General features: G+C 38.4%; 1 protein-coding gene across 3 annotated transcripts; it reads left to right on the top strand.

The window, feature by feature from the left end:
* The first annotated feature begins 45,652 nt into the window (after window positions 1-45,652).
* On the top strand, window positions 45,653-140,361 carry ldah (lipid droplet associated hydrolase). Of its 3 annotated transcripts, XM_066704038.1 has the most exons (8): window positions 45,653-45,771; window positions 46,174-46,299; window positions 48,456-48,620; window positions 76,475-76,609; window positions 95,090-95,259; window positions 111,665-111,905; window positions 133,253-133,335; window positions 137,505-140,361. In XM_066704038.1, the coding sequence occupies exons 3-8, from the start codon at window positions 48,464-48,466 to the stop codon at window positions 137,694-137,696; spliced, it is 978 nt and encodes a 325-aa protein (XP_066560135.1). In that variant the 5' UTR covers window positions 45,653-45,771; window positions 46,174-46,299; window positions 48,456-48,463; the 3' UTR covers window positions 137,697-140,361. The 3 variants fall into 3 exon arrangements, with proteins under 3 accessions (XP_066560135.1, XP_066560154.1, XP_066560144.1); XM_066704057.1 differs by lacking the exon at window positions 133,253-133,335 and having other exon boundaries at window positions 137,505-137,671; XM_066704047.1 differs by lacking the exons at window positions 45,653-45,771; window positions 46,174-46,299; window positions 48,456-48,620 and adding an exon at window positions 62,674-62,750.
* The last annotated feature ends 3,818 nt before the right edge of the window (window positions 140,362-144,179 follow it).

Below are 144,179 nucleotides of genomic sequence, written 5' to 3'. Positions count from 1 at the left end.
CCCTTGCAGTATTAAACCAGTTTTCATAACATTTCAAATACTCTTAATGTTGATGTAACCTTTTTGTTAAACATCATGTAAGGCTTTCTCAAAATACAAAGGGTCCTACTTCCGTATATTTCACATAAAGTGAGTGAAAGGCTCTTCAAGTAAAAGCAAATATGACAGTTTAGTTCTTAATGAGAAGAATTGACAATGGCAGTCCCCAGCACAAGACCAGATGTGTGTTTAAAAGCACATGCCTTGGATTGAATTGCCCTGCAGTCATTATAACTGAAAATTTATAAATCATAAGTTAAACCAACAGCAGAACAACCATATTTTTATACTTCAAAACTTCAAAACTGCTTCATATGCGCTGGTCAAAAAACCTTTTACAGATTAAAAAAAAAAAGAAAAGGCAAATTACAAGCAGGCTGTGGTGACAATTTATCAAACTACCCACAGTAAGCTATTTAATTAACATTACTAGGGACTGATCCTCGGTTATTTGGATTCCCATGGATAAGCTGGCATGTCAGACAATCACAGTTGCTATTGGTTTCAATTTGAATGTCTGAGAGGTAATAAAGACTTGGTTGATTAAATCGTTCCAGACACTTCACAGGCAGGAAATAGGTCAATTAAATCAACCCAGGACACTGTCAGGCTTAAAGAGCAAAGCAATTTTGTCATATTGAAAAGGCACAAATGAGTCAACGTGGTCCATTACATAAACTAGCCTGACTTTAAGGAAGTCGTGATGCTCCTCTGAAGCTCCTAATTTCCCTATGCTTTCACTAACCAATAGCCTGTATACAGATACTGTTAGGAAATGGATCCAACAACATCAAAATGTCACTAATCAGCATTTTCTAAAAAAAAAAACATAATCATTATTATAATTTCAACAGAACAGATTTCAAAGCTGGTACATCTCAGCTGGCCTGATGTGTCTTCAGCATTTTTTTCCAATACAAGATCAAGAAAAAGCATCTTGTCTGTCTTCAAATCCCATCTTTCATGTCTATCACAAAGTAGTGAAGAGACGCTTCATCAGTTCGATACTCAGAATTGAACTCACAATCCCCATGTTAAACTAACAAACAGCACACCTTGCACAACAGTTTTTCGTTTGCTTTCTGTTTGTTTGAAAGCTAATGATATTTTCCATATAAGCGTAATAAAGCGTTTGCGACTTCTTGCCACTCATCCCATCTGGGCCATGCTTGTAAGAGAACACAGATCACACTCCGGCAAGTAAATAGGTTGAAGGAAAGGTGATTTAGTCTAGGACTAGCAGGATTTCAGTTAGTTGTGCCAGGTGGATCCAGTTGGAGCCAGTTAGGTGTGAATTGGGGGCAGGTAGACGAAAGGGTACTGAAAGCTGCTGTTGAGAAAGAGCTGCACTGTTTCTCGGTGACAAAAAAAAGTGAAGCATTTGACCAGGGGACAGAAACCAACAGCCCCCCACCAAAACAAAAAAAAACTTGCAAAATTTAGAAGCATGTGGCCACTACAGTGTCATGTTTGCGGATTTCATTTTTGAACGTTGTCAGCATGCTGAAATCCTAGAGATCAAGCTCCGTGATCTTGAGGCTCAGCTTGTCAATCTGCACTGTATTAGTGATGTGAATTGGTCAATCAGCCCATGAGAGAGATGGTGTGCATGCCAAAACCTAGGAGAGTTGAAACCTTAGAGCAGGACAGTGTAGATAACTGTTGGGTTACAGTAGGTCATAACCGCAAAAAAGGGCGCGCAAAATCCTTAGACACCCCAAGAGCAAGAAATGCCCAACAGGTTCCAACTGATGGACACTGAGTTGCACAGTGACAGTTCAGAGGGTGATGGGAGGGCAGTTGAGCACCAGAGCACCATGGTGCCCACTCCCCCCCAGAAGAGGGAGGTAGTTATAGTAGGAGACTCAATTCTTAGAGGTGTAGATCACACAGTGTGGTCTAGTGATAAGGAGACCCGCATGGTATCTTGCCTGCCTGGTGCTCAGGTTGCAGATCTCCCTTAACTAGTAGATGGGCTACTGGCCAAAGCCAGGGGGAATCCACTGGTCATGGTCCACATTGGAACCAGTGACATAGGAAAAGGAAGGGGAGAGGTTCTGAAAGACAAATTTAAAGAGTTAGGAAAGAAACTGAAGAGCAGAACCTCCACAGTTGTTTTCTCCGAAATACTTCCGGTACCACGTGCATGGCCAGGGAGACAGGCAGAGATTAGAAAGTTTAACATCTGGTTGGAATCTTGGTGTAGGGAAGAGGGTTTTAGATTTATGGAGTATTGGTCTTTCTTCTGGGATAGATGGGACCTGTACAAACCGGATGGTGTACATCTAAACAGAAGGAAGGCTAATGCATTGGCAGAGCGTATGTGCAGAGTAATTGAGAATCTTTTAAACTAGGGACTAGGGGGGCAGGGAGCTCTGACAATGTTCTGCTAAGGAAAGAAAACCAATGGAAACTGCTAGTAGGAAAGTCCTGAAATGTTTGTACCTCAATGCCAGGAATATAAGGAACAAGATGTTAGACCTAGAAGCCACAGTGCTGGCGAGTGACTATGATGTTGTAGGAGTGACAGAAAATGATGGGGATGAATACAAGTTGAAAGGATACACACAGTTTAGGAGAGACAGGCAAAATCGAAGAGGTGGTGGGGTAGCATCGTGTCAGAAATGACATTGAGGCAGAAGAACTCAAATTAGATCTTAGTAATGAAACAAAATCTTTGTGGGTTAAACTTTTGAATAAAAGATTCAGAGGATTGGTGGTAGGAATGTGTTACAGACAACCCAACTCAGATATTCAGAAAGATGTTGCATTGTATAATGTAATCAGGACTGCATGTAGCAAGGATGTGGCTGTTATAATGGGGGATTTCAATTTCCCAAACAAAGACTGGGAAAGCCCAGTAGGGACTATAGAACAGAAATAGAAATGGTTGAGATGGTAAATGACTGCTTTCTAACTCAATTTGTCAGGGAACCAACCAGGGAGAGTGTATGCATTGACTTGATCTTTTCAAATGACCAAGATAGAGTCAGAGGGACTCTGACAAACTGTGGTCACAATATGGTTAGCTTTGAGGCATTCTTTCAAAAAACAAGGACCAAGTCTAAAGCAATGGTCTACAATTTTAGAAAAGCAAACCTAGAAGGTATGAGGCGGCACTTAGAAGAGGTAGACTGGAGCACACTGCATACAGATTCAGTTGAAAATGGATGGTTGTATTTTAAGAATATATTACTTGAGGCTCAGGAGAAATTTGTACCAAAACATAGCAAACTGTGGACCAAAAAACAATGGCCAAAATGGTTTAATAGAAGTATGCAAAAAAATATCAAGGGAAAGAAAATGTTGTATAGCGCATACAAAAGGGATGGATATGAAACAAAATACAAAGAATATTTTGAACTGCAAAGAGATCTTAAGAAATGGATCAGGAAAGTAAAAAGGGAAATAGAAAGAAACATAGCTCTTGGAGCTAAAACTAATGCAAAGGTTTTTTTTCACTCACCCAATCCTTGAGATTCTACATGCATCGAAGCGCCTAGTAGAAAAAAGTTTTATGCAATTGAGGCAAGTGCCCCTGTAGCTCCCGGAAACAAAGGCATATGCATTGAGTCTTCGTGATATAGCTCCCCATTGCCCCCCACTAGTAGCATAAAAACGCTGCTTTATCCTATGCTTTCCCGGCCCCCCAGAAACTGGCATTCACTTATTTCAGCCTTACATGTTGCAGCTTTAAACCGCCTGCTCCGCGTCTCCTGAAGCTGCTATTCATCTCGCTTTAGCCTTATTCTCTGAGTTCCGTATACAGCGCTGCATTTGTCACCTTTCATTTGATCCCATGGAGAGGCAAATGGATAGGCTGCATTTTAAACATGCGATGTCTTGAAGGAGCCTTTATTTATACATCTGTGTATTTATTTATGTATGTATATGTAGTGTATTTAAGACAACGTAATAGAATGAGGACAGGTTAATGCGCTCTGTATGGAAACTAGGCGCCGCCTCCAGAAGCCGCAATACACCTGCTTCAGCCTTATTTCTCTCAGCTCCCAGGGGCCGCACACTGCATGTACTAACACTCCTGCTCGGCGCATCCAGATTAGCCTTACTGGTTACAGCCTCCATTTCTCGCATGTTATGTGATCCTATCGAGGGGAAAAATGGATAGTCTACATTTTAAACATGTTGTGTTTTGAAGGTGCCTTTATGTAGCCTATATGTGTATATATTTATTTTAATAACCAAGATCACGCAACAACAGGGCCGTGCAGAGACTCAAACGGGGGGGAGGGTTAGACTATATTGCAGGGCTGTGGATGAATTGTCGGGCGAATCAGCAGTGGCTAGTAACTACCCTGCTAACACACAATGTTGCCATAACGTTGTGACAACATAATTTACATATTACAACGTAATTCATATACCTCTGACAGATGCGGCCCAATCAAAGCGCGAGGCTGTTCTTCGGTTCTGACCCAAAAACCAGGCCGCTGTCCTCGCGCACATGGATGAGCAACTTGTCATGGAAACAATGCCTGATGCATCAATCAGTGCAGAATATTTGACTTGCATGATTACAGTATTATTGATATACTCTTGAAAGACACAACAGGGCATCAATGGTAGAATTTGGATGGAGGGGGTGAGGGCAGGTGCCGTTACTAGCCACTAGCCCCCCCCCCCCCCCCCCCCCGTTTGAGTCTCTGCACGACCCTGTTGTTGCGTGGTCTTTGTTATTAAAAGAATTATATACACATATAGGCTACATAAAGGCACCTTCAAAACACAACATGTTTAAAATGTAGCCTATCCATTTTTCCCCTCGATAGGATCAGATAAATTGCGAGAAATTGAGGCTGTAAGACACGAAACTGAGACCAGTAAGGCTAAAGCAATGTGGGTTTCTGGAGGCCGGAGTGTTATTACATGCAGTGTGCGGCCCCTGGGAGCTGAGAGAAATAAGGCTGAAGCGAGTGTATTGTGGCTTCTGGAGGCGGCGCATAGCTCTCTGATAAACCCAGCCAACCACACACTATATATATCCCCGACTATGCGTGACCACCGGCAGGTCCAATCCACCTGCCGGTAGTACACCTATCCCCGCCCATTCACCCTACGTGACCAAGCCCAATTAACCAATCACAGAACATAATGAAAGCATGATAGGAACTCAATTTAACAGGGACCCTCCCATAATCACATGCGCAGTGTCCTGGCACTCCTGTTGCATACAGCGTATTCCTTATGCAAGAGGAACTACGGTTTGCCCTATAACACCACATTAGTACCAGGTGAGGGCGTACCCCCTGACACACTACATTATTTATTTATTAGCAGACGCCCTTATCCTGGGCAACTTACAAAATATAAGCACAATACAAATTGCAAAAATACAGAGCAGTTCAAGGCATAATACATTTTACAAATTCCAATTTACACAAGTGTATAAATAAAACAATATATGGAGTCTTACATCCTGGAATGTAAAATCCGAGTGCAGACAAGATGTTAGGTCACAGTCAAGGGCCAAGGGAAAGGAAGCATAGGGGAAATCAAAATAACAATACGAGTACTAGTAACGCAAGGTAAGTAGTATGATAAAACGTTGTAAAGGGCAATCTTACAGGAGAGTAAATGACTACAAGTACTGTCTGAAAAGATGTGTTTTGACTTCAGTGGGAAGGTCGTTCCACCATTTAGGGGCCAGGGATGAGAAGGAGTGGCTCTGGAGGAAGGAGAGTGGAGAGGAGGCAGAGTTAGTCTTCTGGCACCGGAAGAGCGCAGTGGTCTGGAGGGGATGTATGGAGAGACAAGGGATTGAAGGTAGCTTGGTGCAGTGTGGTCGAGACAGCGGTAGGTGAGGGTCAATGTCTTGAACTGAATGCGTGCTGGTATCGGGAGCCAGTGGAGGGAGCGGAGCAGTGGAGCAGTGTGTGTGAATCAGGGCAGAGAGCATGCCAGACGAGCCGCAGAATTGTGGATGAGCTGGAGTGGGCGGGTAGTAGTTCCCATACAGAGTGCATGAACCTGTCCTCATTCTATTACGTTGTCTTAAATACACTACATATACATACATAAATAAATACACAAATGTATGAATAAAGGCTCCTTCAAGACATCGCGTTTAAAATGTAGCCTATCCATTTGCCTCTCCATAGGATCAAATGGAAGGAGACAAATTTAGTGCTGTTACACACTGAACTGAGAGAATACGGCGTGGTGTGGAGGCGGTGCCGTGTATGGCAACTGGAAGCTGCCAGATGTAAGGCTGAAGCAAGTGAATGCCAGCTTCTGGGGGGCCGGGAAAGCAGTGTTTTTATGCGACTAGCAGGGACCTGGGGAACTATATCATGAAGGCTTAATGCATATGCCTTTGTTTTCCCACTCACCTCGATTGCATACAATTTTCTTCTACTAGGCACTTTGCTGCATGTAGAATCGTGAGGAACGGGTGTTTCAAAACAAGGGCAACAAAGGAGGAAGTGAAACAGATAAAGGGCAAAAATGGAAATATCTTGGAAAATGAGCAAGATGTGGTAAATGTGGCAAACGAGTATTTCACAGAGGTTTACACAAAAGAAAAAACGGATAACATGCCACAGGTTAACAATCAGTCCAGTCAAACTCTAAGAGAGATCAGGATAAATGAGGAGGAGGTACTAAAGGACTAGCAGAATTAAAAACCAACAAATCACCTGGGCCAGATGGGATATTTCCAACAGTACTTAAATAAATTAGGGAAATTATTTATAGGCCGCTAACTCAAATATTCCAAATGACACTTAGAACAGGGGATGTGCCAACTGACTAGAAGACAGCAAATGTCATATCAATCCACAAGAAAGGGGACAAAACTGAGCCAGGAAATTATAGACCAATCAGTCTCACCTGCATCACCTGTAAAATGTTGGAAAAAATTATTAGACAGAAAATAGAGGAGCATCTTAATGAAAACCATATTCTTGGAGATAGTCAACATGGGTTTAGACGAGGCAGATCATGTCTTACTAATTTATTTGAATTTTCTGAACATGCAACTGCAGCTGTAGATCACGTGAAAGCATATGATATGATATACTTAGATTTTTTTAAAGCTTTTGATAAGGTTCCATACAAAAGACTGATCCTCAAATTGGAAGCTGTAGGCATGCAGGGTAATGTAAGTAGATGGATTATGAACTGGTTGATGTATAGGAAACAGAGGGAGTCGATTAGAGGAGTTGCTTCTAACTGGAGTGAGGTTGTTAGTGGAGTTCCACAGGGATCAGTACTAGGGCCTTTGCTTTTTCTAATCTATATTAATGATCTGGACTCTGGGATAGTTAGTAAACTTGTCAAATTTGCAGATGATACTAAAATACGTGGCTCAGCAGATACAATCTCAGCAGCGAAGGCTGTTCAAAGGGATAATATTCAGTTGTGGGCCGACACCTGGCAGATGAAATTCAATGTGGACAAGTGCAAGGTAATTCATGCAGGTTAAAAAAATGTCCACTATAATTACACTATGGGAGGAACAGAACTAGATGAAGTAACACATGAGAAGACCTAGGAGTCTATGTGGACTCCTCACTTGCTCCATCCAAACAATGTGGGGAAGCAATAAAAAAGGCAAAAAGGATGTTAGGGTATATTGTCCAAAGTGTAGAATTGAGAACAGGGGCAGTAATGTTCAGACTGTACAATGCACTAGTTAGAGCTCATCTGGATACTGTGTACAGTTCTGGGCTCCACACTTCAAGAAAGATATCGCTGCTCTAGAGGCAGTTCAGAGGAGAGCAACCAGACTTATTCCAGGTCTGAAGGGAAAGTCCTACTCGGAGAGACTGAGGGAACTGAACCTTTTCACCCTGGAACAGAGGAGACTTCAAGTCTTCAAAATCATGAAAGGCATCGACCACATCAAACCAGAGGAGCTTTTTCAGATCAGCAGGGACACACAGACAAATGGAAATTGGGTTTCAAGGCATTCAAGACAGAAAACATGAGACACTTCTTCACACAGAGAGTTGTCACAATCTGGAACAAACTCTCCAGCGATGTGGTAGAAGCTGAAAATTTGGGAACATTTCAAAATAGACTGGTCTTCACTAGTAGCTTAACATAAAGCTGGCCCCAGCAAGTCTAAAGACCGTGATGTTTTAACTCATCTTCCTTTGCGGCTCACATTTATGTGTCTGTCTCTGCCATTGGTTTTATGGTGTGAAAAGTATCACAGTAGTTGAAATGCTATTGAACCGTAAAGTTCCATAACTTTTTACTGCTCTGTAACTCTTACCAAAGAGTCTCACACACCTGACTCATATAAAATACTCTGCAGTGCTCCAGAACAGCTGCTAAATAAATTGAAAAAGATATATCAAAAGTATGGAGGTTATTTCTCCGAGGCGGACTCCGAAGGCCAAGGTCCCGGCAGCACACAGATGTGATGAACTGCTGGAGACACTAACCCAGGAGGACATTATCATAAAGGAGCTGGGAAGGCCTGAATACAGGGGGCAGTGTTTCTTTGAAATATAGATTGATTGTTTTGTGTGACTCATATATAAGGTGTTTCTTTTAGAGAGTTCAGAGTGCATCTGAAAGTCCTCTTCAGTTACACAATATGGATAACAGTAAACCTAAAGAGAAATCTCAATCGTAATCAACAAGCATGCATGTTTTCTGATGTTTTTACCTCTGGCTTAAAGAGTTTGGAAAGATTATACATCCCTTTCCACCAACTTGTCAGGCCTCACACAAATACATACCATGTAAACCCTCCTACACATATACAAATCTCTTATGTACAGTAAATTCAATCAAATAAATCAATAACTGCAAGCTAACTTAATTACTTTTTGGTTTGTTTGCTCTTAATTCTGTTCAAGAAGACTTCTTTTTAGAAATTACTGGGCAACATTTTACAATAGGACAGAGAGCACTGGGAATAAAACCATATTATTTAAATTCAATTCAATTCAATTCAGCAACAATTTTCCTTGAATCCTTGTTACAACTGATAACATATTACTTTATCGGTATTTTATTACGTTATCAGTTGTAACAATCCATAATCTAATATTTAAAACTGCTTAAAATGAAATTATGTTTTAATTTCCCTTGATACATTTATCTCCTTGATACATTTATCTCCTTGATACATTTATCTCATTCTCACCTCTCTCAGATGCTGAAGTTTCTGCTCTCCTCCTACGTCACAAACCCACAACATGCGACCTGGACCCTCTCCCTTCTCATCTCTTCCAAGCAACTGCTCCTCATCTCCTCCCTCCTCAACTCCTCACTCCTCTCTGGCTGTTTCCCCTCTGCATTTAAACAAGCTGCTGTTATCCCACTGCTCAAGAAACCAACCCTTGATGCCACCTCTCCTCAGAACTACCGCCCTGTCTCCCTACTTCCCTTCCTCTCCAAGACTCTCGAGTGGGCGGTCCACCGTCAGCTCTCAGACTTTCTGTCCCAACACTCACTACTTGATCCTCTGCAATACGGCTTCCACACAGCTCACTCCACTGAGACAGCTCTCCTGGCGGTCACTGACTCCCTCAGCCGCGCTCGGGCAGCCTCCCTCTCCTCAGTCCTCATCCTCCTTGACCTCTCTGCAGCATTTGACACCGTCAATCACTCCATCCTCCTCTCCTGCCTCGCTGACCTTGGGATCTCTGGGACTGCTCTCACCTGGTTCTCCTCCTACCTCAGCGACCATTCCTACCAAGTGACATGGCGAGGCTCCTCATCCACCCCCCAACCTCTCCTCACAGGTGTTCCCCAAGGCTCCGTCCTGGGCCCGCCCCTGTTCTCTCTCTACACTCGCTCCCTGGGCCCCCTCATCGCTTCCCATGGCTTCTCCTACCACTTCTACGCTGATGATGCCCAGATCTTCCTGTCTTTTCCCTCTTCTGACCCTCTCATCCCCTCACGCATCTCTTCCTGCTTGTCTGCCATTTCCGCCTGGATTCACTCGCACCACCTCAAGCTCAACCTCTCCAAATCAGATCTCCTCTTTTTCCCCCACTCTTCCTCACCTTCTGCTGACCTCCCCATCTCGATCCCCTTGAAATCCACCACACTCTCTCCTTCTTCTTCCACTAAAAATCTAGGAGTCACCCTCGATCCTGCACTCTCCTTCTCCCAGCACATCACCACGCTGACACGCACCTGCAGATTCTTACTGAGCAACATACGCCGGATCCGTCCCTTCCTCACCGACTACTCAACTCAGCTGCTCGTCCAGTCACTGGTCCTCTCCCGCCTGGACTACTGCAACTCCCTCCTGGCCGGCCTGCCTGCATCCACTACCCGCCCACTCCAGCTCATCCAGAACTCTGCGGCTCGTCTGGCATGCTCTCTGCCCTGATTCACACACACTGCTCCACTGCTCCGCTCCCTCCACTGGCTCCCGATACCAGCACGCATTCAGTTCAAGACTTTGACCCTCACCTACCGCTGTCTATACCACACTGCACCAAGCTACCTTCAGTCACTCGTCTCTCCATACATCCCCACCAGACCACTGCGCTCCTCCAGTGCCAGAAGGCTAACTCTGCCTCCTCTCCACTCTCCTTCCTCCAGAGCCGCTCCTTCTCATCCCTGGCCCCTAAGTGGTGGAAAGACCTGCCCACCGAAGTCAAAACAGCAGAGTCCTTGACCTCATTCCGGCGCTTACTCAAGACTCATCTCTTCTGACAGCACTTGTAATATTAGTCCTCTATCCCTGCTAGATAGCACTTCAGCTTATTATGCTCCTCGCGTTCTTGATTGTTTCCTCCTTGCTCCCTTTCCCGTAGCCCTAGTCTGTAACCCTACATCTTGACAGCACTTAGCTTTATTTTGAATTGCTATGCTTTCGCTAAATTGAATTTGTAATGATTGATGCCTTGAGCTTCTCTGTATTTTTGCACTTATGTTGTAAATCGCCCTGGATATGGACGTCTGCCAAGAAATAAAAATAATAATAATAATAATAATAATAATAATAATAATAATAATAATAATTTACAGTCTGACATCCATGTTTGTAGTGATTGCTAAGACACATAATTGCTTTTAAGCCTTACTAGCTAGTGAGATAGAAAACATATAATTCCATGGAAGTAAATAAATACAGGTTGTTAAGAACAATGCTAGGCTGAAAAGAGACCCTTCAAATTCAGATTGGTTTCCACCCCAAAAAGGTCTAGCTCTGTATTCAGAACCATTCAGTGTTCATGTGAGGCTGTAACACATCCAGGGGTATAACAAACATCCTCTTCCTCTAGGCACAAAGAAAACGTTGCCTACATCTGTAGTTCTTGGAAGAGACGTGCTTCCACAGTATATTATTTGCCTTTGCTACATGTACAGAACTTCATAAATAAGAATGAATGCTATTTGGTAAATATAATCAACAAAAAACAGAATAGTATAAATAATGCAATTTTGACAAGCATCAAAATACTGTTAGCTTCCGCAATAGCCTGCAGTACACAAAACAATTGAAAACAGCTGTGAACAAGAATGTGCAATGAACACACAGTGGTACACAATGAAGAGTACTGACCAGCGGCGATGGGTTACTTTGATTCAGTGGTGCTCTGAGGTATTGGTTTAAGGTACAGGTAATGTGATGGTAACACATTACACATTTACAATAACGTACCATAATTCCTCACAAATTAATATATGAATACCATAGGATTTAAACATCAATACATCATGAACATCATCTGAGTTCTGATGTTGAGCACATGAACCCGCACTTACCCTAACCCTGTTATACATGTGATTAACATCAGAACTTAGATGGACTGCATGACATTTCATGTGTTTATCCTGTGGTATTCAAATATTAATTCATGAGGAATCAAGGTACCTTAATGTAAAGTGTGACCAATTAGGATATTATAATTAGTACTATTATTATTATTATTATTATTATTATTATTATTATTATTATTATTATTATTATTATTATTATGATGCAATTCATTCATTTGGCAGATGCCTACATCAAAGGCATAATACATCACTATATGTTGCTATCAATGCTTAGGTAATGTGTCTGTCATTTGTGTTTTCATAGTTCAAATCCAGCTTTTACACTAATAAATGATGAAGTGCGGGCAGTGCAGTGCATTCACTTTGAAGATGTCAGGTTTTCTTGCAGTGTAGCAGGGGTGTGTCCTCAAGGCCACAGTCAAACTGACTTCACTCACAGCTGCTACAGAGATGCCTCCCTCCGAAACCTTCACATGACACCCCGCCTGCACTAGGTTTTGCCCCAGCAGCTGCAAGTGACGTCAGATAGACAGCATCCCCAAGACACTCCATGCTACACTGTATGGAAGCTGACATCTTGAAAGTTATTCTAATAGTTTTGACAACTTTAACAAAATAATTTCCACAACACTATATGCACTTAAATGTAAACAAGACTCAAACTTATGTGTGTGTCTTTTGCACATCTACCCCACGCATCAGATTTTCCTCAGAGAAGTTTCTTTTTTGCTCAGAGTGCCCCAAGTGGAAAGACAGGTAAGCATGTTAAGTTCCTGAGGACAACTCTGAGATCCCTTTGCACAGCTTGCCAGCACAGGACAGCACAGAAGCACACACTGTAGCTCTTGCACTCTTTTAATGACAAGAGGGAGCATTTGACCACAAAGGAAACATTTTACGGCCAATCTGCATACACCCACATTGGTGGTATCTTCTGGCTCTCATTTATATATGGCCTTTAAGATGCTGTGCTTAATGGATTAGCTCTTGTACTTCCAAACAGGAGGTCAGTTTGTGCAAAGTAAAACAGCAAGCACCCCCCCCACCCAGCAGCACTGTTGGCCCCGAGCCAATTGCTTTCAAGCTCTGGTTCTGCATGAGGTCCTGGCAGCTGGGGTGAAATGACTTGCAGGTGGCTCAGTGGGCAGCAGATCACACAGCCGGGCTCTGTCTGCCCTGCATCAGCAAACAGGGAGCCACCTTCGCCAGCCCACAGCGACACAAGGCAGCAGGACGGCTGAAGGTGCTGAGCGAGAGCCTGGAGAACTGTGACGTTGGTGATGAAATACAAGAAAGACAAGCACAAGAAAGACTTTTAAACTATGTTGGGTGCTTTATCTAAAATCATCTTCTTCTGAATGCATAACTTTAAAGATGGTGTGCTGCCTGTCCCACCAAATTCACAGTTTCAAATTGTATAAGGTGTTAGGTTTACATTTCAGTGACTGCATACCAGATTTCACTTCCTCAACATGAAATCCCAACATTCGCTCCCAGGACAAGTCTTCAAGAATGCAATCCATATCTTAGGCTGACAGTAAACTGATTTATAATCCAGGAAAGTGGCTGACTGGAGCACTACCACTCATGCTCACTAGGCTAAATCTCATTGGCCAGGGTATAGTAGAATTTCCATGAATTTATTTGGTCTGTGGTGCAATTTGAGTTGCTGAATGGTCAAAGTCAGTCACCTACAAATAGCTCTTCCACACAGTCTTGTGCCTCTCTGCGCCAGCAGTGACCGGATTGTGATGCAGCTCTCAATTCCTGAACCAAATAAGTGGAGGACTGCTGATCCGATCCCCATGATATGGAAGCTTTATCTTAAATAAGATCAAGTGCAGCAGATCAAAGCAATATATCCATTCAAGGTTTCATTTTTTTCTCCACATTCTCACTGCATTCCAAAACACAACCAACATTATTTGTTAACATGCTTGAGTAGTGGTTGAAACTGCAGTATTGAAACAATAAAACCCTTAGAAGCATATCACACTCTTAGGAGTCTGGATTCACCTCCTTCTCAGCAAATACCTGCTGCTCCTCTCTCCTAGTGCAGATATGCTCTGCTAAAGCTCTTGGCGCTCATTCTCTTTTATGTTATGTTTTTGATGAAAGGCATTTTGATCTCCAGCTATTATACAAAACTTCACTGTAAAAGGGTCAAATTCCTCAACAATGTTGCACTGTTTTATTAAATCTGGCAACCCCAGCATGCTACACAGAGCAGAACTTAGAGGGAAAAAAGTCACACAGCAGGTGTTATTCTGGCACCACTGCATAGAAGGATGCTATCATTTTGTAAAGGAAAATAATCAACCCTCTAAATAGGCAGCAAACACAAAGGATCACAGAATGCTGGGAATGGCAGCAGGTGACGGCACCACACTTTTCTCAGAACTAAAACACGCCATCATCCACTTAAGCCTTTGATTTGAGTTCAGGCACATTATCTGTCATTCTTGCAATTGGCCATTCTCACTTCAACACACCTAGTACAGTATTGCATGTTTTAGACAATATGGATGTTTTTTTGTGAGGAATGGATGTTTTTTTATTTTACACTTTGCCTGTCCAAATATGTATTTCCTTAAGTTAAAGCAGATTTCAACAATATCTACTGTGAGCATGTGCAAGACAGTTGACATTTTGTAATGCTTCTAAAGAGATTACTGTATTCTCATCTTCAATTAGTTACATAAGTTATGATGCGGGTGTAAACTTCAGACTTCCTAAGACATACGTATACCCTGTTTTAACACCTTTCAATCAACTGGAAACCTATACTCTTACAGGCTAAAGAAGCATTATATATATAAGTGTTGAACAAGCTATGAAAAAAAAATCTGATAAGCAAATACGACTTAATTAACAATATTTAATAAACAATGGGCCAATAAAAGTGCTGTCAGTGAAAAGTGTGAATCATTGCGAACAGTGTATTTTGTAATAGACCTCTACATCTCTCTGCTACATGTCTAAGATCTATAAAAGTAGAAGCTTGGAAATAATAGGGAAAGAAAAAGTTTGGTACCTTAAATTGAGGCTGAGGTTTTTAAAATCCCTTTGCGGTTTTCAGATGTTTTACCTGAATATGACCTGAATGATATAAACGACCATTGTGTCCCTATATTTATATTTATGTTATACTCCCTTAGTCCCTTAATCTTACAAGCATAATTAATCTTCAATAAAGTATTTTCTTGATTGAAGTTGAGGTATAAGTTATAATTTACCACTACCTGCAACACAGAGCACTTTGGGGGTCAAATTGAGTACAATGTAGAGTTTCTATTGCTCTTTAATGTGCTGAATATTATTTCTTCAAAGTTCAGCAGTGTTTTTATTCACAAGAAAAGGGATTCCTCATGACCTTTAATGTAAACTTACTCAGACCCCATGGATCGGTGCGACTGGAAAGCACTGAGGCCTACAGATGGAGCTGAAAATAAATTGACCTCCTCAGTCACAGGAAACAGGGCATTATGTGCACAGCATGTCATTTTTAAGTGAACCCTTAGTTAATTATATATATATATATATATATATATATATATATATATATATATATATATATATATATATATATATATATGTGTGTGTGTGTGTGATACTATTAGATAAGATTTTAGCTTAATATCAGAAACTGTTTGGAACTCTTAATTGTACGCTTGATATGTACAATAATCAATGGGTTTAGTAAGGCAGAAGTTACTATTGTTATTTTTATTTGTATATTTTTTAATGACCTTTAGAATTCAATCAATCACTCACACTCAGAGAATCCAGTTGCAGAAAGGTAAGATTGACAAGTAAAAGAAAAAGAAAACAATGGAATATAATTTAAATATTTAAATGCATTTATATTATATAAATAACACATTCTGTTTAGGATTATTCACATGCTAAAGACAGATAGTACATATATTTTGGTCTATTGATTAAAGTATAACATTTGTCTAACTTTTTCAAATTTCTAAGTCCAATCATAACAAATAAGGTACACTAATGTGTCCATTAAAAAATCCTTTAATCAAATATAATCACTTTCTGGTGACATGAATAAATGACTCAGCCTTTGGTATTGCTGTTTTTCTTGGCGTTAGAAGCGAATATATACTTTTAATCTGTTATATAAAAAAGTAAAACAAAATAAAAGTTTATATTTTCAATTAATCTTTAACATTGATTTTTAGTTTTTGTTAGTTTTTTAACAATTCAAAACATGTAAATAAACATTCTTGAGCATATATTTTGAAAGTTTGGAATATCCATGTGACCCTGGCAACACAATTTGTGATGGGAGAAAATTTGAATTTTAGACTCAAGGGACTGTTAAAATGTTCAGATCAGGTCTATACTTCAGAGGACATTTAAATAAATCTTTCGCCTTCTTGGGTGTTGATTTAAATGGTACTGTGAATTGTCTTTCTGCACACACAAGGTGGCATACTTAAACCTGTGACAGGGCTATTCCTCATAATCATAGCTCACCGAGCAGGTGCTGCTGGCTAGCAATGTGTTTATTATAGCAGTGGTTCCCCAGCTCTCGCACTTATGAGACCCCGGGGAGGAGAAGAAATGATCTAACTGCCTGCGTAAATCTAACACCCTGCGGTTTGACTGAAGTCTTTCGGTTCAGTGGGCTACAGTTACTTAGTTTCTAAGTTGTAATAATACTGAAGTTGCTGCACATGCAATAAAGCAAAGCAGGCAGAGCAGCTGATGTGTGAAATGTGGTTTGCAAAACCTCGGGTACAAATAGCTTCATTTGAATTGATACAGTAGTGAGCCATGGTTTACACACTTCTCCATAAAATTGGGCTTTGCAAACTTTCATCCTTTAAAAAGTTTGAAACAGTGTTTTAGTTACTTATGCAGCTGATGTTCAGCATTACATTGTTTTGCTAATCGATTATTTAAAAAGATTATTATGATTATTGTTATGATTATTATTAGTAGTAGTAGTAGTATTTGTAGTAGTAGTAGTAGTAGTAGTAGTGGTAGTAGTAGTAGTAAAACATACCTCACCTCACCCTTCTGTCTTCCACAATATCCACATTTGATTAGACTTCTTCACATGTATGATTGATCTAAAATATAGTTACAGACTCTATGCAAAATAAATGTTTGAAATCCATCTTTATGTGAAATATAATATTTGCTGTATATTTGCTAAATATATAGCTAAAACACCTGATATATAAATGGTCTGTGCTAAAAAGCTAGAACTTAAATTGATCTTATTTCCTTAGCCTGAATTATATTTCTGTTTTTGTCTGGATGCAGTACCTTTCAAAACAATCTCATCACTAGTTTAAGTTCCATTTAGACTTCTTGGTATCTAAACATGTGAAAAAGGTATTGAAAGAACACAAGCATATAAAAACTTCAGAAAGTAGGGAAATTATACCTCTGTCCTGTCCTATAATGACAGTGACATCATGGCTTGATGAAGTGTTCTCATCCAAATAAAATAAAATATCAATACTCATAACTCAAGCCTTTCAGCAATACAATGCTTGGCTCTTCTCTCTTCTCATCTCTAAGGCAATCTATGTGCTTTTTGTATGTTGTGGTGCATATCATAGATTAATTGAGAAGGATCATGATGGCAATAAATGTTCTATCAAGTTCAGATACACATATTGTATGCTGATAACTAACATGCCCAGGATGTAATATTCTGTTTTTAAGAATGAAAAAGTTTGGATGAGGACATTTATTGACCAAATGTATTGCAAAAACATTTAAATATGCCAAGTACTGTAAGTATGTGCAAAAACTAATTTCTGACTGGAATGAGACAAAACCTCTATTTAAAACAAATATAATATATTCAAGACATTTAAAATATGATGATTTTGCCCATACATTTAGAGATATAGAGAAACTCTTTTTGAATACATTATTAATACTGTAAAAGTATTGCACAATTATTTATTTGAGAGGACTTTGAGAGGGAGCTTGTCGTGAAAAGGACTCAATACAATAGGTTGGGCAGGTTGATTAGTTGATTACAGTAAATCTGTTAAGGAATTATAAATAAATAAACCAATAGCCAGGCTGTTTTACATGTGCTACACAAAGGCCACAGTGGTACCATATACTTTCAGTCAATTTCAAGGTAATGCTTAATTGGAGAAAAGTGCTATAAAAAGGCAAGGTGTGGTAAATACTACTGAAGCACTGTCAACTGCAACATAACTGTGCCTTATCCCATGGCCTCCTGAAGTTCTTTCACAGCTCCAAAGACTGTGGATCCCATTTGAGAAATGCTTTTTATATGACTTAGATAGCTGTCCCAAGTGCTTCAATCTGGAAAATGCATTGGGTGTTGTAAGAGCTATGGTGAGCTAAAAAGAAAGCTTTAAATCATTTTAACTCCCATAAAACATATCTTGTTGTTTCTGCCATTGTAAATAATACATTTTGCACATTTAATTTCTCTTGTAAAGTATGCTATCTACATCTTGACACTAAATATTCTAACACAAATTACTTACAGTATGTAAAAATGTTAGATGGGCAACCATTTTGATTTAACTTCCTTCTATATTTCATAAAGTTCTGTTTTTCAAATCCTATTGCTAATCCCATCCTGCATAGAAACTATGAATTTATCATTTAAGGCCAAGGTGAAACTTCGGTTAATTTGCTGTCGTACAAAATAGTGGTGATGTTTTATCAATCACAATGAGCACACGTTGTCTCGTAAAACCAGTCATACTGCTGAGTTGCCAAAGCTCATCTGAAAGAAGTATACACATTTGTCTTCCAATTTTTTTTTCTCCAAGCAATCATAAATTATATCCTGTTTAATTTTTTTTTTTTATTAAATGTGACATCAAATAAACTCACTAGTAGTTGCCAAAATAAAGACTAGTAATGGTGAATACAACATAAAGCCATTTCCAGAAATGTAAAGGGTGGGGAAGACAACAAACTAGGGGAAAGATTTAAGATCTGAGAAGAAACAAAACGCAATTATGAAATTAACTAGCACCAACATCAATCACATGAAAGTAATAAATAATAAATACAAAATGTTTCTCCACTGCCTTGTTTTGCTCTAAGTTTCCTCCTTTGTGATGTGCCTCTCTGGTGTCGACTTTATTAAGGCAGAGAAAAGCCCTGACTCTTTTGTCCTAATGATACTTCTAAGCTTTACAATCACCTTTTGCTTCAGAATCATTAATGTATTTTAGTCCCCTGTTAGGAAGAAAATGTCATTTATTAATGGTCAGCTAGCAATTCAACTAGAAAGGGGACTGTTTATTGTGCAATGCAATCCCACAAATTCTTTTGGCAGACACAATTGCTTGCAATTTCCTTCTGTAATTTTACAGTATTCTTACAGTGGCTGAATCAAGATTGATGATGCTTAAAAGTTATATATGTGTATATATTTGTGTGTGTGTGTGTGTGTGTGTGTGTGTGTGTGTGTGCGTATGCGTGTGTCATGTACAGAGAAAGAGAGGTTCCATGCCATATCTTTCAGGATTCTGGATTCAATAGAATAACCTGTCATTGCATTCATGCATTCATTTATTTATTTGGTGCTTTCCAGTATAATGATCTTGACTGCAACCAAATGTGTATATATTTTTATATACACCCGGGTTTAAAGCAATCAAAAGCACATTTCATGGATGGTACATTATAAGAACTAGAAACACCAAGTGATGATGAGTTTGTTTTATGGTAATTGTACTCCAGGTTCCAAGACGGGATAATGATGTATTATTTTCCTAATTTCTCAGCACAAGATTGAAGCTGAGTGAATCTGTCTAATAAAAGAAAACAAACAACAAAAATTGTTTTCCAGATTTTAACTGTGCTCAGGGTGGGCTGAAAGCTCGTAAGACTTTGATGGATCACTCTACCATTTAACTCATGAACACTCCCACCCAAACATAGGCACTGCTTAGGTTTTAAAACCTCTGAGGTATTTAAAGGTTTCAAAATGGCAAAGTTAAAGAAATTCATTGCCATGGTTTTATCAGAGAAAATTCTTCCTAATGTCTGGAAAAGGTCATGTTCAATTTTGATCTTTCAATTAACCATAAGAGAAGCCATTGCCTGCTGAACACATGGGTTCCTTTGTTTATTTTCTAAATCATATTAACAAGCCTCACTTCACCTGTCCTAACCCTACGTATTGTTCAAATAAGATTATAATCAACCAGCTCTCTGGTTTTGTTCATGCTGAACATAATTCTTTGGAAAACAAATCAGCATGCATATTTCAGTGTCAAGCAATACAGTGCAATCCCATTTCTTTAATTACTTGTCAGGATTTTTTAACTTCATGAAGCAAGTACAAAAAGCAGCAACTCTATCTTCCTTGTAAGATTACGCATTCCTCTGCACCCCTGTACAGTTTTAGAACCGGTCTGAACGTCATCCGAACTCTAGGGACTTCAGCCAAAGTTGTACTGAATGTTAAAAAGCTCCAGAACACAGGAAGAATGTGGAAAGAAAGCGGGGGGGAAAAAAAACTTGAAAGTGAAATCATAATTTAAAATAGAAAAAACATTTGAAAACTGAAAAAAGTTGTGATGTGCTTTGAAGTTGCCCTTTTAGTGTTGAGCTGGCTAGATGCTGCCCCTATTTCTAAGAAGCCACACAGAGGGCATTTCTCTAGGCACCTGTGTAAGAAATAATTAGTCTCAGTGCCTTTCACTTGTAATTAGATCATTCCTCAATCATCGCTCCACTAATATTGCTGTAATTATAGCAGAAATGCAATTCAAAACTGTTGAATCTTGGCATGGACATTAAAGAAGAGGAGGCAAGAAGTAATTACCATAATGCCAACACCTCCCTTTCAAGTTATCACTACAGAGAATACAGGGGAATACATAATATAAACCAATCTGCCTTTTGAGAATTACTGACATGTGGAGTACACTAGTTATTTAGACTGTTTCTGGTGTAACAATATATGTGTTCTGGGTCAATTGTGCATGAGATATCTCCCCTTGGACTGATCTGGATTAATTCCTTTGCTAGGATTAAGTGAAAATATCAGCTATGATAGGAATCTCAAATTATGACAAAACTAATCAGATATTTGTTCTCTTTCAAGCCATGAGACTTCACCTAAAAGCTGCGGTACCTGTTCTCTTCTAGGAAATCTCTATCCAAGGGAAACATTAAAGCTAAAAAGTTGTTAAAAGTATGTAGTCATCTGATATCCTTTTCACTTGTCAATTAGTAAATTAGCAACAAGTACAAATACAAAACTCTTACCAATCCCAACTGAAATCATTCCACAGTTACTGACACGTAACTGATTTCTAGATAAGAAGGGAAACAAAACTCCAGTAAAGTCAATGCGTCATCTCAATAGTAATTTTTTTTCTCATTGAGTCACACGAGCAACAAAGTACTACCATGTAGAGCAACAGCAGGTATCAGGCAGTAAAGTAATTCCCCTGTTCCAAGCGTGAAAGATTTCATTGATCACTTTCCAGCAGCATTTATCAGGTATTAAATCATAATGGGAGCATTGTTAAAGAATTAATTAGATCCAGATTGAGGTGGTCTCATGTCAAACCGAACTATTTGTCTAAAAATAATAAATCTTATTATAGAATGCCTGTATAAGTCAACTGTGGGTGGCTGTAAACATTCCAGCTAGGGTACAAAACTTCATGAAGGTACCACTTATTTTTCTGTCTATATAACTCTATCTTATATGACTTTACATGTTTAATTAAATGTATTTTAATAGTGTCAAATCTTTCTATGTATCTACCTGGCTGATTCACTGTCTGTCTGTCTTTCTATGTATCTATCTGTCTTGATGCACCTAATTCATGTTTTGGATAATTCACATGTGAAATGAAACGATACTTTGCAGCAGCATCTTTTGTATACAGTCTTACTGTCTGCTAACTTTCTCTTTGCATAAGGCTGGCTGTAGCATATACATGAGTCATCCAAGAACATGGAGTAACCAGAATTGCATGCACACTGCATAGAATGGATAAAGGTGTAACAGTAAAACTCCACAGACATTTAATAAAGCAAACTGACACATGCAGAAAAGGCTAACTGCATGTGAAACTCATCTTTCAACTTTCAGAAGAGGAAAGTATACAATGAAAAATAGCAAAACCGGTTTTCAGATTGCTACTTGCACTGTTATCAAGATGTTGACAGGGATATGGAAACACAAGTTCTAACCCACATGGACTTAGAAAGAAACAAATATATCTGAGAATGATTAATCAATGAAACCAATGCTACACAACTAAATCGGATCCAGTAGATATGTTTTCAATGTCCAGCAAATAACATTACAATCACGTACCAGCAAGATCTACACAGAACAATCTGGTTTAGACTGAGTCCTGAAATCTTTCTCTGCAATACTTTTCTAAGAAGACTTAAGGAGTTTTCACATTATCTTGCCTATAGTGCATGTTAGATGTTTGATCTTTTGTTTGTCATATTTTCTCAGATAGTTGCAGAAAAGTACAGGGCATGCCAGCTCTAATTCTCCTCTTGACTGAAATGGATTTATGACAAGGCACACATATACACTCACCTAAAGGATTATTAGGAACACCTGTTCAATTTCTCATTAATGCAATTATCTAACCAACCAATCACATGGCAGTTGCTTCAATGCATTTAGGGGTGTGGTCCTGGTCAAGACAATCTCCTGAACTCCAAACTGAATGTCTGAATGGGAAAGAAAGGTGATTTCAGCAATTTTGAGCGTGGCATGGTTGTTGGTGCCAGACGGGCCGGTCTGAGTATTTCACAATCTGCTCAGTTACTAGGATTTTCACGCACAACCATTTCTAGGGTTTACAAAGAATGGTGTGAAAAGGGAAAAACATCCAGTATGCGGCAGTCCTGTGGGCGAAAATGCCTTGTTGATGCTAGAGGTCAGAGGAGAATGGGCCGACTGATTCAAGCTGATAGAAGAGCAACTTTGACTGAAATAACCACTCGTTACAACCGAGGTATGCAGCAAAGCATTTGTGAAGCCACAACACGTACAACCTTGAGGCGGATGGGCTACAACAGCAGAAGACCCCACCGGGTACCACTCATCTCCACTACAAATAGGAAAAAGAGGCTACAATTTGCACAAGCTCACCAACATTGGACAGTTGAAGACTGGAAAAATGTTGCCTGGTCTGATGAGTCTCGATTTCTGTTGAGACATTCAGATGGTAGAGTCAGAATATGGCGTAAACAGAATGAGAACATGGATCCATCATGCCTTGTTACCACTGTGCAGGCTGGTGGTGGTGGTGTAATGGTGTGGGGGATGTTTTCTTGGCACACTTTAGGCTTCTTAGTGCCAATTGGGCATCGTTTAAATGCCACGGCCTACCTGAGCATTGTTTCTGACCATGTCCATCCCTTTATGACCACCATGTACCCATCCTCTGATGGCTACTTCCAGCAGGATATGCACCATGTCATAAAGATCGAATCATTTCAAATTGGTTTCTTGAACATGACAATGAGTTCACTGTACTAAACTGGCCCCCACAGTCACCAGATCTCAACCCAATAGAGCATCTTTGGGATGTGGTGGAATGGGAGCTTTGTGCCCTGGATGTGCATCCCACAAATCTCCATCAACTGCAAGATGCTATCCTATCAATATGGGCCAACATTTCTAAAGAATGCTTTCAGCACCTTGTTGAATCAATGCCACGTAGAATTAAGGCAGTTCTGAAGGCGAAAGGGGGTCAAACACAGTATTAGTATGGTGTTCCTAATAATCCTTTAGGTGAGTGTACGTTGATAATGCAATTTTGACCCAATCCAGTTAAGAACCTCTATTCAATAGTTCTATTCAATAAAATTAAATACTTAAACAACCAGAACCAAAATACTGTGTTGTGTATATCTATCTATCTATCTATCTATCTATCTATCTATCTATCTATCGACTATCGACTTTTGCTGTCTGCCGCTGTGATTGTTGGGAGTGAGTGTGGAGGTGCAGGTGTGCATGTTTGCTGCTGCCAGGTTTGTTTGTGGTTTTTCTCCTTTACTTTTACCTTTCTTTCTTTCTTTATGAATGACAGTTTTGTAAGAGGTTTTTCTGAAGAGTTTCCCCATGCTGAGCTGACTCCTGCAGTCAACGAAGCGATCGGGATGTCTGGGGCTGGGTCGGGGATGGGGGGGGAATCTGAGTTTTTCATTTGAGACTTTAACACATCGGCATGGCGTTAAAGTGACTCTGATGAGTTTTTGCCGCTGGAGGAGTGTGTTCTGGCGATCGGGCAAGTTGTCGGTTGTGAAAATATAAAGTCGGCAGCTCGTATGAGCGGGTCTGTTGTGCTGTTTCTGAGCAGCATTGAGTTAGTCTCGCATATCGTTGAGACCGGTATAGTGATCGGTGGTGTTTTGATCAATGTTACCCCCCTAGCAGCTCCGGCCAGGAGAGTTACTTTGTCTAATGTTCCTCCTTTTCTGTCAAACGACCTATTAGAGAGGGAACTGGCGAGACATGGGCAGATAATGTCGGGCTTGAAACGTATACCGCTTGGGTGTAAGTCACAGCAGTTGAAACATGTTGTTTCGTTCAGAAGGAAGGTATTTATGATTTTGAATGACATAAATGGGGATCTGAACATTGTGCTTAAGTTCAAGGTTGATGGCAATGATTATGTTGTCTTTGTCACATCTGATTCTATGAAGTGCTTCAACTGCGGTAATGAAGGCCACACTGTTAGGCATTGCCCTGAGAAGGATCAGGATGAGGGTGCTGGTCCCAGTCGACGGGGAAACTCGGGGACAGGGAACCGGGGAGGTCAGCCCAAGCAGGCCAGGTCGGGGAGTGGTGAGCAGCCCGACCGCCCTACTAGCGGAACAGCCGAGGAGGCAGAGGTGGCGAGAAGAGGGGCTGCGGGGGAGGCTGTTGAAGAGAGTGAGGGTCTGGAGGTCCAGGTACAGGAGAGTGTGGGCGGTGAGAGTACTTCTGACCACGGCGGTACCGTGCCGACTGTGGAGGTCCCAGGTATTAGCGGTGTGTCAGCTAATGTTTGTGGAGCATCAGACAGTACGGATGACAGCCGTTTAACTGGACTGGATGGCAGTATACAGCAGCAGGACGGGGCATCAGGTAGTGGAGTGGGGGTGAGCAGCGAGAGGGCTGGTGACCAGATTGAAAAAATGGAGACTGTGAAGACAACACTGAGCAGTGTGTGGGACACGGGAATGGAAGTGGGGACGGATCCTGGTCAGGAAAGCAGGTTTTTTAAAGTGCCTGGGAAGAAACGCACTCGCAAATCTGTGGAGGGTGCATCTGCTAAAAAATGGAGTCAAGCTCCTGAGCCGGATGAGGCAGTGTGTTCCCAGCCGGGCTCAGATCCCCGTACGCTGTGGAGTGTGACGGCTCGGAGTCTGACAGTGAGGGGGAGGGCAGTCTCACCGACTCCTCCATCGCCTTGGAAGCCTCTGACGTACAGAGAGTCCGAGGCGGTCACAGCGCGCAGCTTATTAAGAAATTTCTTGATGAAACAAAGGGTAGGAGACGGATTAGTGTTGAAGGCTATTTCCCTGATGTAAGTCTGTTTCTGAGCTCGGTGCGGTCTCTGAAAAGCACTGGTGTTGGGCAAGAGCTGTTCTGTACGCAAGAGTTTGTTTGTTTAAAGAATATCTCCAGAAAACTCCGTAAAGGGTTGAAAACGAAAAAGAGAGCTGCTTTATGGTGATATTTTTGGTGTACTGAAGATAAATGGCATTTTAAGTGCCCCATTTTTGGTACGGCGGGGCATTCGGCAAGGCTGCCCTCTCTCTGGCATGCTGTACTCCTTGGCTATAGAGCCCCTGGTGAATGAGTTACGGAGAGTACTGACAGGGGTGACTTTTCCTCAGTGTCCAGATATGTCCTTCAAAGTCACTGCATATGCTGATGACATAGCAGTGCTTGTGGTTGGAGACGGGGATGTGGAGCAGCTTGAGGCATGCCAGAGAAAGTATGAGAGGCTCTCCAGTGCAAAACTCAACTGGGCGAAAAGCAATGCAGTGCTAGTGGGTGACTGGAATGGCTGTGCTACGCCATACCTGCCAGCAGGACTGCGGTGGGACAGGGGGGGTTTCCAGTACTTGGGAGTGTTTTTGGGTGATGACGCCACCACTCAGAAGAATTGGGAAGGGCTGGTGGAGAAATTTAAAGCCAGGTTGCAGCGATGGCGGTGGTTACTTCCTCAACTGTCTTATAGTGGCAGGGCACTTGTAGTTAATAACCTGGTTGCCTCAAGTGTATGACACAGGTTTATTGTTTTAGAACCTCCTGAGGTTTTGATTTAGCAGCTTCAGTCCATTTTGTTGGATTTTTTTTGGGACGGGCTGCACTGGATCAGACAATGTGTGCTGTATCTGCCTTTGGCAGAGGGGGGGCAGGGTCTGATCGACATTGCCAGTAGGACTGCGGCCTTTCGTCTGAAGGCACTTCAGAGGCTGCTGTACTCTTCAGAGGACCTGCCCTGGGCACAGCTTGCTCTGGGTTTCCTGCGACAGGTGGGGGAGTTTTGGAAAGAGTTTTTTTCTCATAGAAATGCATTGCCTTAAGGTGACCCAGTTGCCCCTGTACTACTGCAGTCTCCTGAAGGCCTGGAGCTTGTTCAGAATTGTCGGCAGAGATACTGAGAGGTTCAGTTTCTATGGTGTACTGGAGGAGCCCCTGATTCTGAATCCCTTTTTCCAAACACAGCTAGTGGAGAGGTCGCATTTCACTAGTGTGTTAGTCAGGGCTGGAGTGGTGAAAGTCGGGCACTTGTTGGACTTGAGTCATTTTAGGTGGAAGGAGCCTGAGCTTTTGGCTGCAGAGCTGGGCGTTAACTCTGTGCGTGTAGTGGAGTGGTTTCTAAATCAGGTCCATAATGCTCTGCCAACAGAGGGGCTGGTTTTGGTGGAGAGAATGCTTAGGCAAAGGAGGGCCCCGCAGCCTGACTCTGAGTTCCCCTTGTTAACAGTGTCCCCAGCATTCAGTCAGCACACTGAGGTGCCGGGTCATTTACTGAAGGTTGAGAATGTTACTGAGCTATCTCTATTTACTGTGGATGGGAAGCAGGTGTACAAGGCCTGCGTGAAGGTTCGTCACCAGCAGCAGCTCCAGCAGGTAACTTATACGCACTGGCGAGAGCAGTTAGGGGTGGGGGAGGAGTTTGAACCGGCTTGGCGTACTTTGTACAAACCTCCACTGCAAAAAAGGTCGGGGGATCTGCAGTGGAGGATCCTGCATTCCATCATTGCCATTAACTCTTTTCTGACCATCATTAAGCCTGGGGTTACGGACAATTGTCCTTTCTGTTCTCAGAGGGAGACTGTTTTTCACTGCTTTTTTTCTGTGCCAGACTGAGGCCACTGTTTATGCTAATGAAGACGCTGATTGAGGGTCTGGGTTTGCCGTTTACTGAAGCAAGTTTTATTTTTGGTTTTAAATACCGAAAGACGAGGCAAAGCATTTTTCAGCTGAGCAATTTTATTTTTGGACAGGCCAAGTTTGCCATTTTAAAAAGCAGGAAGAACAAAGTCAATGGTTTTATCGCTCAGGATCCTGTGCATATTTTCAAACATCTAGTGGTGTCTAAAATCAGGGTAGATTTTCAGTTCTACAGCGCTATGCAGGATTTGGACAGCTTTGAGCTACTGTGGTGTGTAAACAAAGTGTTGTGTGAAGTGGAGGGGGGTGTTTTAGTGTTGTTTATATGATGATTTCATGGTTGGTTTGCTGTTTTATGTGCTTTTAATGTATAAGACTGCTGTTTTTATACATTTGCTTGTAGTAGTTGGTGGAATGTGGGTGGGGTGGGGGATGGGAGGGTTTGGGGTTGTTGCAGTGCTAATGATTTAGTGGATTTAACCAAAACCTATATCTCTATCAACCTGAGGGGGGGGGGGGGGCATTATTATTCTTGAAAATGTTGTGTTGGTTGCTGTGAAATGTGCTTTTATGTTTAAGATTGCAGGTTTTATACTTTTGCTTGTAGTAGTTGGTGGAATGTGGGTGGGGTGGGGGATGGGAGGGTATGGGTTTTTTCCTGTGTTTCTGTTTTATGTGCTATACTGTATAAGATAGCGGGTTTTATACTTTTGCTTGTAGTAGTTGGTGGAATGTGGGTGGGATGGGGGATGGGAGGGTTTGGGGTGGTTGCTGTGTTAATGATTTAGTGGATTGCTGTACAGTGTTTTTGTTTATTTCAACTTGTAAATAAAGTGCTTATTAAAACCTATCTATCTATCTATCTATCTATCTATCTATCTATCTATCTATCTATCTATCTATCTAAATATCTCTCCTTTTCTCTGTACCTCTCTCTCTTTCTATTTTCAAAATAAAAATATTTGCATTTTCTTACACAACGCTTATTAATTCCACAGATGCTTTGCAATGAGCAATGTTCTTAAATGTTCCAGTGATTATATCATCTGTTTTGTGTCATAGTTTTCTATGAATCATGTTACCTTTTAAATTTAAAACAAGAATGTGTTGTTCTGATTAAACCAAAGCCTAATGCTAACATTATATATCCAGTAAATGCAGCTGGTGCTGAACTTGTGATAAACCAGAATTTAGAGGATGCTGACAAAGAAAATTATGAATTTATATTATTATTATTATTATTATTATTATTATAATTATTATAAAACGTAGCAGGAGTAATAGTAATATGCATTATAGTTGTAACATATAAAGTGGAGAATATTAAGAAATGTTCTGAAAAATAATTAAAGAAATGTATCAGCCACTTTTGGAGACTGAATCTTGTATAGTAAACTTCTAGGTGCTAAGGATGTGTACAGTTAGGTCCATAAATATTTGAACATGGACACAATTGTCATCATTTTGGCTCTGTACACCACCACCATATACACTCACCTAAAGGATTATTAGGAACACCTGTTCAATTTCTCATTAATGCAATTATCTAACCAACCAATCACATGGCAGTTGCTTCAATGCATTTAGGGGTGTGGTCCTGGTCAAGACAATCTCCTGAACTCCAAACTGAATGTCTGAATGGGAAAGAAAGGTGATTTAAGCAATTTTGAGCGTGGCATGGTTGTTGGTGTCAGACGGGCCGGTCTGAGTATTTCACAATCTGCTCAGTTACTGGGATTTTCATGCACAACCATTTCTAGGGTTTACAAAGAATGGTGTGAAAAGGGAAAAACATCCAGTATGCGGCAGTCCTGTGGGCGAAAATGCCTTGTTGATGCTAGAGGTCAGAGGAGAATGGGCCGACTGATTCAAGCTGATAGAAGAGCAACTTTGACTGAAATAACCACTCGTTACAACCGAGTTATGCAGCAAAGCATTTGTGAAGCCACAACACGTACAACCTTGAGGCGGATGGGCTACAACAGCAGAAGACCCCACCGGGTACCACTCATCTCCACTACAAATAGGAAAAAGAGGCTACAATTTGCACAAGCTCACCAAAATTGGACAGTTGAAGACTGGAAAAATGAGTCTCGATTTCTGTTGAGACATTCAGATGGTAGAGTCAGAATTTGGCGTAAACAGAATGAGAACATGGATCCATCATGCCTTGTTACCACTGTGCAGGCTGGTGGTGGTGGTGTAATGGTGTGGGGGATGTTTTCATGGCACACTTTAGGCCCCTTAGTGCCAATTGGGCATCGTTTAAATGCCACGGCCTACCTGAGCATTGTTTCTGACCATGTCCATCCCTTTATGACCACCATGTACCCATCCTCTGATGGCTACTTCCAGCAGGATAATGCACCATGTCACAAAGGTCGAATCATTTTAAATTGGTTTCTTGAACATGACAATTAGTTCACTGTACTAAACTGGCCCCCACAGTCACCAGATCTCAACCCAATAGAGCATCTTTGGGATGTGGTGGAACGGGAGCTTCATGCCCTGGATGTGCAAAATCTCCATCAACTGCAAGATGCTATCCTATCAATATGGGCCAACATTTCTAAAGAATGCTTTCAGCACCTTGTTGAATCAATGCCACGTAGAATTAAGGCAGTTCTGAAGGCGAAAGGGGGTCAAACACAGTATTAGTATGGTGTTCCTAATAATCCTTTAGGTGAGAGTATATATGCAGTAGGTTCCCTATATATATATAATTTGGTGAATTATAGCACAAAATCCAAGAGCAAAATATGAATATGGGTTTTCTTTTTGGTCCAAAGCAGAAAATGCACACTCCTACTACTGAGCCTTACTTCAAACATAAGTAGAAGAACATCAACCATGTTGCTAGATGCCTTCATGCATCAGTGAAGTATTGCACTACAGAGGATTGCACTTGCAAAATATTAAGTTGGACTGAACTCTGTCACACTTCTGTGCACGATGTGGTCGTAGAATTAGTCCACCATGGCTGAAAACCTGCTCAATAGGTGCACTTGTTGCTGGTACAGTTAATGCCCTCACTGCCACACTAAAGAGGTTTCCTATTCATAGCCCAGAACAGGAGGCTGTTTTGTCCTTCACACATTGTGAGGTACTGGCTGAGCTGAGAGGTAGGGGATTCATTTTGATACATATTTTACACAACTTCAGCATTTTATGACTCTGTTTAGATATACTGTAACTGGCTAGCTAACTACTAAGATAAACACTACCCGATTGTGCTAGAATGTAGAACGTTGCCGCTTAGCTAGCTAGGTGATCGTGCTTGGGACAGTTAGGACGTGTTAGCTAGTGGAGTAGACATCACAGGCATGCGCCTGTGCTGTACTCCCGTTCTTCTAAAAGTTAGTGATTTCTTAGCTTTTCCTTGCTGTCGGTAAGTTTATGCCTATAAGACCTATAATGGCCAAATGTATTGATAGAGGGTAACTTCCACAACAAAACGTATAAGATGGCCTAAGACTGTGTTGAATCTAGACCTTACTTGAGCGATTCTTCTGAATCTCTATGGGATTTTTGCGTTAGGAACCGGAAGTTATTTTACATACGCTAGTGCCTACAAAGTGACGACACCACTTCGGCTCTCTATTGTCTTTGGTGAGAGTCTGTGCCCAAGGACACATAGTATGACAGGCCCTGACACAATTAGCGCCATATTCATCCGTGGACTCCAGTGCATTCATTTGAATATAACACAAATTGTAGAATAACAAACAACATAAAAATTAGAAAAGTGAGTTTCTTTTTTCAAGTCATGCCAAGTAAAACACCCGCAAGTCAAGTCAAGTCACAAGTCAGTGATTGCCAAATCTAAGTCATTTCAGTTTTTTAAGTCAAGTCCCAAGTCTCAAAAAGGAAAGACCCACTTTGGTATTATTAAGAGAAACACGTAGATAGACTAAACGACCAGCTTCATCACTACCAGATCCTTCTATGGTTAGATGTAGTTTCCTATCTATAAGTACCAGCACACCTTTGGTTTTATTCGACGCACAAGAGTAAGCTGCAATACAAAATAATTTATTCTTAAAGTGATGAACATCTGTAGCATTAAGATGAGTCTCCTGGATTAGGGTGATTTGAACTTTTTTACGACAGAGAAAGTCAACACACTTTATGTGTTTTAGGTTTTAGTTATTATTAATTTGCATTAAAAAAACTAAACGGAGAATACGCCAGTAAAAGGCATAAACATGATGAAGCACATCCCTGTGCAACGCCGAACATGTAAATGAAAGTATAAAAGAAGTGTGGCATTGAAAACCTGGGAAGACAGGCTGACTGTGCAAGCTCTGAGCAAAGAAACAGAACAAACAAACAAATAAAAATAACATTTACAAATACTGAACAACCTTGAACACACTGAACCGCAAGAGATTGCTCTGTGGTTTGAGAAAGAAAAAAAATGTTTTAGGCATCCTTATGCCCACCTATATGAAACGTTACAGAGGCTTTGTAAAATATGAGGTCCATCAAAGATCCATCAATTTGACAGCAGTTCACATAAAGTTCAGCTCGCCGGGGTATTATTCCAGCGTATAGTCCGACAGCACTTCCAGAACCAGGCCTTCTGCTGTGAGATCATCCGCTGGTCGGGTCAGTAGTAACGCCATGAGCAGCAAATCCTCCGATGTCACCAGGTGTGTTAGAAAATCCTCTGCTTCTTTCACGATTTAAAGACATAGGACTTGCCTTGTCTGTTGACTTTAAGAGATGCTGGGTATATCCGAAAATATTGTATCCCCTTGGTATGCACCGGGGCAAAGGGTCTTCTTTTCTGCCTGGTGTCATTGCTGTAATCTGGAAAGATCAAGAGGTTTGACGATATTTAATCATCGCTTGCAGGTTTACTTGTTGTTGCAGAGCAGTTGTAATGGCGACGCTCAGGGCCTCCTCAGTAACGGAGAGAGTATTTTCTGGTTTCTTCTTAACTGGAGATTTGAATTCCTCCTCCCCTTTGCAATACTGGACATGGTCAGAAACAATGCTCAGGTAGGCCGTGGCATTTAAACGATGCCCAATTGGCACTAAGGGGCCTAAAGTGTGCCAAGAAAACATCCCCCACACCATTACACCACCACCACCAGCCTGCACAGTGGTAACAAGGCATGATGGATCCATGTTCTCATTCTGTTTACGCCAAATTCTGACTCTACCATCTGAATGTCTCAACAGAAATCGAGACTCATCAGACCAGGCAACATTTTTCCAGTCTTCAACTGTCCAATTTTGGTGAGCTTGTGCAAATTGTAGCCTCTTTTTCCTATTTTTAGTGGAGATGAGTGGTACCCGGTGGGGTCTTCTGCTGTTGTAGCCCATCCACCTCAAGGTTGTACATGTTGTGGCTTCACAAATGCTTTGCTGCATACCTCGGTTGTAACGAGTGGTTATTTCAGCCAAAGTTGCTCTTCTATCAGCTTGAATCAGTCGGCCCATTCTCCTCTGACCTCTAGCATCAACAAGGCATTTTCGCCCACAGGACTGCCGCATACTGGATGTTTTTCCCTTTTCACACCATTCTTTGTAAACCCTAGAAATGGTTGTGCGTGAAAATCCCAGTAACTGAGCAGATTGTGAAATACTCAGACCAGTCCGTCTGACACCAACAACCATGCCACGCTCAAAATTGCTTAAATCACCTTTCTTTCCCATTCAGACATTCAGTTTGGAGTTCAGGAGATTGTCTTGACCAGGACCACACCCCTAAATGCATTGAAGCAACTGCCATGTGATTGGTTGGTTAGATAATTGCATTAATGAGAAATTGAACAGGTGTTCCTAATAATCCTTTAGGTGAGTGTAGATTCATACATAGTTATATAGATATATAGACATGTATCGTTACATCGAGACATTAAGAGAGAGAGAGAACCTCTACTATGGTGTAAAGGGTTAATCTAATAGTGGGGGAGTACTACTTATTATTCACAACTGTAATTATTGGCTGATTGTAATACTTTAATTTTGCATTTGTGTAATTATTGGTATTTCAGAAATAACTTTCTGAGGTGTCTGTTTGTGAAACGGACCGAAATATACCATTTAAATTACTACGTAGCATATATATATATATATATATATATATATGCCCTCGTTGCGATTGTGCCCTTTCCAGAGTCTGCTGTAAATCTGCCGCTTAATCCCCTCCCCCCCCCAAACCCCCAAAAATCCTCAGCTTGACAATTCGGTTACACAAACAAACACTGTGGGACAATGATATATAAAATATGCAAAGTAGGATAATTAACTACATAATAATAATAATAATAATAATAATAATTATTATTATTATAGAACGCCAGGGAGACCGTTCCCTAGTGGAATATATTAAGGAATTCTGCGTTCTAGCCAACCAGACGCCTTTTGATAAGGTCGCTCTAAGGGACATTTTTTGTTTTGGACTTAACAAGTCCAAACACAACCAGATCCCTTGTGGTAGACATGACTGGTCCCTGGTTACATTTATTACTTCTGTTCTTCTGATGAATGACCCGACCTGGGTTGCGCCCATCGCCGAATCAGAGGTTCCGACTCCAGCCACGCCCGCCGCCACACTGGAAGTCCAGAAGAAAAGAAAGAGGAAAAAGTTACCTGCTCCAGTCCCGGCCGCGCCCGCTGCCGAATCTGAGATCCAGAAGAAGGTGAAAAAATCCCGGTTCATGTTCGGCGACGGCGGTTGCGGTCGGGTCCTGGATCGGGATCTCTGGTTCGGCGGCGGAACCAGAACCAGAGATCCTGATCCAGGTCCCAATCCTGGCCGCTGCCGAACTAGAGGTCCAGATCCCGGCCGCCGCCGCCGAACCAGAGGTCCAGATCCCGGGCGCCACCGCCGAACCAGAGATCCTGATCCAGGTCCCAATCCTGGCCGCCGCCGAACTAGAGGTCCTGAACCCGGTCGCCGCCGCCGAGCCAGAAGTCGCTGCCGAATCTGAGATCCCGAAGAAGGTGAAAAAATCCCGATCCAGGTCCCGACCCCGGCCGCCGCCGCCGAACCAGAGATCCCGATCCAGGTCCCGACCGCGACTGCCGTCGCCGAACCAGAAGTCCCGATCCAGGTCCTGATCCCGGCCGCCGCCGCCGCCGAACCAGAGGTCCAGATCCCGGGCGCCGCCGCCGAACCAGAGATCCTGATCCAGGTCCCGATCCTGGCCGCCGCCGAACTAGAGGTCCTGAACCCGGCCGCCGCCGCCAAGCCAGAAGTCCCAATCCAGTTCCCGATCCCGGCCACCGCTGAACCAGTGGTCCTGATCCCGCTCCAGACCGCCGCCGCCGAACCAGAGGTCCCGATCCAGGTCCTGATCCCGGCCGCCGATGAACCAGTGGTCCCGATCCCGATCCAGGACGCCACCGCCGAATCAGAGGTCACGATCCCGGTCCTGATCCCTGCCGCCGATGAACCAGTGGTCCCGATCCCGATCCAGGCCGCCACCGCCGAACCAGAGGTCACGATCCCGGTCCTGATCCTGGCCTCCGCTCCCGAATCAGAGGTCCCGATCCCGACCGCCGCCACCCAGCCCGAGTGCCCAGCGGCCACCGCCTTCGCCCCCCCCGCCCAGCCCGAGTGCCCAGTGGTCGACTTCCAAGGCGCCGCCGCCTCCCGAGACTTCTGAGGCTTCAACAGCTCAGCCTCCTGCGGCTTCCACGGCGCCACCTCCCGAGACCTCCGCAGCGCCACCTTCCACTGTTTCACCGTCTCCATCTCCTAAGCCTTCCAAGACTCCACCTCTGACGGCTCTGCTTTCCACTGCTCAGTCGGCTTCGCCTCCCAAGGCACCTCTCTTGGAGTCTCCTAAGGCTTCCGTGGCTTCGCCTTCCCAGGCCCCGGCTTCTGAGGCCTCCTCGGCTCCGTCCACCGAGCCTCCAGCACCTCCTCTGCCCGACCCGGACCCTGCCTCTTTCTGGAGATTGCCTTCCAGTTCTCCAGACTCTGCATCTGTCCGGAAACTGCCTTCCGGCCCTTTGGATCAAAAGTGGGACCTACACAATATTAGGCAGGTGGTCATAATGTTATGGCTGATCGGTGTATATGCTATGTAGTAATTTAATTGGTAGCTCATATTTCGGACCGTTTCACAAAGATAGAACACCTCAGAAAGTTATTTTTGAAATACCAATAATTACACAAATGCATTATTAAAACATTAAAATCAGTCAATAATTACATTCGTCAATAACTTTAAGTAATGCTCCCCCACTGTTTAACCCTTTACACCATAGTAGAGACTCTCTCTCTCTCAATGTCTTGATTTAATGATACATGTCTATATCTATATAACTATGTATGAATCTATTTCACCTCACCCAATTATATGATGTATGTATTAATGTAATGTTATTGATATAGCTAGTAATATTGGAATATCTGCCTGTATCTGCATCTCTCGCTCTCAGACTATAAACAGGGTCTGACATCATATATCCCTGACAGATGTCGCCCAATCAAAGCGCGAGGCTGTTCTGCGGTTCTGACCCAAAAACCAGGCCGCTGTCCTCGCGCACATGGATGAGCAATTTGTCATGGAAACAATGCCTGATGCGTCAATCAGTGCAGAATATTCGACTTGCACGATTACAGTATTATTGATATACTCTTGAAAGACACAATATGGCATCAATGGTAGAATTTGGATGGAAAACAGGGACGTGCAGAGGGGAGGGGTGGAGTTTAGGGGCCGTTAATAGCCACTGCTGATTTGCAGACAATTCATCCACAGTCCCGCACTATAGTCTAACCCCCTCCATTTGAGTCTCTGCACGGCCCTGTTATTGCATGATCTTGGTTATTAAAATGAATATATATATACATATAGGCTACATAAAGACACCTTCAAAACACAACATGTTCAATATGTAGCCTATCCATTTTTCCCCTCGATAGGAAATGGAAATGGAGGCTGTAAGAGACAAAACTGAAACCAGTAAGGCTAAAGCAATATGGGCTTCTGGAGGCGCCGGGTTAAAACATGCAGTGTGTGACCCCTGGGAGCTGAGAGAAATAAGGCTGAAGCAGGTGTATTGTGGCTTCTGGAGGCGGCGCATAGCTTCCATACATGGCGTGTGAACCTGTCCTTATTCTATTACGTTGTCTTAAATACACTAGATATACATACATAAATAAATACACAAATGTATGAATAAAGGCTCCATCAAGACAGTGCATATTTAAAATGCAGTCTATCCATTTGCCTCTCCATGGAACCAAATGAAAGGCGACAAATGCAGTGCTGTATACGGAACTGAGAGAATAAGGCTAAAGCAAGTGAATAGAGGCTTCTGGAAGAGCCCGTGGGCTAAAGCATGCTGTGTGCAGCACCTGGATGCTGCGAGTTGTAAGGTTTAAACAAGGGCATATCGGCTTCTGGAGACGCGGAGCAAGTTAGTTAAAGCATCTGGTGCGGCACCTGGAGGCTACAAGATTAAAGGCTGAAGCAAGTGAATGCCAGCTTCTGGGGGGCCGGGAAAGCATAGGATACAGCAGCGTTTTTATGCCACTAGCGGTGACCTGCGGTAGTTGTTCCATAGACTACAATGGGGGGCTATATCGTGAAGGCTCAATGCATATGCCTTTGTTTCTGGGAGCTACAGGGGCGGCCCCCACTCGCCTCGATTGTATAACAGTTTCTTCTACTAGGCACTTCGATGCATTAAGAATCAAGAGGATCGGGTGGGTAGCTTTGGATCATGAGCAGTTCCTTCCCTTCTCCATACTCTTCTCTTCCCATCATTCTGGGACAAGTTGATCTTTGTCTCATCTGTGCATAGGATGTTGTTCCAGAACTGTACAGGGTTCTTAAGATGTTTTTTTGAAAACTCTAATCTGGTCTTCCTGTTTCCTGTTTACATCTTGTGGTAAACCCTCTGTATTTACTCTGGTGAAGTCTTCTCTTGACTGTTGACTTTGACACAGATACACCTACCTCCTGGAGGGTGTTGTTGATCTTGATCCATGACTTCAGGGAGTCTGACTGCAAAGGATTTGCAACCAAGTATTGAAACTCTCAATTTAATTCATGATTATGTTAGTTTGTCCACATTCTTTTTGGCCCTTAAAAAGGGGTGGGACCACCTATACAAATTGGTGTAATTCCTACACTGTTCTCCAATTTGGATGTAACTACCCTCAAATTAAAGATCCAAGTCTACACTTAAAGCACATCTTGAGTGTTTCCTTTCAAATCCATTGTGGTGGCATACAGAACCAAAATGATGACAGTTGTGCCACTGTCCAGATATTTATGGACCTAACTTTAACTTCTTCCTATCTTCAATAGGTACTTATTATAATATAATAGGTAATTATTACTCATTATTCTTTTAACTGTGTGGCATATAAAATGAGGAGGGCAAATTGTCCTGTTTACAAAGGAATAAACAAATCAGCAGCCTGATTACAAGAAATAATTTGAACCACACACTTGATATTTGATACTACAGCATGGTGTTTTACATATGAATCCAATAAATTGTTGGCCTCTTGTCATGCCTCTTTTTTCTTCTTACAAAAAATAAAAGGATAGGTTGTAAGGAATTTGATTAATGCAATTCCTTTCCCAAAAACAGCGCAGAACATCTGTGTATTAAATTCATTTATTAAATTATATCAATATGCTCTTTAATGAGTGAAAGATACTTATTCTGTCATCCATCAAAATAAATTCAGGAAATACTTAACGTTATAAACATTTTTCTTGTTTGAAAACTGGTTATGGATCCCACTAAGAACATTGTGCTTGCCATTATGATCAAATATGTTTTTACAGGTGCACCAAATATTCAATTTTCATTTTTTCCTCAAACTACAGTAAATGTTTGTATTCCATTCTTAATAGTGTGGTGGTGCATGTTCTGCCAATGGTTATAGTTCCCAACATACTTATTTGTACCACAGAGGCACTCCAGTGTCAGGTTAAAAGGATAGGATATTTTTCAAGTTGTTGTGACAACAAAATTACAAGCTAATGCACCATATGGTACCAACTAAAGCCTCTGGTATTATTTTTTAACCCAGATGATAAAATGAGATCAGCTTGTATGAGCTAACATCAAGGCACTGCTTCCAAAAAATAATAATTATTACACACACACACACACACACACACACACACACACATATATATATATATATATATATATATATATATATATATATATATAGACATATTACATAGATATATAGATAGATATAAATATATAGATAGAGAGATAGAGATAGATAGAAATAGAAATATATTCCCAATATACATTTTATTTTATAAGAATTTAATATGCATACAATGTGATTCACAATCACCTGACAAAAGAAGAAAAAGGGAGAAAACCTAAACTAAATTAAATGCTGAATAAATATAAAACATATTAAGCTTCTGTACTGAATCAGATACATATTTTTCTCCATTGTCTTTACAGTTTTGTGCTGTCTTTCACAGCAAGCAACAAAACCACATTGTAAAATTGTACCTTAACAGTAACATCCACCAAAAATCCACTTTCAATCATCTCACAGCTGTACAATAGCAAACACAGTGGGTCATGTCACTGACATCTGCCATCAGGCTTTTTCCTGCAAGCTATTCTGTTGACTGTCTCTGTGCTAGTGCTGCTCTAAATCTCACACAATGCATTATCAGAGACTCTTGTCAGGTCAGAATGGGACATGCCACAGCAAAATCCCTCCCAAACATAACAACACCATGAAAACAGAGGACATAGGAGAACAGGATGAAAAGTTTAACTAAACATTTTTAGCTAAAATAGAAAATAGCACTAATAACTAGTAAAATAATTACCAAAAAGTAACAGAGAGGGATTTTTTTTTACTTACAATGTTTATAATATTGCATATGCCAGTCACTTATGCCATAGTGTGTTGACTTAAAGTTGGGTGTAAAATAATTAGAAAAAATAAATTGATATTGAATTGCATGCATGGAAATCTACCAACATTTTTGTAATGTTTACAGGATTTGTAAAGTTTGTATTTCCAATGTTCTTAATTATTCACATGAAAATATTTAAGGACTGTAAATCTGTTTCCCCACAAGATTATTGATTGTAAATAAATAAATAAAGTAACAGAATCAAATTAAGTTCAGATTTACAAACTTCTACATTCAACTAAACATAATTGTGTTTCTGTGTGTGTGCATGTGTAGTCCAAATAAGGAAGTGTTATTGGGTATGTTCCAGTTTACACAGCACACAACTTTAAATTTCATATAAAATCTCTTGCCAACATTATGTAGATTACAATTTAATAACATCATTTTAAAAACTTAAAACAAACAAACAGAAGAAACAAAATTACTAATTAGCAGTGAACTCTAATATGTACTGAAGTCATATGATGTAACACTGTATTGTACTTGGTTTTAAAAATGACGGCATAATTGCAATTATTCATGCACAGTATATTTGAAAGGTACAAGTTAAGATGGCCTCTGAAGAGAATTCTTAGAATTTCATTTCTGAAGAAACATAGTGAATGATAATTCTCAAGAGAAACTGTTATATAGGGAAATCTGACAATGCTTTAAAACAAATAAATGATTGATATTGTATTATATTGATAGGTTGCCCTTTCTCAGTTTTCAGATTTTCTAACCAATTATACATCTGAATTATTGTGAGCCAAGCTTGAAACTTCCTTACAGTCAAGGGTGTGGTTGACTGTTAACCTAAAGAGATTTCTGGACGGCATAGGAGGACTACATAGTCTCATACTTTGTATATGAGACAAATGTTGCTCAACTATAGAAACCAGGAGTTTTACGTACAGAAACAAAAAGGTTGACAGCTCTTGATCTGATATTTGGCTCAACTAAATTAAGTCAGAGCCAGCTATTAGCAAAGTTATGTTAACAATAAAAGTGTGGTCAGTGGGGAGGAAATACAATAATTCTTGGCAGAGTTATATTTACTAGAACATTACAGTGGATATTTAGAAGAAATCTACCTTCTGAAATTTACTGGATTCTTCATATTTTCTGATATAAATATCTACTAATACAATAATAATACTATTCCACACATACATTGAAATGAAGGCATCTTTAATTCAGTTGGAACAGTAAGGCTTGTGTGCTATTCCTGTGTGTCAATCAGGGAACAATATTTTATTGAGAACACATTGTTGCAGCCTGATCTAACACATGCCAGGGCCTTATTTATGGCTGGTCTCCTCAACCAATGGGGACTTTATTTTCCCAATACCAATGCTGCCATGCTGCGGTGAGATAGATAATAGAAAACATGTTGGACAGTGATATAGCAAGAGAACCAGTATAAGACCCATCAATTCTATGTTACCAGTGCTTTTACAGAATAAGTCTAAAATCTGTCTAATCTCGAAATTAAGCATGGTAAGGCAGGCTAGTGGCAGCTGATGCTGTACCAGGATACCAGGTTGCTGGTGGAACAGCACAAGGGGACACCCTCTAGAAAAGAGCACATCAACCAATCGTCTTTCATGCTGACACTGTAAGAATGATTTTAAAATAGAACAAGATAAGTGATCTTTAAAGTCTGGTTTATGCAACCAAATCAATTAATCTATATTTGTTAAAAGTGCTGAATGGTGTAAACCTTCTATCACCATAAAAATAATACATACATATCCAATAATATATCATGCACAAAATACTGCTAAATGCAGACAAAGTGTCTTCAGATACTTTGAATAAAATGTTTTACATTGTTTCTTTGCTATTGATTTGATGTGCTGAACTGCATACCATATTTAGATTGTTTTGGAAAAACAATCATATGACAATTATCAATTGCTCTAATATTTTTAATCTGTGGCTTTTTCAAATAGATAAATATTTTTCCCATACCATATACTGTATCTATAGGTCATCGTGTGACAAGAAAGATAGTCATCTTTGAATAATCCGTGCTTGACTGGGAACAAGGTCTGGTATCGGCAGATTTCCAAGAGATACTATATGTGAGAAACAAGTTTTGTGTCTGGAGTTTTTCCCTTCTGAGGCAAACATAGGGGAGTGTCTCCATATTTGGGTCATCACTCAAAGAGGAAAGATCACAGAAGGGTTATGAATGTACTGCAGGCCAAAAATATAGGCTAAACGATTAGAAGGAAGGATAAAGTGATAAAAATGACATATACCTTTTAGAGGGGTCTCCTAAAGGGGAATACATATTTTCAAACATCTGAAATGTTTCCAACATATTCAATTTCTAATACATTGATAATAATGTTCTACACAAGATTCAAGACTTACAATTTGATTTTAAAAGTGTTGCACTTCACAGAATGAAAAGATTGATTCTGAACACATCTTTACTGCTCAGCTTAATCTAAACAAACCAACCTAATAGGGGTAAAATCATATTTTTTTAGTTTAATACTGCTTTTAGACAAGTGTGAGGCTAGGACTAAAATGATCTTTCCTTGTAAACCAAGACTTTTTGCTTTTGTATTAACAAATTAGGAGAGAATTGCAGACTGAATTTAGCTTCAGTTTTTGGTGTTGGCCAGGAGTGTGGTTCTGGATATTCTGAAGCCATTCAAATCTAAGGATTTTATAGTATTTTTGACAAGAGCATTATTTAAAAATATCTTTTGGGGGTTCAGTTTAGCAATGTGATATTTTCTTTTTATTTCTGCCACTGAAAGGTGCTCTGCATTATATCTTCTGATTTGGTCTGACAGCCACAATAGAGATATGTGCAATAGTAATTTGTGCATCAGCAGCTTGAGGAAGGAGCCAAGTGGATTAAATTAAAAACAGCAATATTTCAAGCACTGGCCTCTTAGCCATATGCAATAGTTCATTTACATCATTGCTGCCAATAGATCAGTGAAAATCCCACTATTGATCAACATGATAAACACAATATCCTAGTGGGTTACTGAATAAAGCAAAGCCGGCAGAAAAGAAAGACAAGGCCCATACCAGAAATGAAATCTGATCAAAGACGTCCAATTTAGACATTTTTGATTATTTATAGTATTTAATATTATGAAGAAGATATTACATTGATATTAGATAGACCTTGATTTTAGACATCATGTAACACTGTTTCAAAGCTCTGTATCATTTAACCCTGGACATTTAAATGAACACCTGGTGAGACCCTTACTGCATTCCATCATACATTTTCTATTGTCTCATAAGGTTAAATCCTCACAGGTTTAGCAGCTTAATTTAAATCCAGGCAGCTTGGTTTGTGAAAAAGTCATATCTTGAGTTGCATTGATCGGAATTCCTACCAGTAGTGTGCGAGTCATGTGACTTAGTTAAATGTTTAACAAAATTATACTTTTAAAGCCCTGTAATCCATCTTGTCAGCCCTTAAAGCCGACATTGAGTTTAATAACTACTGCCTTAAGTACTGATTGTCCAATTTTTTTCCCATCTTTCATTTTTTAAAGTATAGGTTTTGCAGCTTTTCTATGATATTTGTAGAAGCATGAAAGAGGAACACTTTAACAAGATGGCACCTGCCCAAACCCCTTCTACTAAGATTAAAATCCTTCCTTTCCATATGAACAAGCAGTGCCTTAAGTGGTTAAAAACCTGACCTATGGTCCTTTTCTCATTCTTTTCATTTTCAGACCTTGCTGTGTTTTCGCTGGCCTTTCTCCAAACATTACACCTGTGTGTTAGCTTAACAATATATTGTAGTAATAAAACATGTTCTTCTGTTGTTTGACTTGGACTTTGTGCTGAGCACATTTGAAAATACATCTGTAGTCTGATCTTCACAGCGAGGAGCACAGCACTAAATCAAATAAAAATGAAATATCAGAACCAAATATTAGGCATTAAAATATATTTTCAACGACATACATGTTGAACAGCGCATGCCTTTGTTTAGTGAAAAATAAACAAGAAGGAGACTTGGCTGAAACCATTCCCTACACACAAGGATTCATGTGACTCACCTTGACCCATTCATTCCCCCCGCAAAATAATAGCCAAAATAATTTTACTGGAAACAATAGAAATTCCTTTAAACTGTTTCTTTTGGATGCTAAAGGCATTCCTGAAATGTTAAGTGAAAGGTTCGATCTTTAAGACTTGCGTGCCTGCTTTCCTCCATGTATCTCTAAGGGCAACATCCGCAGTTTCTTCAGTCTGAAAGAGTAGTTCCACTACATTGCAGGGGGATTTGCTGTGGCATGCACAGTTATGTATCCATTTATGTGTTATGGGGGCAGGGGTGGTGTCCTCAAAGTCCCATTGATATTCATTTATTTTATTAATAGTAGAACCTGTTTTTAAGAAGATCCCGAGACTCACAGAACTAAGCCAGATGTGAACAGGTTGATGTAATTTGCATCAGCATTGTCTCTACTATTAGAATACCCTGATTTAATTCAATACCATCAGTTTATATAATGGGAGAAACCAATTTTTACCCCATTCTTCCACAACAATGTAATAATAATTACAATAATTATTATTATAGTTCTCCCCACCCTGTTCTTCTTAAATCAAAACTGTTTGTTTAATTTTAACTACATTGGATACACCTATTTGTAACTATATAGGCCTAACCCCACAGAGGATAGCACAATTAAAGAGACCCTGTCCTTGATTGAATGCATTCAGCGAGCAATTTTATTTCTGCTTCTTTGGACGTAATCTGATGTTGAAAGTGTGAGAAGTTTGTTAAAATTATGTTTATCAATGCAAGCTCCAAGAAATATTGCTAGACTATACACTGAATTGGGTGAACCTGGAGATTGCATTACATCTTTTCAATGTGTTGTGAGAAGCGCTCACGAGTTTGAATTGTGAATTTAATTAATTCAACTGATGGTGTATGCTGATGGTTGGTTGGCATGGGGCCAGGGGTGGGATACCCAAGCTAAGGGCTTAAATACAGGCAGTTCAGCATGCAAAGGTGGTTCGCTGTGGGGTGCACAAGGATGAGACCCAGTTTGCTAGCAATGGTGGATGACGCTGCAAAGCACTGTTTGATTCCAGGCCAGCCGAAGGGGATTCGCTGTGAGGTGCCTTATGGTAGAGTCTACTGCTGTTGATGAGTGTAACTGTTGAAATAAGTCTCTGTTCAATAGAGTGGACATTCGAGAACCACAAACGAAGGCTGCTTCTCATCATTACCACTTGAACCCACAAATGTTACAATATCTTTATATTTAAATTATTACATTTTTGGTTTAGTAAAATTATCATTGATTGAATATAGGGTTAGACACCCAAGATCCTGGGATACTTTCACACCTATGATTTGATGCAGATTGAAGTGCAGTTTGGGTCAGTCAGCAATACGTGAAACCTCTGATGGTGATGTAATCACACCAGAATGTGTATTGAACCTAACATTTGAAATCTCTCTTCATACACCCTATTCAAGAAGCAATCACTTCAAAGGGGAGTAGGGAGCAGGGGGTGCAAAAATGTTTCAATTGGAACACAGTTTAGCATTGACATGCACGGACAGTGAAAGGGTGTTATCATTTGTCAGTGCTAGAAATGTGCAGTCTGCCAGATGTGCGTCTAAACCGAGTGCTTTTGGAAAAGTGCAATATGAAACCAATACTAGAATTCTGGATTGCATGCAGCTGCAAACAAGTGGACTACCCAAACCTATTCACCTTCAAAGAAATTCAAGTGTGATACAAAATGTCCTGTAAACTGAAAAAATAGTTAGTTTGCAAGTGAACCACGATTCAAATGATTTGCTTGTGAAAGTGCCCCAAGGCTGTGCCTCTGCAAATTTAACTAACCAGGCTAACGCGTATTCGCTTCAATGCATATGAGGTAAATACTAAAAAGGAGAAAGGATTGCCTCCCTTACATAAGAACTTAAGAAAGTGTACAAACGAGAGGAGGCCATTTGACCCATCGTGTTCATTTGGTGTCCATTAGTAACTAAATGATCCAAGGATCCTATCCAGTCTATCTTTAAATGTTCCCAATTTTTTAGGTTCAACCACATCACTGGGGAGTTTGTTGCAGATTGTGACCAATTAATGACAGTTTCCTTTGTTTACTATTCCAGCTGACAGTTGCACAACCTACAATACTAATGCTGTTTTATTCCGCTTTGGTGACACATACCTACTAACGTGGACACAAACATATCTGCTTATACGGGTGCTACGAACTCACTACTATAATATCCCAGTCACATACTATATCAATGCATGCTCCAGTCCTAACCCGCACTCACCTACACTGATAATAACATGCATTTAAAATAATTACACACACACACACCCTACACTCTAGTAAATATAATTTTGCAGAATACACGTCTATATAAAATATAGAATAATACTTTATTAAATTCTAATTCACACACTGATGTATACATAAAAAGGAGGATTCTTATACTACACAATTATTAAAATGTCTACTATTTATTTTTCTTACTACTACAGATAATAATAATAATAATAATAATAATAATAATAATAATAATAATAATAATAATAATAATAATAATAATGCAGAAGAACCCGTTGATAGTGGCAATTGTTTCAAGAGGAACAGCATATCTGTAGCACTTGTTATTCAGTCGGAGTCATTTGCCGGAGCTTCTTCCTGCTGATTGGTTTGTAAATCTCATTCATATTTTGTTTGAACCGAAGAGCCAAGACATCCGAGGGACTATATCATATTTCACACACAATTCCAGTAAGCATCTTTGTCGAGTCTAAATGTTTTAATCAGTGTTATCATTTTTTTTTTCGCTGCAAGGGATATTTGTGTAGACAAATATAACTGCAGTCACTGAAGTACAGTCAGTGGATGTAGTCTTTCCCCCCATCATCAGTTTCCTAGTCTTATTCCTAACCGACATGTATTGTAATAATATGAATAATAATAATGTTAAAACGCAGCAGCACTTCCTGTTTTCCACATCTACTTTACTGTTTTGTACAGAAACAGTTCATAGCACCATTACAGCTCGTCTCTCTTTAATCCTGGGTGCTTTAGAGAAATTATTAAAAACGAACTTGTTATACTACAGAACCATATTGATTCATGTCGAGAAAGTCCATAATAATGTGTGATGGTGCTTTTGTGCGTATACAGGCACACGTCTACACAGACTTTGCACTGCACGCCACGCTTGACTGCGCAGACTCACGTCCGGAGGGGAAGAGGTCCGGCGTCCCGTCATCACAACGCAGCGAGCCGACGTCGTGGCGGCGTGGACAGGTGAGGGGTTCTTAAAGCAACAGTACACTGTGACATATTACAATAAACAACAACAACAACTACAGCAAACCCTGTATATCTTGATTTGTTTAAGTTTTTTCTTCAAATGCTTGTTTGGATCCGTTAGTCGTTTTTTTTTCTTTTTCTTTAAAGAAAGCATTTGTATGTACGTACTGAGGATGACGTCATCAGTGTCAAAGGTCACCCCAAAGGTACCTGTCCTGCGTGGATTGTGTGGATTGTGCCTGTGTTAGAAGTATCCCCATATTTCATACACAGCATGAAACACCATTGTGTAACTGACTGTCACTAAATATAATATTGAAAATCCGTATATTAAACCACTGACATCAGTCTAATAAAAGCTGTCAGCCAGTATCAGTCATTCTAACACCTTATACTGAATGTCTCAAATATGCACTGTAATCTATTTCTATGTTCTTAACTCAAAAACAAACTTATACACACATCCATCCAACTAATTGAATACTAATGGATGTACAGATTTTCATTACCTGATTAACGCATTATGCTGCAAAGAAACAGGCATATGAGTTACTTTAACCTGAAATGTTCGAGTGGACTCCACATTACATTATGTAGGAGATTACTTTGATAACGGCATGATGATCTGAATGATGTGGAGCCATCTGGTAAAATGCTTTTTTGTGCTGTTTTTTTACTTTAAATCTAATCCTAGGATGTAGTCTACTCATTAATAACCTTTGTTGTTGGAAGGGGAATTAGACAGGTCTAACGATTGCCTTGCAGCACATGTATTCTGTAATTTTTGTAGGTATGGGCACAATCTACGTGAGTTAAATCTTAATTATTTTAGTTATTAACCAACGAATAGCACAGAATACTGAGACTGAGACTTAATTATGCCAAGCATTATGGTGTCTAGGGCTTCATCCTGTAGAAAGACATGTAAAATGTTTTAGGAAATAGCTTCCTGGATTCCTGTATGTCTTTTTATAGATAATTAAGGTGATGAACAACATAAGAGGATGTGATGCCATGAGCATCTCCATTAAGGAAACCCTGCAGGGTGTTATCCCTCACATTTACCTGAAGGGATCTAATAAAAGGAAAATATGCCTAATTATCCAGTGTAGTAATTAAGGAAACATTGTTGTCAGATATCATCACCAACAAAAAAACACAGCTGTCTAAGTGCCTGTGTGCTGAATCACTTCAATAAAGACCTGCTTTATCATTTTTCTACTCATCGAATGGGAAGATTTTATGAGTGTGCGGTCTGGGAACGGATGCGAGACGGACATTGTATTGCCCCTCTAGAAATTAAAATGCGTGTTCTCCACTTGAAAACCTGATTCACAAATTCCTCATAAGAGGCCTATTAAATGATATTGATACCCCTTTAGGATAATTTCCTGTGGAAGAGTGGGTTGGTTCTGTCAGGGGTTTGTAGACATTTCTGCTATGTCACTTTTCATCTTTGCATACCCAATAGGCATACTTAAAGCTTGCTTCTCCGTTAATGGGATAAAACAATTCCCTGCAGTGGAAGTTTTTACTCAGGATTGCATTCTTGCGGTTACTACCGAGACTCTCAGCAGGTATTCTTTATGTGAAGTCATAGAGCACATGCTTTAATTAAACATTGTTTTTGTTTTAAAGTTTCAAGAAAAATAAGTATAAATGTATATCCAAGCAATATTGACAATAAATGTAAAAAACAAACAAAAAAAACATTTTTTTGCAATATATTTGAATCTGCTTTTGTAATGCCATAGCCTATCATAGATTTCACATCCAGAGCCTCACATTTAATTGTGGAATTGATTATGCGTGTGTTTAGTGCACTTTACCTCACTTTGTGTTGCTGTAAACACAATTATATACAATTAGGTATCTCTGGATATGAAAGGTGTGGGAGTTGAAGAGGTTTGTCTCAGACAGCGTAGGCAGGGTATACAAACGCATAACAAACACAAACACAAGTCATGGCTGCCAGCGCAGTAGTGTGTATTGACAGTGAACTTTGCCTTTCTCAACTGAAAAAATATTTTTCAAATATAACCACCTAATGTAGCTGCCTAAGTCAGTAGAAGTATTATAGAGACTTTTTTGTGTTTTGAAATTTAAAACACTTTCTGAGACATTAACAACTGTCTCATTTTCCTGTTTAGCCTCTGATATGGGGACACCTGGTGAGGAAGAGAGGACTGAAGGCCATGAAGACCACATCTATTGCTGCAGTGCAGCCACTGAGGTTCTCAAGTTTGGGCCACAAGAGCTGCAACCCACCAGGACATGTGAAAACGACCCCAGAGTGCTTTTTCTAGTGATTCCAGGTACTTTGCCGTAGTTATGATATTGAAGGTACTATTGTTAAAGCTTGTTACAGTATGTACAATTAGACAAGAACGATTCACTTATTATATATTTTTTAAACAACAGTGCCTTTAATTTTTGGCAGTGCTTTGCTCGCAATTAATAGTGGTTTACCTAATAAGCTAATAAGATAATATGCTGTTTAAAGAGTGCTAGTATTGGAAGATGCAGCCTATGTATGCTACGTAAACTTTTTTTTCTATGAATTATTAATCTTGTGAAATAAAGCATTGAACAGATCGTGGAGGTTGCTATCTTTGTCCAAGGCTTCAATAGTTATATTCTGTTATATATGCAAAATGCATATAGAGTGAAAATGTGTACATAATCAGATATAACTATGAATCAGTTCTCTTAAAAAAGCAATGTTTGTAAAAAACCTAGAAGACAGTCTTAAAAATAAAGATATATTTGCCTGGATGTAGTAATAATATCCAATATAATTTGTTTTTAGTGTCTGAGACATGTATGCACATATTGATTCACTTGATGCTTACAGATAATCCTGCGGCAGCAGTCAGTATTTATTTTACTAATAATGTTAACCGAATTGATGTCAGTGAATTGAAGTGGTATTTGGACTTGGATTTAACAGGAAAGCAAATATCAATTGCTCAGTAAACAGCTCTTCATGAAGCATCAGCTGACAGTAAACGTCTGATTCATGCTCATTTTCCAGTCCTGTGTCACAGCACTATATATTTTACTACTACTACTTTCCAGGCATATTTGTTGACATTTTCTGAAATCCTAAAAGGATTACATTAATCCCATCTTGGAGAAACACAAACTGTGCCAGAAATCAAATTAATCATACCTAACAGGGTCTTTTACTTCCTCCATGCTTTTCACAGACTTACTGTGTTCTCAGTGGGTTTTTACTGTTTTTGGTCCCATTAGACATATTGAGTGCTGACATCTTATTACCTTATTTATACACATTGCTTTCTGAATATTAAAAATGTATTGTTTACTCCAGACACTTTAAGGTGGATTTGAAAGTCTGTTTTGTGTTATATCCTTTTACAGAAGTACATTCTATTCTAAAATTTAAAATGTAAATGTAATTATATTATTCAATAACAGATATTTAATGAAACGTTTTGTCTGGTGGAATCCTGGCCTTCTGCCTTTCATTGAATTATAGCCTGATACCACACGTTCTACCTCAAGGCACTGAGGTGAATCGGTAGCACTCAATTGTAGCATTCAATACTTAAAATGTAATTATAGTTGAAGTAACAGAGGGTCTCATAATTTAATTTGCATTGCATGTGCATGAAGCAATCATACATTGGTGCAGATCTATCAGAACTGTTCAGGTAGATAGTGTGTGTTGACAGTTGTGTCTGACAATTCCAGGTAATAATATAGGACATCCCATATTAATACTAACATCCTATTGGCTAATAAACAGGAAATGCTGCTACTAGGTTCCACACAATAACAAGCACTGAGTGCAACAAACCTACATAACATTACATTAAAAAAATAATAATAATAAGATAAGTTAATTCAAATTATTCATATTGAGTGTTTGGACAAAATTAGCAGACCACAGGTACTGAGCAAACATTACATTAAATATGCTTGTAAAGGTTTTGAAAGTGACTGCAGCCTCCAAGATTGTAGCTTAAGACCGTTGCTAAAATGGTACTTTAAATCAAAATATAATAATGATTTGCTTATGCCTGTGAATTATACCTTTAAAAAAATATTACAGTGGCTCTCAAAAGTATTCACCCACTTTGGACTTTTCCATATTCCATTGTGTTACAACATGAAATCAGAATGGATTTAATCAGGAGTTATTGCCACTGATCAACACGGAAAATGTCCATAATGTCAAACAAAGTGAAAAATATAATCTGTAAATTAATTACAAATACAAAACAGAAAATACTTGAATGCATAAGTAAGCACTATGACGCACCTGATTGAGCTGTGGTGAAAGTCACGTAATTAGTTGAATGGAGTCCACCTCTGTGCAATTAAGGTGTGTCACATGATTTCAGGTTAAATACATCTGTCTCTAGGAGGTCCCACAGTTGGTTAGTACGATTACAAACAAAAACTACATAATGAAGATGAAGGAACATTCAATGCAAATCCGGAATAAGGTTCTTCAAAAGCACCAATCAGGGGTAGGATATAAGAACATTTCCAAGGCATTGAATATCCCCCAAAGCACAGTAAAGTCCATTATTAAGAAATGGACAGAATATGGCAAAACTGTGAATCTGTCTAGATCAGGCCGTCGTCAAAAACTGAGTATCTGGGCGAGAAACGCATTAGTCAGGGAGGTCACCAAGAGGCCTATGACAACTCTAAAGGAGTTACAGTCTTCCATGGGTGAGCTGGGAGACACTGTGGATACTGCAACAATAGCCTAGGTGCTTCACAGAGGTGGCCTTTATGGGAGAGTGGCAAAACAAAAGCCATTGTTTAAAAAAAACTCACATCAAATCTTGGCTAGAGTTTGCCAGAAGGCATGCGGGAGACTCTTAGACGAAGTGGTGGAAGATTCTATGGTCTGATGAAACCAAAATAGAGCTTCTTGGCCACAAAGCTAAGTGCTCCCTTTAATGCAAGCCTAACACTGCATATCATCTTGAGAACACCATCCCTACTGTGAAACATGGTTTTGGCAGCATCATGCTATGGGGATGCTTCCCTGTATCAGGGCCTGGAAACCTTGTAAAGATAGAGGGTACAATGGAAGCAGCAAAGTACAGAGAAATCCTGGAAGAAAACTTGCTGAAGTCTGCAAGAGACCTGGGACTTGGGAGAAGATTCATCTTCCAGCAGGACAATGACCTCAAACATACAAGCAAAGCCACACTGGAGTGGCTTAAAAACAAGAAGGTCAATGTCCTGGAGTGGCCCAGTCAAAGCCCGGACCTCAATCCAATTGAGAATATGTGGGAAGAGATGAAAATTGCTGTTCAACATAGGTCCCCATCCAACGTGATGGAGCTTGAGCAAATTTGCAAAGAATAATGTGCAAAAATTGATGTGTCCAGAAGTGCAAAGCTGGTAGAGACTTCTCATCATAGACTCATGGCTGTAATTGCTGCCAAAGGTGGCTCTACTAAATATTGACTGAAGGGGTGAATACTTATGCATTCAAGTATTTTCTGTTTTGTATTTGTAATTCATTTAGAACAATTTTCCTCTTTGACATTATGGACATTTTCTGTATTGATCAATGGAAAAAAACTCCTGATTAAATCCATTCTGATTTCATGTTGTAACACATTGAAATGTGGAAAAGTCCAATGGGGGTGAATACTTTTGAGAGCCACTGTAGCTATACCATCTGCACTCAGGACTTTGGGGATTCAGTAAAAGCCTGTTGTCATGTGAGAAATTGTGTTTGCTGATCTTGTGTAGTTTGTAATGCTACAATGATCAATTAAATAAGTGTTGAGTGTAATGGGATTGTTTAATTATTTTTGATAATTATTTCATTTTACAGCAAGACAAACAAAGTATTTTGCAAGGCCCACATTGTAACATTTCAGTGCGTACTTTCTCTGTAGTGGCTGTACCATCCACAGAGTGAAACCTCAAAGAGCTGTTTCAGTGACATTGTTGGCACAGAACATGAAGAGAAAAGCACTTACGACTTCAAAGTCTGATGACATCACCAGTATTTTTACTGTACCTTCCCATAAATTTGTCCGGATTTTTTGCTTCAACCACGCAGGTGTTGCATCACCTCAGTTTGTTGCTATGTGCTGTAAACAAACAAAATCCCAGTGTGGGATAAGGCCAAAGCATGGCAAAGTTCCTCTGGGCTTTACTCAGTTGACGACTTAATCAGGCAGTGTAATGTCTTGACCATATGCTTAAACATTGTTGTGTTTGTCCTCTTTGAGTAGCAATTATGAATAAATACTGTAGTGTAGTAGTACAACTAGAACTAGAATTGGTGATACTATCCAATGTAGTTTGCATAAAAATCAATTAATAAACCATCCGACTGCTGAATGCATTCTTTCAACTGCATTAATACTCTGGTTAGTGATTCCCAGTGTTAAGCAGCATTGTGGCATTAGCTCTTGAAACATTGAAATGCACTGACTTATACTATAGGTGAAATCAACATACTGTTAGACTGAAGATTCATATGTGTATATATCCATGCACCAGCAGCTCCTTTCAGATTTAACTGTGAAGTAGTAGTGTTGATTCATGTAAACTAAACAAAGGTGACCTTATGGAAAAGTTATTTTGACCTTAAACAGATGTTAAGGTTTGAAATCCATTTGCTCATACAAGTCTTTCAAGCTTGAGGCCAAGAACATACAAGACATGCATTTTGACTTTGAGTGCTTAATCTCCCAAATGTGTAGTGGCACATCTTCCAGAAGGCTTTAAAGAAAAAGATTAAGCTACGTATTCATAGTTCTTTAGGTAATCTGTTGTATTTTCTTTTTCAAGTGTTTACTTGTCATATTTCTCAAAGTCTTCCATTATAAGAGACAACTGAAACTGAATAAAACCATATTACTAGTGGCACTCAAACGTTAACATGAAAAATACATTGTTTGACAGGTCAAAATTAGAAGATTTCCAGTGCACTTATCAAAATATTTTAATTATTGGCAAGTTGATGACCTTTGTTTACAGTTGAGCTCCCACCCGATCCTCTTGATTCTACATCCATTGAAGCGCCTAGTAGAAGAAACTTTTATGCAATCGAGGCAAGTGGGGGCCGCCCCTGTAGCTCCCGGAGACAAAGGCATATGCAATGAGCCTTCACGATATAGCCCCCCAGTGTAGTCTATGGAACAACTACCGCAGGTCACCGCTAGTGGCATGAAAACGCAGCTTTATCCTGTGCTTTCCCGCCCCCCAGAAGCTGGCATTCACTTGCTTCAGCCTTACATCTTGCAGCTTCCAGGTGCGCAAATGGCATGCTTTAGCCCACGGGCTCCACGCTTCCAGAAGCCGATATTCACTTGCAATGCTGCATTTGTCACCTTCATAGCACCTGGAAGCTGCAATATGTAAGGCTTAAACAAGGACATATTGGCTTAGCCGGAGGGTTAAAACATGCAGTGTGCGGCCCCTGGGAGTTGAGAGAAATAAGGCTGAAACAGTTGTATTGCGGCTTCTGGAAGTGGTGCCTAGTTTCTATACAGAGTGCAATACAGGCTGCATTAACCTGTCCTCATTGTCTTAAATACACTACATACAGAAATAAGTACACAAATGTATAAATAAAGGCTCCTTCAAGACATTGCATGTTTAATATGTAGCCTATCAATTTGTGTCTCCATGGGACCGAATAAAGCGACAAATTCAACGCTGTATACGGAACTGAGAGAATAAGGCTAAAGCAAGTGAATAGCGGCTTCTGAAAGCGTGGAGCCCGTGGGCTGAAGCTTGCCATTTGCGCACCTGGAAGCTGCAAGATGTAAAGCTTAAACAAGGGCATATCGGCTTCTGGAGACGCGGAGCAGGCGGGTTAAAGCATGCCTCGTGTGGCACCTGGAGGCTGTGAGATGTAAGACTGAAGCAAGTGAATACCAGCTTCTGGGGGGCCGGGAAAGCTTAAGATAAAGCAGCGTTTGTATGCCTCTAGCGGGGATTTGCGGTAGTTGTTCCTTAGACTACAATGGGGGCTATATCGTGAAGGCTCAATGCATATGCCTTTGTCTCCGGAAGCTACAGGGGCGGCCCCCACTCACCTCGATTGAGCCATTTTTCTACTAGGTGCTTCCATGCATGTAGAATTGCGAGGATCGGGTGGAGCTCCACACCACCCTGAGAGAGTTGAAGACAAGACATAAACTCACACACAAACACTGTGTGGACAAGTGCAAGGTATTACATGCAGGTAATAAAAATGTCCACTGTCATTACACTATGGGAGGAATAGAACTGGAAGAAGTAACACATGAGAAAGACCTAGGAGTCTATGTGGACTCCTCACTTTCTCCATCCAAACAATGTGGGGAAGCAATAAAAAAGGCAAACAGGATGTTAGGGTATATTGTCCAAAGTGTAGAAATTAAAACAAGGGTAGTAATGTTCAGACTGTACAATGCACTAGTTAGAGCTCATCTGGATACTGTGGACAGTTCTGGGCTCCACACTTCAAGAAAGATATCGCTGCTCTAGAGGCAGTTCAGAGGAGAGCAACCAGACTTATTCCAGGTCTGAAGGGAATGTCCTACTGAGAGACTGAGGAAATGAACCTTTTCACCCTGGACAGGGTTGAAGAACAAGTACCATGGATAAGATGAAATAAAATAAAAGTAGAACGATTTTTCTGTTCACAGTTTCCACTGAAATATTTCTGTAATTATAATAATGTGTGTTTTTCACTCAGATAAGTTTACTTTAACAAGAATTTAAGTGCAAGGTCAATAGCAACAATTAGAGCTGCGTGTGTTCATTATAAAATAGAGGCAAAATAAATTATAACACCATCTCCCTGCTGAGATCTGCTGAACCTCTGCGCCCAGCTTCTAAACCTTTTTATTTCCACTGTAAGTGTTTTACCCATGCCAAGTACAAGCTAATAAAGATGATTAAGTACATTAAAGCAATCTGCAGCACCCAATGTCTCATAGATTGGTCTTGAAATGGAAAATGAAACACATGCTCACAGATGGCAGCTGGGGCTGTTGCTGTAAGGATGGCGAGTGCAGCAATCAGGGCAGGCTGGGAAGTGGGAAATGTTAGGTAGTGTGTGATGTAAACTGCCATAGACACAGCTGTATGTTGAGTCAAACAGACTTTGAGTCATGCTTTTCTGAAGGAATATTAACATGAAATATATTCTTTCTGCATACATTTACACCTCACTTTTTTGGGGGGAGGACAGGGGGGTTGAAACAGTCCTCCGACTGTGATGCACAATAGGGAAATTCACAGATCTGTTTAGCACTGCATGCCAATAGAACCCTTTTTCTTACGAAGCGACGAATGTTAATGATTTGATTGAGTTTTCCAGTTTTTGTTATTTTTTGAGAGGTAAATGTTTTTGCTTCTCCACCAACAAATAGGTCAAATATTCCACTTTCATGTTGTATAAAACAGAAATTGATCTGCCACTAGAGAGAAAAATAAAGTTTGTTTTTCAGTTTTATGGTAATCAGTTATCTGAATTCTTACATAACCAAATTATTGCTAGAATGAATAGCAGTATGAAATGTATGGTGCTCTGTATTGAGGTTATGCAGTATTAATCTTCTGTGTAATGACTTTTACATCATGTACCTCAACTTGCTGTACATTTTCTGGGAAACAAAGCTGACAAATACAAATGCATTAAAAACATACAATTAGAGAGGCAAATTTGATGCACATACTCATTAAAGATTTTATACACTTTTAATAGTTAATGACAACAAAAGTTAGGCAACTTTCTGTTGGTCACAGTTTTGTTATTTTTCCATTAGTCCTTTCTTCATAACCGCCGTGTGAATGCGTGCTGTGATGGAAAGCATTCTGTGTCACATTAGACCTAGTTTGTAATGGAACTGGTCCAAATTACAACAACACAAAATACTACCACTGCTATGGCCCACATATAGAGAAAATGATTTAAATCATGGTCAGTACGTGATGAAAAGAAACTGGTTGGTTTAAAAATAAACATGATGTAAAACTAAAGTGGTTTATACGTTGTGACATTAAAGACAATTTTTGCCCTCTAAGTCTCTAGTTTTAGAAAGTCGAGGGTATTACTTTTTAAGGCAGTTTTTGATTCCATTAGGCATGTGGTCTTTAAAATTAGATTCTTGAAATGCATTTGGGACCAAGAAAATGTTTCCGTTATAGATTGTGTGGGTTTTATAAATAGATTGACTATATTGAATATTTCAGGGTTCTCTGTATTTTTATGTCTGTATCTATGTCATTTTTCATCACACGAGCAAAACCTCTGGATTTTTCGAATTAGTAAGCAGATGAGTGTTCCGCAAAAACAATTTCAAAATGTAGATTGATGTCAACCTATTCTCCAAGATATGACATCCCTTTGTTCGTTGGTATCAGTAATTTCTTAGAAAATAAAAAGTGCCTATTTATTTTTTTCCCAGAAACTTTAAGACGAACCATAAACAAGATGACAAAACAGAATATGGTCACAGCTGCCCTTTTTAAGGTCAAAATGACGCAAGCACAATTCATCGTTGTCTTTAATGTCAGTGCACATTGTCTGAATGGAACCTTTCTTTTTAATGTAACGCAGGCTTTAAATAGTACTTCTGCTGTAATTGTAAGCCATCTGCCCTTTTAGTTCGATTAGCTGTCTCATACTTACACACAACTTTTGAGTCACAGCCACTATAGTTAGAATAATGTACATTTTCTTTCACACTTTAAAAATATGCATATATCGGACACTAAGGAGCATATTTTTACCATCTGAGAAACTGCTTTCCCCCCCTTTAATTTCAAAATGGGGATACCAGATCAAAGTTGTATGTATCAATATCAGTTAGCTAATATACACTCACCTAAAGGATTATTAGGAACACCATACTAATACTGTGTTTGACCCCCTTTCGCCTTCAGAACTGCCTTAATTCTACGTGGCATTGATTCAACAAGGTGCTGAAAGCATTCTTTAGAAATGTTGGCCCATATTGATAGGATAGCATCTTGCAGTTGATGGAGATTTGTGGGATGCACATCCAGGGCACGAAGCTCCCGTTCCACCACATCCCAAAGATGCTCTATTGGGTTGAGATCTGGTGACTGTGCGGGCCAGTTTAGTACAGTGAACTCATTGTCATGTTCAAGAAACCAATTTGAAATGATTCGACCTTTGTGACATGGTGCATTACTCTGCTGGAAGTAGCCATCAGAGGATGGGTACATGGTGGTCATAAAGGGATGGACATGGTCAGAAACAATGCTCAGGTAGGCCGTGGCATTTAAAAGATGCCCAATTGGCACTAAGGGGCCTAAAGTGTGCCAAGAAAACATCCCCCACACCATTACACCACCACCACCAGCCTGCACAGTGGTAACAAGGCATGATGGATCCATGTTCTCATTCTGTTTACGCCAAATTCTGACTCTACCATCTGAATGTCTCAACAGAAATCGAGACTCATCAGACCAGGCAACATTTTTCCAGTCTTCAACTGTCCAATTTCGGTGAGCTTGTGCAAATTGTAGCCTCTTTTTCCTATTTGTAGTGGAGATGAGTGGTACCCGGTGGGGTCTTCTGCTGTTGTAGCCCATCCGCCTCAAGGTTGTACGTGTTGTGGCTTCACAAATGCTTTGCTGCATACCTCGGTTGTAACGAGTGGTTATTTCAGTCAAAGTTGCTCTTCTATCAGCTTGAATCAGTCGACCCATTCTCCTCTGACCTCTAGCATCAACAAGGCATTTTCGCCCACAGGACTGCCGCATACTGGATGTTTTTCCCTTTTCACACCATTCTTTGTAAACCCTAGAAATGGTTGTGCGTGAAAATCCCAGTAACTGAGCAGATTGTGAAATACTCAGACCGGCCCGTCTGGCACCAACAACCAGCCACGCTCAAAATTGCTTAAATCACCTTTCTTTCCCATTCAGACATTCAGTTTGGAGTTCAGGAGATTGTCTTGACCAGGACCACACCCCTAAATGCATTGAAGCAACTGCCATGTGATTGTTTGGTTAGATAATTGCATTAATGAGAAATTGAACAGGTGTTCCTAATAATCCTTTAGGTGAGTGTATATATATATATATATATATATATATATATATATATATAATTTCTCTTTGTTAAGAAAAAATAAGCCTTTTTAATTATCTGAAACTAATGATGAAATGGAAGAAGACAGCTAGCTACAGGTGGGATTAGCCTCTGTGCAGTATGGTTTCTCTTCGAAACGTCAGCTCAGTCCTCACTTGTTCATCTCATTCCATTAACTGAGGCCTCAATCAAATCAGAGTTGCACACTATTTTTATTTTGTAGTTTTTCTCTTTTTTTGTAGTTGTTTGTTACCTTTTCATGTAATTTGTTGAGAAACGATTATCCTGAAAGGTTGAGTCTGAGACTGTTATACTCCTTATAGCTGATTTTCCAGTAGTTGATTGACAGCACTAAATTGATAGAATGCTGTTCCAAGTGTATGTTTTTAGCTAAGCAGCTGGTCTAATTGGTAAATAGATAAAGCTGACATTCCAAAGATCTCTTTCATCACAGACTGTTTCTTTTATCCTGTTTTTCTTAACCAAGAGGGGAAAAAAGTAATAATGAAAATCATAGTGAAGGATGCACTGCATTCAATGTGAAAAATATAAACTTTTGGTTTACTTCAGGCTGCATGTGTCACTTAAATATTTGGGTAAATGAGAAAAATAAGTAAAAGGCTATTTATTTTGCATCATCAGTTGAAAGAACAGTTGCTTATTAAACCTAATATTAAAACCATAAAAATGCTAAATCAGTACGAGAGATTTGAACCAGCTGCTTTTTATTTAAAACAACCTGCTGTTTAAGGCATGTACTTGCTTTCCAACTGTTTCGTTGTACCCAGCTGCATTTAATAGCCCTAAGTACCACATTGTTTTATAACTCTTGACTATCTACAAAGCTCTTTTTTCTTGCAAAATATATCCATATTTTTCTGCATGACCGGAGGGAGATGTCATTTTTTTAATCAGTTATGCTGTCTCAAGATTTATGTCTTTAATAACAACTGAAAATAATGCCGTCCTTTTACTATAAGTGCTGTATACCACAAGTAAGTTTGGTGTCGCTTGCAAAAACACATGAAAATGGCATACTGCTGTGACCCATCATAGGCAATCTTGACTAGCTATAAATGCTGCCTGTATATAATACAAAGACTTATTCTGGAAGCAGTTTGGTGAAAAAGTATTAAGGAATCAGTGGAGGTGGCTGGGTGCCAAAATACTATAGCAGGTCACACACACAAAAACTGTAGACTGCCAGGTAGGACCACCCTCCATGTCTTTTTTTGATGCAAGCTTTTGTCTAATAACCAGTGCCATGTAATCTTGTTGGATGTTGTACATGGTGTTCACTTCCCTGCAGGATTTAAATGGTTGTAGCTAAAACCGGTCGAGAAGGTGTTTTTCTCTTGAATGTTTAGGTTCATAGTCCGGATGATTTGCAGTAAATTCCGGTTCAGATGAGCCGATTAAGTAGAATGGGAATGAAAGATAGGCTGACCCACATCTCTGTTTTGTTACTGTTTTTATGCTCTTATGGTCTTCTTATGCTATGGAGGAGAATTGGTTGGGTTCCATCAAATTGCATCAACAAGCTGATATGGTCCTCAGCTGAGAGGTTTTTCAGAGCCCCATTACAAGGATTTGTGGCATGACTAGCTTCAGGGCTTTGTTTTCATATACTATTTTTCTTATGGATTACACTCTGATATGTCACATGTTACAAAAGGGGGGATTGCCAGTTGTATTACAGTGGACCAACAAGATATATGAAGTGTGCTTTGACATTTTGTTGTATTAGTGCCCACCTCTGGTTAACCTGCTCTGAAATTGCAGTGTGTCTAATGACTAATAAAGATTTGTGTGTTACGAGGGAGGTGAATAAAAACCCTTGTCGGTGGAGTTGAAAAAGTTGAAAAAGTATTTCCACTTGTCCACTGTCCAAGAATGGCAGCATGTGCAATTTGGAATTCAAGTAACAAGTTTCTGATTACTGACTTATTGTAGTTCTCAGAGAATGGCGTGACCAGCTGAACCCACTTCTTGTTTTCATTTCAAAATGGCTTGCAATACAATTTTATTATTATTTTCTGTAACCAATTGGAAACTGCGTAATCCAAACACAACATCAAAGTGAATTCCCATTAACACAACACTGAAAGGTAAAGGCCATAGAACCACTCTATTCTGTCCATTCCATCCCAATTCTTACATACAATGTGTAATTGACTGTGGTGCTTTATAGTCCTGTTCTGTATCTTTCAGCAATTCCAAAACAGTAGGGAGTGAGAAAATATTAATGGAAACTCACCAGTGCTCCTCATAGGTTTAGTTTCAGCTTGCTAAAAATTACAACTCTTTTAATCTGAACTGGTTTTGCTGCCAAACAAAGGGCAATGTCAGCCACTGGATTCTTAACTCGGACACATAAAACAAATCAAGTCTCTCACATGAACTTGTTTGTATAGAGCTCAGTTTCTGCTCCATCAGCTACAGGTGCACAAGTTGTACATCACCTTCAATCTACCTCAAGTACTGCATTGTTTCAGCAGTCTGCCGAGCCAGGTGCTTTTGCTTCACACTATTAATCTTAGGCAGCACTAACCTTTAAAATGCTACAGAAATGTCAATATTTAGTTTGATTCTTACTAATTCCAGCCAATATTAAGTCAAGATTTCATCTGTAATCATAAGGGCTTAGTGTAAACGTACCTGTCCATTAACTAGTGTAATTCTTTGGTTGGCTGTTCAAGAAATCCTGTCTAGCTGATTTGGAGGCTGTTCCTAAAACGAAAACTCCTGTATGGGCTTCATTGTGATGATGGTGGAACTAGCTTGATTAGTATTTTAGAAACATAATGTTCTGGGATCATGTAGTACAGTTTGTTTCTGCAATCAACCCGCGATACAATGTGGGAAACAAAAGCAGTCCTTTTTCGTTAAACCAAAAATGATAAATAGTTTACAGGGAACTTTATTGTACAAATTTCATGCGAGGGGTTTACCTCACTCCCCTCCCAGCATTCCTTCTGTTTCATTTCGCCATTGAACATATTTTGAGAGTTTTTTGGTTAATAACTAACCCATGTTCAGCCTAACAATTACATATTGTATCATTTTTAGATTAGCATCCTATGTGTAATGGCTATATATTTAATTTTATTGACATACTTCAAATAAAGCCCTTGCATTTTACTGAACTTAAATTAAAAAGTTGCGAGACTTGAGTGTCCTGGAAATGTTTCTTATTGCAATTGTGCTGTTCATATATATATATATATATATATATATATATATATATTTATTATTATTTCATAATAAATGTAATTATTACAAATCCTTTTGGAAAAAGTTGGTGAGTTTATGATCAAAATTTAAATTAGAAATAGATAGTTGACTAAAAATAAAATATACCACAACATGTGCTGATAGTTCCTAAAATACATAGATAACATCATTCATTTTTTTAACTTGGTTATAGTAAATCTTCTCCAGATTCTATGCCAAACATGCAGATTTTTTCTAGATCTGTCAAATTAAACTAAATTAATACTGACTTTCAAAAAGTATAAATGAAAATCTAGAATCCTGCTGTTTGCCATAAAGTCTAAATGTCAGATGCAGTCTCAGTTTGGTACTTGACAATCAAAGTGTTCATGAACAAGTCCTGTAGTGTTCTCAGAGAAATATTGTCACTGCTTTAACAACCTTTGGGGTAGGAGTTAGGTTTGTACAGGAGTTTTTTTTTTTTTTTTTTCTTGTCAAATTCTACTTAATCAAAACGTGGGGGGGAAATTAAGAAAATGTGTAAGTAAAAGAAAATTAAAAAAACAAAACAAAACATGAAACCTGCAGGTGGCAGGGGTCATTCTGCAGGTTTTCCATTCTGTGGTCCTAATTAGGGGAAATGTTAGTTACTTAAAGGAGTTAGTGCATTGGAAAATGTCTTTAAAAGTGAAGTGACAGCTTGGTTATTGATTACACTCCAAGCCAATATTGTACATGTGCCCACCACTTGCAATTTGTTTTGTGTGCTCCCTCGAGTTTAACTCTATTTTTTTTTAAAGAGCTGCAGAAGTGAACTCCTAGGGTAAGTCACTAATAAAACAGTCATTGACAAGTTTAAGTACGATGTGGTGATGTTAATTTGTAACTAAATGTGAGCTGCAATAGCAGGACACGCAAAACTGTGTTGTCATGCCTTCAACCTTGCCAAAGGAAAGTAGGGTTTGTCCGTGGTTTGTCCTGCCTGTTGATTTCAAAAAATCTGTTTCTAATAATACAATTCTATATGTAAACTCAAGGCTTTCCATTTTCTTTTCTTTTTTATATATTTTTTATTGGTGCTGGAAGAAATGTCAGTATCCCAACACATTTATCTAACTGTTCTCAACAATTCAACAATAAGAAAGATATATGGACTCATATGGTGAGTAAACCACAGGCATATAGGATACCTTTTTATTTAAACAGCTATATATAAGCAAAGCTGTGACACATAGGCCAGGATGATAAAAAAAAAGACAGGACAGGGACAGAACCAGACCTTGCCACAGATTAGCCTGAAGTAAATAACTTAATTCCTGTGTAGACCTATAACCTGTTCTACAAACCTGCATTGCAAAGTAGGATCTGAGGATGCTTTTGCTTCTCTTTGATTTTATACTGTCTTATAATGTCTTTAATGTGAATGAACCATACATAGAAATGTAACTTACAGCTTATTATGGGAGGTCTGTACACTTAGCAATTGGTACTTCAACACACAGGGGAAAATGTAAAACAATTGTGCTGTGAAAGATCACATTTCAATGGCCAGCACTGTACTTTTGTGTTTTGCTACAATTTGTATTGCTAACACATCCCATTTTACAGATACATTTATTTGTGCTTGTTTATCTGGTGAGGTTGCATATATATGAAAAGAAAAAATTATCCAGGGTGTATTCATGCAATTAAAAAAAAAAGTCTCCATAAACTATATACGCAGGATTCTGTTAGTGGAAATAACCCTCTCTGTTCCTCCCGGCTTCACGATACAATAACTCATGGCGTAAATCTGCTATGAGCTTTCCTCGATGAGAGCAGGAGTGCTTGGACAGGGAGAACAAAGCTTAACAGAGCTAGAGCTAAATCTTATGAAAGGTGAAATAATGGATTTCCCCCCAAATGCCTGTCAAGTTATTAGCTACTGTATATACAGCCCTTCACTACAGAGAACACACTTCAAATAAATCTTGAGGTTAAACTACTGTTTGTTGACTTCAGCCCTTTAATGGAAAAACTGACGCTGTTTTTATTTTTTTTTAAATGTCCCTTTGTCTGTGACAGGTCCGCTAATATCATGTGCAGCTAGGTAGACTCATACGCAGCTAATGATAACAAACCCAGCCGCACCTGCACAATACGTCAGTGCCGAGGTACTCAGGCCACTTCAGGGTCAGAGCCGCAGGAGAGGGATCTGGTTAATGTTCAATTGAGCAGCCCAGGAGGAGAGCTGCACAAAATTTATGGACACTGGGAACCAGCTGCCAGTTTTTTTTTGTTTTTTTTTTTGTTTTTTAAAGGTGGAGGGGAATAAAAGTGAGAATGATGGACCAAATTTGAATTTGTGTTTTCAAAGGATGAGACTAGAGCGAATGAATGAGAGGGGAGTTCATAATCACAGTTACAAAAAGTCAACTGTGAACAAATGAGCACGATTGTGGGCTTATAACTTCCTACTCTGTCCTGTCATAATGTTATTCACTGTAATGCATATATCTAGCTTTTCAGAGTGCTGTTTTTACAATATGTGCACGTTGAGCATTTGAAAACATATGTAAGTCGTTAATAATAGTATTCTGTGTGGTGTCTTGTAAACACAGTGTCGTAACAATTTAAATTGCATGATGCCTGGGCAGTTTAGTGCAAATCAAATAATTTTCCGCAGTATCTTCTTATCAGGTGTTACTCTTTCTCTTTCATGAAATTGGTTACCCCCAAGTTTTTGCTTTTGGCTTTGTTGCATTCTTTGTGTGCTGTCTTACTGTACTTTCCCATTTGGCTTTCATGCTGTAATGCTTTAGTGGTATATCCTTTTAATTGACGTCTATGAGGAGAGGGACTTTCTAAAACAATGTGTCATAATACAGAAAAGCCAAGTTGAGGACACTGACAAGTTTGAGCTTATGGTTAATGTTGCCTGACTTTTTTCATTTTGAAATGGGTATGTTTCTGTCTACTTGTAAATCACTCTCACTACTTCAGTCACACACTCCTTGTCACAAGCATGCAGATCAGAGAAGCAGAAACTTTGTTTTTCTCAGTGACTGGGCTAGTATTAACTGTGACTTTTGCTCATTTTAATGGATGTCGATATTTTCTTGTTCTTTGTTGCATAATTGAAATATCTATTTATAATAGTATTATTTATTTATTTATTTATTAGCGGTTATTACCAAGAGTGACATACAGTTTTCACAAGTCAAGTAAATATGTGTAAAGTCCAATAAGCATAGGCCTATATCCTAGTGAATATGAGCTACAACAAGGTGCAGAACATAATATTGCTCCATCTCTGGTTCATTTGAAGAAAGCAGAATAAAGTTGCTAACTGTATTTTTCCCTGTTCCTTGGATCCACTTTTTGGCTAGTGAGCCTTTTTATTTTCTATTTTGACAGAAACTCGTGTGAAGGTTTTTATAATGTGCCAAGTGAGGAAATTCCATCTGTCTATACTGCACCTGCCCCAAGTATATAAACTAAGGTTTAATATATATGATATATTATATAATATATATAGTAGTTACTCTCTTGGGTTTGAAACTGAAGCATGCTCTTAAGTATTGCAACACAAAGGGAAGTTTTTGGTTCTTTTGTGTGATTGTAATCTGAAACCTTATGGCAAGCAGCCCCCTGTGGGAGTTTAAAAATTGCAATGCTTGTTGCTGGAAGTGTTTCCTTTGATTCTTATGTTATAGCTTCTGTACAGTCTTTCAGTAGAAGTGCACATTGCAGGTTTGCATGTACATTTCCTCTGTCTTTTGGATTGCAATGTCAGTTGGTGGCAGCAGTGATTAAAAAGCCCAAATGATGCTCAGTTACTTAATGATTTGCTTAACGGGCCATGTTCCTTTTAGGCTTATGTGTATTCTCTCTCTCACCCACTGAATTAAACCTATGGCATCTCCACTCTGTAATAAAACTGTGTAAACCAGTGGGAAATCTGTGGAAAGAAAAGTGGTCAATGACTTTTCTACCAATCAGTACGACCTGCCCGTTTGAATGGAATTGCTGTATTATTTGAACCGTTATTTGTTGAGGCATGTTTCTGGATTGAAGTGCCTCATCTGCGTCTTGCCCATAGGGGGAGTGATTTAACTTTGCTTTGCTGGCCACAGTAAATGAAGAGAACAGTGAAGGCATGTTGACTAACAGCACTAACAACCTGGCTTTTGCACTCTTGTCTGCTGTTTGAACTGACACAGACTTTCAGTGGTATTTGATACTTTGACCTGCTGATCTCTTTAAAGACTTAGAAAGTAAACACCTCTTTCCCTGGCTGAATAAAATACCATTAGGAGCTAATAATTTGTCTGGGTCACTGTGCAGGGTACATAGCGTGTAGTTCATTCTATATGTAAAATAAACATGTCATGTTTGTCTTTTCAGTCACTTTTGAATATTGACTTTTTTTTCAAGCAATAGCCGTCAGTGGTTTGAGTGAAATATTTACATTCTTGGAAATGCATTTTATGTATGTATGTAAGTCAATTCAGCCTGAAACTTAAAAAAAATGAAATGTATATATTTACCTGGAGGTCCACAGCAGTGTGTGTCTGTCATGGCGTTTGCTTACAGCATCTGTTTTGTTTTGTTTTTTCCATTGGATTTCAAAAGCGTTATCGGTCACATTGTCCTGTAACTTGGCACATCATGAAGCCCTTGGCAACTTTGTTATATGCTCACATGTCTGTTTGCTTTTTTAAACTTTATAGACTTTCTGTTCTTGATCAGACAACTAAAAAAAAAAATGAAATGTGCTCACCTGCGGAGCTCAGGTTTTAGATTATATTATTTTCTCTGAAGTAAATTTGATAAAAGCACAGTGTTTACATGTTCTGTTTTCTTTTTTTTTATCTTATCAGAATATTATCATTAACCCTATTTATGATATTTTGATGGTTATTATAATATATATGTTTTTAAAACAGCAACTATAATGTCATTAAATATGATTTACCACTGTAGGGGGCTTTATTAGGTTATTGAAATTAATCAAGAAGAATACCCTCTGTGATCATTTTTTTTCTGCCTTTTATTTATGTTCTCTCTTTTGAGTCTAGTCTTTTGAGGTATTTGAAAGAGGAAGCCAGACGCTGGAATGAGCCTGTTAAATGTCTGTTATAATTCAGTGATACACAGTGACAGAAGTTCCGTTTTTGCTTGGTTTAAAACTTTAGCTCTCTAATGTTTCAAAAATGAAAAGGGGGAGGACTGGTGGGAGGAGAAGCAAAAGCAAGAAAAATAAAAAAACAGTAAAATAAAAGCTGCCGCGGTGAGTCAGCTATGAGTCTGAAGTCTAGGAAGAGGACTCCAGCTCACACAAGATCTAGGAGAGATTCCAGACCTTCGCAGCTCTGACATGTGGGGTCTTCTTTCAATTACGACAAGCAGGGAGGAGAAGCCAAACTTGAGATATCCCACACTGGCGTGTCTGCTGACCTCGCGGCTCTAATACCCTGACAGTCTGTGGCTGGGAGTGCTCGGGAGACTCACAGCTGCTTGGGGGTTGCCTCTCCCAGCAGGTGTAGCATGGACAAACTAGATAGTAGTTATTTGGTTAGCTATGCGTTCATTTATTTATTTACTTATTTATTTATGTATGTATTCATTTTATATTGATACATGCTTTCTGTCTCTGGTCATTTTGCTCCACAGTAAAGCTTGCCTGTCTCAGCTTGTTTACCCAGGTGAGAAACAGTGTCGGTAACCAAATGTTATCTTTTCTAAATATCCTCCTTGGGTCAACCTGCACCAGTGTTTGTTTTGGTGAATCATGGGAAGCTGGAGTTGCATTTTTAAGGACCTAGACAACAGTTGTTATCTGGCTAGGGTTTTAATATATATTGGAATTAAAGTGGTCATTCATTTATTTTTGTATTGTTCATTTTCATTCATTTTTTCTGTTTAAAGTGTTTTATTAAACAGATCTAGGAAAATCCTGTTTTCAATATATATCATGCATCTGAAAAACCTGGCTCTTGTTTTTCTTTTACACGAACAAATGTTCTCATGTTCTGCCAGTTGTGCGTTTGCAGCTCTTGCAGTTCTGTTTTTCTTTTCACCATTTAGAGACACTTACATTGTGGTTTTCATAAGTTGAAGCTGTAATCTTTCTTTACTCAGCATTAGATCAGTCTTCTTGGGCCCTGGAAATTGTCTTGTGTATAATTTGTCCAATTTTTCAGTTTTGTCCTACTGCTTTTGACTCAACACACAACCAGCTGGTCCTCGCTGCATCATGCCAGTGATCAAGGTTTTGTACTTATCCTTGACTCACTCAGATTTTTTTCTTCTTTTTAATTTTCTTCCTGAAAGACCAAAACTCTGGAAGATGAAGTAAAAAGGTGTTCCAGCGCTGTGGAATGCTGTGATATATCACAGCACAAGGAAACAGGCATATCCTCAAAAACATTCCTCTTTTTCTCTTTTTTCTTTCCTTTGTTGCCACGCTGACATCACTGCGGGCTTACCAAGTACAGCATGAAAAGATACCTCTGGTGCATAATGGGGTTCCATCATGATACTGCACAATCCTTCTTGAAAAAGCCCTGTTGGTAATAATTCATGTTGTGCTCATGTAATCGTCATCCTTTGGTGCATTCCCTGCATTTCAAACTCTGTCAAAGTAGATTGTATTGATTGTTTTTCAAAGTCTTCTACGTATATCCTATGTAGCATATGATAATTTCATTCTACCTTCTTGTTACTTTTGCTGCCCACGGTGTAGAGAAGCCATGTGAACATCACAGCATGGTAGACTACAAAGGAGAGGTGTGTCATGCATACAGAAGACTGTTTGTGTTTGATATTTCTTTCCCCCCAATGATATTTCTATAAAATAAATATTTAAAGGCTGGTTAGTGACAGGCTGGTTTATATCCCACACTTGCCTTTTCTTCACTAGTTAAACAAACACAAACCTTGTGAGATGCTTATGTAGGATTTAGAGGCTTTCATTACATTCCCCCTGGGACCAACAGCAGCATAAGAGAACTGACTTTATTGTGGTGATCACTGAAAAACAATGTCATTTCCAATGGCAGTGTTGGAATACCCCTGTCTTGTGAACTCCTTTTAAAAACTCTTTGAGCATATTGGAGCCATCTGGGAGAGATTTGAAACCCCAGCATGAATAAAAACATACAAATGTATTTAATCAGTGTTAGAGGCTAGGAAGGGCAGTGCAGCATTGCTCTGGACCATCTCGGCACAATCAACAGTATCTGCTTGGCTTAGGAAAGAGTTAGCAGCTCTCGAACAAGCAGAAGACTTTTATTTATTTACTTATTTTCCTAGTCTGGCTGTAATAATGGAGAATCTGTAGGACACCTGACAGAACTCCATCTGTGCTGAGAATTTTATTGTAAGGTACAGTACAGTGATCGTACTGTAAATGAAGGAGAAATTACATTCAGCTGCTGGTTTGTGGCATTTCTGCTGCCTGTGGGGAAGGATATCACATAGATCATTTTCTGTTTCATCATCAGGAATGTGCTAAGATGCGATTACATTTTGATCTGAGAAGCTGACATTAAAGTCTGAAAATCATAATCAGAAAATCATTACTTTTATATTTATAAATCTGTACTCTGAAAGACGGGCAATAATATATACTTGTTGTTTTTGTCCATGTTACAGTAGAAGACAACTCTGCTGTGCTTGAATTTATTAAAAACATTGCATGTTAGAGAAAAACAAGTTCTAGTGTCATGTATTGTTAAGCTGTTTCTAATTGTGGGTTAGATATTGATCTGTTAAGAAGGAATGTTAAGTCTTAATGCCACAGTCTGTGCCACTTGATTGTAACTGTGGGGTGTGCGGTCAGACCTTAGATTTTAAGTGCTGTCACAGGCACACTTCGAAGTGCCTGATCCACACTGCCCCAAACAAGTGACAACCCCACCATAGCAAAAGACAAATCCCTTGACGCAGGGGCTTTGTACTCTCATCCTAGTCCAGGGGAGTTACATCACCATAACAGGCTAGTGTTTACAATGAGCTTTGTTGCATAACCACCCAACTGGAAGTTTCACACAGAACAGTGTGGTGACATTGCAGCGTGGATGGCGTTCAGTTGATGTGGCAACATGTATTCAACATTGATGAATCCCTAAATTTGCTCATTTTAAATTCAAGTCTAAAAATCATAGGAGGCGATTAGGGATAATAGTTTTACTTGAATTAATGTTTTCCCATGTACCGTTTAGCAGGACATTCAGAAGACAGTTATCTGAAATTATCTGAGTTGATAATGATCAGACATCCTAGATTAATGCATTTATACAGTTAAGTTGTGTATATTTTATGATGGGATAATACAGGGGGAAAACTAAACCGAAAAACATCATAGTGGACTAAATCAATATGTTTGTAAAGTAGACTGAGTGCACAAAAAGGCACAGATGAGAATGTTGTTTTGAAACACTTTAAGCTTCGGTTTTAGACTATTAGATAATAAAAAGTATTTAAAGTATGGTTACGCATAAAGGATTTATTCTTACAAGAGCCCCAATCTGTTGTCTTCAATTACCAATGCTGCGGCAGTGATATTCCCCATATATTACTAGTATGTGTTCTATAGGTCACGCACACATACAGAGACCAAATTTATAATTGCTTGGTATGTTAGTCCTTTTTTGTGAAATTTAAGCATTTGCTTCAGCTCCCCCCCCAAAGCTCACCCAGAAATTTGCCTCAAGGTCTTTACAACAAACACTTGTTATTAATCTCTCCTTCTTTCTGCACCTTCTATGCACTTCCATTTCTTCAGAAATCTTTGGTCACATGCTGTAGATCATTAATCAGTTTGCGAGTTCTGCCAAACACGTTCAGAAGTCTAAAGTACTTTTGCAGAAGCAGGTGCTGTTCTTCTGAAAAGTGTATAATTTGTGTAAATAAAAACCTCCCCTTACAAAAATAATATGTGGCAAATTGGGGGAAGATAGTGACCCATAAATAGAATTCCATAATGGTTTTATTTCACTCCAACATTCAGGAGAGAACATTAGGATGAGAACCACTTCAAGCTGATCAGAGTTGCTGCACAGAAACATTTTGTTATGTGTTCAGCCGTGTTCCTCTATTAATTAATCACCCAGGATATGTGAATGAAAATATCAAAACAAGTAAAACACACACACACATACACCTGTTTACTTTTACAGAAAAAGGGGCAGACATAGTAAATGAGTTTGTTCAAAATTATCTATATTAATAATTTTATACTATTATAAATTACTTCACAATTTGTTGTCCTATCTTCTCAGTTTGGGTGTGCCAGGTGTTTTTGGAAAAGCCAAACATAGGAAACATATGATAATAAATTATAATAATTCCTTCCACAGGTACACATTTCAGTTCATCAGGATAAATTCAGTGAAAGTAAATTTCGTATTTAAGATTCTAAGGAGGTGACGTTTGTGTGACTTAAAATGTTTGTGAAACATTGATTTAGAAGCTTACAAGGCAGTTTAGTTCATGAAATGTTTTGGTTTAGTTAAACAATGACCAATGCTTCTTTAACATCTTTATGTCTGTGGCAAAACAAGTTAAAAATGCAAAACAAAAATAAAGGGTTGAAAGCAATGACTGCATTACTGCAACATTAGTGGTCTGCTTTTTGGTGCATTTTCAAATTATTAAGCATTTTTTGATGGTTAATGTTAGTGTATAATAATAATTTAGGTGTGTTGAATAATCTAAATAATTGTTTTGTTAATAAGAAAGAAGATGTGTCTTGATTGTTGAGAGTTAAAATTCAGTGCACCTGTAACTCTGTCTGTGTGAACAAAGCCATAAAGAAATGCTGCACAAAAGGGCTTTTGCTCATGTCAAAACAGTGTAAAGTACTGAACCTAAATTAGACATGGAAGGCCATGTTAGTCATTGCGTCCAGCAGAAATGAGCGATGGATATTTCATTGGATATGCCATAGCGAAGTACTCCAAGGAACTATTAGCAATTTTTAATTTGTGGTTTGGGTTTGCGTCACTGATTGTAGCAGCACACAGTGCCCGAATTGTTGGAAGAATAACACATGCATTTGTTTCTTTAAGAGACTCATGATTGTGTTCGTTCATGTTTTCTGGAGAGGCTTCTCTTGTCGTTACTTTAAAAATGAACAGGGGCTCCTCCAAATGACCACACAGTATGCCTTTGTTCTCAGACAGCTGTGTATAAAGATGCTTTTTGTCTCCTCAACAAAGCTTATCTCTTCAAGGTTGCCCAAAATAAACCTCAGATAGACTATCCCATTTACCTGGAGGATAAAAGTCTTCCTTTGTCCAAGGAAGACATTAGTCACAAGTGCCGTGAGCTACATAAAACACCAAACCTGACAAGTGTGCTGTGAAGTGTTGCTCTAACCCACACTGTGAGATTGATGGCAAAGGGCTGGGAATGTCTTACGCTAATGTATATGGTACTGGGTTTTCATACATTACAACTACAAAGTCTAAAGCGCAGACCTAACAAAAAAAAGAAAAGTGAGACAAAAAAATAACAAAAAATGAATGAAAATGGATATACTAGTTTGCATGATGACAGAGTTCAGAGGCAGAGGTGAGTGCTTGTTTAAAGTCACTTAAACACTTTCTTGCGAGAGTAAACCCTTTTAAAGCATTATGTTACGGAAAGTACGTGTAATTCTGCAACATTTATCATTGTTTGGGTACTGTAACTGACCGGGCTGTTCCTTGTGTGATCTGTGCTGGTGAAAGACATTTTAATGTGACATATTCTCTATGACAAAAACTTCATTATTTCTACTGTGAACTATAGAGCACAGTATAATCTTAAGGAACACCCAGATGAAGGCAGTGGTCCAAACTCCCAGCTGCCCTCGAACTCTACCGCTCTCTACTGTCCACATTCTCCTCCTCACTCACCTCAGCCAAGAAGTCTTACTTTACAATCACTCTTTGAATCCACGGTCAACAACCCCTGCAAACTCTACTCCACCTTCTCCTCCTCTTTGCCCCCCCTCCCCCTCCTCCTCCCTTGTCTCTCACTGCTGATGATTTTGCCTCCTTCTTCTCCTCCAAGATCACAGACATCCGCAAGCTCTTCAACAGTCCTCCCTCCTCTCCCATCACGCCCAAGTCTCCCACCAACCAACCTTCCTTTTCTTCATTCTCACCTCTCTCGGACTCTGAACTTTCCTCTCTCCTCCTAGGTCATAAACCTACAACGTGTGCCCTGGACCATCTCCCTACTCGACTCCTTCAAGCGACTGCTCTTGATCAACTCCCTTTCATCTCCTCCCTCCTCAACTCCTCACTCCTCTCTGGCTGTTTCCCATCTGCATTTAAAGAAGCTGCTGTCATCCCACTACTCAAGAAACCTACCCTTGACCCCACCACTCCTCCAAACTACCACCCTGTCTCCCTACTCCCCTTCCTCTCAAAGCATGCGGTCCACTGTCAGCTCTCTGCATTTCTTTCCCATCACTCACTCCTGGATCCTCTGCAATCCAGCTTCTGCACAGCTCACTCCACTGAGACTGCTCTCCTGGCAGTCACTGACTCTCTCAGCTGTGCTGGGGCGGCCTCCCTCTCCTCAGTCCTCATCCACCTTGATCTCTCTGCAGCATTTGACGCTGTCAATCACTCCATCCTCCTCTCCTGCCTCGCTGACCTTGGGATCTCTGGAACTGCTCTCACCTGGTTCTCCTCCTACCTCAATGACCGGACCCACCAAGTGACATGGTGAGGTTCCTCATCCACCCCCCAACATCTGCATACAGGCGTTCCCCAAGGATCTGTCCTGGGCCCCCTCCTGTTCTCTCTCTACACTTGCTCCCTGGGCCCCCTCATCGCATCCCATGGTTTCTCCTACCACTTCTATGCAGATGATGCTCAGATCTTCCTGTCTTTTCCCTCTTCTGACCCTCTCATCCGTCTCGTCTGGTGTTCTCTCTGCCCCGATTCACGCATACTGCTCCACTGCTCCGCTCCCTCCACTGGCTCCCGATACCGGCACGCATTCAGTTCAAGACATTGACCCTCACCTACCACTGTCTCGACCACACTGCATCAAGTTACCTTCAGACCCTCGTCTCCCCAAACATCCACTGTATTTTTGCACTTTGTACTGCACTTATGTTTTGTAAGTCGGCCTGTATAAGGGCATCTGCCAATAAATAAATAAATAAATAATAATAATAATGGCTGAAATGTGCCTGTATGGCCAATAACTTGATATTTTTATTTTACATGATCTTCTGATTGTTGCTTAAACATTTCTGTGAATGATATATTATGATACCACACTGCAAAAATGAGTAGTCCAGCCTTGGGAAAGGAGATTCAGCAGGAATGGCAAAACTCTCACAGAGGCTGCCGATTTTAATAGACATAAGAACATAATAAAGTTTAGAAACGAGAGGAGGCCATTCGACCCATCGTGCTCGTTGGTTTGTCCATTAATAATTGTGCATCCAAGGATCCTATCCAGTCTATTTTTAAATGTTCCCAAATTTTCAGCTTTAGCCACATCGCTGGGGAGTTTGTTCCTGATTGTGACGACTCTGTGTGAAGAAGTGTCTCCTGTTTTCCGTCTTGAATGCCTTGAATCCCAATTTCCATTTATGTCCCTGGGTGCATGTATCCCTGCAGATCCGGAAAAGCTTCTCTGGTTTGATGTGGTCGATGCCTTTCATGATGTTCCAGGGTGAAAAGGTTCAGTTCCCTCAGACTTTCCCTTCAGACCTGGAATAAGTCTGGTTGCTCTCCTCTGAACTGCCTCTAGAGCAGCGATATCTTTCTTGAAGTGTGGAGCCCAGAACTGCACACAGTATCCAGATGAGCTCTAACTAGTGCATTGTACAGTCTGAACATTACTGCCCTTGTTTCTAAATTCTACAATATACCCTAACATTCTGTTTGCCTTTTTTATTGCTTCCCCACATTGTTTGGATGGAGAAAGTGAGGACTCCACATAGACTCCTAGGACAGACTAGCAACTCTGTGTATCTTGGTACCATGTAAAATCTAAAGAGGAATACAGCACATCAGTATATTACACCACATTGATTGAAAACGTCCAAGAAACACATTTGACCTCTTATTTTATTTTGAAAAAATAACTACAACAACAACATTACACAAACAATGTCGTTAAAAAATAACAGATTGTGGAGCAGATTGTATATAAATATACTTTTGAAAATATCAAAATAGAATGAGTGTTAAAGTCATAACCATTTAACCTCTGGTCTAAGAAGCAAACAAAAGAAAATGAAAACTAAACAGATTTGATTAATAACAGTTGTTTTGTGTAATTTGAATGTTAGTTGTAAGGAATAATGTCAGCTCAGTATTTTGATAAAGAGTGTCTATTTTTATAAATATTATACAGTTTATTAAGTAAATACTACTGTACTAATGTATAGCATATTGCATTTACAGCTTCATTTCTTACAAACTGTGCACTGTTTTACATATAATGTTATGCATTTTTTCTAAATCATGGTGAATTGTTGATAGGTAATTTTTTATTACCTCTTCTTCCATGAGATGAAATGCTCATACACTGTGAAAATCAGTATGAGTATAAGTAAAATTAAATATTACATTTTCTGTTCAAGTACAACCCATTCTTCAACAAGACATCGTTAATTATATATTTCTTGGTGAGTTTTTTTTTTATAGCTTGGCTGGGACACAATATTTTGGAAAATACTTTAATTTCTTTAAAGAAATGTTGTACAGAAAAATAAGTTTGGCAGTACTTTGATAGTATTGATATTAGGGTTCTTGCCAGTTAAAATGTTAATCTTGCTGTGACCCTAAAGCAAGTGAGAAATACATTTAAACGTATTGTCAAGAACTTCCTTTTCTTGAGTTATACTTTTTCCACATCACATTTTTTTATTACCTCCTGGGGATTTCTCTTCATTTAATCTTCTGTAGGTTCTTCCTACTACAATATTAGCATATCAAGATTTTCTTTGTTGTCCTTGCCAAAATATACAAGGAAAGAATACAGTAATTAAAAAAATGATTGCAAACTTGGCAGTCATCCGTACTTATCTTAATATATTGGTGCTGCATGCCGGTAATTATTTCCTCATGAAAGTGAAAGAAAAATGTAATAATTTATTTTAATCTTCCTAAATTGAGGACACATTCAGCTTAAGTCCTGGGCATGAATCCTTCTGTGTCTTCTGTGGTACACACTACTAGTTTGTAAGTTTATTTAGATGACAAGTGGAAGTGCATTGAGGTAAAAAAAAATAAGAATTCAACCAGTGGTACATCTGGGGCTTGAACTGGGAGCTGTCTCCTGGTCAGTGAATTATAAGTTGTTTGAAACGGTCCTATTTTATTTTCAATCATAGGCCTCACGTTGTATTGGTATCCATCTCTTCTGTTAATATTCTGCCTAAGAGGGGGTAGCATTTACTGAAACAGAAATAATGTGATGTTTTTGGTGAGACTGGCAGTCTTAACTATGTACAAACAAGTGATATGATACTTTCCTGCATATTTTGAGAAACACACGATTCAGTGTATGTAAAATTTTGACAAACACTTGGTCTTTTGTCATGATTTGAAGAGTAGATGGCTTCCAACTATCTTTTAGTAAACACGTAAGGGTATTGTGTGCTTTTATGCAGTGTTCTCTGTCTTGCACCAAATATCCCTTGTGTGGTTTGAGTTTACTTGAAATGTTTTGTAATTTTCTTGGCGAAGATTCAAAGCAAATAGTGTCATGGTTATCTTGAAACTGGAGAGCTGACACTTTGCTTGTTTAGTCCAGGAAACATAACCCCTCCTTCATTAGGCAGGCAAGAAATTCTTCCTCAGCAGCCTATGTTTGTGATGTAAGTTCCTGACCTGTATTCTTCAGGGTTGACACTGTGTTTTCTGCCTTGTGTTTTGACAGGGAACCCAGGGATTGTGGGCTACTACAAGACCTTCATGCAGGCCTTGTACCAGACATTGGACCAAAAATATCCAGTTTGGGCTGTGAGCCATGCTGGACACTGTGTGCCTCCAGACTGCATGGAAATGATGGAAGGTAATGCATAACATCTAGATAATACATATGTTTTACGTAATCGTAACAAAGTGAGAAATCTCTTCACTGTTAGACAGACAGAGAGGAACACAAACACACATCATAAGCTGATCGGACAATTTTAAGCTACACATGTTCTGAATATATCTCTGACACACGGTATATACACCTTATTTGTGAAATTAATGCTGGGCTCCCTTATATAGCACAGTGATATACAGCAAGGAACATATCTGTATATGCAAGTACCACAATGTTTCTATCTGATTATGAAAAGCCCACTATACACACTGATGTTAAATGTACTGCTGTGGAGATGAAACAAAGCTGGAATATTTATATACTATCTGCAACCGAGATGATAAGCGAAACCCATATATAATTTTTCTATCTGCTACTGAAATGCTAACAGTCCAAACAGTAAACTGAATGATATCTGGTATATTTCCTGTTGTGAAAGGAGTCATCAGTTAGCTTTGAAGGCAGGGGCAGTGGGGTTATCATGAAGCAGATAAGGTGAAGTTTTTTTTGTTTTTTTTTTGTAGAGAAAATCTATAACAGTTTAAGTAGGCTAGGTAAGAATTATAGTTGTAATAGATTGTTATTGTTATTACCCAGCTATTATCAATAACGGCTTCATCCAGAACAGGGACATGGTGAGCCAAAGCCTAACCCGGCAAGTATAGGGTGCATAGCAGGGTACACAATGAATGGGATGCCAAGCCATTGGTGGGGAGGACATACACACACACACGCACACACACCACACTCACACAACTACAGGGCACTTTAGAGAAGCCAGTCAATCTAAGCAGCATGGCTTAGTGATGTGGAAAGAAACCGGGGCACCCTAAGAAAATTGCACATGCACACGCTGGAGACTAACAAGGCCAGAATTAAACCCAGGTCTCAGGAGCTGTGAGGGAGCAGTGCCAACAAGAGTGTTGTTGTTATCTATCAACCCGTTTCTGTGGCATGTACAGAACCTAAGCACAACATTGTACAGTCATAGCAATTGTAATTAATAACCTCAGAAAGGGTACCAAGCTCAAAGGGGTAAATTGTAGTTTATTGAGCTGGTCAGATCTGAGTCTAGTATTAAAAGCAAGCATCAGTAGGGTTTACAGTGTGCTTCAATAATCAGACATTTCTAAAATAAGCTCCCTAATGGTATTCTTAAAACAAAATAGAAGCAAATAATAAGAAAAGCCTATTGAAATGTTAATTCTAAAATTGACTTACCTTGAGTATAAACTGAGCATGATGCTATTAGCTCAGTACAAATAACTAAAGTTAGCATTTGTCAACATGTGCCTTTTGGTAAAAGATTATATTTTATGAGTTAGTTTCATTGTAAATTGTTATGACTGCTTCAAGGACATTTCCATTGTATGATCATTCTTCGTTCATGCAGTGACAGCAGGTGGCAGCAATTGATTAAACAGATTTTTTTTTTATGGCAAATAAAAGTGCTGTATGCAGTATTATAAAATGTATTTTCATAGTGTAGGTTACATTAGAAAGAAACAGATGCCTATTTTAAATTGTGTTGGCTGTGTAACTCCAGGTAACCTTTTTTGCTATTGAAATATATAGTGCTATAGAGAACAGATACAAAAACACAGTTCAGATTTGCAGATTTTATGAAAGCATCTCAAATAGGTTTATTAATTCTAATACAGAAGACTATTCATATCAACAAATACATATTTAGATTTATCTTAAACATCGTGTGATTTATGAAGGATTAGATTTTTTAAGGAATTAGTCATTCTCACAGGTTCAGGCATTTGCCAGGTTTAAGTACACTTTTCTCTTACACAGTGTATACGTTATTCTTCCTGTATCTCCAAGAACATTTTTCCAAATTAAATGATGAACAAAGAACTGAACTGAATATTACATCTAAATACAGATATACTTCATATAACATTACATAGAATGATAACATATTAAATACAGTTGCAGGCTGTGGGCGGAAAAAGTCATGGCCCAGATAGAAGAAGTCTCCATAATGCCTGAGTTATAGTGGATACAAGCGAGAGGGGAGAAAAATAGGATGTGAAACTAACTGGACAGGCAAGCCGTGCCAAAGGGTCCTTTCCTGTTCCTGAAGTGTCAGTACTTAAAAAGTACAGTATATTCTTCTGTAAACCACTGAAGACGTTTTTATTGTGCTCTGTACGTGGGAAAGACATTACCTATCCCTCACCTGAAAATGTGAAATTACATACAGATGTATGAAATCCAAATGCCTGCCCGAGATAATCTGTTAGACATGACTCCACATTCTGCTGAGAGCCAGGTGGACACTGTGCATTTAGGTCAGAATAACCTGTAACTTATCAAATGCCAAGAAGAGCCAGTCTTCTTCGGTGACTTCAATAGTGTGCCTGATAACAGAAGTACCCACCATCCTTCTTGCTGATTGGTGGATTTATGGGAAATAAAAGCATTTTGATGTATTGAATTGTTTTGGGTAAACGGATAACTGCTGTCCATTTTACAGTTAGAAATTCTCAGTCAGGGTTTTTATATAGAGATATTTTACTTTGTATTGTACATTTTGAGGATCTGTCTTAGGTGTGTAAAACTACTGTGTCTGGGTGGATTGCTGTTTTGTATTGCAGTATTTGATCATGTCCTTAGCAGAATCATCACACTTGTTCATTCACAATAAATAAATAAAAACAAAATTAAGAACATAAATTCAGCTTATAACATGATACAGCAAAAGCAAAATAATGTTTTAACTGTGCCTGATATTGACAATACTGGTCTTCTTCTCACCAAAAAGTATTTCAAATGTTATTAAAGGTTTCCATGGAATAGTTCCTGTTTTTCTGACGAATGTAGGAAAAATCCTTTTTGTGCATTACAAACCTAAATTATAGATGGATTATTATAGACATGAATGTGATTTCCAGAGGCATTTAATAAATGTATTGCATTTGTGACATATTTGAAAAAAAGAGAGTGAGATTCTGTGCTGGCCATTTCCCTTCTCAGACAATTCTGCTTTTGTCCACGGAAACACAGCGAAACATTTTGGAACTGCTGACGTTTACCATCACAAGCAACTGCAATACCTGTGGAAAAACTATAGAAAACTAACAATCAAAAGCTTTCCAAATCATGGTGTAAATGACATATTATGTTAGCAAATGTGGCCAAGTCATGTTTTAAAAATCAGTGGAGCATGTTCCTCAAGTACAGTCTGTAAGAATTATATGTTAAAACGCTGCTAGTTATCCACAATTTTAAATGTTCAAAAGGATATACATTAATCAAATACTTGTCTCAGCCACCAATCAAAAACAGAAAACAGGACATGTAAAGACAGCTTTCTGTTAACCAGAGACAAGAAGTGTCACCTCAATGAAAAGTCACAATTGAATATTGAGTTTCAGAATTTGCAATTGGTGGGTGGATCAATCTGTGCATAAAACAAAATCAATGCACAGCATTTTCCAAAAGATAAGTGGTCGTGTAATAAGTAAATATCAATACTGATGCTGCACCTAATTTTCCTCCTTGGATGGTACATCAGATGTATTTAGATTTACTTTTTTGGAGGTCGGCCTAAAGGTTGTGAATGGTTTTATTGATATGCCATTGAGTCCTACTCCAGATGTGTCTTTGAAGGCCTTTAAAATTTAAGCATTTTAGCGACAGTTTTATACATGTCACTTTCACCCTCTGACAATGCACCCCCCCTCACATCCAGATGTTTTGTGAAGGGTGGAGGTGACATACGTGACTGAAGCGCTGTTTTTGATGAGTGAAAAGGTGGAATTTATGACTGGTAGCATTGTGAATTCCCAGTGCTGTTGTAGACAGCTCCAAAAAAGGAACTGTGTACCCGCAGGCCAACAGGAATATGTTTCTCATTACATAAACATCGTGTATCGAATATTTAAATCTAAGCCCAAAACTCCAAGTTTGTCATGGTGACATTAGCTTTTTTCCTGTTTTATTTGAGTAATTTACAATTTTTATCTCCAATGTCCAATGGTAAACAAAACCTCTGTTTAAATATTCAATCATACATAAATAAGAAAATAAAAACTTTCCAAGATAATTTGTAGGGATCTCTTGATACTAGGACCTAGTTAATATAGCATTCCATCCCAAGGCATCCCAGGAATAGGGCATAAAATGACCCAAGTTTCAACATTTCAAATATTTTATCAATAAATAAGACCGCTAAACAATCACTCATAGATCACATCCATACATTCTAAGCAATACAACTACATTTAATTCTGGATGATTTATGTATTTATTTGGCCCCTTTTAGTTACATTAATGTTTGCCACAATGATACAAATAATTACACTGATACTCCTTGAAATATAGTAATTCATTTTTCCATTTTTCCCATGTCTGACATGGGAAATGATCAAAGTTAGTTTTTTTTATGTAACCTATGTTTTCTTACTGTGGTTCTCTCATACGGTGTGTGGTGAGTGTCCAGTAAGATTTCTGAAAGATTACATTGATATATGTTTGTAAAAGAGTATTCAGTATATCTCCAAGGTAACTCAAATTCTCCATATTACCTTAAAATATATGCGCCAACGGCAAAGGTGATGGCACAGGGCACAGAGAAACCCATATAACATTGATAGGGTTTTCCTTTTACTTTCCAGTAACTTTGCATACTTTCATAAATTAAATAGTGGCAATGATTAACAGTTAATACATATGAAATGCAAGAAGAAGAAGAAAAAAAAAAGAAAAAAAAAATCTTTCTTCAGTTTCGGAAAAACAAACAAAAGCAAATAGTGAAGCGTTTAAGTTTATATTTAAAATCTTCCAGTGGAATAACTGTTCCTGTGGTGGAGCAATTTGTGCTTGATGTTTTTGATTACAGTAAAAATATCAGTTCATACAAACATAAGAAATATTACACCCTTGCCAATGTCAATAAGGCTTTTCAGGTCAGGGTTTCCTCCTGGGCAAAATTGTATTCATTTTGTCAAAAGGAGTTTGCAAGCCTACTGCTCAAAAGTGACTTTTCCACTTTGATATGACTAAATTGCCCTATTAATGTCCAGACTAGTAAAGCATTCGTTCAAAAAATGTCATTTTCCTTTTCCTAGACTAGCCAAAGCCTAATTCCACAGCCAATATATATTAATGAGATGTTTTTTGATTTGCCTCTGCTCCCAATTAGCTTGCCTTTCAGGTCAGTAGTAGGTTATAGGAGCCAGGGATGTTGGTCGATCATTTGAACACATCTTTTAAAAAAGTATACTTTGATAGAAAGTGCAAAAATATAATATCCACATGGTCTGAATACAGAATACAGCTTTCCCCATCCACAGTATGCTCATAATGATGCTCAGGAATAAAATATGATGGAGTAAGTAACCTAACTTATATCTCCTTGGTATGGTGAATTTTGATTCCTAATGCCTGGTACACTTTCACTTTAAAAATACATATTCATGCACCAATCAGTTTAAAATATATATATATATATATATATATATATATATATATATATATATATATATATATATATATACATAAAACCATTAAACAAAAACATTTTATAGTATCAGTATTGCAATATTAAGTAATAATGTCAATTTAATCCTGTGCTTAATGACACATCAATAGCATAATCCTGTGCTGGGGGACTTTTAGAGGTTCAAAGTTGAGTTGAAACAGATAAATAAAATAAATAACAAAATTATATTCACAACTCTTTTTATTTTTCAGATGCTTTATATTTGAATAAAATATATTTAAACTTATTCTTTTGTACGCCAAGTATGCAATAACTTTGTCTTCTGTGCCAGTGTTACAGTCAGTACCCACCACACAAGTTCAATTAGTTCAACTCGTCTTTAGCACACAGAAATCGGTAATCGCACATTTAAAAAAAAAAATGCAGCACACATTTATTACACATTTGCAAAGGCTTTAATCGTTTAGCAGTCTGTTCCAGCATTTAGCAAACTTTGCCAAAACGTTCATTATTTTGTATGGGGAATTTGTCTTTGCCATATGTTATTCTTTATTGTCCCATTAATCACAATTTGTGCTCATTTTGTTTTTCCTGGTATATGTATATTCCCAGCCCCCACCCCCCAACATTGTCTATAGCTAATGCTGGGTCTTTAGTGTTTTCATGATCTGTTTGATAATTTCTTCAATCGTTATTGTGTTTGTTTAGGAACAGGGAGAAAGGGGAATTGTCATTCAGTCACAATGATGTCGTTCACATCTGAAATCACTAGCACTATTTAGCATTAACTAGAGCTCATTCCTATTATTGTCATTAATCTCTAGTGATTCCCACTGTGTTACACATTAATACAGACAAACAAGCAACAACAACAAAAATGGATTTGTAGACAATCAAAAAACAGTCATTTTGAATTTGAAATTATATGTGTTTGTCAAGAAGATGTGTCATTTTGGAAAATAGGACATTGTGTTAGACCGGCAATTTGTTGTAACAAAAATTGACAGGGAAGTACTGCATTGTCTGTCTTAGACCGTTCCATTGGAAATGAAAGATAATGACAATAATCAGGGAGAGTATTCTTGGAGAGCTACAGTTAATAGGAAGCTAATATTCCAGTCTTCATCACCCCCATGTTTATACTGGTCTAGCTGTGAACATCGTACAAGAACAAGAATGATAAATGAGTACTTGGGGTTGAATGGTGAACATGTGGAAAGTCATCCATAGGGTAAATATTTTCACAAATGTTTTTTTCTGTTTTATACATAGTTGGATCTGTTAAAAATAGTTTAATAATCACCAAATATGTTTTGTTGATTTATGTAATTATATTATGCAAAATGGCAATAGCTTTTGTTTAGTGGTGTATGTCTAGTGGCATTTGGTAAAAGGTGACACAAATACTAACCACTTTCCATTCAAATATTAGTGATTTATATTTCTCTATTGTTGCATTTCTGATTAACTAGTTTGCCAATTGAATAAGAATGTCTAAGTGATTTGAATTATGAATGTACTTAGTCAGTGTGTAATTAGTTATTTACATATCCTGTCCATAATTTTTGCAACATGTATAATGTGCTACTTGTTAGGTGCCTCTTATGTTCAACAGATGGTAAGGCAGATTTTGTTTCCCCTTCAAAACTGACTTTAAGACACTGAAAAGAAAGTGTTTGATTTGCTACAGCTACAGCCTATCATGTACTGTACAATTTTGTCTGATTCCACATGTTGGTTTTTCCTTCTGAATTAGATATTCATCTCTGTGCAAATGAAAATATTGACACTTTTTGACTCATAATTTTCCATATGTTTTTCAGAAGACATAGGTTGAATGTCAAACTGGTCTTAATACTCTACATTGTTAATGTATGAGCCTTGGGGCTTTTTCCTACATGTTTATGTAATTAATGGGAGAGAACACATTTTTGGTGTGAAATGATATTAAGTCCCATTCAAGGGACTGTGTAAATTGAATTAAAATACAATATTTTATTTATTGATATTATACCTGTGGTTGGCGTCATAGCCCTTGTACCTGTTTATTTTTTGTTCTTTTTTTTCTTTATATGCTCCTGGCAGAATTTTCTTTTTAAACTTTAATTTCTTGAATTTCAAAATCTACAAGCTTTTACAGCAATCATATTACAGCAAGCCTTTACCATCTATCTTACCACTGACTAACATAATGTTATATTGTTAACTTTCTTAACTTTCTTTTAGTACATTTATGTACATCTGTGGCTTTGGATAATTGTTCAGTTTTGGGAAGCATGAAACAAAGTATCTAATGAAATATTCATCCTTAAATGGGCAGAAATTATTGTATCTCTTGTAGATGGATCCAGACCTCTATAAAACATTCAATTTGATTGAATAGGCTGTAGATATGCTTATTTTATTGATTCTACAAGAAATTGATATAAAATGCTCTTTAACGACACCAGAATTCATGTCTTACTGATATACACACATTTGCAATGTATATTTAATGCAAAAGTGTTATAATATTAAAAACAAAATGTATAATATTAAAAGCCATGTCGCATAATCAGATTTGTTCACAATTATTAGGATAATGTGTTTAAAATAAATGTGTTCTAAAGAGAAGTGGTTTATGTAAAAATAAAACTTTAAAGGGAATTTATTTAGTTTTCCTCCCCCCTGATTTTCTGTCTTGTAGTCTACTACTAAATCAACTGAGTTATAACTGAGTTAGTCAACCTTATTTTTTTCTTTTAATATACTTAGTCTAGTCTCTCCTCAGCTGTTGTCTGCTGTCTTCTTTTTTGTGTGCTAATGACCTTACCCAGCTAACACATTTAGTTCTGGCAATGTTGTTTGAGGCTGCAGTTTGGTTGTATTTTGGTTTTGGCAAATATGACATGAGAAAATGCTTGAGTGTGCTATTGTAATGTTCTCTAATTGTACATTTTATAGGTCCATCTCTGGAATTGCCATACACATCAAAGGCAATTCTATTATTTTGCATGCATATGTACAATATGTCTAGCTTTTCTTTTTTCATTTAAAATGGCATTTCATTCTCAACTTTGTGTTCTTACTGAATATTTATTTTCTGGAATGAAGTAATATACATGTAATTTTATAAAATGAGGTTTACAATATTTGACAACTTTCCCTGGAGTCTACAAATTTGTGTTTCCACAATGTCATATTGTTCTCTGTTTTCTTTGTTGCAATGTTTCCACAATGTTATTTGGTTAGCTGGGTAACTGCAGCATCTGTATCAATGTTTTATGCTGTGTTGACCAGAACTGAATACAGTATTCTGGTTGAGATTTGTCTAGGGCATTGTAACATATCTGGACTTGCATTCTGTGTTCTCAGATACATATCCAAACATTAATGTATCACTTAAAGTGCTTCTCAACAATGCCTGGATGTTGATAATGGCAGATCTACAGAACACCTAAGTCTTTCTCTCACTGGGTAATTTCCAGGTCTCTGGAAAGTCCCCTCTACCTCAGGTATTCCTACCTGACTAAACTGAAACCCTCTTTAATTCTCCGGTGTAAAATTATATACTTTAAGACTAATGCATTTATTGTCTCAATAAGAGAGGGGATTATATGTATTATCTTATAGGTTTTTTATCTCACTGCTTAAATCGTAGAAAATAAAGTCTTACCGATGAACTTTGCCAATGTAATCCCTGAGAGGAAGTCTGTGTAATGTTAAGGTTAGTGCTTCCTAGTGCAGCAGATCATGAAACCAAATAACAATAACAAGGATAATAATACTACATTGCAAACTCAGTGTCCATACTGTAAATACAGAACTGCTGGCGGAGAGTGGCTCAGTATGTTAGTATTTTCACGGGGATTAATTGGGTGGTCCTTTCAGAGTTGTTATTAGACAGAATAAATGTAGTTAATGTTTAAATGGCGTTAGGACTGGTGAACTAACACTGCCCTGTCTGTAAAGTTAAATAAACAAAGAGTACGGCGTAAAAGGAGCTGGACTTGACGTCACTTAACCAGGAAAGAATGAGACTCCTAAAATAGAGTTAGGAAAAGGAGGTAGTTAAAAAAGTGGCTAGTGAATTTTATGTAATAAACTAAAGGAAACCCTAACAACTATTATAAAATGGATCAATACCGGATTTAGTTGGCTCCTAAGAATAGCTCTGGTTCGCTGTGTCCTGGTAACACAAAAATGTAAACCTGATTAAATTTAATTGCCATGTAAATGTTTGTATGGAGGTACCATTTAAGTGGTTGCTATTTAAAAACCTCTTCCTTCTATAATTCTCTGGTGCACCCTATTTTAGAATTTGTCATCTTTCTATATCTGCTGAAGACTGTGACTTTGGTAGACTGATGATAAACCTAAAAACTACACATACAAATGTATTATTATTATTATTATTATTATTATTATTATTATTATTATTATTATTATTATTATTATTATATTTTTTATTGGAAGTAAGAATGAAAGTTGATTGTAAAAAAATAACTATACTGTGATTTCTCATATAGGTCCGTCACAGTTACTGGACTGCTCTGTTTTTTATATAATATTAAGTATCTTTCTGACTCTGTCTTCTAATGTATTTCTTTAAAGCATAAAGAGTCAAACTGGCTTTTTAAGGAGAGCTTACTGTACAATGTTAAATTGTGTCAAATCCATTACATTAAAAGGCTCAGTCCATGAAGTCCCAAGTTTGTGCCAAAGCACAAGATTGGCTCCCAGAACCTTTTTCTGCTGGGCATCTACTGTTTGTCTGGCCAAATGTTACAAAAGTTTCAGACTTGTTTTGAGATGGATATATTTCATTATTCTGCTTGTAAAGCGTTCATAGCCATTTAGAATAATGCACGCATACCTGGCTTCTTGTCTTGGTGTAATGTCAGAATAGCCAAGAACTAAATAAACCAGATTAATGTACCATCTATAGATCTGGAATACTGATTACAAAATAATGCAAATGTCATTTGTCACAAATCTGCTATATATTGGCCACTAATCACCATGTAACGGTCTGTCCTATTTGTAGAAATTCCTCACTATTATCTCAGCATTTGCACCACAGGATACCATTCTAATGTCTTATTTTTTGCAAGTATAATGCCTCTACCTTTTGAAATACTAGCAGCTTCTATGCAGGATTCAGGACGTTTGCAGATCAGTTTCACCCCTATGACAGTGGTATGTTCACCAGCTGATACCACCCGCCTCTAATTAAATACAGCTGGCTACTTGCAGGAACTCTTAAGAATTTAATCTGGAGAAAGCGGAGGTCAGGAGAAACAGTTTGCTGGTATCTGTGTTGACCCTATCCCCTTGGGCTGTGTTTATCATTACTCCTGGATGGATTATGTGTGGGAGGTTATACGCTAATGGCTTTACACACCTACTTTCATTTTTCCCCCTTCCCTTAGCATTAGCTACATACGTTAAATGTATATTCTGCCGGCCTTCATCTGCAACAGCCTACATCTCATGGAAAATATTTTTCGAAGGAGATAGTACAGTTACACACATTTTTCACCATCCTGCAGAAAGTTAAGCAAAACATAGAAATATGTCATGAAGGTCTTTTATATATTTTAAATAAATAATTTGAAAACTGAAACTTGTTAACAAATAAACAATGTAATACATGTATTAAGAAAATAAAACAATGAAAAACATGTGCATTGACAAAAGGTATACCTCATTGAAGTTGGACCATGTAAAGGATAGGCAATTATTGACACAGTCCACTACTAATAATACAATTTGTAATAATATGAAGAGTGACAAGCACGTATTGAAAAGTGCAAACAAGTACAATCTGGGAGGCCCAGTTTAAAAGGTTTAAAAGACCCCGAGAGCTCCATAAAATCCTCAGACTAATGGCTAAGAAATTACAAATAATTTGGAACAGCAGAGAGCAGTACATCAGTACCTGAGTAAGTAGGATCACAAGACACAGAGATTGTATTGCAATCGCAGACGACAGATTTGCTACCAAACAAAGTGAACATACAGAGTCATCAACAGGAACCCGTAGCAGCATAACAATTAACACTAAAGTCCTGCAGCCTCAGCATCCTTTGTGCTAACTTTTTTCATAATCAGCCTTAATTTGAGTCCCTGAGATCTCTATTGATTTTGTCTGTCCTCCAGCAATCTACTGCAGACATTGGGAGCGCGTGGAGACCCAGTAGAGCTCCCTATGATGTGAGTTTAGGGACCCATTTGGCCTATCATTTTGAACCAGCTCCTAGAACCTGTAGCTCTCTGACCTTATCTAGCCGGTTCTTGAAAGATCCTAAACAGCTGCAACACGGCTTTGTAATTTGTTCCATATTGTGCATTCTATCTTTGATCCATCAATCTCCACTTAATTTGAAGTCTTGGAATCTGGTGGTTGTTTTATTATTATTTGAAAGGCCACCCGTTATGTTTCATGAAGCTTTTAAGGTAGACACAATATTTAAGTGGATTATATAAAGGCATAAGACATTAACCCCTAATTTCTGCTGAGAGTGAAAAACGCCTTTATTTGATAAGTGTCACATTGCAACCATAATAACAAACTGTGTTTATTTAATTCAGTGTTCCTCTTTTATTTTAAACGTTGAAATTATATTTGAGTTGTGTCTTTTTTCCCAACAATTTTTATACCACCATGTATATGCTTGCAAGCACTCACTCATTCTGCTTGTTCAGAAAAAAGGGAGACTCTTATTGCCTCGATTTGCCGATCTGAAAATGAATACATTAATTAAATAAGAGCATTGAAGGGTCTCTCTCAATGAGTGGCTAATCTGCTGGACAACAGTAATGCTACATTCTTTTGCAAAGTTGGAAACAATTCCTCCTCCACTTGCCTAGTACAGGAAAAAGCAGGCTGGAGAGAGCGAATAATGCATTGTCACATTTTCCAGGGAACGTGGGAGCATTGTACACTCCAAACCTCAACATCAACTGCACTGAAACGGCGACAGGTCTCGTCTGTCTTCATTTCTGGCATCATGTAAAGCCACTTACATTCATTTCAGCATAAAACACCCTTAAACAGATATATTAGACATCTTGATAAAGGATTTTTATGGTTTTATTTTAAGAAGAAAAACAAATTTGAAAAGGCAAGCATTGTAAAGCAGTGTAAACTAACCAAGGCAATTTTTTTGTTGTTGTTCGTCTGCACATTTATTTTTAGTGATCGCTGCCACAATCATTGTGGATCTGCCTGAATGATTAAGAAAATAAGGAGCTTCCTGCTCATCCCAGACTGAATGGTCTCCTCTCATGTGTGGAGTTAGCCCTACTGACTCAGACTCACCTATTTTAACCCAGTGGCATGAATGAAGGGTTGTGAAATGTGGAAGCAGGATTGGCTGACACAGATTTGGCCTGTAACATCTAAAGCGTGCCCAAGTTGAAACCCTTTGCATTCTGTGTGTGTGCACCGTGTTTAACACTCCTCTCACTGAAACTGTGCGGCCAGTATGTGTCCTCCTCTTTAGAGAGTGCTGCCCTTTCCCTGTGGGGTTTCCAGTCCTAACCCCGTTCAAGGGGCCCTAACCAGGTGCAAACAAACAGGGCCCATTAACACCAGGGATCACATGAGTAGGGACTAGTACTTCCTGAAGTCGCAGGGTGAAGCCAGGGCTGCCCAGCACCATGCCCCGAAATGGAGCAGGTCACTCTTGTCATTTTATTATAATTGGGTAGTTTTCAGATTTTCAGTGACAAGATATAGCTCACGTTTAAGAAGGAATATTGACAAAGTAAATCAGGCCGAAAGTGTCCACACTTAGCCCCTTGTTTCTGTAATTTAGCTTTGGTAGTTCTGGTGAGCATCTAGTTTTACCGCTCTCTGGGGCTTTTAAAATTATTATACCTATTTGTGTGGTTTTGTAGAGAAATACAGAGTAACAACAAAGTCAGGTTGTGTCTTAATGGCCTCCTTTTTGGAAAACTCTTTAACACCACAAGAACACTCATGGGCCGCTCATATTCAAGATTCACATTCAAGGAGTTTTCATTACTGAAGCTCTGATGTTCTGAAGGTAGACAATTAAATTTAAGCGATACTAATGAACCACTACATGCATAGTGTAATGAAGTGGGGGGGGGGGGGGGTTATATGATTTTATGAATAAAAAATGTATTTTTTAGTTTAAAACCAACGAATGTATTTATGTATTTATTTGAATGTTTGTGTGTGTAAACTAAGGTGTTAGACAGTCTTCAATGAAGTTAGTTAGGGATGGTGCTGCGATACTGTTTGTTTCCAAGGAAGAAGTAAAGACTTCTGGGTGTCCCTTATGACACATGGAATTGCCCTGTATTTTGTTGTTTATGTTGTGTATAATGATCTCACAGGGGACCTTTTCTGGGACTGGAAAATTTCGGTGAACCGGTGAACCTATGGGGATCTTTCCCCCCCTGAATGGACATGGTTTCAAGTGATAAGCAGAATATTTTTAAAATTGATTACATACAACAATTAAAAGTGACTAGAAGAGAGAGACTTTATGAGAGTAATCAAAATAATCTGTTACTAAACAACATATTTTATAAACCTCCGAGAGCATAAGTGTAATTTTACGCACTTTGTAATCTAAACCAGGGCTGTATTTTGAAACATAAGTCTATTTTGCTACCTGTTAGATTTAATCTAATACGTGTGAAGTTTTTATGCAGTTTTATATTCTCAAAAATTCACCCTGAAATACAGCATGACATTTCTTCTTGGCAACTCTCCTAGTTTAAGTAATTTGAGTACATGTACTCAAAGAAAGAAGCTAATTAACCATGTTTAAAATAATCCTAAGAACTATTCTCAAGAGTAAAAGGTTTAGTACTGGGTCAGAGATCATAAATCTTGGGAACGTCTATTCGGAAGTGTGCCCTAGTATTTTCTAAGCATTCCTGTCTGCCCTGTATTTCAAGTTTTTTTTTTATATATATATATATATATATACACATATACATATATATACATATACATATATAGCATTAAAACATCACTCCATACAATCTGAAATGGAGGTAAGACACATTAGTTGATCATTGTGTGTTACGTATAAGTTTAAAGTTTAAATACGTTTTAAAAAGTCTGTGTTTTGTCTTTTACAGCTTTTCTCAGCTGAGTGAAATCATTTTTTTCATGCAGGTTTTTCAGAAGCTCAACTAATGCCAAATATATCTAAAGCTTTATATTTCTGTTAAGACCTAGTTCTCTCTTGTCAAAGCCTTTTTTACTTTCCTAGCCTTCCTAGCCTTGACCAATAACTTTAAAAAGCTATCTCCACAACCTCACAAAGTCAGTTACATACTGACTACAGCTGAAATACAATGAAATACTGGCAAGCAAAACACTAACCCAATAACAAAGCTTCAATGATGTTATAGGTCCTAGAAAGTTACAATTTTATTTTTAAATAAATGGACAAATCTTCCATATTTCACATTAACTGTTACTCAGAAATGCAAAAGATGTCTGGAGGCCATTAAGCTGTGAATTTTATTTTATATTTATTATTCCTTCCCCTTGCAGAAAAAATGTTGTAAATACTCCAGATCCCACCACAATGTTTTGTGTGAACACTGTGTGTTTGTGTAAAGAATTACAAAAACAAATTATGCAGAATAAAGGCAATCTTCGATGTTTAATTTTTTGTTTGTTCATGTTTGTTTATTTATTTTGTTTGTAGGCCATGAACTCTTGCATCAGGTTTAGTTAACTACTTTCTTTCACTTTTGATTAATTTCTGTATAATTAAAAAAAAAATGAAATAAAAGAAACAGAAAATAGGGACTGTTCTGTAACTATATCCTCACGTTCATGTAAGCTTCGAGGGAAACTTCCCAAAGGTCAGATTTGTGAGCATGCGCTGTTAATCACACCAAAGCAGACTGACCTGCCTTGTCAGTGAGAACACTGAGAACTGGCAGGAGAGCAGTAATTTAGGAACAGCTATAACATTTGCAAGGACCGATGAATCACTCAGTAAAATCATTTGGGTAGCAACAAGCACTGCGTTTTCCATTTTGTGAAATTTGTACAATTACTAATGGGATAGTAAGAAGTTAGCAAAAATACGTGTTTAGAATAAGTACATTTTTGCCAGATTCTCCATGTGTTAGGGGGGCGGCAGAGCAAGTTTATTAGGTCTTGTGGTGATTTTACTGCTTGCAGGCCATGGAGGAAAACAGGATGATGATGATCATTATTATTATTATTTGTATTATTATGTATTTCTTAGCAGACACCCTTATCCAGGGCGACTAACATTTACAGTGGTGCCCAATGAAGTCTTGAGAGTAGCAGCATGGATTTTCAAGGCTTGCTCAGTACTTTCTAATTTAACAAAAAGTGTTTTGTTGATTGTTTACGCTTTCCATTACTGTATTGATAGATACTGTATTATAATGTTATTACATCTGGAGGTCATCTGTGTTACTATTTCAAATCCATTACTTTCTCCTCAAGGTCTAATAATCTTACCTTACCTGACTTTGTTCCTAAACTTACATTCATTGGTTCTGAAAGTAGTTAGTTGTTCAAAATGTCTGCTTTTTTGGGGGCCAAATTGTAATTTAATTCTGTTTAAAAAAATATATTTTTAGATTGTACATTTGGAAGGCTCTCACACTTTTAGTGCCCTATTGAAGTAAAAATGTGGTGCTATGTCATTAAGTGTGCCAGAACTGTTTTTCCTCTCACCGAACATTGTTGATGCAGATTGCTGTTTGATGAAAAAGAGCTCCATCCATCCATCCCTTTGTGTTAGCACTTAAAAAATAAATAAAATAAATACAAACCTATGTGAATCGCTGGAGTGCAGTGGGGGAATTAAACAACAAGTGAAAGATGGATATGGAATGGATTTGGGACTCTCTGTACTGACAGGGAGCTGAGAGGTGCACTTTGGAAAAATGTAATGGAAGTGCAGCGCTGGACCTCCGTAACCGTTTCAGATTGAGGTAGCAGGATACAGGATGTGGATGTGGCTGCGAGCTCTGGGCTTTGGTCAGTCTGTAAGGCCTGGGTTGTGTCAGGACCCTTTTTATATTGATAAATGAGCAGTAATTGCATTCCCGCCGAAGAAATAAAGTCAGCAGCTGGCAGTGGGGTACCCATAAAAACACTGTGATGACAGATTTACTAAACTATTTTGGGCATGTTTTTCTTCTTTCGTTAGTTTGAGAATGGTGGATTACTGGATAAAATGCCAAATACAGTTTCTTCCAGCTAACTACCGTTGGGCTACTTATATAAAAACCGTAGTCTGTGCTCAGCATTGTATACATTTCTGATGATGACAGCGGTGTTAACCTTTTCAGCCTCTTCAACGGCAAAACAACACTTTTTTTTGGCACGAGAGATTTACAGGTATTGGTTAACGTGTTTTTATTAGTGTAAATTTAGCAGAATGTGTAGTTTAGCATTTATTTATAATGACACCTACACGTTGGGCTGGCATTGATACTTCACACACAACATAGGGTGTCTTTGTGATAGCTTTTAATAGGTGCAGCTGAATGTTTGTTTGTAAAATACACAGAACCTCAAGCCAATACTCTTCAGCCAATGTGGAAATTTAAAGGTCCATTTTATAACTCTAGCTGTAGCTAAGGATAAACTACTCTTTATTTTCACTCATTTTGGAGCTACATCTCCCATTAAGTGTTCATTTGTGAGTGAGGGTAAGTGACAGTACTGGGATTTTTTTTTTTACTTAAGTATAAATCTACACACAGTCCAGAACTTCCTTTTATATATTCTGTACAGTGTGTTCATCGCTGTTGTTGTCTTTTAAACACTTACTAACACTCTCCCAAGATACGTTAGTAATGAAACAGAATCCTCATTTTTAGCATTCTTGTGCAGATGTGTATACTATGGAAAAATTAGGGTGTTTATAACAGTCTGTAACAGTAGCTAAAGGTCAACTGGCATACACATTTAACCACTCTTTTTTTAAAGAATTTATAACACAATCCAATGTTTCTTGTGCAAATGTTTTATCACAAGAAATACTTAAACTTTTGTTGAGAGGGATGGTGTGCAAAAGAGGCATATAAGAGAAAGCACTGAACATTTTATTGAACATTTAAGGTCAGTTTAAAATCCACTGGCAACATCACTGAATGAAAGATATGCTGCTCCGTAAACTTCAGTTTTAGGATGATATACTGATCTCCAAGGTCTCATAAGTTTTGCAGTTACAAATAAGTGCCGGGCAGGCTTTTCTTTGTTCCCTGTGTGCCACACCAATTTGACCCCATTGAACTTCTATGGGCTTAATTAAAAATATATTCAAATATATTGCAAGGCACTGGCGGATGATTTGGCAGCTTCCTGCTGAGACGGAGGCAAGTTGTTGTCATTACATATTCATTGCGGAGAATATTTCTTGGGAAAAGGATTGAATTGTGAAAAAGGAAAAATTAAAACATAATCATTACTCTCAATGGACGTGACAGTGTTGGTGCCTCTGATTTCATGGCTTCGCTCCATAATGAGGAAGGTCAGGATTGTGACAGTTAGCCAGGCTTTCAGAGGTTGTCTTTTGGCGGTGATGAAGCTCTCTTTTGATTTATGGGCTATTTCCAAATGCATTACATAGCATTACAGCATAGAACCAGCAAGTATTTGAATATTTGTATACATTTTTGATATTTGTAATATGAATAAACGCCTTGCGTATTTTACTAGGACATCTAATGAGCTGAAGGCAGATACAGCTGTTCACACAGTGGAGACCCCACCTGAGGAAATGTAATTGTTAGCTTTCTGTGGCAGTTAACCTGGGAGGGGAGTACCAGTTTAATTTTGGGATTGTGGAGAGTACAATACAATTAGACATCATTAAAATTAACACTTTATATTATAGTATTGCTTTTATTTATTCTTATACACTATGCTGATACAGATATATTGTTAAGTAGTAATGTCACTTGATATTGCACAAATGTAATTTTATTGTACTAAACTTATAATTATATTTTTTTTTGTATCCTATCAGATACCGACCTAATGGAAATCGAGGATGTATTTGGACTGAATGGGCAGATTGAACACAAACTAGCCTTCCTGAGGCATCATGTCCCAAGACACATGAAACTTGTGTTGATTGGCCACTCCATTGGATGTCACATAATTCTGGAAATGATGAAGAGGGATCCTGAACTCCAGGTAAGGAGATTTTTCTGTTTCTGAATGTCTAGTTACCAAAAAATCATCTGAGCCAAAGACGCATGCTGTTTTATTATTGCTGGCCTCCATTTGTACCTAATTTTTATTTTTATATAAAAAAGAGAAACTTGAATTTCCATGTTGGCACGATTTCTTTACAGCCTGTTCTGCATTCAAGAGTTGCTCGTTTCCCATTGAAGTACTTCACAGCTCTTTACCCCTTGGCACTGGAACTGATGGCCTATTCCCTGTTATGATTTTAGAGTATACAATATACTAGCAATCAAAGGTATAGACGGTTATCAATGTGAAATTATTTAGCAAACAATACCCTTTAGTGAGCTTTGGTCAATCTGGCTCCTGAATCCTATAGAGGCACGTGAGTATTTGATTTAAATCATTACTGAAAAATACTCTTTTAATCAGAGAGCAAAGTGTGGGAACCAGCAGGTTCACCTGATATCTGTGAGGATGAAGTTCAGCCTCCAAAACTATAGTTTTGCTAGTTTATTGTGATATAGTCTTACAGGGTAAATGTAGAGCGTCTTCATGCTAAGGCAGTTTATATATACTTACAGTATCTCTGAATTGTATTTGAGGTTAAATCACTAGATTTTTTTGATCCCGTTCTTGAGCAAATTATTTTTTCTTTTCATTTTTAAAACTCATTAATTATTCTCTCAGCTGACGCCTTCACTTTCTTATGCTCTTCCAAAGGAAAACAAATCTCCGGTTGTCCTTCTCTATTATATAGCAGACCCATTACCTGTAAAATTAAACATGCCTTTTTTATTGCCTGTAAGTCACAGGCACACTGAGCTTGGGCTTTGTACACCTGGTCTAATAAACATTATTGTTAAAGAGCCTGGCTCAGAATCTGAAGGCGTTTTCCTTCTACTTTCTGTGAACCAACTCGCCGCGTAAGGTCTGGCATCGTGCACCACTCAGGGAATTTTGCAATATAAAAACCTTTACTCCAGCCGCATTGCATCGCAGAAGATTGCTTGCTGCCAAGAAACAAACATAAACGATTATTTTCTGTAACATATGATGTGCGATAATAAGAAACTCCTGTTCGCCTCAGTCTAGATATTTGTTTTGGAATAATGGATTCCCTTATGATTCCGGGCACTGAGGTATAGATCGGTGGCTGGATTTTACTGTGCTCATGGACGGAAAGGCCCAGAGTTCACTTGATTGTAGGGAGCTGCCTGGGGTTGGTTATTGTACTTTAAGGCCCTGGCACTCTGCCTAGTGCTTAAATGAGATTCTGGAGAAGCTAAACTGTGTCTGGGTTGTTCTTTCTATTATTTCTGGGCACACAGTTCAACGCTGTGGGTTGACTCAGTTATTGTATCCTTTATGGGTTAATTAGCCTTGTGTGCACTGCAGAAAATCAGTCAAACAAGATGACTTGGTGCATAGACAGATTTGGTGCTTCTTTATATTTTAGTTTCTTTCTATTTTTGCATTGATTTTATTCATCATTTTCGTTATTTGTTTCATGTATTTTTATTTATTTTGCATAATTTATTTAAATAAAGATGGTCCTGCAATTCAATTTAAGACAAGGGAAAGTCCTACACCATCATTAGAGACTGTGACAGGTCAAAAAAGGTTTTTATACGTCAAGATTTTCTAGGAATGTTTATGTGTACACTACTGTGCAAAAGTTTTAGGCAGGTGTGACAAAATGCTGTAAAGTAAGAATGCTTTCAAAAATAGACATGTTAATAGATTATATTTATCAATTACCAAAATGCAAAGTGAGTGAACAGAAGAAAAATCTACATCAAATCAATATTTGGTGTGACCACCCTTTGGCTTCAAAACAGCATCAATTCTTCTAGTTACACTTGCACACAGGTTTTGAAGGAACTCGGCAGGTAGGTCGGCCCAAACATCTTGGAGAACTAACCACAGTTCTTCTGTGGATTTAGGCAGCCTCAGTTGCTTCTCTCTCTTCATGTAATCCCAGACAGACTCAATGATGTTGAGATCAGGGCTCTGTGGGGGCCATACCATCACTTCCAGGACTCCTTGTTCTTCTTTACTCTGAAGATAGTTCTTAATGACTATTGCTGTATGTTTGGGGTCATTGCCATGCTGCAGAATAAATGTGGGGCCAATCAGATGCCTCACTGATGGTATTGCATGATGGATAAGTATCTGCCTGTACTTCTCAGCAATGAGGAGACCATTCATTCTGACCAAATCTCCAACTCCATTTGCAGAAATGCAGCCCCAAACTTGCAAGGAACCTCCACCATGCTTCACTGTTGTCTGCAGACACTCATTCGTGTACTGCTCTCCAGCCCTTCAATGACCAAACTGCCTTCTGCTACAGACAAATATTTCAGATTTTGACTCATCAGTCCAGAGCACCTGCTGCCATTTTTCTGCACCCCAGTTCCTGTGTTTCCGTGTATAGTTGAGTCACTTGGCCTTGTTGCCACATCGGAGGTATGACATTTTGGCCGCAAGCTTTTCATGAAGGCCACTTCTGATCAGACTTCTCCGGATGGTAGATGGGTGTACCAGGGTCCCACTGTTTTCTGCCAGTTTTGAGCTGATGGCACTGCTGGACATCTTCCGATTGCGAAGGGAAGTAAGCATGATGTGTCTTTCATCTGCTGCAGTAAGTTTCCTTGGCTGCGTCTACGGTCCTCAACATTGCCCGTTTCTTTGTGCTTCTTCAAAAGAGCTTGGACAGCACATCTGGAAACCCCTGTCTGCCTTGAAATGTCTGCCTGGGAGAGACCTTGCTGAAGCAGTATAACTACCTTGTGTCTTGTTGCTGTGCTCAGTCTTGCCATGGTGTATGGCTTTTGACAGTAAACTTTCTTCAGCAGCCTCTCCTTGTTAGCTGAGTTTGGCTGTTCCTCACCCAGTTTTATTCCTCCTACACAGCTGTTTCTGTTTCAGTTAATGATTGTGTTTTAACCTACATATTGAATTGATGATCATTAGCACCTGTTTGGTATATTTGTTTAATCAGACACCTGACTATATGCCTACAAAATCCCTAACTTTGTGCAAATGTACCTAGAAGAATTGATGCTGTTCTGAAGGCAAAGGGTGGTCACACCAAATATGAATTTGATTTAGATTTTTCTCCTGTCCACTCACTTTGCATTTAGTTGATTGATAAATATAATCTATTAACATGTCTATTTTGGAAAGCATTCTTACTTTACAGTATTTTTTCACACCTGCCTAAAACTTTTGCACAGTACTATATATACCCAAATATATTCACAAATCATAATTTCAGTATAAATAATTAGCATAATATTGTAATGACAAAATCTGTAGCGGTAAATATATAGCATCCGGGCTCTCCTATTACACCACACAGCTTATAGAAGTAATAAAATTAGCTTATTTCATTGCTTAAAATGTCTTTTAATACCATCATTGTAAGGGAGGTTCTCTGAAATGCCACAGTTGAGAGTAAAAATGTGCCAAGTCTGTCTTCTCTCCAGTATAACTTTCACACTGTGTTGTACTGTAATCATAGCTAAGCAGATGTAATGTACCATAACAGATGAGTGATAAAAGCTTAATCCTCCAGTGATAATGTGTCAAACATCCAATGCCTCCTCATGCTACTGTAGGATCACAGTAATGCACTCCTAGCCATCTGACTGACACGGTGCTACAGAGAGAGCCGAGACCCAGCAATCCGTGAGAACTGGGAAGGAAAAGAATAAAAGACACTCTGAAACGTCAAGAGTGAAGCCTGTAATTGCTGATAGCCCAAGGGTCAGTAGAAGTATGCTGAAGGAATGCGAGGCTGATCCCAAGGAGAAAGGATTTATGAAAACAATGGATGCCACTGGTTCACAAGCCGTGCTAAAGGATTGGATATGTAATCACTTACACTTTTAGGGGGATTGGTAAACTCGCATTGTTGGTGGTATAATGATTAAAGGTGCAATGCTGAAGCACTTAGGATTCACTTAAAATACTCCACTGCCTTTTTACACACCTTACAATGAGGTGAAAGGCTAGGAACTATGCATGTCAAGGAAAATGACACAAAGAAAGAAGATGTTCTCTACAGCAAGGGTTTACACCTCAGGTATTAGGAAGTTACATTAATATTAATAATAAAAATAATAATAATAATAATAATAATAATAATAATAATAATAATAATAATAATAATAATAATAATAATAAAACAAGGTTTTGCAATGACAAGCAACAATATTTTTCCCAGTTGATTAAATACAGGTTTCACCCCCCCTCCATCTCCTTACTGTTATTCTGTGTTGATTGTGATTAACTTATCAGCATCTCTTTAAATGGAGTCATCACGCTAGACAGCTCATTTCAGACTGGATGGAAAATGGAAACTGCCCACTAGAGGACAGCTGTAGCCTGTGTGTCCACCTCATAGTCCTACAGATTGTTGTCCAGTTACAAGGCCTCCCTGCTGCACTAGGACACAAAGATCGTGGCAGTCCCATCAGACCCAGTCTTGGGAGTTCCCAGGCAGGTATAATTCAGTGCTACAAGTGGGATCAACTGATGGTAAATGACACAGGACCTCTTAGTCTCAATAATAGATTTCTTCTAGATTCAACACATATCCTCATCATCATTTGCTATAACTGTCCTAAGTGGTCTGTCCCCAGAGACACAGGAGACAAGAGAAAGACAGTTTATCCATTGCAGAGCCCTATGCAAATGTTGTCTATGGTCAGTTTTGCCACAGTTGCATTTAAGAAATGCTCTATGAATGGGTAGTTTCTTTAAACATCACAACCACTTCATTATTATTTGTCTTTCATTTTACGGTAAATTAAAAAAAATATGGAAACAGTGTTTTGATCAATAGAGTTTCAGTGTGTTTCCTTTTTAAATAAATGCCCCATGTACAAATTGGATGTGTGTAATTACATACCATGCAATAAATGTGTATAGATGAGGCATTATTGTCACGTATACCAATAGAGCATGTTTTGTTTCGCCTGTGCCTTGTGGTCAGAGCAACATTTCTGCGGTTGATATGATTGGTAGATGGGTGTTTTTGTTTCAGAAACATAATCTTTTACCAAATCACCTATTCCACATTACTCACCCAACTAAGCATAACTGTTGCTATGCTGAAATTCTTTGAGCCACAGTCATAAGATACTAAAAACAGAGTGTTTGTATTTTTGCAAACTGTCTTTTCCGTAAAAAGAACATTCACACAGAAAAAACACACACACACACACACCTAAAAAACAGCATGGAGTTATTGTCCCCTGAGGCATATTTGAAACCCATTGAGAAAACACTCTTATCGTTAATAAGAAAATGTAATCTTTGACTCCAGGTTCCAGTAACAGTTCAAATTTCATAGTGACACCAAAATTCCAAATCTCAAGCACAGGATAAATGAGATTTTTAAAAAAAGGAGTGCATTAAACACAATACATGTTCTCTTTTTTTCTGTTTTTTTCTTCAAACTTAGATCAGTTCAGTTCCTATCCTTTGTTGATAACAAAGGTGCCTCTCATACATATATGGGTTCCTAATCACACTACAGTCTGCACACAATAACACTCAGTTGTTTATCAGGCACACTCTCATAGGAAAGCTCTCGTTAACACTTTGGGTTTAGTTTTAGTGTCTGTCCTGTGAGTCTGGTTTTGCCTTTTCCTAACTTGCAATGTCAGACCTTTCACAAACTAAGCTAGTCATCCCCATGGTCTTCAAAATTGGACTCCAACTAAGAGGCAAAAATCAATTCATGCAACCATCAGGGGAGGAGGCCTACTCCATTCTTTGGCCCTGACGTAGGAAAGTCTTTCTTCAAGCACAAACCGCTTTAAAGCTGTTCATAAAAAATCAGCAGCATGCTCTGAGTTCTAAGATTAAGTAAGTTTTCATAGTCGATCAAATATGTATATTTATTTCTTTAAGCACATATTGTAAGTCCTGAAAGTAATGCAGAACATACTAAGAAGAGTGCCCAAGCAAACACTGTCACCTAATACAGATTGCTAATACATCCTTTCCACAGCCATTTCACGTATTACTTTATTTTTTATGAGTGTGTGGTAATATATTCAATGTGACTCATTTTGACTATTGATTGTTCTGTTGACTTTATTGTAACAGATGGAAATGTTTCTGTACTACCTCAGAAACACCAAGTGAATGAACACTGACTAAAATACACACTAACCAACAATATTGATAACTATGTGATGCATAGATTGTTACATTTTTAAAGCTAAATATGATAATATGGAATTATATTTTAAGCAGAAAGAAATGTTTTCATTTATTGGTATATGTTTTGATTTTGTTCTGATCACGGAAAAAGAGATGTTGTTTTTCTCCATTACAGTTCATTTAGTTTTTCCTTACTTCTTTAAAAGAGTAGTTTCAGACAAAATTACAAGTTTTATAGGTTACTTGATGTAACTATATTTAGAATACCCCAAAAGGCTCAGCCTGTCCCTGTAGCCATTGTCTATTTACATGGAACCGTAGCATTTGAGCCATATGCTAGAAATTGCCGTTACAACTGACAGCTGCAAAAATCAGCTTTTGAAAATTCATATTCAGCCACAAGAAAAAAGGTCAAAGCTCTGGACAATTTAAAATGGGGTAATTTAGGCGAGAACATTTTTGTTATTTGACTCATCTGATTCAAGTATTTGTTGAAGACTTTAAATAGGGATGTAAATATACATATATTATTTTGATGACAAATAATAATTCCTGTACAACCCACACAAGAGATTTCTAGTAACTGATTTCTAGTAACTGTGTGAAATCACAAAATCATAGGTTTGTGTGAAAAGGACAAAGGTTTGTGCAGCCCGTGTCCTGCAAATGGTGTGAAGGATTCTGTCCACGGCGATAATATGCCACAAACAAAAGGGTCAGTGTCCCCAGAGCAGAGAGGTGTTCTGTTAAAGTTTGCTGAAAGGGGTGTTTTAATGCTCTTCTTCCATGGACACCAGCAGACTCACAGTGGGAGAGTGCTGTCTCAAGACTGGCCTACAGGCACTTCAGCCATGCCTCCTGCAGCAGGGGTCCCCGAGGAGACATATATTACAGGGAGGCTTTTGTTCTGAAGGAAATCAATTTAACCTTACTACGGTAACACAGCCCCTGTGTGTCCTAGCTATTCCCAGACAGCATTGTGTCGAAGAGGGGCTTTTATCTCTCTCTAATCACATTAAGCATGAAAAAATAGAGAAAGTCATAAAATAGGGGTGAAAGAATCTGAAAAACACAACTGCTAAACCTCAGTAATAAGCATTCTATCTGTCTTTCTGTCTATCTGTTGTATTTATATATATATATATATATATATATATATATATGTATGCATATATGCAAAACATCACACAAACACATATAAAGACAAATTTCGGAATACCTCAAAAGGTGATTGAATGACTTCTTATAGCAGAGTAAGAAGAATAAACCATTGTTTCTCAAATTCAAATTAATCAGATATTTTCTGTTGCTGGCATTTTACTCCAAACATTTTTCATCAAAATATCATACCATAACATTTCAGTCTGGTGAAGATTAGGCGACTAGGGAAACCACCACCTGTTGTTCAGTTTTCTTTCTTTCTTAATACCTATGGAAACTTTTGAATATTTTTTACCTAAAAAATGAACTGGTTATGGATAAATATGGATTAAAATATATATTCAGTACAGGGATTTAGCTAGATATCCATTTCATGATACCCTAACCGGAAGCATCCGGAAGCTAGGCATTCAGATGATTTATGGTTTAGTCCTGGAGAATTAATGAGTCACAGAAAGCATTTGTATTTGACAAAGCTGGAAGGGATATGTCAGAATCAGAATTATATTTAAATGCCTGTAAGTATACTGTACATTTAGGGAAACAAAACAAATCCCAGAACACCGGGATTACCCTCCACTGGTTATGATACTGTCACTGGCTCCATTGCATCAAGTTTATTTTCTCTCACCGAGGCGCTTAGCAGATGGAGGGGTTGTGTCTGAAAGCTGAGTTCTGATCCAAATAAACATGGCTAATAGGGATGTGTGAAGTAAGTGATGTTATCAGTGGGATTAGGGTAGAATAAACTAGCAAAAAGTAGGCTGGAGTGCACTGGTGTTGGTGCTGGGTGTTTAAACCATGACCAGGTTCCAGTGTGTGGAGAACGTGTTATTTTCTTGGGTAAAATAATCCCTATAATAAATACAATAATTATTGCACTAATACTATAATTTGCATAAATGTAATTAAGAAGGTACTCTCAGAAGGCTGGTACATGACACAGTGCAAACGCCTTCCTTTTCCTTCCTTTTATTATTGTATGACCATCTGACTTTTTAAGTTGTACCATATGTATAGGCCTGGGTACAGACCACTAAACACTTGGAGAGTTTTGAGGTGCCTCTTCCTCTGGAACTCATTATGGTCGGTATTACCCCAAAATTGGTAATTCTCTAGATGACTTTAATCAGGATTTATAAAATAATAAATTTGAAACAATCAGTTCCAGAAAATGGGCAAGAATCCCATTCCCAGTTGTTAGATTCCATTTGAAAGGAAGTTGATACTGTATATCCAACATCCTTTTGTACTCAACCCAAACAGGAGGTGTTCTTGGTCTTTGACATTTGTTTTTCGTCCAGCATACAATATTTTGAACTAGAATGTACTGTGCTGTAGCAGTAATTAATGAGGTATATGCAGAGGCTTACGTAAGTATTTGGTTACTTGTTAAACAGACATTTACCCTTTACACCATAAAAAAGTGGCATGGGACAGGTGTTTACAAGCTCAACAGCTAGTAAATAGTATTACTTATATTTATATTAATTAAAACATGAATTTATAATTGTGTGTAGGAAAGTTTTACAATTATCATGAATGTGTTTGCTCCTTGTTAAATATTTAATTGCCCAATATTAATCTTTTTTTGTACCTCCGTGGTTTCCTATAACTTGCTTAAGTCAGTTTCATGCCACCATTTTTCTTTGCTGATGGTTTTAGCTTATGCCTCCCTATACCACCTTCAGACACTTTTTGTGCTCAGTCAAGTCACCTAAATATCTCCCAATGAAGAAAGAACACTGAAATATCTATGCAAGACCATGTGTCCAATTATCGGGTGGAATAATTTTTTGCATTAATTATTTTCAATGTCCTAATTCAGCAATAATAAAATATAAGGTAATAAACGTACTCATCTCACAATTAGCGGTTCAGTCCTGGACCACAACTTGTCATGGCAAAGTGGGTCACAATTTTGAGTTAATGTGGGCCTTACTCAGCTATTGATTTTCTACAAATCACTTGTTCCTGAAGGGCTCTCCACAATATTTTACTTGGGATCGCTGCTCTAGAGTGTCATTCAGCCGTTCAAATGCCTCTCCTGTGCCCAAAACCTTTTCTATATGTAATGCCCTTCACAGAGGGTTACTCTGTCCATGCTCTTGCTGGTTGAAGACCAATAATAAATTGGAATAAATTCTCCATTAAGTGCGTCAAGGAAAATGTCCAGAGGTGTCATGACAAACATGCAGAATACGCTAAAATAAGATCAGAATTTCCTTTATGGAAAGCATCTATAAAAATGAGTGCCATACTTTTAAAGTCTCCTTAACATTTTAAATGCATGTCTAAAACTGCCATTAATAGGTCCTTTATATTACAGGACACAAAATCAAATGTTTTTCCTACCTGCATTGCTGAATTGACAATAAATGCTATTTCTCTCAAACATTTTAATGCGGCATACCTGTTTTTTTGGATATATAAATACATATTTTAATCCTATTTTACTAGTGTTACTGCAGCTGGAATTTTATTTTTACAATAACTAATTCTTCAACTTTTGGACAATTTTATAAACATAGTACAGATTGCCTTAAACAAACTGCTTTCGGCTTTTTAATTAAAGAGTGAGCTGCAAACTTAAAATCTAGCAGTCTAGTAAAAGTCAAGTGAAATGTACTGTATGAAAGTCACAATAAACCACAGACCTCTCTGCTGAGAGGGATTATTGTTGCTCTGTTTGAGAACTAACAGAATGAAGATAATCAAAGGTCCCCGGAGATCGACCGTGGCAATTTTTACAGCCTCCATGTGCCTATGAAATGTAAGGACAAGTGCAGTACAGGGCTTTCAGGTAAAAGGCTTTATTCAGTTTGAGCTTGAATATGTTAAACCTTTTGGAGTCTGGTGTAGACGGTTATTTTTGTTTTTTTTACATATATAAATTAATTCTTCCTTGCAGTTACAGTGGTTAAATTATCAAAAGGAAAAGACCATTTAAGAAAAGAAGGTGGCTGAAGCAGTGCTGCTGTTCAGCCAGTACTATTTCTTATCAGGACAGTACAAGAAATGGCTGACAAATCCATCTTAATTTTGGTTTGCAATGCTGGCACACATGGAAGGGGGTACTCCTGTGAATACTGTGAGCGGTATATTGGGATGAACATTTGGGCCATTACATACGCAGTTATACAATTTCTTATAGAATTTAATTGAACCTCCCAGCTCTGTTGTATTTCTAACTGCTCTATTAAAATGTGAAATCCTACCTTTCTAGACCTAGGGGCAGCTGTAAGAATTGAATGCAATTGTTCCCAATTCACAAAACCATTAGATGTAATTTTTGCACAGATGTCATGCCAATTTGTCAATCCTCCTGACCTTGGGTATAGCAGCAAACAGAAATACGCCACAGAGAAGTCGCTCATTTCATGGCAAAGGATGGTCATGTGTCAGTGGGATGGCATGGAAAACAATTTTGGATGAGGGTAAAGGAAATGGGAGTATCTTGTAAATAATATTTAATGACATTAATGTAGCTAAATAACAGTTCGGATAAAGTATATACAAAAAATAGTGAACAGATCCAGGATTAACACAGGGACAACATGTGGATCATCCACGGACACTTTGAAAACTACCTTCTTAGACTGACATGGGCAGTTGGTACTGAAAATACTGGTTGCCTTGGCTTGTCGGCATATTAATCGCAGACTTCGATTGTTGCAGACAAGTGGAATGTCGTGTCACGCAGTTCAAACCTGGCTCAATGAGACTCGGAGTACATTTTGTGTGGAGGAATATCTAAATAGGCTAGCGTTGTCTGTCACTTTGCAGCACCGTAGAGCATCTGCAGAGCATTAAAATTCCTTTTTTGTCATATTTATATCCCTTGTCTTTAGAAATCAGCCCTTTCATTATGACATTCATACCTTAGTTACTTTCTTTCTAGTGAATGGCAACAAGATGCTAAATAACGGGGAACAAGTTTAACTGCTTTCGTGACCTGAGCGAGCGAGGGCATTTTGTTTCTGAACTATTTGCTTTAGAAAAAAAAGAGATTTTTTTTCTTTAATATGTGTTTGTTTGCATACTGTTTTGTTGGTTTTAGCCAGAGTTTTCTGTGCAGAAGGTGAATTGCTTCTTTTGCATTCTTGTTGCATTCTTCAGTCCACTGGAGATGAGCTGTTTCTCATCAAAGCTGCTTCTTTTACACATCAGAGTTCACCTGCACCACAAGCCAAACAGTTTCACCTCTGCAAACTGATTCTAGTCCACAGTGTTTGTTAGGTGCCAAATCTCCCCCCCCCCCCCCCCCCCCAACACACACACAGCACTCCACTTTATAGGGTTTAGCATTTACTCATTTCTTCTGGTCATTGTTTATTCATTTGTACTTATTTCCTTCATAGGCGATCTCTAGATTTCTGAAACTTTAGAGAGCTGATATTATCTTTTTATACTTGCATCATTCATACTGCTGTGTAGTTCCTCACCTAGCTTTACCAATGTAGTAGCATGGCAAAATATTATGTTTTATTACTAGATTTATTTTTATTTATCAGGCTATTGTATTTAAAAAGATAGAAAGATACATACAATTATCATGAATGTGTTTGCTCCTTGTTAAATATTTAATTGCCCAATATTAATCTTTTTTTGTACCTCCGTGGTTTCCTATAACTTGCTTAAGTCAGTTTCATGCCACCATTTTTCTTTGCTGATGGTTTTAGCTTATGCCTCCCTATACCACCTTCAGACACTTTTTGTGCTCAGTCAAGTCACCTAAATATCTCCCAATGAAGAAAGAACACTGAAATATCTATGCAAGACCATGTGTCCAATTATCGGGTGGAATAATTTTTTGCATTAATTATTTTCAATGTCCTAATTCAGCAATAATAAAATATAAGGTAATAAACGTACTCATCTCACAATTAGCGGTTCAGTCCTGGATATTATCTTTTTATACTTGCATCATTCATACTGCCAATGTAGTAGCATGGCAAAATATTATGTTTTATTACTAGATTTATTTTTATTTATCAGGCTATTGTATTTAAAAGTAGGAACAAAGCATACTCTTTTCTTAGAGCTCGTACATACAGGTATTATGTAAAATATGTGGAAATCTCTGCACCTTTGCCTGAAAGTAGAAGTGTCCTCTTTGATGAGAGAATAACACCAGAAAATCTTGTCTGTTTTGTCATCTACAGTATCTTGGATACTTACTTACACAGCTGCATTAATAGAGCATATTTCCTTGACCTTTGCAGGTTTAACCTGCAGGTTCCAGCGTGCAGCCTATAAGAGAAATTTTGATTAATGTGACAGTCTGTCAAATTTGGCCAGTAGATCATCATTAAGTGCATTATTATGTTATCTTTGAAAAATGTAGTCGGTTTCAACTGACAGATAATAGCTTCTTTTTCCGCAAGAGGGAAAAAAAGTAAAAGAAAAATAAACCTACGCAACAGGAGCTCCCTAATATATATATATATATATATATATATAATAAATATATCACTGTAAGTGTTAAACTTGACAGGTAAACAAATCCTGCTTTCATTCCCAATGGAAGGAGTTTACAACCCATAGTTTACGTGTAGCGTTCAATAGTTCGATTAAATTGGTTTACGACAAGTGGTTCAAATTGTATATTGTATCTAATTGTACCTTGTACCACAGTTTTCACTTGAATTATCTCATTATTAATTTTTAATTTGATTATATTCTAAATATAGAAAGAACCACATTTCCCTTAATTTTGTGGTTGGTGCATTTAAGATGCAAGGAAAGATACATGTTGAGGAAGCTTAATTTTCTTCATGTTTTATAAGTGCCTGCACACATTTTCATTTCCGTGACATAGTAGCAGCAGGTGTAGTTTAACCACTGTATAATTCTTTGTGGTTATTTAAGCTCGTCTTTCACAGTTAGGGTTCAAGAAAACAGAGTGGAAGTCCTGTGAAAGTAGATCTGCTTACACATAATTTAATTCACAATATTTCCATAAGCCTTTTGTATTCGGTATGAGAATGATGTATCGGAGTATCAGAATGATGTCCTACAGCCTCAGACTCCTATGAATAATCTTAATTAAAGTGTTATAAACCCTGACAGAGTCCTGCTTTGCAGTATAGATCAGTGTTGATCATATCTGCAAACCTATGTTTGTTAAAATTATTATATTAAAATTCAATATAGTTATAAATCGAAAATGTCACAGTTGACATTTGTCAACGTGCTGGTGACGCATGCTGGTGTTATACTGAAATATGATGTTTTAAGTTTCCCTATTCCTTAATTTTTGCTTCTATTTTTGGTGACAACATACACATGCATATATCTAAAACAATCTAAAGCAGGGCAATTTCAGATATTTTGATGAAATTGTTAATGGAATCTTACAGAAGAAATAAGTACAGCCAAAGTTGCACTTCATGCAGTGTCTGAAAGTGTTAATAATACTGTAAAACGGAAGATACTGTTTCACTTATTTGAGAAAAAAAAAGTGGTACCCACATGGGAAATACCATCAGAATCTTCCTGCAAGTGTCAGTGTAGCCTTGTGCTACTGAACAGCCCAGGCATTGACAGGTGTTTCCTGTTACAGAAACCTTTCTTTGTTCCTTCTACTCTTTTTCCAACCTTGGTTTTCAACAGGGTGTTTTTGCAGTCCAGGGTGGATCCATGTCATGGAATCAAGAAGCAACTGTACTAAAAACAGGTTCAGCACGTGGCCAGCCCGGTTTTCAATGCAAATAAGTGCATCCTTGTTTCATGCTTATGAGGAAGAAAGAGGAGGAGAAGAAGTCGACAGTCTTGTGTTGTATTCTTGTGCTGTGATGATTCGTCATATCTGGACCCAGAATGTGCCGCAGCCACCAGTGAGAATAAGAAGTCTTCATCGCAGTACTTGGTTCCCAGTGCATGCAAAACATTCCAAATAATGTATCCCCACTTGATATAGTTAACCTAAACCACATTCAGGCACTTCATTTCTCTCAACACCTGTGTGGGATTTGCACCCTCCACATTGTTTTTAAACGGGTTTTGGTGATTTCTCTCGTTGTATTTATCTTTCCGACCTTTATTTATGTTTCCATAATTTCCATAGCTTGGATCTGCTTTAGAGCTTAGTGGAGGACTAGTACTACAAAGGTGACTCGTATTTCATTTGTAATCTTGCCAGTACAGTGGGAGAAGGTGTGAGTCTGAGAATGAGAAAACACAATCAAGTTAAGGAGGGCAAGGAAGGCCAGTAAAATGTCTCTGCCAGATAACAATTTGGAAAATAAAAAGCCATAATCCCAGGACCAACACTCCAGCTGTTGCACGGGAACGTAAAAGTCCCAAGCAGATTTATCACCACCCCTAGTTCATAGTTGTTTTTAATCCGGTGGTCCTTTCCAGAATGACTCTTAAACACCCTTGTTGGAGTCCGAACACACAAAAAGGTTAACTTTGGCCAGAACCGATTTGTACTCGCCAGGTCATTTAGGGAAATGGGAAATGATGTGATAAGGTTGATAATGAGTGGAAAAACTTTCCTTTGGATAACTACTATGTGCTTTTTTCCCTTCTTTCCTTAAACTGTATTATGAAACAGTAAGTGCGGCAAATCCTTGCTTGCATATATTTTAGATTTAGTAGGGGTAACTTATTCTCTTTAAATCAATGTTACCTGCCTGTCTTAAACATTGAAAACTTCAAACAGGGATACAAATGAATGAATCTGACACCTAAGTACTAATCAGAATCTTTATTCTGAACTGTGACGTTCCACAAGGAGAGACCTCACACTATAACCCAGTTTATTACATCAGTAAGCAACAAGGCCAAACTGTTGCTCAGCCAACACCAAAATTTCAAGCTAGGACAATACAAACCTACACCCAATTGAGATATGTTAGTAGAAAAGCAACCCTAACCATATCAAGAGACTACATTTACTGGGACTCTAACCCTAACCCTAGTCTGTACCAAAAAGTAACCCTAATGGAAACTCTGATCAGGAATCATTAAGGGAGTAAAAGCTGCAAAGTGTGTGACAAATAAAGGCCTTGGTTGACGTTAATTTTTTGTCATATAGTTTACTGTTTGTTGTTGTTGATTTTATATGCAGAAAATATTTCTTGATTGACCTTAGTTGGGTGAGGAATTTTAAAACCATTTCAGGACTTGACATTACTTGAAAGTAGTATACATGTGTTCCTGTATGAATAAATTAAAATGCACGTTTTGCAATTGTTTTTTTTGTTTTGTTTTATGTTTTCTTGAGTGAGATTATTAACGATTATTATCATTCAAGACACCTGACCACTCCATTAACTGGAATATGGTTTATAATGTTAAAGTAGACTGAAATAGAAGAGAAATTAAAAGCATTCCCTCTGTAATTGTTTTAAGAAATTTATTTATTAATGTATTTTAATCATTTTACATATTATTATCATTATTATTATTATTATTATTATTATTATTATTATTATTATTATTATTATTATTACTAGTAGTAGTGAGTATGAGAACAAACTGCATTTTGTGTAACTTGCAAAAAGACTAAGTCATATGTTCTGTAGTCATCTACTTGTAACAGGTGTAAAATTGTATTGTTGAAAACATTTGGAGAATGTACTTTTTTTTGTCTTGCTCATGTTCACAAATTGGAGAAGTGCCACCCCCATACTCTTGGCCTCCCGGGCCCTGCCTATCACTCACACTGCTTTCCATAATAGTGCCCTCTTGTGGGTACAGCGGCAGTTCAGATGCACAACAGGAATTGTCAGTGGAATTCGACACTTGTCTCAGGCGCAGCTAAGCTACCAACCTTCAGCTGCTCTGGCATCCCAAGCAGCAGTAATTACCTTTGCCATTATTAATGCATCTGACAAAGTGCACTCCAGTTCAAAAGTAGACAAAAAAGAAAAAAATTGAGAGCATTATTTCCTCAGATTTGATATGGTGATGGAGGCAACAGTGGTAATAGTTCAAGGTAAGTAGTAGCAGAGTACTACTCTACTGGAACTGGGGCTTGCTTTAGGGGACGTATTAAAAAAGAAAAACATCACACATAACAAAAAACAATTCCTCTCTCGCTGTTGTTCTTGGTCTGCAGGTGCTAAAGTCCGTGCTCCTGTTCCCAACAATAGAGCGCATGGCCCAGTCGCCACAGGGGAAGCTTATGACGCCAGTGCTGTGCAGACTGCGCTACGCCACGTATCTCCCCGTCTTCCTGCTGTCATTCTTGCCCGAGAGCATCAAAGTCTCCATGGTGAGGATGGTGCTGCGGGGCCTGCAGTCTCTGGACGAGTCCACGTTGCCGGCCTCCATCAACCTCTTTAGTGTGGACTGCATAGGTAAGGTGACGGGTTCTCATTCATTACGAGCTGCACACCGCCCTTGATAATCTCATTCATTTCACTTTTTTTGCTTGTCTTTTGGAGTTTGCATTATTTTTTGGCATGCACTTTTAGGATATTTTATATTAATATAGGTAATATTCTCATATAAAACCATATGTTCTTAATTGACTGCATGTTTTAAGCACATTTTGTTTCGCGTAGTGACTGGAGATCATACACCAAAGTCCACATGCAATAATTTCTCTTTTAGTACTAAATGTGGACAGCAGTGTGTTAATCTATCAGAACACTGTTGTTTCGGTTGTTTTCACAGTTTTTTTTTTAAATTCCAGTATTTTTAAATCTCATAATATTAATAATAACTAAACGGCTATGCATCCCCAACCCCCACATTTCATTTGGAAGAAGGGGTTACTTAGGGGTTATTTCTCCTAGCACCTTTACATTTAAATGTATGGACCATTTGTTTTTCAGAGAAACATGAATGTGTTAATTGTTAAACAAAATGTTTTTATACTGGGAAATGATCACTTAAAGTAGTTGTTGTCTGGAAAGTAGGTTGCAGATGTTGAACCACCAGCGTAATGATGGGTGTTCCATTTATTTTAATGCTTGATTATGTCTTCAGTCTGTTTTTGTTTTGTTCTGTTTTTGTTTCCCATCTGTTTGGTTTACTACTTTCTGCACACATTCTCAGCTTGATTAAAGTATGTTTCCCTGCAAAAACATGATGGGCAGCACAGATGTGAGATACATAACTGGTATTTAATGGGAAAAAAAGAAAAGAAAGAATTCTGAAGTATTCATCAAGGCCAAGTAAGGAATAATTGTGGTGGCTTGTAAAAATGTTTTTTCTCCCTCTAATTCTTCAAGAAAATTGTAAATACAGTACCTTTCCCTGACTACTTCCATTCACTGTGTCCTGAAAAACACCCCTTTCAAAACTGAACAAACCTTTTGGCACCGTTCATAGTCAACACTTTCTTGTATTCTAAGTGAAGATTTAGCTTCTGTAAAGCATTGAAAATCCTGGATGATAGTTCAGAATGGTAGTCCAGTGGTCTTGCATCATGAAACAGCCCTAAAGCCGTGTATTTCTGAAACCAAGGTCTGAGGGAGGAGAATACAAACTGATTAAGAAAGGTCATCTTGTACAATACAAAACAAGCCACCTGCAATGGTTAAATAAATGAAAAAGAAGGAAACAATTATTCTCCATTTTGACGATATATTTCAGTGCCACAAGAAATGATGGCTTTAATTATATGATAAATAATTATAACTAAAATCTATGCCAGAAACAAGATAGTATATTTCCCTATCTTTAATTAAACATTTGTATTTATTTATTTTTGTTTTGCCCTACAGCTCCCCATTCTAAATCACCAGTAGCCCTGTCAGGCTGTGAGACGTGCAGATATGAATATTGAAATCTCAGTAAAATGTGCTAACCCCAGTAAAGAATAAGATGTGTGTGAGCTTTTGTCTGTCTCCAGAACAGAATAGTGTATTAGAGTTGACGATCCAGGGGGAGTATGATTAATGAAGTGACTGAATATATTCTCTGCCAAGGATTTTGTAAAAAAAGTAAACATGTCATTAATTCCCTCCAAGCTTTTTTTAATATGGTTTCAGGTGAAGGGTAACGAAGTTAACGTTTTTTCACTTGGATTTAGTGATCATAATAATATTTTTTAATATGCGTTCTTCTGATTTAAAGCTGTATGTCTTTGTAGTGAGAATTTAGTTAAATTAATTCAGTAGCTGTGACAATTTTGAATTGCTGTTAGATATCTTACATTTAGGGGAATTTTCTTTTAAATAAAGTGATAAGTGATTGTTTAAGAAGCCAATTTAAACATATGAGTAAAATTAGAGAGTCAGAATACTAACAAACAATATAGCCAGTTGTTTGTCACCTGTACATTTGTACATATTTCACATTTCAGATTGAGTGATTTCTATTCTTTATTTTCTTTGTTGCAAAGCATTTATTTATTTAGTAGTTTTATCCTTTGGCACCAAAGGGAGATTCAATTTTTTTTCTCTCTTTCTCTCTCTCCCTCTCTCTTTTATAAAATGAATAGTCAGTTGACAGGTATAATTCACAAAACATGTTTCTATCAGATTAAACTTCCTGAGTTTATTTTAAGATATTTTATTTTTCATAACCCTTTAATTAATTATTTTACAGGGAACATGTATTTAATAATGAGCTGATGAGAAGTATGTATGTTTCAGAAGTATGATTTAATACACTTTTTTAACATCCAAAATCTGTGAAGCATAATAAGTCTTGCATGGTCATGAAAATAATGCCAAATGATCAAGAATGACAGAAATGATATAGTATGTGTGTGGTTACACTGTTATTTTGAAAAGTTTGTTGTTTTTGTTAAATCTGGGTGATATACAAGAACGGTGTATTCTGCTGCTGGTCCTTTGCATATATGTGATTGATTCTACAGAACACCAGCTTTGAAAACAGAAACACAAACCTCACTTGAGCAAGAGTAGACTCACACTGGATTACACAGGGGAAAGCAGGCCTCTTTTTATATTATAGAGTGTCTGATATTGTTTAATGAAAAAACAAGTCTATGAAATATATAAACATTTGCATATGAAACTCAAACCACCTTTTTGCATGGTAGTCTGTGTATGTTATAATATAATCATGGTGCTTATTAAAAAATAAAATGAGTAGATAAGTGGGCACATATTATATATAAACATTTATTCATATATAAATGTATATTGAATTTCCTAATTATTTAGTATATCAATATATCAATATATATATATATATATATATAGAATATGTGTCCTATGTAATGCTGTTTTTTTTTTCCTTGTATATATCATATTTTTTCACGCTAGGTAGGTACTTGTTATGAAACAAAAATATAAAGTTACTGGAGAACAATATCAGCATTGCACGATCATTTGAAGCACTTTGCTAAAACTATAAACTCACCGCACGTATTTACCAATTTAATTGTCTCTTGTTCAGCTTGGGGAAATCTATCGATCACTTATTGTTGAGAGAGTATAATGGCAAACTAACTACCTAAGCAGAAATATCAGCAAAATCCTGTAAGGAACACAGAACAGGTCATGCAATAGGCAAGCAGTTAAATAACAGGAAATTGAAAGGGGCATTTACTAATCCCTTAAAATAATCCTGTACAGTCCTTTAATGAGACATGGAGTTTGTGTTGCACAGTAACAGTTTCATTTTCCCTTAAAAAATATATAGTGGAAATTGAGAAAGATTTTGTGAGGAAACATTGGCTGAGTTGGATGTCTGCCTGACATTTTAACAAAGTAATTTTGGAAAGAACTGTTGTGTGTAAAGGAAACTCTTTATATTGATTAGCTTTTTTTATTTTTGTCTTACACTCAGGGCAGTTAAAGGAAAGTTTGGAGTAGTCTTTATTGATATTGTCGCTTGGAATTTTTTTTTTCTTTTTTTTTTCCATAGGTATAAAGCTTAGGTGACTCAACCCCTATGAAACAAGGTCCAGTCTCCGAAGGATGTTTTCATTTTGCAAACCTTGTACCCAAGATCAGGCCTCTCGTGAACTTGATTACATCAAAGGCCTGTCACTCGATTAGGTTTTGAAGTTTATTTGTGAATCATGAGCAGCCTGTACTCACAATATACACCAATAGGAAGAATCCTCAAATCTTTTCCTCTGGCCTGCCGATCTGTACAATCTATTGACCTTGAAAGCAGTCTTGCCTTCCCTGTTTGCTTTGGCCTTCTTGTGTTTATATATTTCAGCCTTAAAACACTTCTGTTGCTGATTCCGATATTTGTATCAAAAATGCACGTCTTCTGTGTCATTCAGCTGGTATGCAGGAAAACTCATTATTTTGTTTATTGCGAAGCTTCCCCCCCTCTCAAATACATGGTTGTGTATTTTTTCTGTTTGGTTTTTGAGAGATTTGTTAATGCGTGTGTCAAGAAGAGGACAGATCTTATCTGTCTTTACCAGCTGGCCTGGCGTATACACTGAAAAATAGCTTTATTTCAAAGAGTTCTACCAAAACAAATATAATAAATCTGCAGTCATCTTAAGCCTCTATGCTGCTGGCACTGTGCTGCAATCATCTTCAATGGCTACCTTTTTCTCCTCCTATTATCTCTTATTATCTTCTTGTCAGTTAACATTCAGAGCCAAAGAAAGGATCTCTAAGACAATATTACCTAGTTGTAATATTAAGAATAAGAATACGTATTTTCTGTGAAATATGTATATGCATGCCATTCAAGGTGTTTTTTATTTTATTTTTTACATTGATAATTCTTGTAGAAAACCATTTACACGTAACATTCATATGAATTAAAACCCTTTATTTTTTGCATTTTACATCAAACTTAATTGTGCAGTTTTTTGTAACGTTTTTAATAACTTTTAAATACCAATCAAAACTCTCTCTCTCTCTCTCTCTCTCTCTCTCTCCCCCCCTCTTATATATATATATATATATATATATATATATATATATATATATATATATATAGTACACTGTAAAAAGTTTTATGCAGGTGTGACAAAATGCTGTAAAGTAAGAATGCTTTCAAAAATAGACATGTTAATAGATTATATTTATTATAAATACAAAGTGAGTGAACAGAAGAAAAATCTACATCAAATCCATATTTGGTGTGACCACCCTTTGCCTTCAAAACAGCATCAATTCTTCTAGGTTCACTTGCACACAGTTTTTGAAGGAACTCGGCAGGTAGGTTGGCCCAAACATCTTGGAGAACTAACCACAGTTCTTCTGTGGATTTAGGCAGCCTCAGTTGCTTCTCTCTCTTCATGTGATCCCAGACAGACTCGATGATGTTGAGATCAGGGCTCTGTGGGGGCCATACCATCACTTCCAGGATTCCTTGTTCTTCTTTACGTTGAAGATAGTTATTAATGACTGTCGCTGTATGTTTGGGGTCATTGTCATACTGCAGAATAAATTTGGGGGAATTTAAGATGCCTCCCTGATGGTATTGCATGATGGATAAGTATCTGCCTGTACTTCTCAGCACTGAGGAGACCATTAATTCTGACCAAATCCCCAACTCCATTTGCAGAAATGTAGCCCCAAACTTGCAAGGAACCTCCACCATGCTTCACTGTTGCCTGCAGACACTCATCAGTGTACCGCTCTCCAGCCCTTCGGTGACCAAACTGCCTTCTGCTACAGCCAGATATTTCAGATTTTGACTCATCAGTCCAGTGCACCTGCTGCCATTTTTCTGCACCCCAGTTCCTGTGTTTCCGTGTATAGTTGAGTCGCTTGGCCTTGTTTCCACGTCGGAGGTATGGCTTTTTGGCTGTAAGTCTTCCATGAAGGCCACTTCTGACCAGACTTCTCCGGACAGTAGATGGGTGTACCAGGGTCCCACGGTTTTCTGCCAGTTCTGAGCTTATGGCACTGCTGGACATCTTCCGATTGCGAAGGGAAGTAAGCATGATGTGTCTTTCATCTGCTGCAGTAAGTTTCCTTGGCTGACCACTGGGTCTACGGTCCTCAGTGTTGCCCGTTTCTTTGTGCTTCTTCAAAAGAGCTTGGACAGCACATCTGGAAACCCCTGTCTGCCTTGAAATGTCTGCCTGGGAGAGACCTTGCTGATGCAGTATAACTACCTTGTGTCTTGTTGCTGTGCTCAGTCTTGCCATGGTGTATGACTTGACAGTAAACTGTCTTCAGCAACCTCACCTTGTTAGCTGAGTTTGGCTGTTCTTCACCCAGTTTTATTCCTCCTACACAGCTGTTTCTGCTTCAGTTAATGATTGTGTTTCAACCTACATATTGAATTGATGATCATTAGCACCTGTTTGGTATAATTGTTTAATCATACACCTGACTATATGCCTACAAAATCCCTGACTGTGTGTAAGTGTACCTAGAAGAATTGATGCTGTTTTGAAGGCAAAGGGTGGTCACACCAAATATGGATTTGATTTAGATTTTTCTTCTGTTCACTCACTTTGCATTTAGTGAATTGATAAATATAATCTATTAACATGTCTATTTTTGAAAGCATTCTTACTTTACAGCATTATTTCACATCTGCCTAAAACTTTTGCACAATACTGTGTATATATATATATATATATATATATATATATATATATATATATATATATATATATATATACAAAATATTAGGTTGAGGGTCCCATCATTTTTGTCCATGCCATTTTCATTAGTTTTATTATTTATAATATTATGTTGAAAAAGAAAATCAAAAGCAAAGTCTGATTTCTATTAAATATGGAATAAACAATGGTGGATGCCAATTTATTTTGTCAGTTTCAAGTTATTTCAGAGGAAATTCTTCATTTTTTGTGGAGGGGTACCAACAAATTTGAGCATGTCTATATATATATATATATATATATATTATGGCTGGGGGAATTAACGTGTTAATCTTTGCGATTAATTTGAAATGTTTAACACATTAAGAAAAAATAACCTAATTGACACAGCACTTTTTTTGCCTCTGTTTTAATGACTTTAATGACACAATGTCCAGAAGAAGAGAGCTGCTTTGTCCCCTGATAATGTAATGACTGGTCTGTCTCAGTTGCTGGCTTAATGTAAAAGAGTAGACAAAATCCTGGGGTGAAAAAAAATTCAATATTCTCCTTTTGTTATTCATATTGCAAAGACTTATGTACCTTTTTGAAATTCAACTGGCACTTTAACGTTTTGTTGTGTTTGATATTGTTGGTGCATATCAAGAAAGTATTTATTTTGGCCTATTGGCTTACATTCTAAGCTAATCCAGTCTTTTTGATAACCTTGATGGTTTTAATATTCAACTTGCATTTAAACACTTTGTTTATAATGTTGCTGCATTCAATATATTTTATGGGAATGACTACTCTGTAGTTCTGAGGAGAGTCTGTTTACAGTTCACAAGATGTCATTAAAAATATTATTTAAAATAGACTTCCTTTGTGTTGATTAATTTAATTAACTGATTCTATGTTTAAATATTGATGATTACAAGCTTGGGGGAAAAATGTGATTAATTGCAATTAATCACAGCAAATTGTGCGATTAATTAGTAAAAAAATTTAATCGATTCCCAGCCCTAATATATATATACACACTCACCTAAAGGATTATTAGGAACACCTGTTCAATTTCTCATTAATGCAATTATCTAACCAACCAATCACATGGCAGTTGCTTCAATGCATTTAGGGGTGTGGTCCTGGTCAAGACAATCTCCTGAACTCCAAACTGAATGTCTGAATGGGAAAGAAAGGTGATTTAAGCAATTTTGAGCGTGGCATGGTTGTTGGTGCCAGACGGGCCGGTCTGAGTATTTCACAATCTGCTCAGTTACTGGGATTTTCACGCACAACCATTTCTATGGTTTACAAAGAATGGTGTGAAAAGGGAAAAACATCCAGTATGCGGCAGTCCTGTGGGCGAAAATGCCTTGTTGATGCTAGAGGTCAGAGCAGAATGGGCCGACTGATTCAAGCTGATAGAAGAGCAACTTTGACTGAAATAACCACTCGTTACAACCGAGGTATGCAGCAAAGCATTTGTGAAGCCACAACACGTACAACCTTGAGGCGGATGGGCTACAACAGCAGAGGACCCCACCGGGTACCACTCATCTGAACTACAAATAGGAAAAAGAGGCTACAATTTGCACAAGCTCATCAAAATTGGACAGTTGAAGACTGGAAAAATGTTGCCTGGTCTGATGAGTCTCGATTTCTGTTGAGACATTCAGATGGTAGAGTCAGAATTTGGCGTAAACAGAATGAGAACATGGATCCATCATGCCTTGTTACCACTGTGCAGGCTGGTGGTGGTGGTGTAATGGTGTGGGGGATGTTTTCTTGGCACACTTTAGGCCCCTTAGTGCCAATTGGGCATCGTTTAAATGCCACGGCCTACCTGAGCATTGTTTCTGACCATGTCCATCCCTTTATGACCACCATGTACCCATCCTCTGATGGCTACTTCCAGCAGGATAATGCACCATGTCACAAAGGTCGAATCATTTCAAATTGGTTTCTTGAACATGACAATGAGTTCACTGTACTAAACTGGCCCCCACAGTCACCAGATCTCAACCCAATAGAGCATCTTTGGGATGTGGTGGAACGGGAGCTTCGTGCCCTGGATGTGCATCCCACAAATCTCCATCAACTGCAAGATGCTATCCTATCAATATGGGCCAACATTTCTAAAGAATGCTTTCAGCACCTTGTTGAATCAATGCCACGTAGAATTAAGGCAGTTCTGAAGGCGAAAGGGGGTCAAACACAGTATTAGTATGGTGTTCCTAATAATCCTTTAGGTGAGTGTATATATATATATACACCAATCAGCCATAACATTATGACCACCTGCCTAATATTTTGTAGGTCCCCATTTTGCTGCCAAAACAGCCATGACCCATCGAGGCATGGACTCCACTAGACCTCTGAAGGTGTGCTGTGGTATCTGGCACCAAGACGTTAGCAGCAGATCCTTTCAGTCCTGTAAGTTGCGAGGTGGGGCCTCCATGGATCGGACTTGTTTGTCCAGCACATCCCACAGATGCTTGATTGGATTGAGATCTGGGGAATTTGGAGGCCAAGTCAACACCTTGAACTCGTGATTCATCAGACCAGGCCACCTTCTTCCATTGCTCCGTGGTCCAGTTCTGATGCTCACGTGTCCATTGTAGGAGCTTTCGGCAGTGGACAGGGGTCAGCATGGGCACCCTGACTGGTCTGCGGCTACGCAGCCCCATACGCAACAAACTGCGATGCACTGTGTGTTCTGACACCTTTCTATCAGAACCAGCATTAACTTCTTCAGCAATTTGAGCTACAGTAGCTCATCTGTTGGATCGGACCACACGGGCCAGCCTTCGCTCCCCACGTCCATCAATGACCCTTGGCCCCCCATGACCCTGTCGCCGGTTCACCTCTTTTCCTTCCTTGGACCACTTTTGATAGGTACTGACCACTGCAGACTGGGAACACCCCACAAGAGCTGCAGTTTTGGAGATGCTCTGACCCAGTCGTCTAGCCATCACAATTTGGCCCTTGTCAAAGTCGCTCAGATCCTTACGCTTGCCCATTTTTCCTGCTTCTAACACATTAACTTTGAGGACAAAATGTTCACTTGCTGTCTAATATATCCCAACCACTGACAGGTGCCATGATAACGAGATTATCAGTGTTATTCACTTCACCTGTCAGTGGTCATAATGTTATGGCTGATCAGTGTGTATATATATATATGTACTTTTTTGTACATATATTTTTTGCTTTGTTGTATTGAAGTCTAGTAGTGTTTCAGCAGGCATATGGAATGCCTCTACTCTTTAGATCCCATGAAACCAGTCTTGGCCACAAAATCCTATTACTCTTGCAAAATTGCCATTGGCCTCTTGGTGGCCTCTCTGATCAGTCTCCTTGCTCTGTCATCCAGTTTGAAGGGACAACCTCATCTAGGCGGGGTCTTGGTGGTGCCATACACACTCAATTTCTTAATAATCGTCTTGACCGATGAAATCGTGGGGTAGGATGTGTAGATAAATGTAAAAAACTAAAAACAATTTTACTGCATTTTAATTCCAGGCAATTAGGCAAAGAAAGGTGAAAAGTTTGAAAGACTTCCTATAGGCTCTGTATATATGAGGGTAAGTCAAAAAGAATGCGCCAAGTGATATTGCAATCGTCCCAACTGCTGAATGTGCACACTGCTGCCCACACTGGTGAAAAACTCTAGCAGCTACGCTTTGAGATCTTATAATGTCCACCATATAGCCCTGACCGTGCTATTTGGGATTATCATCTGTTTGGTCCTCACAACGATGCTTTAATTGGCCCCCTTTTGCCAGTGAGCATGAGTTGAAGGGAACAGTGTGTACGCTGCTTGCCGCCCTGCCGATGTGTGTTGAAAAGTTGAAAAATTATATTGATAAAATTAAAAAATGTGAGTTGTATATTGTTGTTGTGTTAATTTGAATAAATAAATTGCAGATACATTTTGACTTACCCTCATGTATATTTAAGATGTAAACACATAAATAAGAAAATACCTAATTCTGCAGACAACCAGATTGATAAAACATATCTTCTGGATGTGTGACAGGAGACCAAGGAGTTAATAATTATCTTTACATGAAGGCAAAGCACAGTTCCGTTCCATTCTGGAAGGAAAATGCAAGCTGAAACTTTTTATTGACTTGTGTGGTTTTTACTTTTGCTAGTTATAAGGCAGTAGTTTGTATTTCAATTGGATACCCTTCAATAAGTGTGGTTAGAGGCGTATAAATCAGTGGTTCTGAGACTGTGGTTGTAGGGCCTCTTTGGCTCCCTGGAGGCTATTACTTATATTTGCCTCTTACTTGCCGTATCTATAAAGGATTCTTACTATAAAATCACAGGGTTACAATTGCAGAACAGGATATTTCTGGTTAAATGAAAAACTGTTAAGTGGCTAAGTAAAAAATTATATAAATACATGCATATTATGATTATTATTTTTTATTATTTGGTGAGACATGGATGAAGACCTAATACACTGGCACTACACACAATACAGTAAAGTATGTTTTTCAGCGGGGGAGTCCGTAATCAAAATGTTGTTAATTCTCTAAAATCTATAATCTATCTATCTATAATCTCTATCTCTCCCTGTGTATATATAATCTTATATATATTTATACATGACCCTAGGCATTCCACATTCCCTTGCTTTCAATATACTTGATGTCCCATTTTTCTGTCCACTACCTATATGTATGTATGTGTGGGGTGTGTATGTGTGTATACAGTTAGGTCCAAAAATATTTGGACAGTGACACAATTTTCATCATTTTGGCTCTGTACGCCAAAACAGTAGATTTGTTCTTTAAGTGTAGACTTTCATCTTTAATATGAGGGTAGTTACATCCAAACTGGGTGAACGGTATAGGAATTACACCAATTTTTATATGTGGTCCCCCCATTTTTAAGGGCTCAAAAGTAATTGGACAAACTAACATAATCTTTAATTAAATTGAGATTTTCAATACTTGTTTGCAAATCCTTTGCAATCACTGACCGCCTGAAGTCTGGAACCCATAGACATCACCAGATGCTGGGTTTCTTGCCTGGTGATGCTCTGCCAGGCCTGTACTGCAGCTGTCTTTAGTTCCTGCTTGTTCTTGGGGTGTTTTGCCTTCAGTTTTGCCTTCAGCCAGTGAAATGCTGCTCAATTGAATTCAGGTCAGGTGATTGACTTGGCCACTGCAGAACTTTCCACTTCTTCGCCCTTAAAAAGTCTTGGGTTGCTTTCGCAGTATGCTGCAGGTCATTTTCCATCTGCACTGTGAAGCGCCATCCAATGAGTTTTGAAGCATTTGGCCGAATCTGAGCAGATAATATAGCCCTAAACACTTTTTTTTTCTGCTTTTGTCTGCCATACATGCCCATGCCATAACATGCTTCACTGATGAGATGGTACGCTTCAGATCATGAGCAGTTCCTTCCCTTCTCCATACTCTTCTCTTCCTATCATTCTGGTACAAGTTGATCTTTGTCTCATCTGTCCACATGTTGTTCCAGAACTGTACAGGGTTCTTTAGATGTTTTTTGGTAACTCTAACCTGGTCTTCCTGTTTCCTATTTACATCTTATGGTAAACCCTCTGTATTTACTCTGGTGAAGTCTTCTCTTGATTGTTGACTTTGACACAGATATGCCTACCTGCTGGAGGGTTTCATGATCTGCCCAACTGTTGTTGGGGTTTTTCTTCACCAGGGAAGGAATTCTTCTGTCATCCACCACAGTTGTTTTCCATGGTCTTCTGGGCCTTTTGGGCATACAGAACCAAAATTAAGAAAATTGTGTCCTTGTCCAAATATTTATGGACCTAACTGTATATATACACCAATCAGCCATAACATTATGACCACTGACAGGTGGAGTGAATAACACTGATAATCTCGTTATCATGGCACCTGTCAGTGGGTGGGATATATTAGGCAGCAAGTGAACATTTTGCCCCCAAAAATGGGCAAGCGTAAGGATCTGAGGGACTTTGACAAGGGTCAAATTGTGATGGCTAGATGACTGGGTCAGAGCATCTCCAAAACTGCAGCTCTTGTGGGGTGTTCCCGATCTGCAGTGGTCAGTACCTATCAAAAGTGGTCCAAGGAAGGAAAAACAGTGAACCGGCGACAGGGTCATGGGCGGCCAAGGCTCATTGATGCACGTGGGGAGCGAAGGCTGGCCCGTGTGGTCCGATCCAACAGATGAGCTACTGTATTTCAAATTGCTGAAAAAGTTCATGCTGGTTCTGATAGAAAGGTGTCAGAACACACAGTGCATCGCAGTTTGTTGCGTATGGGGCTGCGTAGCCGCAGACCAGTCAGGGTGCCCATGCTGACCCCTGTCCACTGCCGAAAGCGCCTACAATGGGCACGTGAGCATCAGAACTGGACCACGGAGCAATGGAAGAAGGTGGCCTGGTCTGATGAATCACGAGTTCAAGGTGTTGACTTGGCCTCCAAAGTCCCCAGATCTCAATCCACTCGAGCATCTGTGGGATGTGCTGGACAAACAAGTCCGATCCATGGAGGCCCCACCTCGCAACTTACAGGACTGAAAGGATCTGCTGCTAACGTCTTGGTGCCAGATACCACAGCACACCTTCAGAGGTCTAGTGGAGTCCATGCCTCGACGGGTTAGGGCTGTTTTGGCGGCAAAAGGAGGACCTACACAATATTAGGCAGGTGGTCATAATGTTATGGCTGATCAGTGTATATATGTACTTAGATGAGGTATGCAGGGTAAGTATGAAGGTATTTAATACATTCCACAGCAGATAACTCCCAAAACTATCATGTGCACATTGGCAGTGTTAAATCTGAATGCGAAGACACACTTTAAGAATATATATCCTGTACCCCAGAATACTGGGTACATTTCTGTATGAATTGAAATGTACATTATCTTCAGGAACTTTTGGATGATACTTTAATGCTAATCCTAGAGATTATATTGTGTCTGGGTGACACAGCAGGTTTTGCCTCTAATGACACCAGGGGTCAGAGTTAAATCCCAGTCTGTCCAAAGACAGAAAGCTGCCCCCCGCCACACACACACACACACACACACACACACACACACGTCTGCATTTCAAAGTTCAAAATCATGGATGGAATCTGCACTTCAGTTAAGATGGGACAAGTGGTTCTGAAAGTGTGTGTATGTACGAGATACTTTGGAGATATTGTTTTAACAGCCTCCAGGCGTATCTGTGAAAAGAGGCAGGAAATATTCTGTTAGAGGTAGAATCCACAGAAACCGTATGCCAAGGGGTTAGATTGTGTGTCTGTCTGTGTTTGAAAACATTGCTGTGTTGCATAAGCTGCAATACAGCAACAAAAAAATCATTTCAGCTTGTTCCTACAAAACAAATTGAAATCTAATTTAACAGTTACGATATCCAGACAAAAAAAAAAATACTTCATAAGTTTTTAATATTGTCTAGTGACTGAGTCTGAGTTACTGTCACAGAAATTCATGGAGTAAGTATCCTATTGACACACCATCCCCAAAACATTCTCCACCAGAGTGTTTAAATAGGCCCGAAGGGATTCCTGTCTGGAGGATTGAGTGCAGTTCACTCAACAGGCCAGCCCAATCCTGTACAGCCCTCGACCTTTCAGAGAGATAGGCCAGTACCTGTGGTTAGTCCACAGGGAACTTAATGCAGCACCGAAGGAGTATTTGTCTGCCCCCTTTGTCATTAGGGCTTTAAAGAGAAAAAAATTGTGCTTGGCTGTGGTGTGGTTTTGTTCTGAAGTTTTCAGCAAGGAAGGGGAAAAAACTCTAAGAGTGTCTTGTGATTCTCCACTATATTAAAGTTGATTTATTTTTAACCTAATTTGAAACAGTTTATTGATTACATTTGTGATGTAGGACAGGCATGAGCTACACAATTCAAACATTACATAACAATAAACCATTCCTGATGATTTTATTGACTTCTCTGCGGACACTGCTCAGGGAAATCAGGGAGCCACGAGTCAACGCAGTTCAGAGATGGGCCTGCTTCCACAGTGCAATACCTTTTCATCGCTAAATGATGAAGGGCATGTGAGAGCCTCAGGGAAGGAGGTGGAATGCTATACACTGCCAAGATGCTGAAACTGTGAAGATAACTGTATCAGGGGATGTCTCCTGGATCACTGCTCAGATCATCACCCTCTCTGTTGTGTGTGTATCTGTCTGTCTGACTAGGAGTCGCCAGCTCCTGCCGGATAGAGGCCGTTCAAAAAGACATCCATTCGCCACGCTGCCCTGGCCAGGGATGGGGCCTCACGCTTCTGTGTTCAGTAAATATGCAGGCAGTGCCAGCAAATGGGCGGCCTCGTGCTTTTCTTTACGTGCTTCGTCTGGTCCCTCTTGGTCTGCAAGGCGTATGCTGCGCCTGTGGGGTCTCGATTCCCCTGACTCATCTTCACCCGTGGTTGAGCTCCTTGGCTTCAGAGCTGTCCTCTTGCAGGACTGTCCATCAAGATCAATTGCCTGTAGCGCTGATGACAATATGAAGCACCTCGTTTCAGGGCTGCCTGCCACTAGCCAGGCAATTGTGCAGGAAATCAGGATTGAGAGCAGACTCTTCCAGTGCTGAAAGATACGCCTTGGCAATGTCCTGAGCCTTGCTGCACAGGCATTTTAAAGGAAAATGATACTATACTTAGCAAAGAGACAGGTTAACAATCAGATGCTGTGCTGAAGCTAACAATGTACGTTTAATCTTAATGTTTAATTTCACAATCGCAAAAAGAAAATGTAAATTGTTTAATCATTAGCATAATGAATGTCTCCCATGTTACTCTGTAGTAAGATTTACTTCTCGTCTTATTTTCTTTTTAAACATATGTCTATTTCTTATTATAATACTAAAATAAGCTTATATTAGACCACAGATTGGTTAGGTTGCATGATAAATCCTCTCAACACTGAAACGGGTCAAGTTCCTGTCAATTTCCTTAGAAAACATGCAAGGTTGTTCCAGGAAACTGGACGAAGAGCTGGTGTATGTGAAAACTCCACCCACCAAAGAGAAATATTGTTTGTAATGATTAATTAGATGCTAAAAGCTATGTGCATGTAGGTATCTGCATGTATGCATTTATGTATGCGTATAAACCTTTATTTGTCTACATACACACATTCACACTGTCTTTTTTCAAGTAAAAGCAACACATTGGAACCTCATGCACTTGAAAATCCGCAATGACACTGTGCAGCTACATTAAATCACTGGTTGCATAACACATAACACAAAGACTAGGGAGCCTTGTGTATGTAGCCTTTGCTGATCTCCAAAACAGGGTCAGACTATGTCAGACGTCCATCAGTTTCCTCAAATGTATCTCCAGGAAGTATTATCCTCAAGCTGTCTTTGTGAAAACTGAGATCTGATCCCAAGAGCAACAGTGAAGAAAAGCCAAACAAGCTGAATTTCACTTAGTTGTCGCCCTTCTTTTTTTTTTTTTTTTTTTTTTTTTTTGCAGCCTGTCAGCTCAATTTTTTTTTTATTTAAACCTAAGGGTCAGATTCAACATATGTTTTCTGCAATATCCATGAGATTTGCTTTACTCAAAGTTGAGAACTAAATCAGAGCCCTTTCTGTGATCTTTTCCAGCAACGAAAACCTTCTTTGAAAAAATGGATCTAGGGATTGTCAATTGTAAGCAGGTGTATGCAGTTCCTGTTCATTATTATGAGACTGTTTTGTTTTGTTTGCTTGTTTGTTTTAAACAATTAAAGATTTACATAAATACATGAAACACTATGACAAATTGTGTATAGCCTTTAAAATCCAAATATGTCCTCTTTAAACTTGGTAAATGAAAATGATGAAAGTTTATTTTCTTAGTTAAGAGTGTTGTTGGCTTGCATATGTATGTATTTTTGTGTTTTTTCCCTCCAATGTGTCATCAAACCAAACTTATTAGACTCACCGCCCTTGAATTAAATAAAACGTTTACTAAATGCTGCTACTAACATTGGATTTTGCATGTACAGTTTCGTGCTTAGATCTTTCTGTTCTGTTCCAGTTGTTGAAATAGACACGGAATGAATTTTGCTTACTATAAATACATATTCCTCAGGACATTGGCTTCAAAACTCCTCACCCCCAATCCCCATGCAAATAAACCACACATTACTCACTGCAAATGGCAAATAAATTCTGTTTTGTTATTGGAGAGGTTAAGCGGAACAATATGTATGAACAGCACTTGACAAATGGGTCTTATCAGTTGCAGATCACATGTGCATTACTAAAGGGCCTTTTGTTGTCTATGATTTAAGGTTAGACTTAATCAATACTTCCATTATTCTGCATGAACAACTGTGTTGAGACACTGGTAAATAAAAAGCTATGGCATTATCTGTGGTATAAATGGAAACTTGTATATTTAGTGTTTATTATTCTTTATTATTATTTTCAGTATTTTCCAGCAGTAAGTTACGCACTGTGGTCAGAAAAATGCTAATAACCTAGAAGATGTGCCAAAAAGGCAAAGAAATCTTTTCATTACAAGCAGCTGACTGAGCATTTGTTAGGAAACGAACAACATCCAAGTCAAACAGTTGAATGACTTTGAAACTGTTTTAGGTTCATTTTTGAAACCTCATCTTTGCCCATATACCCATATAACCTCTCCGTAAAGCATAAAATCAAATATAATAATAATAACAAAACCACTCGTTTGTTTGGATTAAAAAATATTTGTTTGAATTCTAAATGCAGCCAAATAAAGTTAACTGAATGTGGCCCCCGACTGATAAGGCAGAATTCACAATGTTTTTTTCCAGAGATGTTTTGTTAATAGAAAAAAATGTATTTTTTTATTTTATTTTATTTTTGTAAGATTTTGTTTTTGTTATTTTGTAATTGTTTGATCATTTAAGTCATAAGTTCAAGCTTGATATAACCTATAGCCCACCTTGTAACGCCAGCTGTATCTATGAGCAAATCTTCTTAAGATGCTGAGTACATGAACATGCTTTTGGAATAAGTGCTACTTCATTTTACTATTTACCGTAACTTGTGCATAATTAATTTTGTTCCAAATGATACAATTCTGAATGAATGAGTTATGCACAGCTTCAAACATATGTTTTGAATTGCTCACCGTTAACTGACCACTTGCTAGGCACACATAGGCTTCAACAGTTCCACTTAGGACATTTTTGGCTCTTGAGGGAATGATTCAGGCTACCTCATACCAGCCTCATACTCACTAAAAATACTCACATAGACTTGAATGTGAGAGAAATAATGACACAACTACATTTGGCTGGCAGAACCGTCAAAGACAATGGGCAACATTGTCCGGAAATGTTCTGAAGTGGTGCAAATGTATTTTTGAATATCAGAATGAGGGAAGTCTTTAACAAGTATTTAACAAATGGCTAGAATATGTTTATTACATATACACTCACCTAAAGGATTATTAGGAACACCATACTAATACTGTGTTTGACCCCCTTTCGCCTTCAGAACTGCCTTAATTCTACGTGGCATTGATTCAACAAGGTGCTGAAAGCATTCTTTAGAAATGTTGGCCCATATTGATAGGATAGCATCTTGCAGTTGATGGAGATTTGTGGGATGCACATCCAGGGCACGAAGCTCCCGTTCCACCACATCCCAAAGATGCTCTATTGGGTTGAGATCTGGTGACTGTGGGGGCCAGTTTAGTACAGTGAACTCATTGTCATGTTCAAGAAACCAATTTGAAATGATTCGACCTTTGTGACATGGTGCATTATCCTGTTGGAAGTAGCCATCAGAGGATGGGTACATGGTGGTCATAAAGGGATGGACATGGTCAGAAACAATGCTCAGGTAGGCTGTGGCATTTAAACGATGCCCAGTTGGCACTAAGGGGCCTAAAGTGTGCCAAGAAAACATCCCCCACACCATTACACCACCACCACCAGCCTGCACAGTGGTAACAAGGCATGATGGATCCATGTTCTCATTCTGTTTACGCCAAATTCTGACTCTACCATCTGAATGTCTCAACAGAAATCGAGACTCATCAGACCAGGCAACATTTTTCCAGTCTTCAACTGTCCAATTTTGGTGAGCTTGTGCAAATTGTAGCCTCTTTTTCCTATTTGTAGTGGAGATGAGTGGTATCCGGTGGGGTCTTCTGCTGTTGTAGCCCATCCGCCTCAAGGTTGTACGTGTTGTGGCTTCACAAATGCTTTGCTGCATACCTCGGTTGTAACGAGTGGTTATTTCAGTCAAAGTTGCTCTTCTATCAGCTTGAATCAGTCGGCCCATTCTCCTCTGACCTCTAGCATCAACAAGGCATTTTCGCCCACAGGACTGCCGCATACTGGATGTTTTTCCCTTTTCACACCATTCTTTGTAAACCCTAGAAATGGTTGTGCGTGAAAATCCCAGTAACTGAGCAGATTGTGAAATACTCAGACCGGCCCGTCTGGCACCAACAACCATGCCACGCTCAAAATTGCTGAAATCACCTTTCTTTCCCATTCAGACATTCAGTTTGGAGTTCAGGAGCTTGTCTTGACCAGGACCACACCCCTAAATGCATTGAAGCAACTGCCATGTGATTGGTTAGTTAGATAATTGCATTAATGAGAATTTGAACAGGTGTTCCTAATAATCCTTTAGGTGAGTGTATAGTGTCTATAGAAAGTGTACACAACCTTGAACTTTTTTTATTTTATAGGATAGGTCTCTACCAACTTTTCACACCTAAATTTGGCAATTTTTGACCATTCTTCTTTACAGAACTGTTCAAGCTCTGAACAGCAATCTTCAAGTAATGCCATAAATATTCGATTGGATTCAGGTCGGAGCTCTGACTAGGCCGCACAAGGACAATTACCTTATTGTTCCTTAGCTACTCCAGTGTAGCCTTGGCTGTGTGCTTTGGGTTGTTGTCATGCAGACAGGTGAACCAAACAATGCTTTGCATTTAGGCAAAAAGATTAATTTTAGTTTTGTCAGAATTCACTACAGAATCTCTAGAGTGTTTTTTTTTTTTTTTTTTTTTTGCATATTTCAAAGTGGACTCAATATGGGCTAGATTTCTGGAGTGCTTGAGACATTGTATTTGAAAGCTTATTGGTGCACATGGATGAGTCTTAGCTTTGAAATGCACTACCCTGTAGAGGAAACCTACAGGGACTGCTGAATTTATCCTTAAATCATTTGAATCACTACAATTGAACAAAGGTGGAGGGAACTTAATTGTTGTGTGATTGGTTACACCTGAGCTAATTTAGGATTGCTATTATAAGGGGGGTGGACAATTATACAACCACCTTCCAACTTTTCTACTACTTTCCAGAATATGTTTTTCACTTGGAAGTCGTGAGGTAGGATGTGCCAAAATGTATGTCGTATAATTCTGCAAGTCGTCGTCTTTTAATTATTATTATTTGATCATTTATACAATAAATTATATTAAACCATCCATACGTTCAGAAATCTAAACCTATATGTTTTAAATGCATCATCTAGTGTATAAGAAATATAACAGCTGTTCTTGTTTGTGGTTTGTTTGTTATGTCTATGAGTCTATGATGTATTAAAACACAGATTTACATTACAATATTTCATATTAACTATGGGAAAATCATTTCTGTGTCTTCCAAAATTATAACACAGCAGATTGAATGCTATGGAAATTCTACAGATTATTTTATTATTTTATTTATTGACTTATATTGGGTATTACTGTTGACAGAAACAAAGTTACATTACAGTATAAAATGGCAGCTATTAAGGTTTCATATTATTCAATAAAGTTTAACTGTTTTCCCTCTTCTTTTAAGCCAAGACCAGGCAACCTAAGACTCTTTGAAAGCTAGGTTCACGGAAGCTTGGTTTCAGTCTGTTGGGATGTAATTTAAATTACTGATTCATTAGCCAGAGGATAAACAGATATGCATTTGTCCTAAATATCTGAGTGGTAATATAATATTGATTTTTATTTAATTTAAGGACAGACCATATTTCTGTAACATATGTGGCTCACATCTGTTAATCAACTCCTTTTGATTCCAGTGCCTGTGTATCACCCCAAACCTACACAATGCAAGTATTCAGAGACTTCATTTTGCTGCTGTCGCTAATAGTTTCTCCTGTAAATCAGGGGCCAAGTGTAGCTCTTGCTTTGTGACACCCACGGAAACGAAAACTATCAGGTTCAGAGGCATAGACAAAGTGCATTAAACACTTTTTTTCTTTAAGTAGGAAATTACTTAAAAGAAAATAAAACAGTGATATATGAAAACAGTACTTAAATCAATCACTGGTTCTATATTTAACCACTTCATCCTAGTGTCAGTAAAGAAAGCCTTTATTTCATCACTGGACACAGAGACAGCACAGCATTCATTTCCGAGCATCCCACTTGAGCTCATACACAGTCGCTTGTTTCCATGTGATAGAGCAAGTTGCGTGGAAATGTGAGAAGGTTACTGGGCCTAAAACTGTAACAGAATAGAAGTGAAGGATTGGTAGGAAGAAGTTGAAGGAAGTGAACTCCAAGTAGGATATTAATACTCCTCTCTTATATATTTTTTGTGTCATGGGGTGAGGCAGTCATCATTCTAGGCTTTCCCAGGTCAAAACCTTTGCTTTTGTTAATCATCTATATTAGGCAATGAATCTTCAGAGGTTAAAAACAAATCAAAATGCTTTGCAATGTATACTCGAGAACGGGAAGGAGAGAAAGAAAGAAAAAGAACGAAAGAAAGAAAAGATTTATTGTTTTCCTGCTTTTGTGTTTCACTATTTATTTCTTCATATACTTTCTCATGGGGAAACACTTATACTTGCCATGCTTTTCACTTGAAGCATAATTTACACAGACTTTTGTCCCCCAAGTTAGGGTTTAATAAAACTTTTCAAGCTGAAAAGGGAAATGCAAAAGAACACCGGATCAAAGTACTCGTTGTTTTTTTGCTTCCCCTGAGAAAAACAATATGCGTTCTTTCCTGTGCTCTATTACATTACGACGGAGATTGTGCATCACTGAGCCTTTGTAGTTGCTTATAAAACGCTGAGATACCTATCATCCCTTTAGCAATACAGCAATGACTACATTGGGATTCTCTCTCTCTGAGCTATTAGAACAAATGGAAAAAGGCTTTGTCAAACTCTAAACGTTTCTGTTTTATATTCCAATGTCATTATGGATCTGTATGGAACATTTTCATTTTTCTTTTCCTCTTGCATAACGCACAACAGTCATATTCATTTTAGAATTCAATCATAACTTTTTGTTTTTTGTTTTTCAGCTAATGCCATGTATATGGGAAGCCAGGAAATGGTACAGGTCTTGGACAGAGACAATTCAACCATAAAACAAAATCTGGACAAGGTAACAAAATAAACCATTTGTTTTTGTTGTAGTTACTGATTTGTTCTGTATTTGTTTTTGATTGCCTGGGTTTGATTGATCTATGTTGTCTGTTTCATTGGATTAAATGAAAAGGACAGGCATGACATCAGCTTAAAGATATTATTACTCTGACTAATCTTTGTATAGTGTGTACCGTATAGTGGGCAGTGTCATCTTTCAGTTTCACAGCTGCAGTTTTGATAGTGGCTGAAGGGATGTAACACTTTCCAGAGGTTAAAAGGTTAATTTTGTTGGTAACCTTTTAAACGCAAGTGCATCAGATAGGTTGGTGATAGGGATTGAGCACCCAGCCGTTAAATAGCCTGCAATTTAATTCCACAAGGAATGTAGGATCAGTGGTTTAATTGTTGTTTATTAACCAGTTTCCTAGTTCGTTTAAGGCCAATGTACAGGAAGTTCTCTGAATCACTGCCACTTGAACTATGACTCTGCGAACAGACAGGTGGAAGCTGAGAAGGTGTAGTAATAGTTCCAGGCAATAAACCATTTCATCCTCTGTATTAATTACTAAATAGGTTTTCCTGCCTTACCATATTCTTTCATCTCCACATCCCATGCATTTTTCATTAACAAAAAAGTGCCTCCTGGAAACACAGCCATTCAAACTAAGCCACAAACGTAGTTCTGAAATGCCCAACCGCCATTTCTCAATGTCGGGTTGCAGTCTTGTATTAATCCACAACAGCGGCAGTGGTTTCTTGTTCCTACTTTGAAATGTGCACATTTTCTGAGATTATGCTTCCTTTTTAGCACTTCTTACTGTATATGTTAAAAATGTGCAACACGTTTTCATTATTTTTCTTAGTTCTAACATTTCTTGGGTTTCATTACCATTTAACATTATGAATATGGTGAATTCCTTTCTCTACTGAGTTCAATATCCTGTAGTGTACTATTTATTTGTTTTTGTTTATTTACTATGCTGAGCTATAAAAAAAAGTAATGGTCTTTCTAGTGTACGAGTCCCTATATTTGTGTAAATTTGTTGTTTTGTTATTTAGACTTACCCTGCAGAATGCAAACAATATAAACAAGTCTTTGAACAAGGTGTTTCCCTTCATGTTGGCTTTACCATGCATTAAGAAATCTAACATTAAACCGCTGAAAGATCGCAGATCACGTTTCACACAGACGAGTGCATTCTATGGCTGACGTTAAGCAGAGCACACTGAGCCATGTGTTAAGAGTGTGGGTATGTGGATTTTATCTATCACCGTTTGAAAAGGTGATATCATTTCATTTTTAATGTTTATCCTCTGTAAAGCTCTGACCTAAGCTAACCTCATCCTTCATAATGTACTTCTGTACAGGCTTTGCAACAAAAAAAGCACCAATTAATATCAAATTTCGGGTTGTTTGACTTAACAAAAATTTTGACTATAGTTCCAGTATTGGTGATGTAATGCAGTGTATTTACATATTTACATATTTTGTGTCTTGTATAGTCTGAATGTTACTTTTATTATCGCTCCATAATTTACTTGATGACAAGCTGGCTGGAGTGAGCTTTTTTTTCTTTTCTTCCCCCTCTTTAGCAGGATGAAAATGAACCTTTCCCAGACCCCTGATTGTACTGCATAGGAGTGTGTTTGTCTTTTTGTCTCGGTAGGGTTCTGCTTTGAGCCCAACTGAAACTGCTTTATATCAACATGTTCCTTGGAATACATCAGATTTAATTCGGCCTCAGTGGTATAGAAACCATACATTTAACAAAAGTTCAAATCGGCACTGACAGCTTGTTGTGAGATGTTAATTTAAGAGACCGCTATCCTCTCCAAATATTGTCACAATTTAAAACATGTCAGTGGCATCAAGAAGAAGTATTGATGTTTAAAAATAATGATACTTTAGGACTAGTGTCTTAGTGTCTTTCCCTCTCATTCCATTTTCCTGACAGTGTGGTGGTATTTTTAAATCAGCATATGACATTAAATATACTCTCATGTTTATAGCAAACCTATGCAGTAGAGTTTCACTGTTCAAACAGAGGTGAAGATCTAGGAGGCTGTTTTGAAACCCATACGGTACAAATCCCAGCAAGGCCCACCGAGCAGCCTGGTGTTTCCTATTTATTTAATGAGGTGACTCTCGGTCCTCTGTTCGGGTCTAAAACAACGCCAGGGCTGCGAATCTGCTTTTCATCTCGCCACCCTTTTTATACTGCTGTATTTGCATCTTACCTGGCGATTGAATGAAGGGACTCACCTGGCAAGCGACCTGCCATCCTTAGCATTTATCCTCCATCAGCGCTCCTCCTGTCTGATCCTTGGGGACCCCCAGCAGTCCAGATCCAACTAATTAATCTATTTGTAAATCTACACTATTTTGCTTTACAAAAACAGCTCTTATGTGTCCTACATTCATGTTTAAATTAGGACAATTATATGTTTTATATGTAATGTGAAACAGGGTGAGGTTCAATTGAGATCCCCTAACCTGACAACATTTACTACAATCTCATAAAATAAAAACGTACTGTTTAAAATGGGGGCACTCCCCTGTAGTTTCCCTACTAGGTTGGATACCCTGCATTCACTGTACTCAAGACACAATGAGAACCAACATTAACACCAACTATCTTGCCCTGAAAAAAGCTAGACAAGACTGGCAGCTACCTCCACTGAAACATCGCATTGTAAAGCATGCTCTTTTATGGTAGATTTATCTTAATAATAAGTGCCATTCACACTGTATCGTTTTTTTTCCTCAAACTATCAAGGTAAACAAATTCAAATTCATGGAAAATGTTGATGCAACTAACACTTAAACACATTTTTTTTAGGGAGGTATTTTTTAGAACATGATTTCATAGAGTTATTTCATTTAAAATCATCTGCTTAAATCTATATAGAAGAGAAAGAACTATGCTTGTTAGATTTAAAAACCTGGCGTTTACAACAAATAAATGTCCCTTCCTGTTTGCTAATTAGCACTAAGGAACAAGTGGCTTTTTTCAAATTCCATTCTTCACATTTTAAAGATCAGTTGAGCTTTGTCTCGTTGCTCCGTGCTGTTATAAAAGACCAAAAAGGGTTTTCAGTAACCTATTAGTTTGATTTTGCTGGACCACCCTTAGGCGGAGATAAAAGGAGTTCTTTTGTTTTAGGAGGCAATTGGTATTTCAGTTGGAATTGGTTCCATTGCTTGGCCCTCTGGGAAAGTCCCACCCTTAGAGGATTCTGTCACTATAGCCAGAAGGCTCAATGACGGTAAGGGGCTTACTGAATACTGCAGAGCGGTGGGGTGTAATTGGAAAGCATGCTTTGGCCACTGTGAAGCAGCTTGAATATTCTGTGTAATGTAAGAGTCAAACAATCAAAGGCAGCTAAATCCCCACTCTCACTTAAACCATGCAACACATGATTCAAATTATTTCATTTGTTTTCAGAATTATGACATCCAAATATCCTTGACGTTGTTCTCTGAAAATATGTTTTCACACCTTCTGAGAGCCCACTACAGTCTCTAGGGAGAGAATGCAAATTTTTCAACTTTGTATTTCACTCTCTCAGCGCACTACATTTTGATCATGCTCTGGCACGACAGGACTCATTGTTATGTTGTTTGTGAAGTCAGGGCTATGAGGAAAACCTGTCTCTTTGGTTTTAAATCTATAATAACAGCAACAAATCTAAATGATCTTTAATCTTGGCTATATGTTTCAGAGAGGCACAGTCAGCAGCTCATGTTGGTTTTATTTCAGATAATTTAATCCACTCACACATTACTAAGGTTCCCTCGATTGTGCACCTCCAGCAGCCTCCCACACCGCACAGGCAAGCAACCGCACGGTCAGTGATTGACATGTCAGTGGTGAGCAGTTGTCGATTTTGGCTGGGAACCTAAAAGGAGAGCTGCGAAAGACTTGACTGTTAACCTGAATGGTAACCGACTTACCTCTGTGGTCTCGCTGGAGCAGGGATGCCACACATGCTCTTGAAGGCCAGTGGTTTCCATTTCAACTGGTCTCATTTACCCAGCAAGCTATTTCGTCTGTGTGCTGTATGTTGGTTTGTGGCTTTGTCTTGCTAATGAACAAGTGGAAACAGACACAAGTTCCAGGTTAACAGAAGAAGAGCTTCATCAGCATTTGTGTATTAACTCCCTGTTTTTTCCCCCCATACCAGCTAATATTTTACTACGGTGCCAATGACCACTGGTGTCCAGTGCAATACTACGAAGACATAAAAAAGGATTTTCCAGAAGGCAACATTCAGCTCTGTGACAAAGGGATTCGCCATGCTTTTGTGCTGGATGCTGGAAGGGAAGTGGCATCAATGATCGCTGACTGGATTCAGGTTGACCTTGACGACTCATAGCCCTGGCTTCACAAAGGCTTCACTCATTTACTGCTCTTGTGTTCAATCAGCTGCACTAAAAAAAAAAAGTTAATTAACTGTGCAGGTGATTTCACAACAATCTAGAAATGGTTTTCCTTAAGAGAGGATATATTGTGCACTATTAAGGAGCAGAAGTCAAATTGGGCTATCTTTTTTTCATTTGTCGCCTACTTCCAAAGCTGGTTTGGGCTGTTATATCATAGGTGCTGTACTTAAGGTTGAAATATGATAAGAAATATGCATTTTGGTTTAAACTAATTAGATTTCATAATTTATAATGATTGCTCTGCAGAATTGTATAGGGATTTTAAAAGATTCACAATGCTTTTAACATGCATCTTATACACTGCACTTCATGTTTTACTTCTAATACAGCCCACCTTTGACATAACACAAGAGCAAATACTTGTTAACCTATGAAGATAAATGTTTCATAACTGTTTCATAACATGTTTAAACCTTCATTATTCAAGCATTCAGTTTTGCACTAATAAACTGAAATTCAGATCCATGTTTGTTAACTACTTGTAACTGTGTAATAAAGACTAAGGGGGGTAGTGGGCATCCTGAATTGCAAGCAATTGATAATCAGGATCAGGATTATTAAGAATCTAGTATTCTCACCCAGTGTAATTTCTACAGTATAGGTGACCCATTTATTTGACCAAAGCATTCTTCATCTTAAATAAAATTGACCCACAATGTTTTGGAGTTATCAAAACAGTATTACTGGTTATTCAGCCCCTTTCAATGTTAACATTCAGTACCAGGTGCAAGAAAAGCTGAACTATTTTGTGACAACTACTGAATAACACTGATGCACTTCAATTGTATATTGTTTTGTTGTTGTTGTTTTCGGACATTATATAATTAAATGTATTTTAAATGTCTTTTATCAGATCCTCCTGAAGGTTTTTTGATAAATGCATCTCATATCCTATGTATTTAGCACTTTTTGTTTGTTTCTTGTCCCACAACACACCCAAGGGTCTTTAAGACTTTAAATCTTAAAATATGAGAAAAGGAAGACCATTTTTTTTTTGCTTTATTTGATTTAGATTACAGACCCCCAAAAAAGTGCTGTACGAAGTGACTGGAAGTTTCTGCATCTACTTCAGGATTATTCACCATGTTAGGAAATTGGCCTTGAGATAGCGACCATTATTCATGAAAGATTTGAAATAAAAATGTATTAATCTGTAATCCCACTGCATTCCAATTCAGCTATGTGAATACCATCTCTTAGGATAAACCATTTGTGTCCAATCAAATACATTTCATGATGCTTTTCTCTTATTAAATTGTAAAATACTTGAAGAAGGCATGTGAGAAATGTAGTGCATCTTCTGCATCTGAAACCCGTCAAAGGTTATGTTTGGCAAGAAAAATTACAAAACGTTTGAGACTCCAAACCACACAATAAGGCTTGATCTGGCTGGAAGAACACTGATGTAAACTTTGATACATTTGGAGACTTTAATGCTGGGTCACACTCAAAAGAAAAGAAAAGGAAATAGTTTTCACTTTAATGTTTGTGTCAGTTTAGCCAACGTTGCTCAAGTGTGCAGCGGTGAGAAGACACAGGGGTCCGCACTGGCCTCACATGATTCATATTCCAACCTTCTGGCACCGTGTCATTCAGTGAGTTGGACCACAGTCACTGTGCGTGTGGGGGCTAATGTAGGTGAATTGTCTCCTCAGTGCTTCCTTGTACCTCATCATATGGACCGGAATAAGCGGTTCCAGGAAGCTCTGTAAGCAGGATGTACTCTGGCAGACCGTTGGAGCGGTCCAGCGTGTTACTATAAACCTCTGGCTAGGTGCACTCTGGTAAAATATACTGCTATAGCATTCCCGTCTGTGTAACTGCTCTCTGTTTTTCACATGTGAAGCCTGAACTGTTAACCACATCGTGGAGACATGTGGAGGGAAACCACGGGGAAAGGTCAATCTCGATCTTGTCTAAAACTTTTCATACCGACTGTTTGAAATACTCAGTTGTACTGTATTTTTTCCTATTTTTCTGAGTAGATATTGGTTCAAGCTTGATGCAGATTCCTGCTATACATGCAAATGTGTTGCAACAGAAAGTATATTTGCTTAAAATTGTCTGCAGCTGATAATATAAAAAATAGATTTAGGTTATGAAGAAAAGTGAAAAGAATTATATTTATATGTGGCCTGTTTAGCTTTTCCCTTTACAATATATTCAAGTGTTTAACAGTTCTCAAGAGAGGATAAATGAAACACTAGTGGTTATATAAATACTCTCCCTATACTGTATGTGATTTTTTTTAACACTTGATGTTATGGTATGCTCATATTGCATTTATGATACAGTATATTTTGACTTTAGTACTCTTACCAATCGTGTCAAACTTGTAATGCAAAATGTAAAATAAATTGAATAGCATATCAATGTTTCTTGTTTCCTACAGGAACTCAAAAAATCCACTGTTGAAAAAATGTTTTTGATTGTTTTGTGTTAATAAAAACAAAATGTTTTTTGGTGGTAGACATGATCAACAATTATATATATTTTTTTACTATTGCAATGTAGGAATGTTTAGTCTTTGAGAGGACAAAATAATGTCACATGATAGTGTTTGTCTTTGGATCATAAGTAAAGGTTTTATGAAAGCCATGTTTACTGTTTTTAGTAATACTGTGACTCCCTTTTAGTTAATTGCTTGACATAAAAATACATCCTTTTTTTATTTTAATAATTCATTTTTTTCTCCAAACTCTGAATGTGGTTTAAATCTGTCAGGAACTTTTTCGATAAACATAGTCTTGTTTTATAAAAAGCAATTAACATGTACAAGCTGAAGTCTAGACCTTTTTAAAACCACCACAACTTTTCCTTATCGCACATCCTAGAATTCAGAAAATCCTAGCCTACTTAACTTCTCCTGGTTTAAAAAAAATCACAATTTCTTCCATAAAAGTACAACTTAATAGTTATAAAAAGGGACAAAAGTGCAGCCAAGAAACACAGAGAAAGGCCAGTGAATTACAACAATTCTGATGATGGAGAGACGTGAAAAAAGCCCAGGGATCTCAAGCCATATCTTTTTTAAAGAGAGTGTCCGGTGTGTTGAGTGCCTCAAAAGATAGGAAGATACCACACCATGACTCATTGGCATTTTAATGTAAGCTGTCAGCCTACACAGACCTAGACAAGAACACTTTTCTAATGTGGGACACATTGTCTTTCAATGTGCTGTTCTTCTGTTCTGTTCCCAAATTGTTTTCTCACAGTCAGTTAATATCTAATAGTGTGCTGTGAATTCCAATGCAGTAATGTCATTTTTATCTAGAAAATGCTTGGAATCTAATGTCCCGAAATTGGTCTGGAATGCCTAATTTGAAGAAAATTGTAACACCGGATGTAAAAACACACAAAGCCAGAACTTTGCAGTGGTTATACCTTTTTTTATTGAATTCTTTGTACCCATCCATTGCATACAAAAGTATAAACAATAGAGAGAGTGTGTGTGAGAGAGGCAGGGAGAGCCATCTCACAGTGATTTTTAGTTTCCCGATGTACAGAATACCTTGCAAAAATTCTTTAATTATCCAGAAATGGAAGGTAATGGTGTTAAATATATACAGTGCCTCAGGGTGAACTTCTGTGAAAGCGTCCAGTGAGTGTCCAAAGTTCAGGGCTTTGCCTCAGCATATTCCCAGACCTTTCAGACGTCCTGGAATCCAGTCTACCTGCAGGGCTCTTGTGCGTCTGGCTAAATAAAAACAGCTCTTCACGGCCGGCACCAGGGAGGGATCGATCCCACTGGTTCTGGAGCAAACGAGGGGAGCTCCCAAGGAACTCATTGCAATACTTGCCTTCGAGGTCCATGGACGTGTTCCATCAGTGGTCTGTGGACAGGGTTTAGTGTTTCCAGCACCTACCCTTTGCACTCGGTCATGTTTGATCATCTTCTGGGGTGTGACACAGTCTACAGCGGCCTTACACACAGACACAGACCTACCTTGATGATAATTTCAGAATCGGAGCAGAGAGTTAGAGCAGAGTCTCTAATGGGGTTAAGCAGTGTGAGCAGCACTAGCCTATTTGGCTCCCAGAGATCTCTGAGGAAGATCCCACTGAGGAAACCAATCCCTCTTTAATCTCTTTCTTGGCCGCATCAAAAAGAATGACAAAGCCTCTTAATTTGCTTATCCCTGATTTAAACCATGAGGCAGGGGTGTTTTTTTTTTGTTTCTTCAGTCATATACGGAAATAGGGTAATTCCGGCCTAGTGGAGTGCTTTGTGGCAAGGCAGACAAGCTTTACTGTTTTACTTCTTCAGTTGTGTGGGTCTTCTGTGGTGACTTCAAGCCGTTCCAGAAATATTTTGGCACTTTACATCTGCAATATCATCTGTAACAGATCATAATTTTGCAAAGCCATTTTTGTTTTGACAGTGTTGTAGTTCAATGGCTTTTGCTAACATTATAACATAATATATTATGTTACATATATATATATGGAAAGAGAGATGTAGAATGATAGATAGACTGATTGACAGATAGATATACATACATTATGTATTACTAAAGCATTCTGAAGACATTGTTTAGACCTCAAGGTCTGCACATCTTCCTACACACAAGTGCAAATGCCTGTGTGGTTGCAGTGTGCTCAGTCAGTGTGCTGTCAGAGCGTCCTAGTGCTTCTCTGGTCAGACTATTGATTTGGGATGGCAGTGATCGAGTACCTTTGGAACTAATTCAGACGTGAGTTGTGATGTGATTCACCACCACAGGCTCTCATGGTGCCGGATGGAAATGGGATTCCTCACATTTATTCAGTCATTCATGGGATCAATGAAGCACCTCTTGTTGACCTGTATGAGAAAGCACATGCATTGTTGATTTTGGAAAACAACATCCTGCTTACTCTGGTACAGACACTGCTGATTAACATTTGCTTTATCATATTTTCCAGAAGCTGGCTGATACAAACACACAGACATTATGTTATTAAAAGCACTGGATCAGAAGGCAAAATGTTCAAAACCAGCTTGTTACAATGTATTACATCGGAGGGGTAGGCCCTGCCCTTGACTTCAAAAATGTTGCCGTAGTTCTGACAGATGGCTGACAGATTAGAGTGGTCTTCCTCCCACAGTAATGTATCTGGTAGGGAAGTTTGTCTGTGCAATTTTGATTCTCCATTGTAGTCTACGTTATTGAGGTCAAGACTGAAAACAATTTTCTCTTTGATCTGCTCTGTTACACTCCCAGTTTTGAAACAGGGTGCATTACTGATTTAGTAGATCTACTGGCTCAAACTATACATACAACTCTACACATAATCTGTGGTACCATCCATGATTGGTTATACAGTATAGCAGAAACTGAAAGGCTAAAACTCCATGGCGTTGGCCCAACCCAGAGCCAGTTGCTTGAAACTGTTTGACTTAAGGAGTCAAATTGAGTTTAAAAAGAAGTCACAAGAAGAAAAGGTATGACCCTGTGATATACTGCAGCTGACTTATTTGATTTCAACTGCTGATTGACTGATTGAAAAGAGACGGTCATTTATGCTGTAAAAAAGAAAAAACACAGTCTGTGTTTCCATAGTTAGCTTCAAATGTCTTGACTGGTACCCTGGCCCTCATTGTGATCACATGCAGGCCACTGCTGTATTACACACCAGTGTAAAACACAACAATTTAACATCATGTTTAATGTCGTGTTTTATAACAAAGCAAACAATGTAAGAGTAACAGACCTGTTACGGTCCTTTGAAATAAATACAAAATACCTGCAACATGTTAATCTGCACATTCTTGGATAGTCTTATACATCAAATAAACACAAAAGTCCCAAACCCTAGGAAGTTTTACATTTGATTTATCTTTATTAAGAAACAAATGTTATATGTTCCATAAATCCAATCGTGGTGTGAAGCACCAGTAAAATAATAATGATTTAAAACATAAAAATAAACTTTTATTAACTGGCTAACCTTCACAGAATGACCTCACTTATTTGAAATAATAGTTTTAACATTAGACTCACTGTGAACCATTATGTGTAGCATTTTACCTTTTCCTTGGTAATATATTGGCCTAAGCATAGCATTTCCTACTGTTTAAGAGCCCTGCCGAGCCTGGATATTGGCAGCGCTTAAGAAAGAAATATCTTCCAAACTGTTATATGATAAACAGATGTTTATAGTATTGGGCTTTTTACTTTTATTTTTTCCTGTTGGCAGTTACAAACTCACCTGCAAGTTTAACTCAGTGCCTCAAACCAGCTTCACTCATAAAACGAGAGAGCTGACATTCTTTGGGAAGGGAATTAGCAGAGAGACGTTTTTACAAACCCCCAGAGCAGTACCACTTTCCTGGACAGTCTACTGACAGGGCGTACGAGTCGGAGCAGTGCTACTCGCCAGAGCAGTTAACACTGCCCTGCACATCAAGGGTGACGTTTACTATGTTCTTAACC

The sequence above is a fragment of the Amia ocellicauda genome, chromosome 1 (genome assembly GCF_036373705.1).
Source record: "Amia ocellicauda isolate fAmiCal2 chromosome 1, fAmiCal2.hap1, whole genome shotgun sequence".
Classification (NCBI taxonomy): domain Eukaryota; kingdom Metazoa; phylum Chordata; class Actinopteri; order Amiiformes; family Amiidae; genus Amia; species Amia ocellicauda.
Note: the sequence above shows the minus strand (reverse complement) of the source record. Positions and strands in the feature narration are given on the sequence as shown.

Excerpts from the sequence above, each read along its gene's own strand:
- ldah (XM_066704038.1), top strand. The coding sequence starts at position 48,464 with ATGGGGACACCTGGTGAGGAAGAGAGGACTGAAGGCCATGAAGACCAC. Across the intron at positions 95,260-111,664 it reads AGAGGGATCCTGAACTCCAG|GTGCTAAAGTCCGTGCTCCT; the intron begins GTAAGGAGATTT and ends CTTGGTCTGCAG. Across the intron at positions 133,336-137,504 it reads TAAAACAAAATCTGGACAAG|CTAATATTTTACTACGGTGC; the intron begins GTAACAAAATAA and ends CCCCCATACCAG.